The sequence below is a fragment of the Capsicum annuum genome, chromosome 8, assembly GCF_002878395.1.
Source record: "Capsicum annuum cultivar UCD-10X-F1 chromosome 8, UCD10Xv1.1, whole genome shotgun sequence".
Taxonomy (NCBI): Eukaryota; Viridiplantae; Streptophyta; class Magnoliopsida; order Solanales; family Solanaceae; genus Capsicum; species Capsicum annuum.
The window spans coordinates 105,314,537-105,458,715 of record NC_061118.1 but is presented as its reverse complement, the minus strand read 5'-3'; the positions used below and the strand labels follow the sequence as shown (position 1 = coordinate 105,458,715).

Below are 144,179 nucleotides of genomic sequence, written 5' to 3'. Positions count from 1 at the left end.
AAGTCTAGTCAGTGAATATAAATTCCCTAAGTCCGAGAGGATTAGGTAATTAAATGCTTAAGTAGGTCAAGAGACAATTAGGCATAACTTCGATAAAGACAATCTGTTGTTCCTACCTATCATGAGAATCTTGAATCACTATTAGCATCTGTCAAGTACCAAAACCCATAGTGAACATAATTCTGGTTTTCCATAAACTCTTGATTACAAACACTGAAACTAAAGTGACCAACAATTATTTGTTGATCATCAAAAAACCCCCATTTTGTCTTTTCATGCCAGTTTTTTTAATTTAACTTGTAGCTTTAGTTTCAAACTAGTTTAATCATCACTCAGATTGTTCCTTGTGGATTCGACCCTGATTCCAAAGTTGGGTAAATATATTAACGGTGACCGCCTTGCACTAAATTGACATATAAGTTGTGTGTTATCACATGATAAGAAGATAACTAATCAATATCCAAGATAACATAAAAATCAACTATATCTAAGATAATCAAGTCCACCCAAGTCTCATGGGCCACAAAGGTAACCACATAAGATCGGTATACCCGATCCACTATTATAAAATCCCCAATATCGATAAAAGCATGAAGAGGCATGGTAAGGGGATCACACGCAACATTAAATCCAAAAGCAAAATAGGTAGGACTCATGAGGAGTTTGCAACCCATATACTATATCTCTTGTCTCAATCTCAACACATCTATCTGGCTCGTGTTCAGGAAAGGGTTTTCATAAAAATGTCTTATTTTCTCTCAAAGTAGTGTTTCTCAATGGTGTCAGTATCTCATGAATATATATGTATGGAATAAGGCTATAATGCTTACAATCAACTCAATATTATGATATTCTATCCATCCAACAAACACACGCGTACATATTTATATAAATGGGACTAGAAATCAACTCAATATATCTATAATTCATGATTATCAACTCTAATTAGGCACCATTAAAAAAATATTCATGTAAGACACCACTAATATCATATCAACTCCTAACTCAAGTATTTATATCATGATAAGGCAATCAATGCCCAAATAACTCTTATGTTAGAAAAATAAGCCCCCGTACGAACGTTATATCCAGAATAAAGGCATTTAAATGAACAAATAAGGCCGATAATGTCAAATAAAGCCCTCACACAGACAACACATAATATTAGATATCATAAATCAACAAAAATAGCATATAATTAACCACACAAGCACACAACATTAATAATAATCTGAAAATATAAACTCATCCATAGTTATTTTTCCCAACTCATAGCATGCTTTACTTATTTGTATCTAACCAGAAAGAAGTTAATCCATAACCTACCTCAAAATGATGAAATCCTAATCTAAAGTGCTTCAACATGGAGCCTTTCCCTTATGAATGGCCTCTAAATCAACTACAAAATTCAAATATAGCATCTATATTTTAAAAGAAAGCTAACGATACCCATATTACCCATATTTAAGCCAAATCCAAAATGGATCCAAAAAATGAGTTTGGAAATAATAGGGATAAAACAGAAATTAATTTTAGAAAAATATTTACCAAGGTTACAAGAATGTATAGGTAAAACCCCATGCGAAAAGGGGTTTAAAACGAGGTCCAAATTGAAGAAAAACCCTTTTTAAACTTTGTTGATAAAAACTCTAAATTTTCATTTTGAAATCATAATTTGAAGGTGATTTTGATAATATAATCGATATAAAGTAATGGGAATAAGGTTATAGAGCTTACCCAAGCTCAAATGGTGAAGAAATCCTCAAGAATCGCCCAAAGTCGAAACTCAAAGGTCCAAAAACAGAGGGAAAATAAGAAAATGAATTATATATACCAACGCAGCATTGGCATCTTAAGAGGTCAAATGACCACTTAAGTTGTCATTGCTTAAGCAATGGGTAACCGCTAAAGCGGTCTGTCTTATGTGGCTAGGACTGCTAAAGCGGTTGCCTTCCGCTAAAGTGGTCTAGTGCTCATTTTAGTGGTTGGCGATTGGTCAAATATGAATACTAAAGCAGTGTTTACTGCTCAAGAGGCTACCATTAAAGCAGCTGGACCAACTTCAGCTACATGAAAAACTTTTCTAAGTTACAAAGTTGTTGGCCTACTGTGATACCCTAGATTTTAGACTCATAAATTTTTGGGTTTTTGCCAACACTTCCCAGAATACAACTAAGGTGATGATTTGTTATCACTCATCACAAGTCATAGGGTGAGACTTGTGGTCTCACCAGTGAGATGGCCTGAGGTTTTTCCCCTGGCCATAAGTCGATGTTATGAGTTATGACGTCTTGAAAAGAGTTGTAAGTAATGAATCATGGTCATAACAGTGATGTCCCAAGCTTTTGATGCTCAGGTCATGTGTCTAGCTAACGACTCATGGTCAGACCTTATGAATCTTTGCCTGACTCATGACGACTGGCACCTATTTTTCCTGCATATTTTCATTAAGGGCTTTTTTGTCTTTTTTCCTTCTTTTATACTTTACCCACAACTTAAAAATACTCCTAGGGTCCCTTTATCATCAGTTAATCAAATCAAATTCACTCCTCTCATCTTAAGCTTCCCAAAGCAAGATAAAGCTAAGGTTTTCAAGGGATTATATACCTAGGCTCCAATTTGTGGTTTCTCTCTAAATTCTTTGGTGTTTTAGGCATGTCTCTCCTCTCTAAACTTTAATTTTATATAATGGCATATGTTGATCCTTGTTCATATTATTTTAATGGTTGGGATTAAAATTGGGTTGAGGATTCTTGATGATTATTATTTGAATTATATTTCCTATGGTTTAAATATTTTTGTTATGATTTAATTGATGATTTTTGGGGCTGAATAGGTGCATGGTAAATTTGTTGGAATGGGGGACATGGTTTCCCCAAATTTATGGATTTTGGTTTAGATTGGCATTAACCTCATCCCACTTTGTAATTTGGTTTTGTAACATGGATATATGCATGATTTAACTTATTTTTGGAACATTGCATTACATATAAAGGTTAAATGGGTAAAAATAGATTTGAAAGGCCTTGGTGGCCCTGGTTTTGGATTTTTAAAATGGGACTTAAGAGTCAAATTGGTTAATTGGATTGGAATAGCATAATTGGACTCACTTGCAAGCATAATTGGTATGACAATACCAAATGGTAAATGCCTTAATAAATGACTCCTGGGTTAATAGTTGGGATTATTTGCAAATGTTTTAATTTGGGATTAAAGAGGGTTGTATAGCTCGTCGTGAAGATAGACGTACCAGGAGGAAAAATATCAAAAACCACATTTTCTGGCATAGGGGGACCTTATGACCGTGTGCATAGTTCACACATTATATATTTTGGGATGGTTGGAGCCATGGTGCCTTTGGACAAACCTCAGATTTCCTCGCTTTGTTTGGCTAAAATGCGTTGGGGACCTTTCAGCAAGGGGAGCTAAACCCATATAGCCAGTGGGTACCCTTAGGACGGATAAAGCTACACAGTCCAGGTTAATGATTTTAAACTCTTATATTTATGACCCTTTATGCTATCTCAGCATCCTATATATATGTATATATAAATATGAGCAAGTGTTTTGACTGATTTCTGACATGGCATTATTTTATCAAATTTCTACGTTACGTATCAATGCTTATCCCACTGCTCGTCCTAGGATACTACATTATTTCATGTTGTAGGTCTAAATACTAGTCTGTTACCCTTGTGCAGTGTTAGGTGGTGCGGTTGTCCGTTGAGTTATTGTGAAGAGGTGAGCCTTCCACTTCCAAAAAGCTTTGCCATTTCCTTAGGTTTCTTTTCAAATTTTGGTAATTGGAGAATTCTATTGTCATGGTCGGGAGCATGTCCCGATATAATTTCATATTCTAGTTTTAGAGGCTTTGTGGACAAGTGTAGGAGTTATTGGACATTGTGTTTGTTTTGTATTCTCTCTCTTAACTTGATATATATATTTTTATTTGGTTTGTTTTTACTTCCGCTTTGATCTTTATTGTGCTCAGTTGATTAGGCTAAGGTGGTGGTCTCCCACCCACAGTAGGCTTATGATACCTATCATAACTAGGCCCTAGTTCATATCGTGAGAAACTTGATATCAGAGCACAATTTTGGGTCTTTAGATAGACACAAAGACGTGTCGAGTAGAGTCCCTTTTAATGGGTGTGTAGTGTGCCACACTTATAAGGGGGAGGCTACAAGACATTTAGGAATGTTAACCTTTCTTGTGTTTTATTTTGGGCTATAGAATCTAGTCATCATGAAATTTCTCTAACTCTTAGATTTCTCACATTTTAGACTATGCCTCCTCGAAGGTCTGACATTAATAGAAAACTCTACTGGACTCTCAGTCCTACTTGAGGACTATACGGAGAGAACTTATCTTATTTATGGAATGCAGATCAGGTCTAGGGTTCTTGCCCCAGATTATACTGCTCCTCATAGAGTTCACCAGTTCTTACTAGTTCTCCTAGAGCTTCTCGGGCTGGTGACACTTATAATCAGTCGCCTCAAGGAGATGTCTCTAATATAGAGTTTCGACAGTTTATTTATCTACTAACCCAACTATTGGCCTTTTAATCCTGCCAGCATGATCATGTTGGTTATGTTGCTCCTTTTTCTGAGGTCACTAGGGTTGGCCAGTTCATGAGGTAAATCCCCCAACCTTTGCATACTCTAAGATTGAATATTATTCTTAGGGGTTCATTAATAAAATGGAGAAAAATTTTAGGGTAATGCATGCTACTAATTTGGAGGGTATAGAGTTTGATGCCTACCAGTTAAAAGATGCTACTTACCAATAGTTTGAGGAATGGGAAGCAACGAGGTGTGAAGATGCTAAACAGGTAGTGTGGGAAGAATTTTCAGTTGGCTTCTTTGATTATTTCTTTCCCTGGGAGCTGAAGAAAGCTAAGGTAGAGGAATTTGTGAATCTAAAGCAAGGTAAATGAGTGAAAAAATATGTATAGAAATTTCAATAGTTGTCTCTTTATTCTCCAGAGTTGATCTCTACTATGAGATCTAAGATGAAGAAGTTTGCTTTTGGTTTGTCTCATGATTTGGTATTAGAGTGTAAGGCTATAATATTGAATAATGATATAGATATCTCTAGACTTGTGGTTTATATAAAACATATAGAGGATGGAAAAAAGAGAAAGGCAGAGATAGGGGAGAGAAAGAATAAAAAGTTCAGGTATTCAAAGCAGGGTGCAAATTAATAGAACAGTGGGAAAGATGGTAGGTAGTGGTCCAAGAAGAAAACTTGGGGAAATTCTAGTTCATATTCATTGGCAAGTGATCCTTATCCTAAGTTGTCTAATGATCATTTTTCCAGACGAACAGTGGTCTTAAGGCATAAGTTGCCCAGACTCAGGCTAGTGGAGCTCAGTTACCCCACCTTATCCGCCTTAGAGATTTTATGGACAGTTTTCTCGTGGTTATTGTGATAAGAGAAGGAACTTGTGCTTTAACTGTGGTCAGCTCGAACATATACAAAGGAACTGTTTTGCAGCTAAAGTTGCCATCAGAGCTAATAAGTTCCTGATCGTCACTTCTTCAGCTCCTATACCCATGGGTGCCACTTCTGGATCGGCACTGGCTGGAATTATCTTTATTCACTTGCTACTCATCAGGAGTCTTATGTATCTCCTGATGTTGTTATTGGTATGTTACACCTCTTCTCCTATAATATTTACTATTTTCTTGATCTTAGTTCTACCTTATCTTATGTACCCCTTATGTAGCTGTGCATTTTGGTTTGGAAACTGAAAATATCTGACCCCTTTTTTGTTTCTACTTTGGTGGGTAATTCTATAGTTGTTAGAAAACTCTATAGGGTTGTGTGGTGTATTTCATAGAGAGACATTGGTGGATTTGATAGAATTGTACATGGTGGATTTTGATGTTATCTTGGGGATGGATTGAATTCATTTATGCTATGTTTCTCTGGATTGTAGGACCCAAAAAATTAGTTTTCACTTTCCTAATAAATCTGTGATCGAATAGGAAGAAAGTTCCTTAGTACCTAAAGAGAGTTTTATTTCCTATCTTAGAGCTCAGAAGTTAATTTCCAAAGGGTGCTTGTATCATTTGGTTTTGGTTCAAGATTCTGATTCTTAGGGTTCCTCCTTCTAATCTGTCCTCGTAGTTAATGAGTTTCCTGAAGTGTTTCCTAATGATCTTCCTGGAACTTCTCCTAAAAGAAAAATAGATTTTAGGATTCATTTTCTATTGGATATGCATCCTATTTCTATTTCTCCTTATAGGATGGCTCCAACTAAGTTAAAGGAGCTAAATAAGTAGTTGGAGGATCTTCTTCATAAGGGTTTCATTCATCCTAGTGTTTCTCTGTAGGGTGCTTCTGTACGTTTTGCATGAAAGAAAGATGGGTCCCTTTGGATGTGTATAGACTATCATCAGTTGAATAAGGTAATCGTGAAAAATAAGTACCCTTTTCCTGGGATTGGTGTTCTTTTCTACTAGCTTCAGGATGCTAGGTTTTTCTCTCAGAATAATTTCTATTTGGGCTATCACTACTTGAAAATTAGGGAGATGGATATTTCCAAGACAATTTTTCGCACTCGGTATGGCCGTTATGAGTTCCTGGTTATGTCATTTGAGTTGACTAATGCTCTGGTTGTATTTATGGATATTATGAATTGGTGTTTAGGTAGTTTCTGGATTTATTTGTTAGAGTCTTCATTGATGACATTTTGGTGTACTGTAAGAGTGAGGAAGATCATGCCAATTACCTCATTGTGTTGCAGACTCTTAAGGATCAGAAATTGTATGCAAAATTTTCAAAGTGTGAGTTTTAGCTGAATGTTGTGTCTTTTCTTGGGTATGTTGTTTCTAGTGAGGGGATCAAGGTAGATCCATAAAAATTCAAGGCAGTTAAGAGGTGGCCTAGACCCATGACTCCAACCTATATAGGAGTTTCTTGGGCTTGGTTGGGTACTATAGGAGGTTTGTAGAGTGTTTTTCTACTATTATTGCTCCGTTGAAGAAGCTAACCTAGAAGAAGGTTAAGTTTTTATGGTCCAATGATTGTGAGGGAAGTTTAGAGAAGTTGAAGGATAAGTAGAAAGATAAGATGACTTCTGCTCCTGTTTTGACCTTACCTGAGGATACTGAGGGGTTTATTACATATTGTGATATGTCCCATGTGGGACTGGGTTACATCTTAATGCAACATGGTAAGGTTGTGGCCTATGCTTCTAGGTAACTTAAGGTTCATGAAAGTAATTATCTAACTCACGATTTAGAGTTGGCGGTTGTGGTTTTTGCTTTGAATATTTGGTTCCATTATTTTTATGGGGAGCACGTGGATATCAATTTGGACCGTAATAGCTTGCAGTATGCGTTCACTCAAAAGGAGTTAAATCTCAGGCAGAGGCAGTGTCTTGAGTTGCTCAAGGATTATGACATGAGTTTGCACTACCATCCAGGTAAAGCTAATATTGTTGTTAATGCTCTTAGCAGGTTGTCTATGGGGAGATTATCTCATGTGGATAAGGATAAAAAAATTGGTGAAGGACATTCACACGTTGGCTAACTTGATAATTTGTCTTTTAGATTCTGAGGATGGAGAAGTAATTGTTCATGTGGTGGTTAAATCATCTCTTAGTGCTGAAGTGAAGGAGAAGCAGGCCTTGGATCCCATACTTACTAAGATTAAGGATAATGTGGGTCAATAAAAGGTTATGGCATTTGATATTGGGGAAGATGGTATTCTAAGATATCAAGGTAGCTTATATGTTCCTGATGTTGATGGGCTATAAGGAAGGATTTTGACTAAGACTCATGAGTCAAGATATACAGTTCATTCGGGCTCGACTAAGATGTACCATGACTTAAAGGAAATCTACTGGTGGAACAATATGAAGAGAGTTGTGGAAAATTTTGTGGCTAAGTATATGGCCTGTCAGCAAGTTAAGGTAGAGCACTTGAGACCTAGTGGCATGTCTCAAGAGATAAAGTTGCCTATATGGAAGTAGGAGATGATCAATAGGGATTTCATTGAGAGTCTTTCGCGGTCTCGCAACCAGTATGACTTCATTTGGGTTATTGGGGATAAGATGACTAAGTCTGCTCACTTTTTTATTGTAAGGACTGATTACTCTGGTGAGGATTATGGTAAGTTGTTCATTCAGGAAATTATTAAGTTGCATGGAGTGCCTGTGTCCACTATTCCAAACCAAGATACAAAATTTTCTTCTCACTATTTGCATTTATTTCAAAAGGGTTTAGGGACTAATGTGAACCTTACCACCACTTTCCACCCTCAAATAGATGGACAAGAGGAACGAACTATTCAAACCTTAAGGATAAGCAAATGGCCTGTATGATTAATTTTATAGGTAGTTGGGTGGATCAATTACCTCTTATTAAGTTTGCATACAATAATAGTTATCATTCTAGCATTCAGATGGCTTATTTTGAGGCTCTTTATGGTAGGAGGTGTAGGCCTCCTGTTGGGTGGTTTGAGGTAGGTGTGACTAGGATGTTTGGTCCTGACTTTGTTCACTAATCCATTAAAAGGGTAAAAGTTATTATAGAAATAGTTAAGACAGCTCAGAGTCGCCTAAAGTCTTATGCGGATGTGAGGTAGAGGGATTTGGAGTTTAAAATTAATAATTGGGTATTCTTGAATGTGTCTACTATGAAAGGAGTCATGAGGTTTGGAAAGAAGGGGAAGCTCAGTTGCTGTTATGTTGGCACATATCAAGTTTTGAGGAAAGTTAGGAATGTTGCTTATAAGTTGGATTTGCCTGTGAGCTTGGGCTCTATTCATCGTATTTTCCATGTCTTTGCTGAAGAAGTGTGTGGGCGATCCTTCTTTGATTGTCCTGTGGAGGATTTTGGTATTTTAGATTCCTTGTCTGATGAGAAAGTCCTGATTGAGATTTTGGATAGGCAAGCTCGTAGGTTGAGGACCAAGGATGTAGCTTCGTTAAAGGTGTTTTAAAGAAATCAAAAAGTGGAAGAAGCTACACGGGAAGCTAAAGATAATATGAGGGTCAAGTATCCATTCTTGTTCCCAACTTTGGATGCAAATGTTTAAGGTATGAGTTTTATTTCCCTTCTTGTTTTATTTCGAATTATCCAGAGATTCTAGTTGTATTTATCTGGTATCTTGCTAAGGGTGCACTTAACTTCTCATTCGGGGACGAATGATCCTAAGGGGGGTAATGTAATACCCCAGATTTTGGACTCTGAAATTTCTGGGTTTTTGCCAACACTACCCATACTATAACTCAAGTGATGAGTCATAATCACTCGTCATGACCTGTAGGGTGAGGCTCATGGTCACACCAGTAAGATGGCTTGAAGTTTCTACCCTAACCACGAGTCGATGTCATGAGTCATGACATTTGGCAACAAGTCATAAGGTAATGACTTGTGGTCATAATAGTGAGGTCCAGGGCTTTTGATTCTTAGGTCACGAGTCCAGGTAGAGACTCATGGTCAGACCTTATGAGTCATTCCCTGACCCGTGACGACTAGACCTATTTTTCCTACACGTTTTTATTAAGAGCTTTTTGCTCTTCTTTTCTTTCTTTACACTTTACCCATGACTTAAAAACACCCATAGGGTCCCTTTATTTTTAGTTAATCAAATCTAATTCACTCCACTCATCTTAAACTCCTCAAAGCAAGATAAAGTTAGGGTTTTCAAGGGATTATATATCTAGGCTCCAATTTGTGGTTTCTATCCAAATTCTTTGGTATATCAGGCATGTCTCTCCTCCCTAAACATTAATTTTATATAATAGCATATGTTGATCGCCATTCATATGGTTTTAATGGTTGGGATTGAAATTGGGTTGAGGATTCTTGATGATTATTACTTGAATTATGTTTCCCATGGTTTAAATGTTTTAGTTATGCATTAATTGATGATTTTTGGGGCTGAATGGGTGCTTGGTAAAATTGGTTGGAATAGGGAACATGGTTTTCCCCAAATTTGTGGATTTTTGGTTTAGAATTGGCATTAACCTCAACCCACTTTGTAATTTGGTTTTGGAACATGAATATACGCATTATTTAATTTGTTTTTGGAACATTGCATTACATATAAATGTTAGCTTTCTAGTCCTATGAGTGTTAATAGTTACTAAAGAGATACCCATAATGTAAACAAAGTAAAATGCATGATTTAAAAATGAGGAGTTGATTTGGAACAAGGATTAATCAATGTCTATTCAAGTTAACAAACTAAAGGGAACAAATGTAATTGAAAATTCAAGATGAGAAAGATCTTGGGATTATGTCTACCTAAAGGCAAGTTATTCATGGGTGCATGATGATATGGTGCAAATTCAAGTTATTAACAATATGGTAGTCTAGGTTGAAGGTCTTTGGGGCTAGTTTGTCAGCAAAACCTCAAGAATATCACTTATTAACCCTTCGAGTACCTTATAAGCGTGTTAATTAAAACTACTTAATACCTCAATTGGGCATCCCTATTTCTAGGAAGATGCCCAAGTCATAGCTAATCCTTTGCTCACCCTTATTTCTAAGATAGTGAAAAGATAGCAAACTATATCCATTATTGTCCACTATTGCTTTGTCACTCATATCCCTCTCTCTAGGATGATATGGGTTCAAAAATTTCACCCACATCCCTCTTTCAAGGATGACGTGAGCTTTCAAGAATTTGAGGTTTTCACCCACAAATCCATTTTGGGTATTTGGGTTTCACCCATAAACCCCATCGCATTCAAACAAGCAATAGTAAAACCCATCATCAACAAACTAGAATCTACACAAACACATCACAACCCAAATAGAATTGCACCTTAGTTTAACATGATCCCAAGACAAGAAAATCTAGCTACTTATGAAGTAAAGAGGAAGAAATATACCATAAGGTTCATTCAAAGCATCCATGGTAATCGAAAGTAAGAAGATTCTTCAATTTACACTTCAATTTCACCAAACCCAAATTGGAAAATTCAAACACAAAAGCTTCTCCAATTAGTAGGGTTACAAATTCCTCAAAATTCAATTGTTCAAAGTGTAAGATGCCAAATGGAAAAAGGATTTAAGCATTATAAGGTATTTGGGGTCGGCTGGTCTAAATGATAGAATTGCCTCTGGGCAAAAAACCCGCCTAACTTATCCGTGACCACAGTCAAATCCTCGCGGTCGTAGAGGATGACCAATCTAGACTAGCCGTGATCGAGGCCCTCAGACCGCGGTCATGGTAACTAAGCCTGATTATGTGCAGGGTCTTCAGCTGTGCCCATTTCTTCTTCTTTTCATTCCTTTTCAGATCAAATCCATATTTTTCTTTATCATCACCTGTGTACCTACAAAATATGGAAATTAGTGCATTCAACTAATAAATTTGTCTCATTCATACCTTAAAATCATAGTAGTGTGCACGAATTTTGGATATAAATGAGTGGTAAATTCACCACTCATCAATACCCCCAACTTAAACCTTTGCTTGTCCTCAAGCAATACTACCTCTTAATAAATGAGTCAATGAAAATTTAAGCCCATTTATGCAACCCAATGATCACAATGACCTCAAATTTGAATGCTACCACAAGTAGCTCTTCAAATATGGGCAAAGTTATTCCTACGACACCCCACATCATGAAATACAATCTCAAAAATGCAAAGGACTTTAAAGAGAAACAATGCAACAATCACTAACACTCTAAAAGTGACTCTCTATTAACCTCAACTCCACTCTGCGCCTTTTACCTCATTATTCGAAAGATGATAAAATCACCTACCTCAAGTTTCTTACATGCCTCCTCAAAAGAAGGATATCCCACACATACCAAATTATCTAACATGAAAAAAAAATTTAAGTGCGAAGCTCTCTCTCTCACAAAGACTCTTAATGCTAGCATGTATCATACCATAGACTTGCCCTTATTTTCAATCAACACTACAATGAGTACACTTAGTTGGGGATCTAGAAGGGCTTTTGAGCTTGTAATGTAGGTACGTGGAAGGGTAAGATATCATGTAGGAACTAAGTGGCTATACCCTCTTTGAACATCTACATCACACTATTCCATCCAACTTTTGACCATGGTCCCCTTCTTTTGTTTTCACACTTTACACATGCCTATTTTAGCTATCCTTATTTACCCAACTTGTTGAAAGCATCTTTCATTTGCTTATTCCTTTTGAAATCTGTGCCTCATTTTTATTTTCATCATTTCTTTTTTTTACTTTTTCATTTCTTAGCTCATAGGCATCCACTTACATTACCTTGGCCAAAGGCCATCTCTGTCAAACTTACCACCCCCTAACTTAGGCATTTAGCCTCAATTTTCATTTTTTATGCTCAAAGAGGGTAGGTTTCAAGAGAGGGCAAAACTTTGAAAGGTTCGAGGCTTGTAACATGGTTGTCAAAGAAAGGCTTGAAGGCTCGAGTCGGGTAACTAAGGTTACTATTCGAAACATGGGTAGGATATTTAGGCTAAAGTGGGTTCCTATATTCGCAAAGATAACCTAGGATCATTTCATCAACCAAGCATAATCAAAATTATCCTTCAAACAAGGCAAATTTTAGATAGTATAAGTATGAATGATATTTAGACAAATATGCTCACCGTACATGGCATGCAAACTCCTCAAATGGGATCAATTGCCCTTCCCACTAGAGGCCAAATGGAGTATCATCCAATTTATACAGGCCAACATTTTGGAGTTATAAAAAGAGGTAAAGTATTGTTACAAGGTCGCTCACGTCCGTGCCCTTTATTTTTTTGAAAATTTTTTTAAAAAGGGGGATGTTTGCATCGCATCTGCACCATGCACAATTTGCTATTTAAGACACCAAACCAAGCCGATAACTTACATTTTGTCTTTTATACGAGCAAACCATATGGCTACTCAGACTTTACCATAGGTATAAATGCGATCCTAAACCCAAAATGCTACCGGCACTTAGATTTACCTTACATTTGGCTTAAAACCCTATCACGATGATTTTCCCTTAAGAATGTCATCACTCAATCTATCATAAGGAAAGGCTCATTCGATGTCACCATAAACAAAATAAAGATAAAGTAAGAATCTAAAAGTGAAACAAATAACTAATCCATGTAAATGTGGGCACCATCAGAGTGCCTAAATATTACAACCCGACGAAAAATAAAAATCATCCAAAATATTGTCAAAACATCTAGGAATATATAAATAATACAGGCCCAGATGAGAAATGAATATGGAAACAGGCACCCCCAATTAAAAACCTTGCAGTGTCCTTACTGCATAAATAATTAAGCATAAAGAGAGATAAGGGTACTTCCTGAAACCTTATCACAAGCTGTTCTCGCCTTCGGACTCTGTATCATCTCCAGCATCATCAGAATCAAACCACTCAGCTGGGGCCTCATCATTTCTCTCTACTCTGGAATAAGGTAGCCTGTCTCGAGGTTTTAGGACCTTCCACAGGTCCTTTACCCACTTCCACATCTTGCTAAAGAACTTGTCCCTCTTCTTCTCCCTTTTATTCATCTTCTCATAAGATTCCCGAAGCACTCTGTGAGACTTTGCCAATGATGAGTAGGCCTCTCAAGCTTAGCAATGGTGGCTCCCTGTGTCTACTGATCCGCTATATACTTCTCATAATCAGAGCGGGACACATATGAATGGCGGGTGGTAGAAGGCTCTCTTGTACCCTGAGGCAATCCCGACACAAGCTCTCTAATGGCCCTTAAATCAACACCGATCTCCTCAAAGGGCCCATCTGTGGATGGACTACAAGACTCCGTCTCCTTATATGTTGACTTACCTAAGTTGATCTTCTTCTTCTTATTTTTTCTCGGTTCAGCCCTACCCCAAATTATGAGAGGATAGATGGGGGCTCTAGGATGCACTCTAGTGTCTTCGGGGTACTCCATAACCCCGGCTCACCTGCATAACTCAGTAATAAAAGAAGGGAATAAGAGATGCATACCACTATGGTTCTTAAAGAACTTTATATTAAAGACCACAAGTTGAGAAACATTCACAGGAGTGTCGTCTAGTATGCAAACAACTATCAGAGCCCGCATATTTGGAACTTCTGTCATGTAGGTGCAAGGGAAGACCCGGGTACAAATAATGGTCAGCCAGATCCGGGCCTCAACAGTGAAGCCATTCATCGATATATTTCTCTTGGTAGCTTCCTAAGAGACCTCCTTGACCGAACATAAATTTTCCACCATCCAACTCCTCGGTTCACACCCTTTAGCCTCAAATTGGTCCATGTCTGTATTTGAGATCCCATAGATGTCATTTATCTCCTCATCTCCAAAGCTTACTACCTTTCCTTAAATACTGATAAATGGGTCCAAGAAAGATACCATGCTAAGATTAATGTAGAATTCTCATACCCACTGCGTAGTTGCCCGGTAAGGATCCGAGATAAAACACCTATATCCAGTGGCCACGATTCTATCATGAAATGCCGAAAGCTTTTTCGACACCATCTCTAAGTATATTCCTCTTTATGGGAGCAGATTTATTCTTGGCAAATCACCATAGCAAAGATTGTGGCACTCAGGGGCCAGAAAACAAACTTGATCGTAGTCTCCCATGATATAAACCTAAAAAATAAGACACTCAATCATGCCCTTAGAATGTGACAAGAACTAGTTATGAGTTCGTTTGGGCATTTGATCTAGCATTTAGTATGCACATTATATTCTCTCAATTTTGAACAAAATTTGGGTACTCAAGACTTCCCCACATGTGTGGACACCATTTACAATAGAGAACCACTACACAAGAATAAATAATTAACAATTTAGCATGGAAAAACACAAGTTTAGTCCTCACCTAGTTTATGCATTTTATGGCCTTCCTACAATAATTTAAGCATGAATTCAAAGTACTTACCAAACTAATGATGCAAGATGGATGCTAAAATTCTTTGGATACCCCAAAATATGACCAGGAGTGGGTACAATTTGAGAGAAAGGTTGACAAGAGAGTGTGAGGGAAATGGGGCATTTCAGATGGTTATTTAAACAAACTTGACCGTAATCATAGTTCGAGGTCCGCGATCATGAACAAGTGGTGACCGCGATTGTGGAGGCACAAGGCCTGCGATTACAGTAACTGAGGGAATTTTTGCACCTCTATTTTTTCCTGATCAAGTCCAACATGCAATAATTTCACACTTTCCCCTTCTCAACTCAGTCAAAAACACTCCAAAGTGCCACATATGCATGGATTAATCAATGACAAAATTAAAATCTATACTACAAAATTAAAAATAAAGGATATGGGCCACTTTCACGGCATTTGTGGGTTGCCTCCCACATAGCACCTAAGTTATCATCGTGGCACGACGTCCTTCATCTTTTCAAGTTGGATCCTCAAGGGACCCCCCATTCACTTCTTCATCTTTAACATCTATAACCGACACAACTTGAAGCTCTATGGGTTGTTTCTTCATTTTGCATACCCGAAAGAACACTTTCATCATGAACTCTAAACCTTATTTCCCTAAGTTCCAAATCAAAAATGTCTCTTCTGGTAGCAAGGAAAGATCAACCGAGGATAATAGTTACCTCTTGGTCCATCTCACAATGTAGAACCATAAATTTCACTGGAAGGATGAATTTATCCACTTTTACTAATATGTCAAACAAAACACCAACCAGTTTTTTTATAGACCGGTCCACTATCAAAAGCCTCATCGACTTTGGAGTAGGGGTACTCAAAACCAAGCCTCTGATATATTGCAAAGGGCATGAGATTAATACTCGCATCAAGGTTACAAAAAGCTTTTTAAAACTTTTATGTCCCGATGGTGTATAAAATTATATAAGACCTAAGGTCCTTCTTCTTTTCCACTATTGCGCTACTCATGATAGCGATACACCCATGGGTGACTTCAATGGTGTTACCTTCAACAAGATTCTTCTTCAACATAAATTTTTTCATAATCTTAGCATTCCCCGAAATCTCTTGGATAGCCTCGAGTAATGGGATATTGAGAGGTTGCTAAGCTTAGCCATGAATTTCTAGAGCTTGTCATTCTCCTCTTTTCTCTTAAGCCTTTATGGATATGGATGAGGTCACTTCATGGATCCTCATTTTCGACCACTTCTTTATCAATTTCCACCAATTTTTTTTATTCCCTTCTTCTTGAGATTTCAGGGTTTTTTCTTGTGGCTCAACTACAAGCTTTTTTCTTCACATTGATATGCTTAATGTTGGGCTCTTTTGCACCTACACTTTCTCTCTCAACTTCTCTCAAATGATCCCTGGGGGTCTTGCCACTCCCAGTGACTATTACTTAAACTTGAGCATCATTTTTCAAGTTCATAATAGTGTCACTAGAAAGGCCTCACTTTGGTCTAGCATTTAGTTGAGAGGAGATTTGACCTATTTATGTTTCCAATTACTTAATAGAAGTGAAGTGGGATACAACCATTTGGTTGATTTGCGAAAAGTTGCCTTTTAATTCACCGACCATCTTGTTCGTTCCCTCTACTTTCATTAAAATTCTTGCCAAAACATCTTCAGTTTTGTATTTATTAGGGTCGACAGGATTTGCTTCTTTGTTCTTTTCATGGTCATGAGGGGGAATATAACGATCATAGTCACGGTCTCTATCCATCCAATCACGGTCACAAACCCTATCTCTTTCGTTTCAACCTTGGTTCTTACCTTGTCTTTGATAGGCGGGGTAGGAACCCCTCGAATAATTTTCCAAATATCGAATCTCTTCATAAAGCTTCTTGGCCTCTTCATCATAGGCCTTGGATTCCACGGCATTCACTCTTTTATAGGTTCACCAATCACATGTTTCGTTAAAAGCTCTAATTATGTAAATAGTTTTGCCATATTTTCCTTGCTTTCTTTCTCTCTCTTCCTTTGCTCTTTATCAACAAAGGAAGTAATAAGAGATCCTTTTGGTACCTCAGCCTCACGGGTGTACCACCACGGTATTTCTTGGTAAATTCCTCAAGCAAGTTTGTAGCTTTATAATAAGTCAATTTCATAAGAGAACCTCTCATCACATTGTCTAGCACGGTTTTGTTGAGTTGATCTAAAGCCTATAGAAGATTTGTAGAAGCATCTTCTCCAAAATCTCATGGTTGGGACATTGGATGAGTTCTCCATTGAATCTTTCCCATACCTCGTACAATGGTTCTCCATTAAATTTCCGAAAGTTAGTGATTTCATTACACAATTATAGCATCTTGGATAGTGGGAAATACTAGTCAAGGAAGGCAACAGTGAGCTTGTCCTATGAAGTAATTGATCCGGTCTAAAGAGATTGAAGCCATAATACTGCCTTTCCCATTAGAGAAAATGGGAAGAGGCACAACTGGATGGACTCTTGAGATATGTATGCAATATCAAAGGGTGCACACACTTTAAAGAAATTCTTTAAATGGACATTGGGGTTCTCTTGGGCTTGCCCCCAAAAAAAGTCCCTTTATTGTAGCATATACAACATGAAACTCATGATGTGAAAGACTTAATTCCCCTGAGTAGGCGGGATACAGATGGCATTTGTACTCCCAACGTCATAGAGTTGCTCCTCGTCATCAAAAGGACCGTTGAAGGACCCGTCATGACTTGCATTATCACTCATGGCTTTGTGTATACTATAGAGATCACCTAAAAGAAAACAAAAACAAAAACCAAAATAAATACACACCACTGCGGGTATACCCTAAGTAAGAATCAACATCGCACAAGTGAAAACTAAATTTCACTGATAACAATGCCATTTTGATCACGCTCACCTAGACCGTTTAAATTGGTAGAGGATGATCATTGTCAATAGTTCAACTTATGTTGAGGTCGAATTCACGAGAAGCGAAATTAGCTTTCTAGTCCTATGAGTGTTAATAGTTACTAAAAAGATACCTATAATATAAACAAAGTAAAATGCATGATTTAAAAATGAGAGGTTGATTTGGAACAAAGATTGATCAATGTCTATTCAAGTTAAAAAACTAAAGGCAACAAATATGATTGAAAATTCAAGATAAGAAATATCTTGGGATTATGTCTACCTAAGGGCAAGTTATGCATGGGTGCATCAAAATTTGGTGCAAATTCTAGTTATTAATAAAATGGTAGGCTAGGTTGAAGGTTCTTGAGGCTAGTTTGTCAACATAACCTCAAGAATATCACTCAGTGACCCTATTCCTAGGAAGATGCCCAAGACATAGCTAACTGTATACTCACGCTTATTTCTAAAATAGTAAAAAGATAGCAAACTACATCCATTATTGTCCATTATTGCTTTGTCACCCATATCCCTCTTTCAATGATGATATGGGTTCCAAAAGATCACCCACATCCCTCTTTCAAGAATGATATAAGCTTTTAAGAATTTGAGGTTTTCACCCACAAACCCATTTTGGGTATTTGGGGTTTTCACCCACAAACCCCTACTCATTCAAACAAGCAATAGTGAAACTCATCATCAACAAACTAGAATCTACACAAATATATCAAAACCACACATAATTGCACCATAGTTCAACATAATCCCAAGACAAGAAAATTTAGCTACTCATAAAGTAAGTAGGAAGAAATATACCATAAGGTTCATTCAAAGCATCCATGGTAATGGAAAGTAAGAAGATTCATTAATTTATACTTTAATTTCACCAAACCCAAATTGGAAAATTCAAACACAAAAATTTCCCCAATTAGTAGACAAATTCTCTAAAATTCAATTATTCAAAGTGTAAGATGCCAAATGGAAACGGATTTTAGCATTATAAGGGATTTGGGGTCGGCTGGGCAAAATAACAAAATTTCCCCTGGGCATAAACCCGCCTAGCCGCGATCATAGCAGCTTGTCCGTGATAGCGGCTACTGCGACCGCAGTCAGATCCTCGTGGTCGTAGAGGATGACCAATCTTGACTGGTCGTGATATCGACCCTCAGACCGCGATCACGGTAACTGAGCCTGATAATGTGCAAGGTCTTTAGTTGTGCACTTTTTTTCTTCTTTTGATTCCTTTTCAGATCAAATTCATATCTTTCTATCTCATCACCTGTGTACTTGCAAAATATGGAAATTAGTGCATTCACCTAACAAACTTTTCTTATTCATACCTTCAAACCATAGTAGTGTACATGAATTTTGGATAAAAATGAGTGGTAAGTTCACCACTCATCAACATTCTCCTATCATGTTAAACAAAGTATGAGATTTCTTTTGTAATTTTCTCTTTACTACTTCGGTTTCAATTGTAATTGATGAATAAATCACTTTTTAATGTTCTTGGATGAACACATACACCTATTTGTATCAATATTTTTAGGCATAATACATACATATGCCCTTTAACTTGACCTCACATTACATTTATGACCTCCAACTTTAGGTGTGCACAAGTAGGCACTTAAACTTGTATAAAGTTGAACAAGTAAACACACACGTCCTATATGGAATAATCCATATAGGACGCCCCGTAGGATAAGAATTGGTAACGTAGGATGCCACATAGGACATATGTGCCTACCTGATCAACTTTATACTAGTTTAAGTGCATACTTGTGCAAGCCCAAAGTTGGAGGTCATAGCTGTGATTTGAGGTCAAGTTAAAGGGCATGTTTATGTATTGTGCCAATTTGTTTAAGTTACATGTTAGTAATGATTTGCGAAGAGGATCACAACAAATTGAACATCTAAGGGATTGAGTTGTTTCCAATCTATTCAAAATTTTATATAGAATTATTTTTCAAGTTTAGAAATTTATCTGCTTATGAGATTACAATAGATATGTTGTTGTTGTTTTCATCATTGTTTTAATAGTTTAGGATCAACTCCATTCTTCTTTTACTATAAACTTTGGTTCCTTTTCCCCGTATATATGTTCTAAATAATATTAAGGTAAATATGTAAGTGAAATCTATTAAGATTTCACTCAAGCTCTCTTCTTTTGTAATTTTCGTCAAATATAACACTATTGAATTAGAGTTATTTTCATCGGAGCATGTTGCCTAGGGGTCAATAGAGTCGAAGAAGAATTATGAAGTTTTAGGTTAAAATTTCAAAGGAGGCAAAAACATACTATGTGATGTTTTCTATCTTACCAAGCTTTGATGGATGAAGTTACCAATACTTGTGTTCATGGAAGGTATCATGTACCGAGTAAACAGTCGAGGTGTATGCATGTTATCTCGAACAACGTAGTCATAAAAGAAAATAAAAGAGGTAGTCACGATTTTATTTTAGAGACATTTCTCAATAGATGTCTAAGAACTGATGTTTAACTGGGTTTTGCCATTTTTTATAGACGTTGATAGATGGCGCGATCAACATCTATAAAAGAACCAAAGTCGAAATAACTAAGTACCTATAATTCATGTTAACGAGATAGGTTGACTTTCAACTCGTGGTAGGTTTAGCGTTTGAGTTATGCTAACTAATGGTAATTGAAATTTTCTTGGGGATATATAATTGGTTTTTGGGAATTGTGTAAGTTGTGAATTAATGGTTAAGTTGAGGGAATAAAATGGGATCATTTACATATATACTTTGAAAAAATAAAGAAGACTAATTAATTAGTAGGAATAAGATTAACAGGTGTTTGAAGTTCAACAAATTTAACAAACTTTTGTCCAAATACTCCAATGTTTTTGCCGCTTTTGTCACTATGAATTTTCTTCCCTTGGTATATAATGTTACTACACTAAAGTTACGTTTGAGATTTGATCAATAGACCCAAAGAACTTTTCATATCACAAGTTATCCCCGAGTAGAAAATATTGTTATACATTGCTATACTCTCTAAAAATGTTGTCCCACTCATATCAGACTACTTTTAGATTATCCGACATATGTATATTGACATTTTTTAAAAGTTCAAACAACCTAGATTATAGATCAATATGATTTAAATAGGGGGAAGTAAACAACAGTATTACAATTGTTTTCAAGTGATAATAGGTCCATTGGTCATCCAACCAAGGGACTTATAATAAGGTTCTCAATAAACGAAGTGCCAAGTTGTAATACTGAACAATATACTTAGTAATAACTTGCCATTATACGGAAGAATTTACAATGTCATTTATATCGAGTAATGGGTTGGCATAGAGGTGTTACTGGATAAAAAGAAGAATTGTGTAAAGGCAAAAAAAGTATAGGAGGACTTTATTTCTATTTTGCTAGTAGTTTTTGTTTCTTGTGAAAAAATGAGATATAAGTTACTAGATAAAAATAAGAATTGTGAAAGCTGAAGAAAGCATAGGACTTCATTGCTCCTTTGTTGATGATTTCTATGTCAAAATCTTATGTAAAAATGAGAGGCCTTACTTTCGATCGACAAAAGTTGGAAGTTCAATGTTTGATAGCCCATAAAGCTAACCTAGGTAAATCCATGAACGCCATTGGATTGTTTCTTCTGACTAAGCCTATGAATCATGATGATGTCCAACCCCCTTGAGTTCAAATGTAAATCCTTGCACATTCATCGTATGCTAACCAGTTCAATTTATCATTGATGATCATATGATCTATGGGATACATTTCTCATGTGAAGTGGTGTTTCATAACCGAAAAGAGCAATGATCAACTGGCACTTCTTATCCCAACCAATAGGTGGACACTTTTTAGAGAAATCATTTCTAGGATTCTAATAGGCATAATACATGAATGTGTCAATATGGAGTTATACCATTGTTCAATTTAGTTATTGTTGCTACCACTACTAAGAACTTATCTTCTACTAACATGATTGGAAAATGTGGCTCTGGACCTGTTTATAAGGTACAATAACAATTCTATCGTTGAATATTAGCTAAAAATGATATCTTTGTCACTTTTATTCAAAAGATATTTTAGGAAAAACTACAAAATGGACATAAGATAGAAGTAAGAGTGAAATACCCTGGATTTTGGTCCTTGAAAATTCCTAGACTTACTGCTCAAACAATGACCCTCCCTACGAGTCATCACGGGTCATTATAGGTCTTAAGGACCCAATCGTAGCTTGACTAGTATGTTGGCCTGAAGTTTTCAATGTGACTACGACTAAGGTCTATGAGTCGTAAAGACTCAAAATGAGTCATATGACCCCAACCACAGCCAAACCGGTGTGATGCCTAATTATTTTTGCTTTGACAATGACTGAACCATGCGAGTCGTAATAACTGAGTACGAGTCGTATAGTATGACTCATAGCCAAGTCAGTGTTGGTAATCATGGAAACTCTCCAGACTACGAGTGTGATCTTATGAGTCGTAAGGTGACCCTACGAGTCACAAGGTTACTCATAGCGACTGGCGGTAAATTTTTAGTCTTTTCATTAAAGGCATTCTATTCAATCCCTCTTTTCCCCTACTTAGACCCCACATCCATAAATCACTCAAGGGGGTTATTTCTCATCCATAACATAATAAAAAACACTCTCAAACTCTCCAAGGTCAAGACACTTAAGATTTTCAAAAAGTTGTTCATCTAAGGGCTCAAGGGTTGAATTCTCTTCATAAATCTTGGTATTTCAGGCATGTTACTCTTCCCTAATTATACTTTATAGAAAGCATGTATTTAATGGTTTAATTGGATGGTTTTGAATGCGCGTTTTGATGTGGTTAGTTGATTCTTAAATTTTTTTCTCATGATTCATTATGCATTGTTTATGCTTTAATAACAGTTTTGAACTTGTGGGGTGCATGGGAATGGTGCATAAACTAAGGGGCCATGGTTTTCCCTAAATTGGTGTTTTAGAATTGGAGTTGGTTTTGAATAATTGTGTTCCCTCAACCCACTTGTGTAAATGACTTTAAATTGTGAAATTGTCACTTGGTTTGACTTACTCACCTATGTTATTACATTGCATTAATGATTAAATAATGAATATAGATTTTGAAAACCTTGTTGTCTATGATTGGATTTAATGAACAAAGAGGTCGAAGTATTCCCTAAGATAATGTGATTGTTATGCCATAGAGATAAGCTTGCAAGTATAAGGGTATGGTGATACCCATAGTGTGCCTTAACGGTTGGTTCATTTGTTAATAAATGGATTATGTGAAACTTGCTTTAAAGAAAGCTTAATGGGGGTTATGTAGCAAAGCTGTGAAGGTGTGGTTCTTGGATAACTTGTACTGGAAACTCATGTTTGTCAACGTGAGATTTGATCTTGATGACCTGTGTGCATGGTTCACACTATTGATATATCTGTATCTTGGACTGACGTGGGGTAGGGGCATTCCCTGATCTTCCTTTATACCTCCAGTTTGTGTGCTAACATGTACTGGGGCCCTTTCAGTAGGGCGAGTTGAACCCATATAGCCCATGGGTGCCTGTTATGACAATTGAGCTATATAGTCCAGGATAAAGTTTTACTTTATGCTAAACTATGTTTCCTATCCCGGCATATTATTACTTATGTATGTACATGATGATGCATCACATGGTTTTGAATTAGATTTGACTTGGCATTATTTTATCCCTACTTCGAGTTACATGCTAGTGCTCAACCCACTAACCATCTTCGAACGTTGTATCCCCATGCGATGTAGGCATCAGAGATACTTCTATTTTTCCTACACAGTGTTAGGTGGGTCGGCTCAATTCGTCGATCATTGGTAGTGAAGTGGTGAGCTTTCATTTTCGAAAGACTTGGTCATTTCATCAGTTTTCTTTCATAGACTAAAATTGAAGAGTTCACATTAATATTATCATTGTCATTGTAATTGTAAGAGTCGGGGGCATGTCCCGACTTAGATTGGCTTTTCGTATTGCTTAGAGGCTTTATAGATATTATTGTGGACTTAGGTGGTTTTGGTTATTGGTTGTTGGATATTTAGTTATCTTGGATTCCTTTGAGCTTTTATATCTTATCTTGTTATATGTTCGGTATTCAACCTCTGTTGAGCATTGTGTTCGATTTAACTAGACAATGGGGGTGGTCTCCGATCCTCGGTGAACTTGATATACCCGTCACGGCCAAGCCCTGGTTAGGATCGTGACAAAGAGACTTTCAAAATACTCAGGACAAGGTCTTCAGGTTTGAAGAATGAACTTTTAGGTTGTTTACTTGAAGGGGAAGAGAGATGTGGACATATGAGTTTATGCCAAACAATAGCTTAGATTCTTTCATTACATTGATTGTTAGAAGCTCTTTTAGAAGGGGTTTTCGTCCTCTGAGAGTGGGTGTTTTAGAAACAGATTAAGTTAATGTTCAATTAAAATTCATCTCCATTTAACGAAATACATAATGAACTGAAAATCAGAATTGGATCAACAACCATAATGTGAGTGTTGTAATTCCTATTTAGGAATTAAGTTTTTCAACAATGAAGATTCACATTAAAATTTAATTATGAAGTTAAACTTTTACTCCAAATAAATTATCACTTTAATTAAATAAAAAAAAATTATAGGTGATAATTTACAAAGAATGGGGAAAAAGTTCTATTAAGTTTTCAATTGAACAATGTACTAACCACCTAATATGTAGGAATCATTCCTACGATTATTTTTAAAAAAAGTTTGTTGTTTCATTAAATTAAATAAGCAAAGTTTTACGTAGAAAAGTAACATAAACCTTTTCTTTTAAAACAAAAATTTATTATTCCAATTGGGAAAGCAAAGTTCTGCTTCATAAACATTTAGAAAAGAAAAAGTAAAGTTATTGTTATGATGGATTTAGTTTATTTAATAAACAATTTATGTAAAAATAAAAATCTATTAGAAAAATTACTGTATGCAGTAAAAAAGACTTCTAAATCTATATATGAAAAGGAGAATTAATATTGGATAAAAAACTCCTAAAATATATGAACAACAGAAAAATGAAACCAACTAGAATTAAGCATACATATTGGTAATACTATAATAATGAGATTTAAAATGAGGTGTAGGTAACATAAGTCTTAATAATTGAGTAGAGGTGACAATTACTTAATTATGGATTAAGAAAGTTTGAAAATTTTCAAAATAACCCACAAGTTTTTAAATTTACACTTTGATCTAAATTTTAGTTAATATAACGGGAAATGAAGGGAAAAAGGCGTCTTTTTCTCTCTCCTCATCCGTTGCTATTTTCTCTCTCTTTGAGATAATTATTGTTCATTATTGTTGCTGTTTTATTCATCATCTTCTGATTCATTATCATCATCTTCATATTCTTCTTGTTGACCATTATTGTTGTTGTTGTTGTTATTACCCCAACTGCTGCTCTTTGACCAAATTCTTATGTCAAATTTTATTTCGTAAATCACTTTCAACTTTGGCATTTACTTGAGAGGAAACTTTGGTAAGTCAAATTATGCTTTTAAGTTGAATTTATCATTTGGGTAATTGCTAGTGTGCTATTTTTTCAACAATAGCTAGCACGCGAACATGAATGCAACATAAGAGCAATCTGTTTAAACAGATCCATAATCCGCGACACCAGGTAAATGTTCTGTCGTAACAGTAGAATCATGTTGGATTCATGTTTATGGTTTTAGGTGCCCGTAATATGAATCAAATAGATGGATATTCTGTTGCACCAGATTAGTAATCTGTTTCAATAGATAAATAATCTGTTTTACCAGATTACTAATCTGTTTCGAACAACAAATTATAGCTCCTGTCAAAATCCCAACAGATAACTCATATGTTCTTGCAATTGATACTGAAATCAAATTATTCCTTAATTGTAGACATGTCATTCGTTAAGAAATAGAAATAGACAACACTAAAATTAAATAATAAATAAAAAGTCAAGTGCATCAAACATAAATTTTTATAAAACAAACAACAAAAATACATAGATAAAAGAAAAAAAAGCTTGATTATTATTATCACCATTGTCATAATTATTATTTCTATGGCCAGCCGGCCAATCTTCAACCAGCAGCAACAGCGCCCTCCTCAACCTGCGGATCTCCCGCAGCATCCTTACTCTGACGGCGGCCAACTCCCAATATAGGTCATAAACCTTCTTTTGCAGTTCTCTCATGGCGTCTCTTAAAATAGCGACATCCGACACAGGATCAACTATATCTAGAAAACGTATAAGTTGACAAAACACACATAAAAGCAAAAGTAAAGAAAAGAAAGAATTCGAATGTAATGTAATATACAACGAATATTTACACAAAATCAAGAAAAAAACTTACCAGAGACAGGAAAAAGCTATCAAGTCCTTGAAGAAAAAGTAGTTGAAGGTTTAACAAGAGCAAAGAATAAATAGTGTGTAATAGAACGAACGATTGAGTAAGGAGGGACCTATTTATAGAGGATTGAACTTGAATGAGTTAGGCAAAAAATCGTGACATTCTTGATTACTGTAAAAAGTTATGACTTAATTAAATTAAGCAATATTGTGATAAGTCATGACTTTTCAGCTTTATTATTATTAATAATTAGTTCTTTCCAGAAACCGTTTTTACATTGAGTTGTACAACGGATTATATATAAGTAGCATCAGATAACTCATCTGTGACAACAGATATATAATCTGTTGTAATAAATAGATAACTTATTGCATCAGATAATGTATCTGTTGCAACATATAATCTTTATATCTTTTTTTTAATTATCTTCATGACATCCAAATTTTCTAACTTTTTAATTATATAAATTAATAAAGCAGATTTGAAGGCGCAACTGTTCACCTCAATTTATTAATGACATTCTTGATTACTGTAAAAAGTTATGATTTAATTAAATTAAGCAATATTATGATAAGTCATGACTTTTCAACTTTATTATTATTAAAATAATTAGTTCTTTTCAAAAACCATTTTTTTTACATTGAGCTGGACAACAGATTATATATCTGTTGCATCAGATAAATCATCTGTTACAACAGATATATCATTCGTTGTAATAAATAGATAACCTGTTGCCTCAGATAATATATCTGTTACAACATATAATATATATATTTAAAAAAAAACTATCTTTATGACACTCAAACTTTCTAAATTTTTAATTATATAAATTAATAAAGCAGATTTAAAGGCACAACTGTTCACCTCCATTTATTAATGACATTCTTGATTACTGTAAAAAGTTATGACTTAATTAAATTAAGCAATATTGTGATAAGTCATGACTTTTCAACTTTATTATTGTTAAAATAATTAGTTTTTTCGAGGAATCGTTTTTTTTTACACTAAATTGGACAACAGATAATATATCTGTTGTATCAGATAACTCATCTACTACAACAGATATATAATCTATTGTAACAAATAGATAACCTGTTGCATCAGATAATATATTTGTTACAACATAATAATCTATATATCTTTCTTTTAAAAAATACTATCTTCGTGACATTTAAATTTTTTGACTTTTTAATTATATAAATTAATAAATCAGATATAAAGGCACAACTGTTCACCTCCATTTATTAATGACATTCTTGATTACTGTAAAATGTTGTGACTTAATTAAATTAAGCAATATTGTGATAAGTCATGACTTTTCAGCTTTATTATTATTAAAATAATTTAGTTTTTACACTAAGTTGGACAACAGATTATATATCTGTTGCATCAGATAAATCATTTATTACAACAGATACATCATCCGTTGTAAAAAAATAGATAACCTATTGCATCAGATAATATATCTGTTACAACATATAATATATATATATATATATATATATATATATATATATATATATATATATTTTCAAAAAAATTATCTTCATGACATCTAAATTTTCTGAATTTTTATAAAGAATATTTAAAAACAAGAATATTTTTAGTGAGTTTTTCACGGTTTAAATTGAGTTTAGAAATGACTTAATTAAATTAAGATGGTGAGTTTTATTATTCTGACAAGTTATGACTTTTCAGCTTATTAAATTTAAATAACCTTTTTCTCAATTTAAAAATTGAATACACCTGGTTTTCAATAATCGTTTCTTTAATAACCATTTTTTTAATTGAGTTATGGCAACAAATTGTATATCTGTTGCATCAGATAACCCATCTGTTTCAACAGATATACCATCTGTTGCTATAAATCGACCATCTGTTTAAGAAGATTTTTTTATTTCTTCTAATTGATTCATCAGTCGCAACAAATAAGGAATTTGATGCATCAGCAACGTTTTTTGTTTTTGTTTGTTGAATGTGTTCAGACAAAAATCGTAGTCATGACTATTCATTCACTTTTTTCTTAACAATCATATCATCATATAACTTAATTAAATTAATCCAATGTTGTGACTTTTTTTAAATTAAATAATCTTTCTTTTACGTTATAATATCATTTAGTTTCTTATTATTTATTATCGAACTATTTTTAGGAGAATTTCTCATCATATGACTTTTCACCACCATCTGTTGCCATAAGTGCTCAATCCCTATCTCCAACCATTGACATGTTGAGAATAGGAAATAAATAGAATGATAATTAAATATTGAATAAGAATTAAAAATTAAAAGTCGACCAAATCAAACCAAACATATACATAGATTTTTTTGAATCCCTTATAGGTAGATCAGATATAAAAAGGGGAAAATACATACGCTAAAAGGAAGAAAAAAACATAACCTAATTATTATTACTACAATTATTGTTATTATTACTATTATTATTGTCAACCTGACAATTTTCATCCGACAGCAGCTGGGACTTCCTCGGCCTTGCTCCGAAGTCGACCAAATCCCTCTGGAGCTCATCAAACTGCCTTTGAAGTTCCTGCAAGGACTTGATATGAATCTTCTTGTATGAATTTGGATCAGCCATATTAGTATTATAAGTGTATTAGAATGAACGAGTGAGTGAGAAGAGGTCGGAGGGACCTATTTATAAAATGATTGAATTGGAAGTGGGGACTTGACTTAGTCAAACAAAAAGCCACAACTGTTCATATACCTTAATTAAATAAAATTGGTGAATTTTCGAATATGTAAATTAAAAAAAACAGATCTAAATACAATATTTTATCTTTTTATTATATTTTGGAAAGAGACAGATTGATAATCTGTTGCAAAATATATTCTATATGTCAGATAACTTACAACATATTGATAATTTGTTGCAATAGATGGATATATTAGTTTGCTTTTCCATCAGCTGCGGCATCTGTTGCACTTGCTAGTCATCTGTTTATTCAATTTCATCGAGAGCAATAGATTTTTCTAAACACTTCTTGGCCAAACTCAATTTTTGCTCTTGGATTGCTTCTCTTTTTTTCTTTGCATCCTTCAAGATGGCCTCCAAATTAAATTTTTACTCTTAGATTAATGGCAAAAATTAAATTTGGAGGCCAGCTTGGAGGATGCAAAGAAAAAAAGAGAAGCAATCTAAGAGCAAAAATTGAGTTTGGCTAAGAAGTGTTTAGAAAAATCTATTACTCTCGATGAAATTGAATAAACAGATGACTAGCAAGTTGCAACAGACGCCATAGCTGATGGAAAATCAAACTGATATATCCATCTGTTACAATAGATTGTCTATATATTGTAAGTTATCTGACAGATGGAATATATTTTGCAACAGATTACCAATCTGTCTTTTTCTAAAATACAATAAAAAGATAAAATGTTGTATTTAGATCTAGTTTTTTAATTTACATATTCGAAAAGTCACCAGTTTTATTTAATTAAGGGATATGAACAGTCGTGGCTTTTTGTTTGACTAAGTCAAGTCACCACTTCCAATTCAATCATTTTGTCATTGTGGTCGTTAAGCTCAGTATAGAGCTCTTGATCTTTTATGAGTTTGTCAACGAGGACCACTTTCTTTCTTGGCAGTTTTCTTATAATACTTCTCTTGGTCCTTCTTAGCTCTACATAAGGTTAAGGAGAAGTATGGAAGGTTATCTTTGAGTTTTTCTAAGGCAAGCGCTCTCTCGGCTGATAAATCCTGTGTTGCAGCATATATGGATAGTGCAGCACTCAATACAAAATAATTTTCTGATAGAAGCAAGTCTTGCAAAGACATAATCAGTAATCTATCGATATTAGCTTTTGTTGTGTCAAGCAGTTCTGTTGATATCTTGTCTTCTACGGAGAAGATTGATCAGTAGAAAAACCAAGTGATTGAGATCGTTTAATCTGTTGACAAACTTGAGCAAAGAAGTCTTTTGGATTATCAAACTTCACAGGGAAGTCTGGTGGTTTAATAACATCAGATGTCTTATTTCCAGTATTAGCTAATGATGGGGAGATTCTGCCTTCCTCACCATCCTAAAAAGAAAAGCACTCAAAATTAGATGGAGTATCTCTACATAACGACACAAGATGAACTAAATCTAGCATTTAGTTTTTCCTTCCTATTCCTCCTCTTTTTATCTTCTCACCTTTTTCAGATCTGAAATTTTTCTTTTTTCGGATACTTGATAATGCCTTAGAAATTACTTTTTTTCTCCTCTTAGCCTTAATCTCTAATGAAGTGAATGAAACTGAAATTCTCTTTGATCGAATGACACTATTGTTAGATATCAATTCTTTTACATCAGCAGTTAATGCATTAATAGTATTAATCATACCATCATGTTTGGCCTTGCACTCTTTACATTTGTATGCACAAGATAACCAAGGAGAGGCAAGATTGATCATTCTTTTCCCATATAGAGGACAACATATCCGTCATGCAAAAGTCTACACCATCGCCATAAATGTTTGCCACAGCAAAAGTCTGTAGAAGGCATGACAAATAAACATGAGCAACATCCGACATTAAATCTTAACAAGATATCAGAACCATATTCATGGTCCCTCAGCCTTATCAGTTTGGACCTACCAAACTTAACTGTAAAATTACAGATTTCTTGTTCAAATGATCTATGACTAATCGGTAAAAACAGCATTCACAAAATCAGTGTACTCTATGTATGTTTCCACGATAACATTATCAGTAATACATACCTTCCACATATGAAGTAGTTTCATCTGCATGCAGGTTATTCCTCCGAACCTATCTTTACTGCATTCTCTTGTGATGGTCAGGTAAAAGTTGATCAACTTTCAGTTCCTTATATATCTACAAAGAAGAAGGAAAAAATTATGTCACAGAAAGAACATTATCCGTCTGTTGCAACAGATATAGAGTCTGTTACATCAGATTTGGAATCTGTTGCATCAGATATAGAGTCTGATGTAAAAGATGTAGAGTCTGTTGGAATACATAGTAGCCTTGCTGGTGGTTTGATTTGTTCCAACATTTGCTCCGTCTGTTGTAACATCAACAACAACATAAACTATAAATAACAAATAAAAAACATCAATAACAAAAAAAAAATAATAGTTGTTCCAACAACATCATCAACAACAATGAAACATACATCCTATGTTCCAACACCAGCAACAACCAGGGAGGAACCCACATGGAGTCCTCTAGGTGCGCAAGAACAGACTGAACTCGTATAGAACTTTATATATGTATATGGAAATTAAGAAAAAAAATATATAATATAATCAGTGAACATCCATAGTAAGAGTTATTTGGTTAGCCTAGTTGTTGTTTATGGGTGCTTAAGGCTATTTATTTCTTTTGGTTTTGAGTTCAATTCCCACTCAGCACATATTTTTTTAATTTTGGTAACTAACTCTTCTCTCCTTATTTACTTTAAACTTTCTTTTATTTTTTTCTCCCTTACTCCTTGTGTTGATTATTAGGATTCCACTATTTTTAAGCTAAGAAGCACCCACCGTCTAAAAAACCTGGATTCGCCACTGTCAACAACACCACACCACAAGTTCCAATAATGTCAACCCCACCAACAACATCAATCACAGCATCAACAACTAAGAAATAAACAAAATACATAAAAAATGATACTACCAACAAGGCTTTTAAACTTCTCCCAACATATGACTTTTTTTTCGCATCTTGTAATAAAAATTCTCGGTTCGTTTATTCAACAATTAAAAGTTCCTTTAAATTTTTTAAATAAATATGATATGGGAAAATGGTAATTAAATAAAAAAAGATATAAATAACTTGTAAGAAGAAGACGAGAATGAAAGAGCAATAGTGAATCATACCTTAATGTTAAAGGGGGATCAAAACTGCAATTTCAGTCGAGGAATCTAAGATTTGGATATGGATCAATTTAGATCCGAAAGGAAATTTATGAGAAATAAGAGAGAAAAAAAAGGTTGTGATAAGAAAAAGATGAGAGACGAATAAATAAATTTAGGGCTGAAAGAGAGATAAGATAATTTTAATTTCTAAATGTACTACCCTTAAATTAATGACTAAACAAAGTGTATTTATTCAAATTTATATTTTCAAAGAATAATTAATAAGGCTAATTTGGTAGTAAAATAAACCCCTAATTAATATTTTCTTAATGGGTGTGCCAAGTCAATAGGGGCCAACTAATATAATATGAAATGGATGAAGTATTATGGGCTTCAATATTCATTAATAATTTGAGGGGCATGAGGAAGAAAATGGGTGACATTAAAAAGCCAAGACAAGACTACTCAATGAAATTTTTGAGTTATCCAAGAAATATTTTTTACCGCCTTTAGTAGTACTACTACTTTATCTACTCGGACAGAAGCTTGCTTTAAAATTAAAAGAAAAAAAAAAGATTTTCAAACAGATGTCATTTGTTGCAACGGATATAAATATCTATTTGAAAAATTCTAATAGCTCAGTCATCTGTGACAACAGATGAAAATGTCCATTTGATAACTAAATTAGAAATGTCATCTGTTACAACAGATATCAATATCTATTTGAAAATTTCCAATAGCTCAGTCATCCGTCACAACAGATGCAAATGTCTATTTGATAATTAAATCAGATATGTCATCTGTTGTAACAGATATTGTTATTTATTTAAAATTCTCCAATAGCTCAGTCATTTATTGTAATAGATTTCATTGCAATTGATTTAGGTGGAACTAGGGATGAATGAATGAGCTCCTCATTAACTTAATGTTAAGATTAATAATAATACCTATATCGATCTAGGTAGAATGAGGGATGAATAAATAAGCTCACAGGGTCAACTACAAATCCAATTAAGTCATTGCATTTGCATAGTGTTAGTATTGCGTCCATCCCAACCTGAGTCATCGATCGATTATTCTAAGTTGAAATGGGTTCTCATTAACTTAATGTTAAGATTAATAATAGTACCTACATCGATCTAGGTGGAACTAGGGATGAATGAATGAGCTCAAAGGGTCAACTACAACTTCAATTGAGTCTTTTGGTAATTGCATGAAGAGACGGTATTGCGTTCCTCCCGACCAGAGTTGTCGATCGATCACTCTGAGCCGAACCGATTCTTACTACCTCATATATTCAACTAATACCTTAATTGAATAATCTGGGACTAGGGGTGAGTTCTCATAGGGTCAACTACAACTTCAATTGAGTCTTTTGATAATTACATGATAAGACGGTACTAAGTTCCACCCGACAAGAGTCGTCGATCGATCACTCTGAGCCGAACCAATTCTTACTACCTCATATGTTAAACTAATACCTTAATTGATTAATCTAGGACTAGGGATGAGTTCTCATAATGTCAACTACAATAGATGACAGTGCCTATTTGATAATTTACAACAGATAGATAATCTATTGCGACATATGACTTAATCCATTTGATAATTTACAGCAGATAGGTAATCTATCGCAATAGATGACTTAATCTATTTGATAGTTTACAACAAATTCGTGATATGTTGCAAAAAATAATGTAATCTGTTTGATAGTTTATAATAAATGCATAATATATTACAACAGATTACCTAATCTATTTGATTTGATCCAACAGAAAAGACATCTGTTGCAACAGGTTGAACATTTGTTTATATATAATTTCAATTGAGTTCATAAGTTAGACTAATATCTTAATTGAATGTGAGTTCTCATAGGGTCAACTACAACTTCAATTGAGTTTTTTGGCAATTGCATAATGAGACGGTATTGCATTCCTCCCGACCAGAGTCGTTAATCGATCACTCTGAGACGAACCGATTCTTACTACCTCATATGTTAGAATAATACCTTAATTGATTAATTTAGGACTAGGGTACTAATACCTTAATCGAATAATCTAGGACTAGGGGTGAGTTCTCATAGGATCAACTACAACTTCAATTGAGTCTTTTGGCAATTGCATGATGAGACAGTACTGCGGTCCTCTCGACCAAGTCATCGATCGATAATTCTGAGCCGAGTCAATTCTTACTACCTCATATGTTCAACTAATACCTTAATAGATTAATCTAGGATAGGGTACTAATACCTTAATTGAATAATCTGGGACTAGGGGTGAGTTTTCATAGGGTCAACTATTGATTAATCTAGGACTAGGGTTGAGTTTTCATAGGGTCAGCCACAACAGATGGCAGCGCCTATTTGATAATTTACAACATATGGATAATCTGTTGCAACATATGATAATCCATTTGATAATTTATAATAGATAGGTAATCTATCGCAATAAATTACTTAATCTGTTTGATAATTTACATCAGATTCGTAATCTGTTGATACCTAATTTGATTGATAATTTACAATAGATGAGAAATCTGATGCAATATATTGAACATTTAGTTTTTACAATTTCTATTGAGTTCATATGTTAGACTAATAGTACCTAAATTAATTAATCTAGGACCAAGGGTGAGTTTTCATAGGGTCAACTAGAGTACTAGGTCAACTACAACTTCAATTGTTTTTATACAATTTCAATTGAATTATCCTTTTGGCAATTGCATGATGAGAGAGTTAAAAATTACACATATATTTTATGATTTTAAAAATAATTAAGATTAATTTGGACCAAATTAATATTTTCAAAACTTCTCATTCTTTTCCAAAATACAAATCAACCCATACAAACTGTTTTATCATTTTAAATCTCGAGTTCTCACTTTTTCTCTCTCATTCTCACTCAACAATACAGTACAGACGACAACTACTCAACAAATTTGCTCCACTCTCCATAATAGATAATTTTTCTTCTCATTTTCGACCACATAGGTGTTATTTTCGACTTTATTCTTGCTTGTATCAATCATTTTCTTTGTTTTCATAGGCAACAGAGTTCGAGAAGAGCTCTATATTTGTTATTTTTTTCTAAAAAATAAGGGTGTTTAAGTTAATGATGAAAAATAAAACTTTTAGTTGTATTATCTTCGAGAATGGATTTATAATTTTGAGTTTTGATGGTAAAATCATAGGAAGAACTCGAGAAATCCCTAGTTTCTATTGCAGTGTTTCGTTGACTGTCGTGGTATTATTAGATGGTATTAGTGGTATTAGTGGTGGTGGTGGTGGTGTTTGTGGTTGTCTTGGTGGCACTGGTGGTGGCATTGGTTGGTGGTGTTTATGGTGGTTACCGACGTATCGGTATTCGTGGTGTTTGTTTATTGGCATTGGTTGGTGGTGTTTGTGGTGATGGCTGTTGGTGTGTCGATATTCGTGGTGTTTGTAATGTATTTTTTAAAATTTATGCATACATCAATTGTAATGTAATTTTTGTTTTTCTTTGTTTGTAAGTAAAACATGTCTCCCAAAAGGAAAAAAGTGAAAGTGGATCAACGTCTGACCACCCAAAAAAAAGGCTACAGTACAGAGGGATTCGAAGGATCTTCTTGAACAATCTCAGTCAGGGAAAAGTGAAGTTGAGGAGAGATATGAAAACAACGTTGAAGGAGGTGGAAAAAGGTCTGTAGATGGTGATAAAGAAAATGAAAGTGAGAAAGAGAAGAAATTGGAGAATGAGAAAGAGAAAAAGGATGATCATCAACATAATGATAATAGATCACTAATGGGACGTGAATTAATATCGATATCCCAGCATGATCCTGTTAAAACTTTTAATATTGACAGGTTTCAAGTTGCAATACCGATAAATGACCCAGAAGCAAAAAAACTAACTGGTCAAATTGTACTTAAATTTCAGATGGGGAAATTTTTTGAACATTTTATGAAAATTATAAAGAACAAAAACATAGGCAGACTTTTTAAGAAGAGCTGCTTTGAACGCTTTCTTGAGCTACCTGAAGACCCCTCTGCCCGTATCTGTTTCCCTATGACGATTGTATATGGTTTTTTCAAGCACAGGATCAAGTACGTGAGGGATGATAAAGATCCGGAGGAAGGGCAAAAAGAAGATGGATGAAATCTGGATCAACTACTGTGGCATGCCTATTTGTTTTGGCTTGCAAGAGTTTGCAATAGTGACAGGCTTGAGATGCCATCGTCCAGAAGAACCACCACCCCATAAAAGATCTAAGGCAAGAAAATGCAAGGAAAAAATAGATGGCTTGTTCGACATTGCTCGACGTAGATACAAAGCAACGGATTTGTTGACAGATCTCGAGGATAAAACTATACTAAAGCAGTACAGGGAGCAATTGTGCTTAGTTTAGTTTCCCATTCGGTTATATTGGCAAAAGACGTCAACAAGGTTATAGAAGATTATTTGTTAACACGTACTGAGGATTTTGATAAATACAACAATTATCCCTGGGGATATGACAACTTTTACTTGACTGTCTAATATTTACTGACAAAGTTATCCTCAGGGGCGACCATATTATACGGCTTTCCTTGGGCTTTCATGGTAAAATTAATCATTAATTTTGCTCATCCATTAATTTATATTGAATATAGTTATTATGACTTTTTTTTGCTTACTTCCTATTTATATTTTTTAGGCTTGGGCATTTGAAGCCATTTTTTCCCTCCGAAAGCAGTTAATGGATTACACGAATGAGGTTTCTCATCCAAGGATGTTTAGGTGGTTGGCTGCAAAGAGCAACACCAATATTAAGGAGGCTGATCTCTTTAACCCTCCGAATGATGCAGTACATCTTCTTCAAGTAAAATAGTTTTACTCAAAGAAAGATATTGAACAGATGTTATATCTGGTGCAACAGATATTATATTTGATGCACCAGATGGGACATCTGTTGCGATAGGGTCAGACTGATATCTTATATCAGATTACCTATCTGTTGCTTTGGTTCTCTGAACACGACTCCTAACAGATTAACCATCTACTGCAAATTATGCAATAGATGTGTAATCTGATAACATATTGTTCTTCTGTTGTGATGTACAGATCATCTGTTATATAACAGATTACCTGTCTTATGCAACTATTGTAACAAATGATTGATATTTTACATCAGATTATCCATGTGTTGCTCTATTTCTCTGAACCATAATCAAACGGATTTTAACCATATACTACAAACTATGCAACAGATGGGTCTTTTTTAAAAAATGTAGCCCAACTGTGAAAATTATTATATTATATGATTTAAATACATCTATCTTTTTTTCTTTTTTATAGGTTGTGCATCCATGGATAGTGCCTACTGGGGAGGAGTCAGTGATGACTTTTTATATTACTCTAGGTGTTGATACTGTAGCAGACCCAACGGTGGAGTTAATAAATAAGGAATTGGCTGGAGCAACAACCATAAGAAGAGCAGTTAGGCAAGGTCAGCCTAATGTTGAGGCTCTTCATGACCTACCTACTAAGGCAGATCCGGGTGCTTCTACCTGGTGAAGTTGTTGGTGTTGGTGCCAGGCATGGTGATGCTACTACCACTCATGATAATAAGTATGGTGATGCTCAAGAAAGAATAAATATGTTTGAAAACACCCTTTTTCACCCTTTCACAGGTCCCTCTCACCCCTCTTCACCCTCGTGTTCTCGTTACAAATGTGAAGAGTGCAAGGACAGACAGGATAAACTCTTTGAAAAAGTAGAGGCCATCTTTAAAGCTATCGAGGAATCCAAATCCAAGAGGTGTTTCATACCATCCAAGAAGGTGAGGGAGCCATACACTCCTACAGTATTGGTTAGAAAAAAAAAAGAGTAATAGAGACGTACTCTCCTATCGAAAATCAAAATAAAATATAATTCCTCCCTCTCCAAAAGCTATTGAAGTTCAGGGGCCAGTTAAGAAGGTGGATATATATGCAGAACTTGGCGTTGAAGAGAAGAGGGATCTGCGATAGGCCAAGAATGCCAAGCCGCGCCCAGGCCTCCCTTCCTCCCAATACTTCGAAACTATGACTGATATGTGCATGCCGTACGAGGACAAGGCAAGTTTACTTTTCCTAACCTAGCCCTTCTAATCTACCCCATGAAGAAGAAGATACGTAACAGATTTCACATCTGTTGCAATAGCTAGGTATACTGGTGCAATTGGTAGTGGTTCTGTTGCAACTTATTATCCATTGGTTGCATAAGTTGCATTGGATTATTGATTCAGAGAACCCTATGCAATAGATGGACCATCCGTTGCATCTTTACAATTACTAACCTATTTAAAATTTGACTTTTTATATCACAGTATGTTGACATAATTCTCTGCCTTGTGAGAAAAAGGCAATTAACTTACCGGGAAGCTTATGACACTACCGATAGGATAATGGATCTCGACTTTTATAAGAAGCTCAAGGATAGGTACGATTAACTCAATGGGAAAGCGTTAGCCCTTGGCGTAGGACTTGATTTCCTATTTCCTATGTTGGTCTTGGATAAAGAAAAAATAATAAAATATGTTAGAGGGGAGAGGCTAAATCCACACGGTAAGAGATGGATCGAGGCAAAAAGGATTCTTGCAGTCATTAGTGTGAACAACATGCATTATCGGGCTATTGAGAAACTACTCGATGAGGGAAAGATCAATGTTTATGACTTCAACGTACCTCTTATAGACGATTTTGATCTTTTTTTCCTCGTGAAGCCACTAATGGTGTTGTTCCCCATCTTGTTGAGGGAGAGTAAACTGATGAATCATTTGTCAAAGGAAGTTTTGATTAAGAAATCATGGGATTTTAAAGGTCAAAACAAGGGAATGATCCTTCCAAAAGATGATGCCGCTAAAGCGAGCGGCTCGCACGCTCTTGCACATATTGAATGTTTGCTGACCGGCACAGAAATGGCCGAGCCAATGACTTTTCTGCGCGACAACATTGTGGCAAACCTGCAAGAGGTCTGGGCTTATAGGGTACTAACTGGATGCTTGAAGCCTGTGTATATAGAAGAGCCTGCGAAATAGTAATTTTTAATTTCATGTCACCCTTCCCTTTATTACATGTACATGTAGATGTAGTGGCAATAATTTTTTTCTAATGAAAGTTAAGTTTTTTATAATGCAATAGATTGTCAATCTGTTGTAAAATATATTTAATCTGTTCTGGCAGATAGTTTATCTGTTGCAATAGGTTGGTCATTTGTTGCATTACACCGATGTTATTTCTATGAATAATCTAATAATCTAAGTGTAATATGTTGCAACAGTGGGAAGACCTGTTTGATAATTTCCAACAGATGACCTAAATTTTACAACATATGCCTAAATCTTTTTGATATTTTCCAACAGTTACGCTTGAATATCCATGTACTCTATAATACCAAACCAGTAGCAAATATACACACTACCATAAAATTTCAGCAATTAGGCTTGAATATCCATGTCACCAATAACACCAAACCAGTAGTAATAACGGCAACAATTTAGTATTTTCTTGCTCGATTTTGTTTCTCTTCAGAAGCCTTGACTTTGTTCAACAAACCCCAGATTACATGATTTGCTTGTAAAGGGTGTCGTTCTTCATACCAATCAAGCAATTGCATCCACCCAATTTCTATAAAAAAGAGAACACAATTACAAAACAATTACAAGTCAATAATTAATCAACTAATCAAATAAAAAAATATTACCTTTGAAATCTTACAAGTAAAAAACCTACGACCTGGATTTTGTTGAATCCAAGAAGTCTTTAACAGAGCTTCATGACCGCAGTTACAATATCGAAAATCTTTATCACAAAAAACAGTGAAAGATGCGCTCGACATTATCAAGCTCAGTTGGAAAAAAATGAAAGAAATAATTTAAAAAATTTAGATAGATAAAAGAAGATGACGATGAAGAAGATGATTTGGGAATTTAGGGTTAAATTTTAGTAAAAAGATGAATATATAAGACAATGGAGAGGGGGAATGACCGTTGGGGGCCAAGTGACGGCAAGTCAGCAAAATGTGCCAGACTGACACATTTGATGCCTATTTTATTTTACGTGTTTAAAATGAACATTGTATACTTGATGCCTATTTTATTTTAGGTGTTTGAACGGAACACCATCGATGTGTTCTGACTATTTAAATTCAAATTTCAAACTTGATAGACTATTTTGATAATTTTTTGAGTCACTTTTAACAATTATTAGTTTGTAAGGAAAATGCACAAACTTGAATGATATTATTGGAATAAAAAAAAGATAAATGACTTTAGTGGGACATTTTGCTAAGTTGAGTGACAATACGAGGAATTGACTCATAAAGTATGTCTTTTTTATTTCAATTCACTTTAACCTTTTTACACGTAGTGGCAATTTTTTATGTCTAACAAAAGTTGAATTTTTATAATGCAACAAATTCTCCATTCGTTGTAACAGTTATTCTACCTGTTCTGACATATTGTTTATCTGTTGTAATAGGTTGGTCATCTATTGCATTATCTCGATACTTCTATCTAAGTCCATCTATTGCAACAGTGGGAAGACTTGTTTGATAAATTCCAATAAATTACCTACCTGTTGCAACATATGTCTAAATTTGTTTGATTTTTCCAATAGATGTATCGTCTGTTGCAACAGATACATTATCTGTTGCAATATTTGAATCTAGTATTCTTTTTTAATTAATAAGTTCAAATCTAAGGAATAAATAAAATTCATAGACAAAATAAATAAATCGAAGCCTTCAGAAATTAGCTGAAATAAGTCAACGAATAAATGAAATATAAAAAAATATTATGGGTACAGATTTCAACAAATACATCAACAACAATTTAAGTATGATGCTAAGGATTACTTTTACAGGCTCAAGCTATAAAGATCTACTCAGTATGGACAAGTTGTTATTTATCCAGTGCTATGGAATTCGGTTTTGCTCATCATGGATCTTTATTATCATTTACGTATGGTTTCTGTTCTTTTTGTTGTTCGTATTTCCATAAAAAGAGTAGCATATTGTAAATGTTATTCAGCAGTAGCTTCTTCTACATCCACCTGGAAAGCCAGAATTGGTCAATGCTAATCACGAAGATACAACAAAACGAAAAAGGATAACTCATCTCTTTTAGCAAATCAAACAGGTCTTCCTCCCATCTTCCTCCCATTTTAAATTATCCCAAATAGATTATGTTTCTGTTGCAACAATAAATCAACTATTGGGATAAATTTCTACATGAGGAAGACCCTGTATGATAATTTCCAATGGATGAACCATCCATTACAACATATGAATCATCTGTTGCAGCAGATAGTCGTCTGTTGGTACAAATAAAAGTGGTATGAAGAGCTATTTGATTTGCTAAAATAGACGAGACATATATCGCAACAGATACTTTATCTGGTGCAGCAAGTTAGTCAACTGTTGCAACAAATGTATATATGTTTGATAATTTTCAGCAGATGTGTCATCTGTTGAAATAGATATATGTCTGTTTGTTTTTTCAGTTAGAAGACATATATATTCACCTTATTCAGCTCATGCTGCTCTCTTTTAGATATTGTACATTGCTCAGTGCAACACGCAGACAAAGAAGTTGTAATTTTGCTTTTTTGGATGCTTGATAATGCCCTGGAAATCACTCTCTTTCTCCACTTAGCCCTAATCTCTAATAGAGAAGATGGAAATAAAATATTCTTTGATGGAATGAGACCCCTCTTAAATGTCAATTCCTTTACAAAAGCAGTTAATGTATTAATAACATTAATCACTACATCATGTTTTGCCCTGCAGTCTTGACATTTGCATGCAGAACATTCGCTGGGAGAGGCAAAATCAGTATAACCAGTATGATCATACTCATAATGGTTTACTTTAAATACTGTAAGAGGAGCATCATAAGCACCAACAGCAGCACCACTACCACCACCAACAACTCTATCACCACTAAGATCATCAACAACAACAAACCCACCTTCCAAAATTATTTTTCTTAAAATAGTTATTGCTCCAAATAATTCTATTTTTATTTTGTCGATGACCTTAGGGTACAATAAAGTTTGCACAGACCGTAAAGTAAGAAAAAATGGCATCTTCAACTCTCGATTGGTCGGAACTAGCGACGGATGCACAATCTAACATAAATCATTACATATATTAGAATGATGATTAGATCATTCAAAAAAAATTATTAATTAAAATTAAAAATTAATTATAATTATACTTACTGCATCCTTTGGGGGGTTGAAGATATCAAGAAATTTTGCATTTTTATCAGTTTTGGCCGACAACCATCTCAAGATTCTTAGACAGGAAACTCCTTCCTGGTAGTTTACTTGTCTCAAATAAGGAATAGTTTCAAACGCCCAAGCCTATAAGATAAAGCCAATAAATCAAAACTATTATTGAGTAAAAAAATTGAATGATAACATAATAGAAGAAAGAAACATTTACCATGAAAGCCCATGGAAAGCCATATAAGTTGACTGTCTTTGGAGCTAATGAAGTCAACAAATATTTGACAGTCATTTTGAAGCTTTCATACCCCCAAGGATAGCTATTAAACACCTCAAAATCCTTGAAGAGTTTTATTAAACTGAGGCTTATGTTATTGTAACGTCTCTCACTCAAAGAATATTATGTACAAACCAAACCAAGCACAATGACTGTTTGTGCTTCTTTGAAAGTCCTTTACCTTTCAACGCTTCTATCAATTTTTGTTTTTGAAGCTTGAACCAACAATGCACACCAGGTCATCACGATCACACGACTTGCCTTTGCCTTTTTTAGGTATATGAGGTATTTTTTTTGGGTTAAAATAGGTATAACTTAAGAAGGAGGATAACATTTTAGTCCAGTAACTATGACAAACTCCTTCCAACCAAAACAAACAGGCATGCCACAGTAATTTATCCACACCTCATCCATCTTATCTTTGTTTTCATACATAAACCTACGCTTGAGAAGTTCATATACCATTTTCATTTGGAAATGAGCATTGTTGTCCTCCGGCAAATCAAGATATTTTCCAAAGCAGCAGTCCCTAAAATAAGCATCCAATTTTTGTTCTCGAAGTATTTTTCTGAAGTTGTCGAAAGATTTCCCCATGACTGACTTAACCACGAAATCACTCGTTAAATTTGTGGCACCATCGCACTGCATTCTCACAAGATAATGTTAATGCTGAAGGCTTTGACCAACTCTTCGGTGGAAGAGCTATTAGCATTTGCATCATCTCTTTTGAAATATTCCTCCTCCTCGTGTTCATTATATTCTGCTACCGATTGAGATAACACTTGTAAAGCAAGCTCATAGAGTAGTGGATGTAGCCTAGCTGCTTCACTTATTCCTTTACTTAGACTTGATTCAGTTTTTGTTCTTTTGGGAACCATATTATCTAAAATTAATAGGAACATAAAAAAATATATTATAGTTAATTAATGCATCATTAAAAAGGATAACAGTAAATCAAACAAGCAAAATAGTAAAATAACAGTTGTAATAGATCACCTATCTGTTGCACCAGGTAGTATATCTATTGCAACATATAGCCAAACTGTTGCGGCGGATGAGTAATCTGTTGCAATAATACAAAATATATCACTCATTTTTTAAGACAGATGAACGATCTGTGCAACAAATCACATATTATTGCGATATATGAGTGATCCATTGGGACATTTAAATAACCTGTTGCAACATATGAGTAATTTGTTGTAATAATACAAAATAAATCACTCATCTATTGAGAAAAATGAATGATCTATGCAGCAGATCACATATCTGTTGCAACATGTGAGTGATCTATTGGAATAGTTAAATAACCTGTAGCAACGATAAAGTAATCTATTGTGACAATATAAAATATATCACTCATCTGTTGAGAAAGATGAATGGTCTGTGTAACAGATCATACATCTGTTGTAACATATAAGTGATCTGTAAGAACAGTTAAATAATCTGTAGCAATGGCTGAGTAATCTGTTGTGATAATACAAAACATATCACTCATATATTGAGAAAGATGAATGGTTTGTGCAATAGATCACATAGATGTTGCAATATATGAGTGATCTGTTAGAGCAGTTAACTAACCTGCAGCAACGGTTGAGTAATCTGTTGCGACAATATAAAATATATCACTCATCTGTTGAGAAAGAAGAATGGTTTGTGCAACAGGTCATACATCTGTTGCAACACATGAGTGATCTGTTGGAATAATTATCAATGGTCAATATTGTTTAGATTTCTTCCAACATAGGGTCGTCTATCACGGCAGATGAATGATCAATTGGAAAAATCAAATCTTGGATATTTCCTATTGGAAGAGTTTATAGGATTTTATCCAACAAGAGGTTCATTTGTTTCATCGGATCATTAATCTGATGATTCTTTCATTGCATCAGATGGTTAATTAGTTACATCAAATTTTTTATTTGATGCTTAATATGTTATAATATATGGTAAATTTGTTACATCAGATAGTTAATCTATTGCAACAGATGATTAATCTATTGCATCAAAATTGTAATCTGATGGTTCCTCTGGTGCATCAGATGGTTGATCTGTTGCATCATATGATAAATTTGTTGCATCAGGTGGTTAATATGTTACACCAGATGGGTAATCTGTTGGAGGAAACAAAAAATAGTAGTACGATTTTGTTCAACAAAAAACAACAATTTCACTATTTTTACCAAGAACAAGAACAGAACAAATCAACCCAAATTGTCGTTTTGTTTTTATAAACACAAATAATAAAAATCAAACTTCAAAAAAATACAACAAATAATAAAATATCATAATTCATTCGAAAAAATAAGAGAAGAAATACCAGAAATTAGGGTTTTATTCAGACCATATTTTAAATTAATGCAACAAATATTGAAATTGTTAACCAATACAATAAGAGAAGTTGGCTCAAGTTCCTCGTTTTCTTCAAAACTAAAAAAGCCATAAATTTTTACCTGTGAAAGAAGAAAAGAAACGATGAAGAATTCGAAGCTGTTGTGGCTGGAGAGCAAGGCTGTGAAGTCGATTGAAGGTTGAAGTCGAAAAGGAACTCTAAGCCCAACTATTTATAGTTAGATGTTGAAGTCTCCGAGGATTAAAATGAGAAATTTACAGAATAGCTGGTTGGGAGAGAGTTGAGAGAAGCTGTCGAGAGAAGGATAAGAGATAGGTTGATTTGAATTAAAGAGGGAAACTCGAAGCCCAACTATTTATCGTCGGAGGTAGAAGTCGTCAGGGGTTGAAGGAAGAAAAGAGGGGAACTCGAAGCCCAACTATTTGTCGCCGGAGGTAGAAGTCGTCGGAGGTTGAAGGGAGAATTTTTACAGAACTGTTGGTTGGGAGAGAGTTGAGAAAAGTTGTCGAGAGAGAGAAGAGAGTGGTTGATTTGAATTGAAGAGGGGTGTGAGTTGGGTTGATTTGTATTTTTGAAAAGATTAGAAAGTTTTGAAAATATTAATCAAGTCCACAATTAACTTAATCAAGTTTTCTAATAATGTTTGACCCTATCTGTTGGTCAATGTCATGAATCCTTCATTCAAGACTTAAAAGACACCTTTCCTTCAATTTTCTCGAAAACTAAGGGGTCGTTTGGTAGAGTGTATAAGAATAATGCAAAATATGGTGTATTAGTAATGCTTGTGTTATCTATGCTTAATATGGTGTATTAGTAATGCTTGTGTTACCTATGCTTGCATTAGTTATTCTTGTATTTTTCTTATGCAGTATTTAGTTTAATGTATTAAAAATAATATTTCAAAAAAAAATAAACTTACATAATACCCTCAATATATATGTTGAAAAGGATGCAAATTTTTTTTTGAGGGATAGTAGTGTCTTTAAGCATATTAATGCATGTATTAGATCCATTGCTTTACTAATTCCATGGATTTTGAGGTATTAGTAATACACACCTCAATACACAATAAAGTGTATAACTATTGCAAACATTAGTTATACATAGGGTAAAAAGATATATCAAATAAGGTACTACTAATACACATTAAACGAATGCGTGCTTAACTTTTCAATTCACTCTACCAAACGACCCCTAAGAGATACAAGGGGGAGGGATGTCTGGAGGATTATTGCTAAACATATACACGGGATCACAAATTAATGGCTTTCATATATGCAAAATTTATAATATTTGTCTTTTTATTGTAATCTATAATCTATAATATATTAAAAGTGTGAAAATCCTTTAAAAAGTGATTTGAACTTTTTGCCCTTCGTTATAAGATTCTATAATACACAAAACTATCATTTACCATTTTAATCAATTATTATCTAATTATTTTATAATACTTTAGGTGTCCCATTAAAATTTGATTATTTATCTTTCTTTATTTAAACATAATTAAAAATAGTATTGATTTTCAATTATTAAATCACCTTCCTTATTTAAATATAATTAAAAATACTATTGAGTTTCAATTATTAATTCACCTTCGAGTAACTAACCAAATATGAACTTTAATATTAACAAAATACTACTTTAGTAGTTATTTGTTGATCAAATTTTTGAGTCCCTTTTTAACAATAATTTAACAAAAATAGGTAGGTTATTTTGGCAAGAATTTAACTTAAAATAGAAAATAAATTAAGTAAATTCTATTTTTTAATGTTAGCATCCAAGTAATTGTATGAATCTTTGTCTCTTTGCTTTTTTATTTAATTTGTATTTGTATTTTCTTTACACTTTAAAATTCTTTTTATCAACTATTGATTGTTCGTTGCTTTTAAATGTTAGTTTGATTGTCTAATTATGTGATTTTTACATGTGCTTTGTCATATTTTGAGACTCTATCCTTAATTTTTGAGATTCTATCATAATTTATGTTTGATAGGTTGTGACCTCGCCCGGAAGAATGCGGTAAGGATAAAAATTTCAATTCAAATTCTAAGCTTCAAAAGAACACAGATAATTGAGGTATAACTTCTATTAGTTTAATTAACACATGATATATTATTTTCGAAAGTTAGATGATCTATCTACATTTATTATTTATGAGGAAATAATTCTCGCAATAATTTTTTTGATCGATCATATGTGGGTCAATTGATTAGTCACAAAGAAATTGAGCTTAAAACTTTTAATATGCATCGTGTTGTTGTCATAAGTGTATCATTAAATATTTACATCTAATTATATACGTTCTTTTATTAAAGATATATACAATATTGATGTTGGACATAATCGAAAGATAATAATATATTCTTATAAAGTGTTTCTTTATTTGTGTTTTCTTAATTTATGACTTTTTTTCTCCCTTTTTGTCATGTTTTATACTATAAATATCAGTCTCAACCCTAAATTGGATCTTAGAGTACTAACAATATTTATATTTTAATTTAATATGGAGTATATGTACAACAAATTCTCCTTTGTGGCTTAATTTTTCTCTAAATCTTTTTCTTTTATTAGCAAAAAAATTTTAATTCATTAAATTTTTCATTTTATGTATAGTTTTATTGATTAAGATGAAACACTTAGTGTTAAATTATATCTTTTAAATAGATACAACATTTTATTGCAACTTAATTGCTATTTTTTAATAATTTTATTTCTTTATATAAAATTATATTTATCAACACGAAACACACATGTAAAACACATACACTTGATTAGAAGTTTTGAAACATTGGTCTATTTATGCTTTTATGTAGAGTCTATTTTTAATAGATTCTCAATTTCAAACTGGTGAAAAAGTTTTAGACAAGAGTTCATTTTCCTCGTGCCACTGAAATATTGATATTGAGAGATAGGGGATCCGCTAAAGCGCTCAAAGATGCAAATTATTTAATGATCTAGTTGATGGTAAAATTAGAAAAAGATTTGTGAGATATAGTGATGGCTCGATGAAGTCGACACTTGAATGATCTAGAGAAAATAGAAGGTGATGCACATCTTATAAAATAGATCTATAATTTGAATCTGACATAGTAACAAGACATTCTTAATATACATATAATTTTCTTTTTTAACACTAAACGTATACGTGCAACGCATGTACACTACACTAGTCTATGATCTATATCTATATCTATAATCTATAATCTATATCTATAATATATTAAAAGTGTGAAGGCCCTTAAAAAGTGATTTGAACTTTTTACCCTTCATTAAAAGTCTCCGCAATAAATACAATCGTCTTTTCACTATTTTTTTCAAAATACTATCTAATTTTATTAGATTAATTAATTAATTAATGAGTCTTTTTAAATGTAGGATTTATTAGGAACAGAATTAGTTTAGGTATAAAATTCATGTAGTATTCTTTAATTTAGGTAAATCAATTTTCCTTTCCTATTTTAATAATGTTGTGTGGTAGAGACATGAGAATTAGGTAGTTAGTTTTTTTCTTTTTCACTTTATTAATCCCTTCCATATTTTAGCATTAGTTAGTTAGTTTATTTTTTAAAAAATAAAAACTCAAGGTCTTTTACTTATTTTACTTTTTCCTTCCCTATTTTAATATGAAGGTGCTTCTTGTTTTAGCAACCGACTCTCAATTGTGATATTTTAATTTGCAATGAATTCTATGATACAATCTATATATGTCTCTTTTCACAATTTTTTGCAATATATTGTCTAGGTTTTGTTTGTATTTACTTTTGATTTGTGATGTATGTATTTAGCATATAATTTTATAATTTGATTCTGTTGTAAATATTATGTTTAATCGTATTGTTCTGGTAACGTGATCATATTGTAGTTTCTGTTATGTTATCATCTGCTATTTTTCTGTTTAATACAAGTGGTAAATAAAATATTTGATTGAACTTTGACAAAATTTTTATGTAAAGATAAAGTTTAATCGTTTGAATCCTAAAATTCGAAAGGAGACAGAGAGAGTATATTTTTTCTTTCTTTTCGCTTCGTATATTATATGTAGAATCGGGTTCTTATGCCAAGCATTCTTCCAAATTAGTCTATTTTCATTACGTCTATCGGTTTCTTTTTACAAGATTTCACGGTATATTATGCGTATTAGAATTTTAAAAATTAGCATGGTAGTATACGTTTATTTGGAAAATATTACAGGTATCTGAATAGCTGGATCACTATACAATTATAATGGCAAAAAAAGTTGATTATATTTTAGAGCATATTGTTAATGAATTCAACAAATTGATGCGATAGTTTGATGGATAGCTTGTGTATCATAGAAGAGGAATATCAGGGATAGCCTTCTACTTTGTATATATTGTAGGTTCGACTAATACTATTCCTTTATAATGAATGCAAATATTTGACATTTCTTAATTTAATTAAGTTATAATGTAATATAAATTTATCCAAGTTTTAGTTTTACACCTTTCTTTCTTACCTGCATAAATTTTTATGCATCCAAAAATAAATTCATTCATGTTAGTTTAAAAATATTCTTTTCATCATTGTTTTGGAAGTATAGTTATATACTTATATATATACAATAATTAAAATAACTATATCTTTTTTATATTTATTATAATTGACTGACGTGGGGCCTAAACTTATTACCAAAAGTGTTCCTTTTTTCATTCCAAAAATTGTTCAATTACTTTAATTTATTTTTAAATAATATATATTTTAAGTCTCTCTTGGAAGGAAAAAATCAACCTTCCCTTTCCAGTTTCCCCTGCCTCTCCATTTTCGATCGCCAATTAAAGTTCACAAGAAATCGCAGTATAAGGAATCACCAAGAAAGAAACTCGACAGAAAAAGAGGAGGAAGTTTTTGAGAGAAACGTGACAAAGGGGTTCAAGAAAAGATCAATCTTTACATGGCTCTAATACGCCTTCTCACACAGGTCACTTTTTTTTGCACTCTTTATCAGATCTTTCGTTCACTTACTTAAGATTTTTGTTGGTTTTATTCATAATTGGAGATTTCTTGGTGTGTTTGGTTGTAAAACCCTAATACTGCTACTCTTTTTTATCTGTTTCTAAGATTAAAGATTTTTTCCCTTTCTCTTGTTGACAAAAATCGGCTTTTTGTCGGTTATATTTTATCAGCTTCCAAGTATGATGTTTTCCGAGGCTCAAGCTTGTGTAGCTTACTTTGGCTGTTGTTATATTGGGTTATGAAACTCAAATGTTGGTTCTTTATGTGCATAATAATTAGCTTATATTGCTCAATGTGTTGTTGTTGCTCAATGTGTAGCTTTACAAAGTTCATATTGCACCTTACTAATATCAGTGTTCCATATTCTCAACAGCACCAACTTAACCAGTGTAGTTTATAGGGGTGCCAAAATCAAACCTAACCCATTTAACTATGCGTTGTTTATTGACCTGGCCATTTATTAGTTCAACCCATTAACAATTAGGTTAATATGTAGCCCAAATGGATTTTTGAGAAATCCTGTCAACATATTTTTAAAAGACTTTTTTTAATTTGATATAATATATATATATCCATAATAATGAAAAAATAATTTTATTAGGTACTAAAAGTTTATAAAAGGACAAGTAAAGCAATTAAAACTTAGTAAAAAACTAGTTGGGTTTGGGTCACCCATTACCTAACCCAGCTGACCCAACCAATTTTGGCCCAGTCAAATTTGGGTCGGGTTGGGGCTTGACCCGTTTGGACCGCCCAAATTTGATCCACCCACTCAATTGCCACCCCCAGTAGTGTAGTCTTACTAGGTGGGGTTTGGAGAGAATAGAGGGTACCCAGTCCTTACCCCTACCTCAAAGGTAGAGAGGTTGTTTCCGATACACCTCGGCTTAAGAAAAGTAGTCCAAAGCTGTCCTAGAAAGGGTAAATGGAAGTACCAGAAACAACACAAACATAACAGAAACTACAATAAAACAATATGACAATCGCGGTACAAGGGATCTTAAAACTGTAAAAATGGGTGTATTGTAGTTTGGCATTTATGGGTTCCCCCCCACCCCCCCTACACTGCTTGTTTTCTTTAGCAAGGTTTGCATAGTCTTCTTATTGGTATGATGGTTTTTCTCCTTGCTCTCCTCTGTTATATATTGAATTTTACTTTTATTATACAGGTTGAAAGGCAGCAACCTCAATTGAAGCTGCTAAGCAATTTTCTCAATAGAACCTATCTTACGTCTGGGAAGGCTATAGGAGGTGGAGGTATGCACAAAACGTTTGTACTCATGAAGTGGAGGCATGTTTCCTTGTATTTCTTTTTTCTAGAGATAATAGTGTTTGATGGTTGAAATATATGTCAAAAAATGAATGGTTGGCTTCATTGGGATATTGCTTGTTATTTGTATATAATTTTCACCTAGATGTTTCTGGTATCAATAAAGAGTGTCGCGGCTTTATATTATTTAAACTGAAATATGGTCATGCCTACGATGTAAAGAACACCATAGAGTCCATACACTGATAACTGCTCTCTACAGCATGCTAGATTGGGTTCTACTAGCGAGGCAAATCTAATCAAGAAAAGGTTTTTGCTTTTCTGTTCAGAGTTGGTATACATTTAAGACCAGTACCAAACTGAACCAAAATGTACCCATATAAGAGTCTTCAAGGAAAGGCCTTGAGGATAGCCGATTTAGAATTAAGTTGCAGCAAACAATGGGCTATAGTAGAATGTGAAATAGTGCAAACAGTATGTGATGTCAAAAAGTTAGTAACTTTAATGATGAAGAGATAGTTGACAGTATTGGTAGGTAGAAGAGTAGTGGCATTGGATCCTGATGTGGCTAACATATATATGAAACAGGAGTGGAGCTACAGTATAAGTTGGGGGTTCGGCTGAACCCAGTAGCTTTTGCCGAGACCCGATACTTGTGTTGAAAAATTCAGTAAATAACAATACATATTAACACTGAGAACCCAAGTACAAAAGTTGTCCGATGGCTTAGTGGTTAGGCGGAGGTTGGCAAAGATCTTGGTGGCCTGGATGTGTGGGTTCGAATTCCACTGGTACCAACTTTTTCCTCCTTTTCCAAACCAATATTCTAATTTGCGCACCTTATACCGGAAACTACTTTATTGATATATAGATAGGAAACTCTTTCGCCTATTTTTTTTTTTCAATTGTTTGTATATCATAATGTGTGATAATTATAATATAATTAAAAAAATTGATTGTAACCTTTTATATTCATCAATTTTATTATTTTCTTTACAAATTTTTAACACCAAAACTCCTTATAAGACGACAAATACGTATTTTCTTTCTTATTTATGATTTTTCTTTACCTTTTTTCAGAGTTTGCGATCTTTATATGATTGACAATGAGAAATAGGTACATAATATGTGTTTTATAATTTTAATTAGGATCTTTAAAGCGAAAGTCGATATAATCACAAACTTTTTTCAAGGCTTGTACTTCTTCAAACACTACTCTCTTAGCTCGCGAGGGCAATAATACGGATAGCATTTATAGTTATATAATATTAAGTGGTTTATTGCTTTTTTAAATATAGGGGGAGGTGAGGCTGAGACGGATAGTGTCTATTTCGGAAAACCAGTTCGGATTTATGCTCGGTCGCTCGACGACGGAGGCAATCCACCTGGTGCGGAGGTTGGTAGAGCAGTATAGGGAGAGGAAGAAGGATCTGCACATGGTGTTTATCGACCTGGAGAAGGCTTACGACAAAGTCCCCAGGGAGGTGCTTTGGAGATGCTTGGAGGTAAGTGGAGTACCGCTGGCATATACCAGAGTAATTAAGGATATGTATGATGGGGCGAAAACTCAGGTGAGGACGGCGGGAGGAGACTCAGAGCATTTCACTGTCCTGACAGGATTGCATCAGGGATCTACTCTTAGTCCCTTTTTGTTTGCGTTGGTGATGGATGTGTTGACGCGGCGCATTCAAGGGGAGGTGCCGTGGTGTATGCTTATTGCAGACGATGTAGTTCTGATAGATGAGACTCGAGGGGGTGTGAATGACAAATTAGAGGTGTGGAGGCAAACTCTTGAGTCTAAAGGGTTCAGGGTGAGCAGAAGCAAGACGGAGTATGTGGAATGCAAGTTTAATGACGTGAGGCGGGAGAATGAGGTAGTAGTGAAGCTGGAAGCACAGGAGGTATGTAAGAGGGATAAGTTCAAGTATCTTGGGTCCGTGATCCAGAGTAACGGTGAGATTGACGAGGATGTCTCGCACCGTATTGGGGCGGGATGGATGAAGTGGAAACTCGCGTCGGGGGTGCTGTGTGATAAGAAGGTGTCGCCTAAGCTTAAAGGCAAATTCTACAGGGTGGTAGTCCGTCCGGCCTTGTTGTATGGAGCGGAGTGTTGGCCAGTTAAGAACTCCCACATCCAAAAAATGAAGGTGGCAGAGATGCGGATGTTGCGCTGGATGTGTGGACTGACTAGAGGGGATAGAGTTCGGAATGAGACTATCCGGGAGAAGGTTGGTGTGACTTCAGTGGAGTGCAAGATGCGGGAAGCAAGATTGAGATGGTTCGGACACGTGAAGAGGAGGGGCATGGATGCCCCGGTCCGTAGGTGTGAGAGGCTAGCGTTGGATGGTTTTAGGCGGGGTAGGGGTAGGCCGAAGAAGTACTGGGGTGAGGTGATTAGGCGGGACATGGAACAGTTACAGCTCACCGAGGACATGACCCTAGATAGGAAGGTCTGGAGGGCGCGAATTTCGGCAGAGGATTAGGGCCAGTTTGGGTCGCTAGTGTAGGGAACTACTTGGTGGGGGTGTTATTCCTGTTATGATTCCGTGTTCCGTGTTTCATGTTTTATTGCGAATCTGTGTGCTTTCCTCTGCTTTCCTCTGTTTTATATTACTTATGGGTGCCGTATTTATGTTATGTAATCTGCTTCTGTGCTTTACTATGTGTTTGTGTGGTATCTCGTGCCTTGAGCCGGGGGTCTATCGGAAACAGCCTTTCTACTTCATCAGAGGTAGAGGTATGGATTGCGTACATCTTACCCCCCCAGACCCCACTAGGTGGGAATACACTGGGTTTGTTGTTGTTGTTGTTGTTGTATTGCTTTTTTAAATATACATTATATATCGGTAATTGTTCGTTGGTTATTATATATTAGCATAAAATCGTTCTCTTGCTTTATAATTTAGAACCCCAAACTTCAAATCCTAGCTTGGTCTCCGAATTATGAAAGGTGTATGAATTTTATTGAGGTGGAAATAGTTTTTACCCTGTATCAACCTGTACAAACTGCTTTCATTTAAAGATTTCTAGCAGCTCATACTTGCAGTGAAAAGTAATAATTGGTATCGCACAGTAGGTGAAATCTCTCTACAGTGTCGGTTTCCTTAGTTGCATGTTGCTGCAAGGCATTATGATTTTGCACTCGAAATCCAGTTATTATATCAAAATTTATTCATTTTCTGATTTGTAGGTTTCGTAGTGTTGATGTTGCCTAGATTTGACTTCATAAGATCTTTCTTGTGCTTACAAGAGAGTTGAAAAACAATTTATGAGTAATGTGCTTTATGAAGATAAACTAGCAATCTCTTGAGTTCTGTGTGATCATTTCTTTTTTCTATACTTCTAACTCTTGTACCTTTGAATGAATGAAGAACTCATCACCTAACATGTTAGCCTCTGCATCGTTGGGCCAATTGCAGACATATATCTGACACTTAGACCTTCTGACAGTTTGTTGATTGAGTAAAATGTAGATTGAATGTTGCAATTTAGAAGTTTTTAAATCCTACAGAAATTTCTGGCTTCTTCTGGTCTAATCATTTTTGTATCACCTTTCTGAATGTTGGCGTTGACTTTTTTTCATTAATAATTGGAGATGTACAGGTATGTGATAAATTCTCTTTCTAAATTATAATTACTGTACTGACATCTGGGCAGAGCATGTTGTAATCCTCTAGTGTGTCCCTTTGTGCAGAACATGATGCTGGAAGAACCAAGGGGAGGTTCCGGTCAAGTTATGTGGGAAGCCTAGCCCGGCGGGTACGTGAAACGGAAGAAGCTACTGATGCTGCGTATCTGAGAGAGCTATATCATAAGAATGATCCAGAGGCAGTCATAAGATTATTTGAAGGTCAACCTTCCCTTCATTCTAATCCAGCAGCACTCTCAGAGTATGTTAAAGCACTGGTTAAGGTTGATAGATTAGATGAAAGTGAGCTGCTCCGGACATTGCAGAGAGGTGAGACCTAATAAAAGAGTCTAATCTCTCTTTAGCTTGGACTGTTGATTTGGCTCGACATTGAGAATTAGTTATTTTACATGTTTGATGCTGGGGCTTCTGATAAGTTGATAGGAGATATGCTAACTAGTGTCTGGCTAATGGTCTTGCAGGGATTGGCGGTACTGCTATCTCTCATGCAGAAGAAGCAAATATAGGAGCTCTTTCAGCTTTTAGGAATGTTGGCAAAGCTATGAAGGATGGTGCTCTTGGTACTCCTAATGCTCCTATACATATGGTGGCTGTTGAAGGGGCTTATTTCAAAGAACAGTTGTGGCGTACTTTCCGCGCTCTTGGTGTGGCCTTTCTCTTGATTTCAGGTCTTGGTGCACTCATTGAAGATAGAGGAATCAGCAAAGGTAGAAAAGCTTTGTAATTTTTGCTTGATCTTTGTTCAGGTGATATTATTTGTCTATAGAAGCTCTTTTCTCGATAATGATTTTAGCTGCTTCAGGACTTGGTCTAAATGAGGTAGTGCAGCCGATCGTGGAAACCAATACAAGATTTGCCGACGTGAAGGGTGTTGATGAGGCGAAAGGGGAGTTGGAAGAAATTGTTCACTATCTCCGAGACCCTAAGGTGAGTTAGTATGGGAGGTTATTGAGTAACCACCAGAGCAATATATTCCCGTCAGCATCAAAATTAGATTCTGGATTTTATCATTTGTGTCGAAGTCCATGTATGTCAGTAATAGTAATGTTGAGGCGTGATATTGCTCTTGACATTACAGCTGAGATTGTGGAAATGCAAGACCCCCAAGTATATCCCTTTTGACAGTGTTCTCTCTGCACCTCTTTTAATTTCATCTGCCCAATCCCACCAAAAGTTCAACGTAAGACAGAAAAGGAAGATGGAAATGACCTGAGAGCCTGACAAGGATATATATGACCTGAGAACATCAATTATCTTTTGTTAGTTATATGTACTAGCTCTACATTTTTCCTTTTGCTTGTGAAAAAATGAACATACAAATGGCAGCAAGCACATGCTCCCCTCATTGTGTGGAAAAGCTTCTAAGTCTATCATTTGTTAATTATATCCCACAATGATTTCTATTGGGGCGAAAAGCAGGATAGAAGAACTGACAAAATGATTATATAGGTTATTTCCCTTGAGTTCATGCGTAGCTTCTTATCATTCATTTCCTCAATTGGATTTCCACATTGTTGAATACTAAGTGGTCGTTTGGTAGGCCGTATCAGGAGAAATAGCCCATGTATAAAGTGTGGTATTAATTAATACTATGTTTGGTAGGATTTTGAACCAATGTATTACTAATACCATGTATTAGTTATACACCCTACATGGTATTATAGGATGTATTACTAATACATCACATATGGTGGTATTAGTAATACATGGGTTTTAATACCATAGGATTAGTATGTATAAAGACAAGAATATCCCTCAAATTCTTTTAAACATTTTTATATTTGGAAGGCCCAGGTGAAAAAACTGATTTTTTTTTATTATTTTCTTGCATATATTTTTTGTTTTGTACTGTTCCCTCCATTTCAATTTGTTCGTCCTATTTTGCCTTGAATCTTGTGGTCTTAAACTAAGGATATGTCAAATGTACTAAGTAGGCATTTGGACATGAGAATTTTTCTACTTTTTTCCGAAAAATGATTTCACAGCTAAGAAATTCGGCATGATAGAATTTGTGAACCCAATGGATTATAGTAAAGCAGTTCAAGAGGTAACTATTGAGATGACTGATGGAGGAGTAGATAGGAGTGCGGAATGTATTGAGCACCTTGATGCTATGATTTCAGCATTTGTACATGTTGATGATGCTACTTTGAGCCGAGGGTCTATCGGAAACAGCCTCTCTACTTCCCCGGAGGTAGCGGTATGGACTGCGTACATTTTACCCTCCCCAGACCCCACTCTTGTGGGAATACACTGGGTATGTTGTTGTTGTTGTTGTAAATATTTTTCAATTTATTCAATATGAGTTACTTCTTTTCAATTTATCAAAATAATAATATCCCTCCAAAATATTGTGTCTGTTCAGGAGACCAAGTGGGTAGGTTCTAAGGCTAGGGATGTAGATGGGTGCAAGTTGTGGTACTCTGGTAGTGAGAGGCGTAGGTATCTTAGTGGACGAGGAGCTTAGGGGGCAGGTAGTTGAGGTTAAATGGGTTAGTGATACGGTGATGACTATCAAGTTGATCCTTGGGGGGTTTTCTTTGAACATCTGTAGTGCGTATGCGCCACAGGCGGGCCTGGACGAGGAGGAGAAGAAGAGATTTTGGGACGTTTTGGACGAGGTGGTAAGAGGCATGTCTAGTTCGAAAATGATTTTAATAGGAGGGGATTTTAATGGGCACATCGTGTCTCTGCCGATGGGTTATGATGATGTGTGTGGAGGCTTCGGGTTCGGGGATATGAATGTTGAGGGAGCTTCTCTTTTAGATTTTGCGAGGGCCTTTGGGTTAGTGGTAGTGAATTCCAGCTTTCCGAAGGAGGAGCATCTGGTTACTTTCCGTAGTAGGTTAGACAAGACTCAAATTGACTTTTTGCTGCTTAGGAAGGGGGATAGAGCAATGTGTAAGGATTGTAAGGTAATCCCGAGTGAGAATCTTGCGACCCAGCATAGACTTCTGGTGATGGACTTGGTTATCAAGAAGGGCATGAAGAAACGGGGTGGGGAGGGTCAACCTTGAGTTAGGTGGGGTGGCTTGACTCCAGTTAGTGCCTTGGAGATAGAGACGAAGTTGGAGGGGATGGGGTTTTGAGAGGGTAGGGGGTCGTGGATAGTATGTGGGATAGGGCTGTGGGATGCATCAGAGAGTCTGCTAGAGAGGTGTTGGGTGTCTCGAGGGGTTGGTCTGGCCAGTATTGGGGGGATTGATGGTGGAATGAAAATGTTAAGAAGAAGGTGGAGACGAAGAAGGCGGCTTATGTTAAGTTGGTGGAGAGTAAGGATGAAGAGGAGAAGCGGGTAAGCAGGGAGGAGTATAAGTTAGCTAAGAAGGAGGTTAAGTTAGCAGTTACAGCTGCTAAGACAACAACTTTTGAGAGTTTGTATAAGGGGTTAGAGGAGAAAGGTGGGGAAAAGAGGTTGTTTAGGCTTGCCAAGGCTAGAGAGCGGAAGGGTTGGGATCTGGACCAAGTGAAGTGCATTAAGGAGAAGGATGATAGAGTTTTGGTGGAGGAAGCCCTCATTAAGAAAAGATGGCAGTCGTATTTTCATAAGCTCTTGAATGATGAGAGGGATAGAGGTGTTGTGTTAGGGGAGTTGGAGCACACTGGGGAGTGTCGCGATTTCATCTATTATCGGCGTTTTAAAGTTGAGGAGGTCAGGGAGGCTATTTGCAAGATGTGACGGGGCCCGACTTGATAGTTTTCTAGCGGGGCAGGGTTGAGGTGGCTGACCAACCTGTTTAACAACATTTTCAAGTCTGTGAAGATACCTGAGGCGTGGAGATGGAGCACGATGATTCCACTATATAAGAACAAGGGTGACATTCAGAGTTGCAAAAACTACCGGGGTATTAAGTTGTTGAGTCATACGATGAAGATTTGGGAGAGGGTGGTGGAGCGGAGGTTGAGGAAGATTGTGTCTATTTCGGAGAATCAATTTGGATTTATGCCTGGTCGCTCGATGACTGAGGCAATTCACCTAGTGTGGAGACTGGTAGAGCTGTATAGAGAGAGAAAGAGGGATCTTCACATGCTGTTTATTGACTTGGAAAAGGCGTATGACAAGGTCCCTAGGGAGGTTCTTTGGAGATGCTTGGAGGCGAGGGGGGTTCTTGTGGCGTACATCAGAGCGATTAAGGATGTGTATGAGGGGGCGAAGACTCGAGTCAGGACGGTGGGAGGAGATTCTGAGCATTTTCGGTCTTGACAGGGTTGCACCAGGGATCAACTCTTAGTTCGTTTTTATTTGTCGTGGTGATGGATGTGTTGACGCGGAGTATACAAGGCGAGGTGCCTTGGTGTATGCTTTTTGCGGATGATGTAGTTTTGATTGATGAGTCACGATAAGGTGTTAATAATAAGTTGGAGGTTTGGAGACAAACTCTGGAGTCTAAAGGTTTCAGATTGAGTAAGACCAAGACGGAGTATTTGGAGTGCAATTTTAGTAACTCGAGGCAAGCGGAAGAGGTGGTAGTGAAGTTTGATTCTCCGGCAGTTTGCAAGAGGGATAGTTTTAAGTATTTTGGGTCTACGATTCAGGGGAATGGAGAGATAGATGAGGATGTTTCTCACCATATTAGGGCAGGTTGGATGAAATGGAGGCTTGCTTCGGGAATTTTATGCGATAAGAAGGTGTCTCCTAAGCTTAAAGGCAAATTTTATCGAGTTGCAGTCCGACCGGCTATGTTGTATGGGGCGGAGTGTTGGCCAGTTAAGAATTCTCATATCCAAAATTTGAAGGTGGCGGAAATGAGAATGTTGCGTTGGATGTGTGGTCTTACAAGGGCTGATAAGGTTAGGAATGAAATTATTCGAGAGAAGGTGGGAGTGGTATCGGTGGAGGAAAAAATGTGGGAAGTGAGTGAGATGGTTTGGTCATGTGATGAGGAGGGGCACGGATGCCCAGTTCGCAGGTATGAGAGGCTGGCGTTAGATGGTTTCAAGTGATTAGACGTGACATGGAGCTGTTTCAGCTCATTGAGGACATGACCCTGGATAGGAAGGTTTGGAGGAAAAACATTAGGATAGAGGGATAAGGTGAGTGGATAAATCGTAGTCAGTAGTTAGGGTTGCTTTGGTTTCTTTTGTTTGGTAATGTACATTATTTTTGTGGATATCGTATCTATATTAGTTTTATCATGTTTCATACTTTGGATGTTTTTGTATATAGTCCTGTGTCTTGAGCCGGGGAAACAACCTCTCTACTTCTTTAGAGGTAGTGGTATGGATTGCGTACGTTCTACCCTTCCCAGACCCCACTTGGTGGGAATATACTGGGTTTGTTGTTGTTGTTGTAATAATATCCCTCCAAATAATTTTAGTTATAGAAAAAACTACTCCATTAAGTCAAAAAAATATTTATTGGTCAAAATCCGAAAACAAATTGCATACAAGCTTTAATTTTGTAAATAAGATATCCATAAATAAAAATAACTTTTCTACTTAGTTTTAACACTTTATAGAATAGAATTTTATTTTAATAATGATTTTATTGTCTCATCCAAAAGTTATACGTACCTCCCTCCAACTTAAAAACAACACAAAGTGGGAACAACAAACAAATGATGAACAAACAAAGAAAAGATAATAAAAAAATAATTTTTGTAAGTGAATAATTAAATCTTAAAATTCTAAAGTAAATAATTAGTTTTATTGTTAACTTTTTTTATTTTAAAAAAAGAATAATAAACTTTTGCAAAAAAATACACAAAGTTATAATATGTCGAGGGTATTTTTGTAAACAAACAATATTCTATTTAAAATATAACAATACATATTGCTTTTAATACATCAAGCCAAACACTGCATAGAAAATAATCCCAGTATTACTAATCCCTAATCCCTGCACTACTAATCCCAGTATTACTAATACAACATATTCAGTATTATCTTATACTCTACCAAACGAGTCCTAAAAGTTTCAGTTATCTGAAAATGACACCTAATTCTTTATTTTTTTTCAAGAATGGTAAAATTTTAATATATAAACAGGTATACTACACAAGCTGTGTAGTCCACCAAAAGTAATTCAGAATACAAGTAAACTTCCTATCTGTTTGGCTTCTTACAAACTGTCTAGAACATCAAAAAAATTATCTTCAGCTTCCACTGAATATTCTTGTTTATACCTAAATAATAAAGGGCTAAGCAGTTTATCTTCAGAATACTGCAGTGTTCATCTTCAAGACATCTCTGATTCCTCTTTCTCCAAACAGTTCACCAAATGCATGCTGGGACAATCCTCCCATCTCTCTTTCTGAATAGTTAAATTGCCATTTCTACTCCAACTATTTAGCACATCCATTATACTTTCTGGCATCACTCACCTAATTCCCCTTAGGTTTGATGAAATTTTTGCATATCTGATCTGTCCACTCACAGTATAAAAAAAGAGGGTTGATTATCTCTGCCTGTTCTCCATAGATGACATCTGGAGCGTAATTGGTACACCATTTTATCGATTATCCTGTGTTTACTGCTTCTTGGTCAAAATGATTCCCAATTCTGGTTGAACAGAGTTAGAATTGGTTGGACAAATGGTTGTCAAATCAGGGTATCCATCAAATATCCACAGATCAGTGCCGCTAATCATTTTTCTATAACCAATAACTTCCCCCCAACCCAATTGGTCCACATGTTTGAAACCCGGGGGAGTATGCGCTTGCAACATACACATCTTCAAGGCTTGTATAGAATAGGGCTCCATCTCATATGGTTTGTTTCTTAGATTTCCCCCCAACCAAATGATTTGGTTTATTTTAGGGTTGGAAAGCGCTTACCTTGCTCTGCAAGCCGAATCTAACGAACCATTTCCACTCCCATTTGACTAGCAGTAACTCAGTTACACTGGAGCTATTAGTAGCGGTGATGCTTCCAGTTAGTGAGGAGACTACAAGACTTTCCCTTTGGCTGCAACAACATAAATAAAGTAAACTGACGTGAGAGATCCTGCTTGGCTGGCCTAATCTTATGATGACATGGAGGCAACTCATGTAACACATCCTGATAGGGCTGAGAAAGTTGATGGACAAACCTAATGAGGGTGGAAAAAGAAGAATTGACGTATCCAAAAGTTTCTTAAGCAGCTAACTATGTTTGAATTGTTGTAGCTTGTTGTAGCTTAGTATAACATCCAAGAATGTAGCCTAGTGGTCAATGAAGTATGAATGGAACATGGACCAGGGTTCAAATTGAGAGTAGTTAAAAAGACGAGAGATTATAACGAATAATTATATGAACTGGTGGGACCTAATACTTATGTACCCGAGCTAACCCTCTCTCTACTGTGCATTGTCTCTTTTGTGCCTCCCTCTCTGTAGCAGAATGATTTAATTTCAGTTTCTGAAATTCGATGAATTGAAACTACTGCCACAGATATTATTTCGTGCCGTTCCATGTACTCTTTAAACTGAGCTTATTGTCATCGATTTTATGATCCCTATAGGGCATGGTGGACAAGAATTAATTTGTCTATTTTTTTTTTTCCAAATTGACATGAAAAACATATTAGGAAATGGCTCCACGTGCTCTAATTCATTATTTGAAATCATTATCGAAGCATTTCAAAGGTGGGATTTTCTTGATATAGGTTTGTCTGACCTTGATCAACTTAAGTTAAATGAAGCAAAAGCTCTAGGTGAATTCCCATCTGTCTGACCTTGATCAACAAAGTTTTACTGATTAGTTGATGTGCACGCAAGCTAAAAGGGACCATCGTTGTAGAACAATAGTTATAGCTGAATGTAGGGTGGCAGCTTTTAGTTAAATTTTTTTGGTAAGTTGCTGGCTTTCAGTTAATTAGGAGAATTATTTGGAACTATCTGCTCGGGAGTTGAACAAGTTGGGTCTACATAACTGAGTCATATGAGGATTTGGGTGAAGATCAAATTAATTGGTTAGTTTGGAAGTTGTATTATATTTTTTATGAGAACTTTTTATCCAAAGTCAAAAACAAGTCTGACCACTTTTACTGATTGGGACCTACCTAATTTAAATTAGAATACCATCATGACTACATTTCTGCTGGTAGATTCCTGTATTTTTTTAATTTCATTTGTTTATTAGGCCAAGCGATTATACCGTAGGGCGTAAAAGAGGAGATAAACTTGTATAAGAAGTCCTTCCAACCTCTCTGCTCTGGCTCACCTTTTGTCAACTTTTCTGAAACGGAAGTTGGTGACAATTCTGATTTTTGACTCACTTTGCGACATGTCAAAGTTTTCGTGCTGCTGGCCAGTATATGACTTTCTACTTTAGTTGGTAACTGCATTATGACTTAATTGTGCCAATATCTTTAAAATCTTATATGTTCCCCTTAATTTTCCTTTATGTTTGTTTACCATCGACCTTTTTGGTACGCCCAAACTACAACTCCCTTTAAGAAGCGTAAGCGATCGTTGTCAAATGTATAATCCAACAAAGGTTGGGGTCGAATCCCACATGGAATATGAAGATAATTAGGTCATATGTAATTCAAATGATTGTTTATCAACAATTTCGTGAAATTGGGGGATGGGGTGTTATGAAAGTTGTAACACAATGTCCAGTTTGTTGCTCACCATGGCTATTATCGTACTTATGCATCAATCGTTGCATTGGATTCTCATGATATTGGTAATTAGAAAATTATCAATATCTAACATCTACCCAATGTTGCTCAACCTAATTTGGGTACTTAACACTTAAATTCTCTCGAACTTAAAAATGTTTTTATTCAAATTAGATTTCACTTTGAGATGGTCAATTTTGTGAAAGTATTGACCATTAGATGGAGGTTAAAAACTCTGAATCCTTGTTGATAATCATTTTTCTCGGTTTAATACCTTATTTCAAGCGAACTAATCCTAAGACATGTTCTAATGTTTGCAATCATTAGAAATCCGTTAAAATGAAATGATTATCAATACATTTCCCATATAACTTAATCCCAACAACAATTAACTTTCAAATAATGAATTCACCATGGCTCACACAACCCTAGTTGTGGGAGTTCAGCTGCTCATGACTTCAAAATAAAATATCGAAAAGGAATTCATAGGTTAAAAGGTTCCTTACAAAAGATGGATTCACACTTCGATATTCTTTAAGAAATCAACAAGGTTTCCAAAGAACCAAAAACAATTTCAAATCTCAAGAATATTTTTCACTTGTAACGTAAAAAATTGTTTGACTTGAGATGTCTAAGAAAAACTCTAAAAGCTGCTATTTATAGTACAAGAAAAATTGAATTCAAAATAACTTTTAGATCTGGCTTGCTCAAAGTTGACGGCAACAGTTGACGACCCGTCAACTCAAGTCTTCAACGGAGTCCTCCTTAACTGATATTCTGCTTAGGTTTGACGATGGCAATTGACGGCTTGTCAACTCAAGTCTTCAACTGCAACCTTCTTGACTGATGTTTTGCTTAGGTTGATGACAATAGTCGTCAACTCACCTTTTTAGTCCATTTTCTTTTGTTTTCTCAATATTAACTATTCCCGCACAACAAAGTAAAAATGCAATTAAAAACAACAAATATTGCTTAAGAAGTAACAGTTATTCTTAGTCAAAAGCCTTAAATGTGTCTTCAAAATGCCGGTATGTCAACACCCTCAACTTAGACCTATTGCTTGTCTTCAAGCAACTAAACAACACTAGATTGTGTAAGCATCAAGATCCACAAGGATTAGAACAACTTTTGTAACATCAAAATGGACCCCAACTGATCAGTTAACATCATATGCATGAACTATTCATCATTCAACTAGCAGGGATCCATGTTTGGCATTAAAATACACATAGGTAACCTTACATACACTCAAAGTACTCAATTTAATAATTAGCGGTTTGGAGTGCTATCCACATGCCCTCACAACTAAAAAGTCCCTCACACAAGATAATGACTTTATGTAGGGACGGAAATTCAAATCTCCCACTCTCACAACGAACTTCAAACAATGCACATTCTATACCATAAGCTTTCCCTTACCATTCCACCTCGATTCGATTTTTCAGCAGGCCGACTAGGATTGTTACAGGGCTTTACTCGGCTTGTAATGAAGGCATGGGTGTAGGTAGGATACATTTGGGATTAGTGACTCAGCCTTCCTTAACATGAATTAGCACTCATTTCCACCCTTATTCACCTTATTCCTTCAACAATTCCCATTACTGAGCGCGACAAATCTCTTGGATCATTTCTGTTTCTATTTGCCTCTTTTTTGAGATTTTATTTTATATATTTCTTCCTTTTCCTTTCTTTCTCCTTTGTGCGCACTCATAGGATCTTCTTTTATACATACCTGCTCTTTTCATACCCTTCTTCACTTGTCAAACCTTTCTACAATAGGCACTCTCAACTTAGGCATTTTGCCTGATTTGAGGTGCATGATGTCCATGGAGGGACGAGGGCCAAAATAGAGGTTCAACAATGAAAGAGAGAAGGTGAACAATTGCTGAATGAAGAAGCCAGAACAGCTCAAACAACGATCAAGGAATTGCTAATATCATTTGTACTTCCTTAGGCTAAGTGGACTAAATTCAAACAAGGGCTGTGAAATCCTCTCATAGACAGCCAACTTATAACCTAATAGACTAGACTAGACAAGTTCTAGTTGCGTGCAAAAAGTAAGAAAACAAAACAACGGCCTCACACAGTTATGACATCACCAACTATTCGTTTCATATTCAAGCTTAAGCAAACATCGCCGCATTCATATACTACTAATGTCTAACACAGATCCACAACAGTCAATTTAGCAAACGATATCACACAAAAAATTTCGATGGGTCCTCATTTTCAACATTTAAAAAAAACAACTATTATTCATTCCTTATCCTTCTTTTGCATACACAGTACACGCCAAAACAAAACAACAACAAAATCAACGTATCTTAGACATGCTGGTTCTACTACATAGCTTACGAGGGAAAAAACACAAGCAACAAAACCCTCGTGGACATAGGTAACCCCGCCCCCAACAAAAAGCTATGTATTGTCCCCAATGCATCATTCAAAAATCTTAAGAATTTGAGTGAGGACGTACCTGTGGCACCCTAGGCACTTGTATGATGTGATATAGAATGTGTGACTACCTTAGCATCATCATCATCATTAGTCGTGGCACCAGGAATGACCCGTGCACTCAAAGTAGTAGTTGGTGGAGTAGAAGAGACCACACTCAACTCAACAATGTTAGATGGGCCTTGGTGGGCTCTAGCAGAGGCTCCCACAGCACGAGCCCTGAACACATCTTCCCATGGTTCATTTGCCTCCTCTTGTCTCTTTATCGCCTCCTTCAAATCTTTTTTCTCTTGCTTCTTCCTTCGTTTCTCAATTTTTGCTGGATCCTCTGTCTCTTTTCTTCCTCTTACGCTCACCTTTGGTGTCAACAAGTTTATCGCTTAAATCATACAACACTTTTTCCTTCTCCGACTCCTCATCAGCCTAAGTAGGGAATGTTAGGGCCGGTTTGTTTTGTAATGCAGTTATGTTTGCTCTAGCTTTCTCCAATTCAGCTTCAAACCTGGCAAGATCGGGCACTGTCATTGCAACCTATCATTGATCCAACTCTCCATATCATCAATGCACCAGTTGAGGGTAGCATAGGGAGCCAAAGCATTTCTTATTTTTCTGTCCACAAATAGCTCAAACTGTTCAACAAACAGTTTAACTACGCATCTGATACGATTCGGGTCGGCCTTAAAGCTTTAGAGTACATCTTTCGAGGTCAATACAAAGAGGTCCAATCCATGAACAAGACAAGAGCTCAAGAGGACATTCGGTGGACCCTTTTTTAGGCTCCTAAGCCCACAAGGCTGTGTGGAGCATGCTTTGAAGAGCCCATGTGGGTTATTTTGGAAATAGCCACTTTTGGGCTATTTCTTATAATAGGCTATCTTAGGCAAAGACAACACTATAAATATGTGACTTAACCATTTCATTTGCAACTTTTGATGATATTTTGACTTGAATACTCTTATGAGTGAATTGCAAGCTTGGATTAGCTTGTGGCAAGTGTGGAATGACTTGTGTTGACAATTTGTTTAAAAACATGGGTTGCTTGGGAACTCGATTCCCTTGAGGTTCACGTAAGAAGTTGGTGTTTGTTTTTACGATTTTAGGGGTCTTTGCGTTTGATAACGTGTTGGTTCTTATTTCTTCTTAGTCTCTTATGTCAACTTATATATCTTTCCTTTATGTCTTGTGTTTTGAATTCCTTAGGTTAGTTTTCATCTTTCGAATCTAGATCCGTATCATTTGGTATCAAGTGCAAGGTTTGATTTCATTCCTACGAAGTCAATCTTAGGATTGTTATCTAGAAAATCAACAAAAAAAGAAGTCAAAAATCCGAAAATCACAAAAAGAAAAAGTTGTTTCCGTTTTTACCCTTTTGGCCGAGACTAGATCTTGGTAATTTTTGTGTGTTTTGTTTGTTTCTAGTATTAGATCCTTGTTCCCTAACACTAATAGAGTTTAGATCTTGATTTTGAGCCATTTCCTGGTTGATTTGAGTCATCCACCATTGTTGAGCTTGACTTGAAAAACTTGAAGGTGGATCTCAAATTTTGGAAGAAGGTTGTTGAGGATTTTGAGTTGAAAAACATGTTGGGTGAGTTTGGGGGTTTAACGTGAACCTTAATCTTCAAATGTCACTCGATTTTGAGGTCATTTGCTTAGGGATTCAAGTTTGAATGTTCTTGGTGTTCTTTATCATCTTCATATCTTGTTGAAGAAGAATATTCAAAAGTGGCTGTTTTATCTAAAAAGGAGGTGAGAAAAGGTGTGAAAGTTGTGTGTCTCAAAGAATATTTCAAGCATATTCCAAGTCTTGCAAAGGGAGAAAGAAACAAAAAGCATCAAAAGGGGAATATTCTCAAGGAAGAGACAAAAAAAAGTACAAGGAGGGGACCACAAGAGAATTCAAATTCTCTTGAGCTTGAAGAACAATTAAAAGGTCCAAATTCTTGTATTTCTTCATTCAAAAACTGCCTATCACTCCTCCAAAGTTGAAGATTGCTTGAATCCAAATGGGAAATAAGAAATTTTCAAAATTTCAACATCCAACGTCCAATCCAAGGCTGCCTCGTCATACACCTTTCAAAATTACCTTAGGCTTAAATTTAAGGTTCTTAGTTTCTTTTCTTTGATTCTTAGTCTTTTCGTTTCTTGATTCTAATGCTAATTAACAACTAGTAATCACCTACTTAGTTGTGAATTAGTCTTTTTGAATCCGTTTCTTTCGTGTCTCGTTCTTTGAGAGCTTTTCTCGTTTTCAATTTGTTGTAGCTTTTTGATTTAAGTCCATACGTAATTTTTGTTTAATTGAGTCCTCAAACAAGAATCCACTCCGACCTCAAGCCACAATTGGTACCAAGTAATCTCATTGGAGTACAAACAAGCTATCAACACTTGTGACGCCTATTGAGTGACATTCAAAGGTGTGAACTTTGAGGGTTTGTGAGGGTGATTTTCTAACCTTTAACTTGTTTGTTATCTTTGTTTTTGTTTAGTATTTCTTTTGATAGGTACAATGGCACCGGAAGATGACAACCAAAGTGTTTCGGGAGAGATAAGCATGCAATCTTTGGTGGCAGCCATAATGAGCATGAAACACGATATGAATAACCGAATGGGATCTCTTGAAAAAAGAATGGAAGGGATGGAAAACTCTCTTTCAATGAAGTTGGATAACTTGATAGAGCACCCAAGCTTTCCTAAATCCACCCTTCCCAATCCACCAAATTGTCAAGCTTCCTTGGGTCGACATGCTCCAAATGAACTTCAAGGTAACAAAGCTAACTTTTGCACTCTAGTGAATAAGGCTAGTAGCCAACTAAGTGTGAATGATAGCTTATCTTTAGGTGAGCCTAATGCCTTTTTACTTCGTGATGATAATGTACAACTTGAGATTGTGGATACACTAGTTGATCTTAATGATGATAAAATTGACTCTTCTAGCAAGATCGATTTATGTCCATCTATTGTTGAAGCCATTGTTACGAGTGGTAGTACATTGTCTTGTGGAAGTCATTAGGAACAATTTGTGTGTGAACCGAGCTCATTACTTGGGAATGTTTGTGAGGTGTTTAAAGGACCTCAAGTGAATAGTGATGTTGAAAAAGTTGGTCGATTGAATGAGAGTGACCCTCTAATTGTTTTTGTTGTTGATCATGCTAGTATAGAGGGAACAAATGATTGTATTGGTGTTAATCTTAGGGAAAAGAAGTGTTTCCTAAACCCATGTCCATGGAAACTCTATCCATTTGTTCCCGACGATCATTTGAAATATGATGGTTACATAATTTGTCCTGTATCTTGGAATCATGATGACATTTACCCTAGAGTAGACAATGCTATAAAGACATTTGATTTAAAATCCTACCTAGTTGGTATTGATGTATTTTGGAATGACTTGTGCATAGCATGTATGGCCTTCCTACTTCGGTTAGCAAGTCTATTTGTTGTTCCAAGAAGAGTCTATGGTTTCCACTTGATAAACAACTCTTGTTCCTTGTTTCTTGTGACACTTCTTATGTGGATAGAAAAGTTGATTCTTTCTTGGAGGGGTATTCAGGTAAAAGGGATGTGCGGTACTTAAGTGAAAACATGGGTTTTTGTGATTGGAAGGGTACTCTACTCCCTAAAGACTCCTAGCTTCTACCCTTAGTTGTTCCAACATGTGATGATTTGCTTGGTAATGTTGTTAATGGGACTAACTTAGGGGAATTTCTTAATGTTCTTCGTAGCCAACTCCTTTGCACTTTGAATGTTGACCTTTCTTCCAATATCTTAAAGGATTTTTGGTTATACGTGAAATGTGTGCAACCTTGGCATGATGCTATGATTGATTGCACTAACCCTAACCCTCATGCCTTGAGGAACTTGTGTTTGTTTGTCCTTCCTTTGGTTTTGCAAGGTTTGGATTTGAGGACGAATCCTTTTCAAGAGGGTGAGGATGATACGATTCAGTTCGGCCTTAAAGCTTTAAAGTACATCTTTCGAAGCCAATACAAAGAGGTCCAATCCACGAACAAGCCAAGAGCTCAAGAGGAAATTCGATGGACCCCTTTTTAGTCTCTTAAGCCCACAAGGCCGTGTGGAGCATGCTTTGAACAACCCATGTGGGTTATTTTGGAAATAGCCACTTTTGGGCTATTTTTTGTAATAGGCTATCTTAGGCAAATGCAACACTATAAATATATGCCTTTACCATTTCATTTACAACTTTTGATGATATTTTGACCTGAATACTCTTATGAGTGAGTTGCAAGCTTGGATTAGCTTGTGGCAAGTGTGGAATCACTTTTGTTGACAATTTATTTAGAAACATGGGTTGCTTGGGAACTCGATTCCCTTGAGGTTCATGTAAGAAGTTGGTGTTTGTTTTTATAAGTTTAGGGGTCTATGCGTTTGATACGCACGTTGGTTCTTATTTCTTCGTAGTCTCTTATGTCAACTTATTTATCTTTCCTTTTATGTCTTGTTGTGTTTTGAATTCCGTAGGTTAGTTTTCATCTTTAGGATCTAGATCCTTATCAGCATCAAATCCCCTCCATTGTTTGACTACTTTCCTGAAATTGTGAGTAATAGCATATTCCGATGTCTGAGTTGTAGCAGTAGCCATGTCTGCGGTTTTAGTACCTGCGGACGAGGTGGTAGGAGTTTTAGCTAAAGATGGCTGCATACTTGGTGCTGAGCCTGGTGCTGCTACAGTTGTAGTGGTGCCCTCTGTAGGCAGAGTATCAACTCCCAAATCAATTTGCTTACCCAATTGCAGTGTAGGCTTTCATTCATCCTTGGATATCTTAAAGTTGTGGGTCTTAGTGGCATTCGTCTCGACATCAACTTCTGTCAATATGGGAACATGAACTGCTTCACACAGCTTCGTGATAAGTGATAAGGCATGGAATGGATATGAGGTGTTTGACCTTGTAGCCCTTATCTTGATCTCGTCTGCTCGATTTCTCCGGAATTCAGCTTGAACCCAGACATCAAGCTTGCCACTAAAACAACTCTATCTTTACCCAAAGTGTTATCACCCGTTGTCGGCATTAACCTGAATTTCACGACTCCTTACCAGAGTTTTGCCACTTAGGATAGAGAGGCCTTGGTGATTTTAACATTGGGATTTGTCAACCGCCCTGGATTTCCTTTGATCAATACCTGAGCCAACCACGAAGGCTGATTTGCACGATCACTTACCTTGTTATAGAAATTTGGAGTGGTATCTGGTGGCACGAAGTTCTCTCCATGCAAGAACCTATTAATCGTCTGGTCTGACAAGTTCGCTAGTTCGCTGACACACCCCAAGCTGGAATTCTGTTCATGTTGGGTTTGTCCATAGCTTTTTCTCCCTTCTTACATGCATTCTCTAAGATGGCTGTGCAGTTTGCATAAAACTCACGTACGATAGCCGAATAGTATGATATGGAGAGTCGAAAACACTAAGTCGAAACTCATCCATTTCGTTCAATTGAAACAACCTCAAGTCAATAGCCTCACCCAAACTCAAATTAAGCTTTTTGAGCACCCATAAGGCTTTGTGTTCAAGCTCTATGGTAAATGACAAGCTTTGCTGAGGACTAGTTGGTAAGGAGAAATACCTATTGGCGTCTTGAAAGCAGTGCTATAGGCCCATAGTGCATCATCAAGTATTTGGGACCAATTACTTCGGATAGCATTTACAGATTTCACCAATATCATCTTGATCTCTTGGTTTGATACCCCCCTCTCCACTGGTTTGTGGATGATATGGGATGGCCACTTTGTGTTGTTTTACTCTATATTTGGCTAAAGCTACACAAAATACTTTCTTGCAAAAGTGAGACCCTCCATCACTGATAATTGTGCGAGGAGTACCAAACTGGGCAAAAATGTTCTTTTTCAAGAACGCTACCACTCTTGCCTTCATTGGCGTCTTGAAAGCAGTGCTATAGGCCCATAGTGCATCATCAAGTTTTTGGGACCAATTACTTTGGATAGCATTTACAGATTTCACCAATATCATCTTGATCTCTTGGTTTGATACCCCCCTCTCCACTGGTTTGTGGATTATATGGGATGGCCACTTTGTGTTGTTTTACTCTATATTTGGCTAAAGCTACACAAAATACTTTATTGCAAAAGTGAGACCCTCCATCACTGATAATTGTGTGAGGAGTACCAAACCGGGCAAAAATGTTCTTTTTCTAGAACGCTACCACTCTTGCCTTCATTATCTGCTAAAGCTAGGGCTTTCATCCATTTGGTCACATTGTCCACTGCCACCAGATTATACTTATGAGCATAGGAACTCACAAACGGGCCTATAAAATCTATGCCCCACACGTCAAACAGTTCCAAATCCAACATCATGGACATGGGTATTTCTTGATGTCACGAGATCGAGCCCAGCCACTAACACTGATTACAAGCTTTGGCAAAGCTTAATTATCTTTGTGGATAGTGAGTCAATAATACCCACTCCGCAATATCTTTTTACCCGTGCGATCACCTGCATGATTGCCCCTCCCCCCTTCCCCCCCGCGTTCCCTAACTGGGACGAGTGACAAGCCTGCAAAATACTCAACATTTCCACCTCTAGCCTATATCTCTGGATGATATTGTCAGCACACATAATCTAAACAGATAAGGTTCATCCCAGAAGTAATTGCTCACATCATGTAGAAATTTCGTTCTTCAATGAAAGCTTAAGTCTTCTAGGATTATTTCACTGACCAAGTAGTTGACAAAATTTTCATTCTAGGGTTCAAGGTTAAGAGAAGCTGTTGGTTTTAATAACGTTAAAGAAAAGTAAAACGGCAAGGAGAGACAAGAACTTAACGTTGAAAACAAAGACGAGTTATAGAAGAAGAGACGCAAAACACAGAGAAGCCTTTTTTCGTTTTTTTGTTTTTGAAGTAAAGCTGCATATTTTTTTTATTATCAACTCTAACTTAAATAGTGCTATTACAACTAAAAATAGATTAAACTTACCATAAAAGAAAACTTGTTTGCTACAAAAAATAACAACTAATCAGTCTCCTACAAAAAATAGAAATCCTAATTTGACTAGAAGTTGTATGTAAAAAAGCTGGAGAAAAACAAAAAAATAATTCACGTGCATTATTTCTAAAAAAACTTTCAACACTCCTTGCTTTAGGAGCTGCAAAATTTTGGTCTTCTGTCTGGGGATCTCCACACTTAATAACCGAAAGTGACCTCGTGAATAAATTGCAGATTCATCTTTTGGCTTGTAGTGAACCAAATTCACCTCTCGTCTTGAATGCGCAACCCTTGACTATTAAATCCTTTTGGCATGTCTTCCTGCTTTGTTTGTATCTTGAATTTAAACTTACCCATTTTATTTTTCTAAAACATAGATAACTTTTCCATTGCTTTAATTCATTTAGGAACATTGAAAGCTCCTTTAAACCTAACTGGTTTACATATTGCTTGTGTTTTTTCAATTGGAGGATCATCTTCTAATTTTTTCAGCCTATGATCTTTTTCAGTTCTACAGAAACATCTTCCATTGAATCAAATGAGAAATGTTTCTCTCATCTTAATGTTTAAAACTTCTTTTCCAGCACCATTATTGATGAAGCAATGCTTATCCTCAAAGGATACTTTGTATCCTTTTTCAACTAACTGACAAATACTCAACAAGTTTTGATCAATATCAGGTACATAAAGAACATCTGAAATTGCTTTATTACCTGAACTTGTTTCGATGACTACAGTTCCTTTTCCTTCGACAAGAATCTGGTCACCATTTTCGATCCTAACTTTGAATATTTCAGTAGGCTTTATTTCTTTAAACAAACTCTTGGTATAAGTCATGTGGTTGCACCCAAGGGTGTGGCCTAGTGGTTCAATGAAGTTGGGATGAGCACCATGAGGTCTCAGGTTCAATTCCCAGCAGAGACAAACACTAGGTGTTTTCTTCCCATCTGTTCTAGACCTGGTACTTGTAGCTGGTAGGAGGTTGCAGGTATCCTGTGGATTTAGTCGAGGTGCGCGCAAGCTAGCTCGGACACCATGGTTATAAAAAAAAAGTCATGTGGTTGGTGCAACCGCTATCAATCAACCAAAAATTTGTTGAAACCTTACTTGAGATACATGTTGCAAAAAAAAGATGGTCTTCTTCTTCGTCATTAGCCACATGTGCGTCTGCTTTATGTTTTTTTCAAATTTGTTTTTGCAAATCACTGCTTCATGGCCAAACTGATTGCACTTGCTGCACTTCGTGTTTGGCCTTTTCCAACATCTGTATGGTGGATGACCCATTTTTCCACAATGCTCACATGGTGGGTGATTTTAAAATTGTTACCCTTACTTTGAGTTTTGTGGTTGGCTACTAAGGCTTCTTCAACCGTACCATTTTGCCTCATAAGTCTCTTTTGCTCCCGTGCCTGAAAAGAATTTAACAACTCTGCTAAGGTAATCTTGGACAGATCTTGTGTATTTTCCAAGGTAGTTATACATGCTTCATATCTTTCGGGCACTATAACAAGAATTTTTTCAACTATTCTTGAATCTTTAAATTCAGTGCCTAGTAATCTTACCTTATTAACAATGTCAAGCAATCTGTCCGAGTACTCTTTGACTGTCGTGGAATCTTTCATTCTCTGCAACTCGAACTCTCTTATTAAATTCAGTACTTGCATTCTTCAGATTCTTTCATCTCCAACATATTTTTTCTTTAGATAATCCCAAATTTCTTTTGGTGATGTGAGAGACATAATTCTTGTAAAAATAATTGTTGAAACAGAAGCAAACAGAGTTGCCTTCGCCTTAGACGTCATGGTTTTCTTTTCCTTGTGACTCTTGATTTGGGCTATGGTGGGATTATTTTGCAGCGGATTAATTTCTTTATCCTCTTCCACAGCTTCCCAAAGATCAAGAGCCTCTAAGTAAATTTTCTTTCTCACAACCCATAATTGATAGTTTTCACCATAAAAAAACGGGTGGAGCCATTCGTGAAAAACTATTTTCAGAATTCATTTCTTCATTCACAGGTCCCTTAAGAAAAATAGCTCTAGATATCAATTGTTGGTTTTAATACTGTTAAAGAAAAATAAAGCAACAAGGAGAGCCAAGAACTTAGCGGTTGAAAACAAAGATGAGTTATAGAAGAAGAGATGCAAGACACAGAGAAGCCTTTTTCTTTTTCTATTTTTGAAGTAAAGCCACATATTTTTTTTTTAATTATCAACTCTAACTTAAATAGTGCTATTACAACTACAAATAGATTAAACTTATTATAAAAGAAAATTTATTTGCTACCAAAAATAACAACTAATCAGTCTCCTCTCAAAAATAGGATTCCCAATTTGACTAGGAGTTGTATGTAAAAAAGCTGGAGAAAAACAAAAAAACAAGTCACATGCATTATTCCTTGAAGCAACTTTTAACATAAGCAACAAGTACCTGTTCATCCGGAAATGAATTATCAATCTCTAATTCATCCGACCTCTTACCCTCATTTTCAAGTCGGGATGAATGGTCTGTTACCTAATTTTCACACCTTTTCCCGTCTTCGACTTCAGAGTCAAATTCCTATAGCAGCAACACCCATCTAATCAATCGAGGTTTAGCATCTTTCTTAGCTATCAAGTACCTCAAAACAACATGATCAGTATGCGCTACAATCTTAATGCCCAACAAATACGCCCGAAACTTCTCGTAGATAACAACTAGTAGCTTCCATTCAGTTATTGTATAATTCTTTTGGGCCCTATTCAGTAACCGTATAATTCTTTTGCGCCCTATTCAGTGCCTGGCTTGCATAATAAATTGGTCTCTCGTTTCTACCAAAGAACAGCTCCAAGTGCAACCCCACTTGCATCACACCACTTCAAATAGTTTAGACCCATCTGGAGCAAAATAGTAGGAACGATTACTAATTTAAGGCATTGGAATGCCGTCAAGCTCTCACCAGCAAATACAAACTTGACTTCCTTCTCCAACATTTTGCACAATGTATTGGCAATCTTGGAGAAGTCTTTAATAAACCTCCGGTAGAATATGACCAAGAAAACTCCTAACTTCCTTCACTAAGATTGGAGGAGGTAGCTTTTCAATAACCTCTATCTTCATTTTGTCAACTTCAATTCCCTTTTAAGAAATCTCGTGTCCCAACACGATGCCCTCTTTAACCATAAAATTACATTTTTCTCAATTTAGTATAAGATTGAACTCTTCGCAAAATTGCAAGGCATTGCTCAAGTTGGTCAAACAATCATTAAAGAATCACCTACCACAGAAAAATCATCCATAAACACTTTCAAAGTGTCCTCTACCATATCCAAGAAAATTGACGTCATACATTTTTGGAAGGTTGCCGAAGCATTACACAACCCAAAGGGCATCATCTTGAAGGCGAAGGTCCTATAGGGGCATGTAAATGTTGTTTTTTCTTAAGTCTTCGAGTGCAGTGGATATTTGATTATACCCTGAATAACCATCTAAAAAAACAATACCAACTTCTTCCTGCCAACCAATCAAGTATTAGGTCCATAAAGGGCATTGGAAAATGAATTCGAAGAGTCCAAGAGTTCAACTTTATGTAGTCCGTGCACACTTTCCAGCTTGTTAAGTAGAATCAATTCATTCTTCTCATTAGCCACCCCAGTCATACCTCCCATCTTTGGGACATATTGAACTGGACTTACCCACTTGCTATCATAAATTGTGTAAACATCTCCTGCATCGAGCCACTTGATTATCTCCTTCTTTACCATCTCTTGCATTGGTGGGTTAAGTCTGCTTTGATGTCCAATGAGAACACTCTCTTTTTCTAACTGAATTTTATGAGTACATATGCCCGAAGATTTTGATGATGTCTACAATCGTCTACCTGATAGCCCTTTTGTACTTTGCAATACCGAAACAAGTGCTTCTGCCGCAATAATAAATGGTAAAGTGTTCTTCTCACCCAGAAACACGTATCTCAAATGGCCTGGCAACTCTTTAAATTCTAACACTAGCGGTTCCTAAATAGACGATTTAGCGGAAGGAGTTGGCCTATTTTTCAAGTCCAGGTCCAACTTCCTTGGAGCATACAAAATGACCCCATTTCAGTTAATGCATCCACTGTCTCATCACACTCTTTGATGTCTTCCCATCAAACTTCATCAACACCGCGGCCAAAGTCTCTACAACGAACCTTTCTTCAATAGGCACCTCAATATCAATCTCATCAATAACATTAATAACCGAGACAACACTCATGTCCCTCGGTTGCTTCATTGACCGGCAAATGTTGAACTTCACCTCTTCGTCGTTCAGCCTAAATATTAGCTCATTGTACTCCATGTCAACCAGTAACTAGCAAAGGTCTACCCAATATTATGGGTGCCTCAAAATCCACTTCACAATCAAGAATTACGAAGTCAGCTTGGAATAGTTCGCCACCTTAACAAGCACATATAATAGTACCACTGGCCGCTTGTTCGAATGGTTGGCCATCAATAACCGCATAGACATCGGCTTGGGGGCTCTTAAGCCCATCTGTTGGTAGATGGCTAGAGACATCAAATTGATGCTCGCAAAAAGATCACATAGTGCCTTAGTAAAATGATTGCACCAATTGTGCAAGGAATAGTGAACGCTCCTAGATCTGATTTCTTTTGGACCAACGATCGCAAGGCAATCACACTGCAATGATGGATGTTAGTTGCTGGTTCAAAGCTCACCGTCCTGTTTTAATGACTAAGTCCTTCATGAACTTAGCGTATCCCGACATTGCTCAAGTGCCTCAACGAACGGGATATTCACTGACAATTGTTTTAGCATGGATATGAACTTATTAAACTAAACATCCTCCACTTCTTAACTTTTTGTGGAAATGGAAGGGGAGGTCTAGGAATATGACTGTGAGGTTTCGCAACCTCTTTCCCTTTTTCTTTGTTCGCAGCACGTAGACCCTTTTGCATCCACCTTTCCATCATTTACACCTTCTCGCTTTCCAGCCTTGGCCGAAATCTCATCCATCCCAATAACATCATCCACCATTTCATAATCGTCAACTACATCTTCTACTTGTGTTTGAACTATCGGTTGTGGTCCCGGTAGAACTTTACCACTTAACAGGTGATGGCTAAACCACTCCAATCATTTCTCGAATTTTGTTCTGCTGATTAAAAGCCGCGGACAACTGCTCTATCTATACTCCAATTGTTTGATAGAAGTGGACTGACTCATTGAAGACAAGTCGGTTTTTATTTCTTTAATACATGCATCAGTGGATTCCACTCCTTTCAGCAACTTCACCATCATAGCCTCCATAGAAGGCTAGGCTTCCCTGAATCATTAGCAACAGTATCACGACTCCCTCGTTGTACATACAACCCACTTTTGTCGTTCTTGTTCTTCCAATTCCCTTGCTCACAATCTCTATAACTAGCTTTGTCATAGTAGTTATCTTGTTGAGAGTTCCGACCTTGGTTTCCTTGGCTATTGGCTCGAAAACTCTTCTGGTGGTTCAAGTAATTCGCTTCTTCCTCATAATCGGACTCAGTGGCTCTACTATGTGAACTAACTGCCTTTACCTTCTCAAGACCACCGGCTAACAAAAGCCTTGTTAGCAAATCTATTTGAGTTTTCATGTGAGCCATATCTTGGTCACGCTCCTCTTCTCTTCGGCGTTGTTCAGCCGACATATATATATATATATATGCCTTGTTAGCAAATCTATTTGAGTTTTCATGTGAGCCATATCTTGGTCACGCTCCTCTTCTCTTCGGCGTTGTTCAGCCGACATACCTACAACATAAGAATTGTTTGCTACCTTAGAATCCTTGGTATGCCAAGCCTTGCTGGTGTTGGTCAGCCTCTCAAGAATAGCGGTTACATCTGTGAAAGTGTGTGCCATAAAAGCACCTCCAACTGCATTGTCAACTGTTGGCTTAGTGTTTTGAGTTCAAAGACCTGTAACATGTCTCCAAAATATGCTATATCAGTCAACTTATGATTAGGACTTTGGGTCAGCTTCTTGAATCTAAGCCAGGTTCCATGTAAAGCCTCATTCGGTAGTTGCCTGAATTTGCTGATCTCGTCCCTCAACTGTATCATCCTGGAAGGCGGAAAGAACCTTTCTAGGAAAGCCCCTTTCAACTGCCTCTAGTTTGTTATAGAATCGGGCGCTAGCTCTGTTAACCTTAAAGTTGCCTCCCCAGACAGAGACTCAGACAACGTCAATTGAATCGCGTTTTGACTAACTCCAGGATAAATCAAAGGACTTGCATATGTTTATGAAGTTCACCAAATGCATATTTGGATCATCACCAGGTGTCTGAATAAACCCTTAAGGTTCAGTAACTGAATTATCGTGCTGGTAATATACTTCGTCCCATTAGCTAGTGGTGCTAAGACAGTAGCTCCAGTCGCACCAATCCCATCTAAATCAGCGTCTTCATCATCATCAAGAGCAAAGTTCATCGTACGTTGGCGACACTCTCTACCTCTTTGTCTCTGATTCTGATTCGCTGGAGCAACATTGTCAACACGTCGCCCATCAACAACATCACCCAACTCGTCATCACATAAATCTTCGTCGTCATCATTTGGCAAATGACCAGATGCATTCAGATTATGCTGATTAGCCTGGGCAGTGGCGAGTGCAGCAAGCTGCTTGCTATTGTTGTGCAACACGTTGCCCATCAACATCATCACCAACTCGTCATCACCAAAATCTTCATTATCGTCATTTGGCAAAAATGACCAGGTGCATTCTGATTTTGCTGAATAATTAGGGCACCTGCAAGGGCAGCAAGCCTTGCTGCTTCCTGTTGTTGTGCAAGAAGTTGTGCGTTCATGTTCTTCTTAAAGTTCGTGCAAGTTCGGGATCGTAAGGTAATAATGGTTCACCCGAACGACGAGTACTTGGCGTGCACTACTTGTACTATGCAAATTACAGAAACAACAAATAAAGTAAAATTAGGGGACTAAAAGTCAAATAAATACAACTTAATTGACTGCCGTATTTCCCGTCAATGACGCCAAAATTTGATACGGCCAAACTACAACTCCCTTTAAAGTAGCGTAAGCAGTCGTTGCCAAATGTATAACCCCACAAAGGTTGGGGTCAAATTCCACGGGAAAGATGGAGATAATTAAGTCGTATGTAGTTCAATTCCATGAAACTTGGGGGGGGGGGGGGGGGGGGTTATGAAAGTTGTAACACAATGTCCAATTTGGCGCTAGTAAACAACGTTAAATATCAAAATATAAATCAGTAGATATATTATCGTACTTAGGCGTCAATCGTTGCATGGGATTCTCATGATATGGTAATTATAAAATTATCGATTTCTAATCTCTACCCAAATGTTTCTCGACCTAACTTGAGTACTTAACTCTTTAATTCTCTCGAACTTAAAAATGTTTTTATTCAAATTCTTTTCACTTTGAGTTGGTCAATTTTATTAAAGAATTGACCATTAGATGGAGGTTAAAAGCTCCGAATCCTCCTTGATAATCCTTTTTCCCGTTTTAATTCCTTATTTCAAGCGAACTAACCCTAAGACATGTTCTAATGTATGCAACCATTAGAAATCTGTTAAAATGAAAAGATTATCAATACAATTTCCGTTATCACTCGAATCTTAACAACAATTAACTTTCAGATAACGAATTCACCATGGCTCATATAGCCCTAGTTGTGGGAGTTTAGCTACCCATGACTTCAAAAGAAAATATAAAAGAAAATATCGAAAAGGAATTCATAGATTAAAAGGTCCCTTACAAAAGATGGATTCACACTTCGATTGTCTTTAAGAAATCAACAAGGTTTCCAAAAACCCTAGAACAATTTCAAACCTCAAGAATATTTTTTCTTGTAACGTAAAAAGTCGTCTGACATGAGATGCCTGAAAAAACCTAAAAGCTACTATTTATAGTACAAGGAAAATTGAATTCAAAATAACTTTCGGATCTGGCCCGCTCAAAGTTGATGGCAACAGTCTTCAACTGAGTCGTCCTTAAATGAAATTCTGCTTAGGGTTGACGACGGCAGTTGACGGCTCATCAACTCAAGTCTTTAACTGCAACCTTCTTAGGTTGATGACAACAGTTGACGGCTCGTCAACTCACCTTTTTTTAGCCCATTTTCCTTTCTTTTCTCAATATTCCTGCCCAACAAAGTAAAAATGCAATTAAAAACAACAAATGTTGCTTAAGAACTTACAACTATTCTTAGTCAAAAGCCTCAAATGTGCCGTTAAAATGCCGGCACATCACTTTTCCGCTGATTTGTTTTAATACTGTGAGGTAGATGTTTTTACAGTTTCTTATTTTGACATTTGCAGCGATTCACTTGTCTTGGTGGAAAACTCCCAAAGGGTGTGTTACTTGTTGGTCCCCCTGGAACTGGTAAGACCATGTTGGCAAGAGCTATAGCAGGAGAAGCTGGGGTTCCCTTTTTCTCATGCAGTGGCAGTGAGTTTGAAGAAATGTTTGTTGGTGTTGGAGCCCGGAGAGTAAGAGACCTTTTTACGGCTGCTAAGAAACGATCACCCTGCATTATATTCATTGATGAAATTGATGCCATTGGAGGAAGCCGTAACCCAAAGGACCAGCAATATATGAGGATGACTTTGAATCAGTTGCTTGTGGAGCTGGATGGCTTCAAACAGAATGATGGAGTCATTGTGGTTGCGGCCACTAACTTCCCAGAGACACTGGATAAGGCTCTGGTGAGACCGGGACGATTCGATCGCAACATTGTTGTCCCAAATCCTGATGTTGAAGGTCGGAAGCAGATCCTGGAATCTCACATGTCAAAGGTATTGTATCTGAATACTGGGGCATCTCTATTGACCCTGGAGTTTCCAGGTCATTGCTCTGATGAGCTATTTGTAGTGACACAGCTATTCTCATGCTCTCTAATAGCTGACAGATTTTCCTTATGCCTATAATACCTATTTTAGCATTTTAGACATTCCTTTTTTCTATAGGTCCCTATACTGCGAATTGATAGAAGGATTTTAAGATAAAATGCCTTTGGCATTAGTCTGACCTGGTACAATTAAAGTTGCCTACTTGTGAAGGTTCATTGCGTGTGTGCATATCTTCCCTAGTGGCATTTTTGATCCTTCACATTTTACTTGGACATCGTAGATGAGCAGCACCTGTTTTTTATGTGGGTTAAATCTTATGAAAACTTTGTTATCATGTCAAACTGGAGTTGGCAGCCTCAAACACTCTTTTGTTTCCACCCTGCATGGTTCATTTTGACCATCTTTCTCAACTGGATTTCTAACTGCAGGTGCAATTGCAATTTTCAAGGGTTTTAATAGCATCATTTCTAATCCTTCTGTCAAATTTCCTATCTGGCAGGTTGTGAAGGCAGATGATGTCGACCTTATGATCATTGCTAGGGGGACTCCTGGTTTTTCCGGGGCTGACCTTGCCAATTTGGTTAACATTGCTGCTGTGAGGGCTGCAATGGAGGGGGCCAAAGCTGTAAGCTTGGCTGATCTAGAGTATGCGAAGGACAAGATCATGATGGGAAGTGAGCGCAAATCAGCTTTCATATCCAATGAGACAAGAAAGCTTACAGCCTACCATGAAGGTGGCCATGCTCTTGTGGCTATTCATACAGATGGGGCTCTTCCAGTTCACAAGGCAACTATTGTTCCACGTGGAATGGCTCTCGGTATGGTTGCTCAATTGCCAGAGAAGGATGAGACTAGTGTGTCCCGTAAGCAGATGCTTGCTCGGCTTGATGTTTGCATGGGTGGACGAGTTGCTGAAGAGCTCATTTTTGGGGAAAGTGAAGTAACTTCTGGTCCTTCTAGTGATCTCAAGCAAGCAACCAATCTAGCCAGGGCTATGGTTACAAAGTTCGGTATGAGCAAAGAAGTGGGGCTTGTCACCCACAACTACGATGATAACGGGAAGAGTATGAGCACTGAAACGAGGCTTCTCATTGAGAAGGAAGTAAGAGAATTACTTGAAAGGGCCTACAACAATGCGAAGATGATTCTCACCACCCACATCAAAGAGCTTCATGCTCTTGCCAATGCATTGCTTGAGCAGGAAACAATGACCGGAAACCAGATTAAGGCCCTGCTTACCCAGGTTAGTTCTCAACAAACACAACAAAAGCAACCTCAATTAGTCGCAGAGGAGAGCCTATCACAGTCCAATCCATCTCCTCCATCAAATCCGAGTGCTGCAGCAGCAGCAGCTGCCGCAGCTGCTGCAGCTGCGGCCACTGCCGCAGCCAAAACGAAAGGCATTGCTCCTGTAGGACCTTAGCATGGTAACTTATTGCTAGTTCTTATCAATCCATGTGCATATAATGGATCATTCTCATGCAAGCTTTCCACCCTTTCATTGTTGAATTGCTATGAAGAAGGTGATTAATGTATGGAGGTAGAGTTTAGAGGTCATCAGAAATAGTAACAGATAAATGACATATCAATATTGTCAAGTGTGTCATTTTTAGTTGTCCTTACAGATCTTAGTTTAATTATCTGCAGACTCATTGCCAATTTGAGTATATTGTAAAATTTAGGAGTGTGAAACTTACATTGTTTTTCAATAATACAATTACTGGCTTTTCTTCTGGCTTTTAGAAGCTGTTTTTAGTAATTCAGGTCACATTAGGATGACAGTTTTTTAGTGCAATAATATTTTTTATGACATAATTGTCATTTGACGGATCATGTTATTATTTCCTGTAATGTGGTTTTCTGAACTGATTTTAATTGTTCTTAATCTTCGAAAAACTACTCTCTGGTTTAAGTTTTATGTAGTTCTAAATCTCAAAGGAATCAAAGTTTACATCTGCACCCAAATAAAGTGCTTTGACAACTCAACGTTTTTCAGAGTTTGTGTACTTTCCACTTTGGTTGATAAGTTTTTTTATGTTGCATTTGCATAATTAATTCCGAGTGCAATATTTCCGGTTTGCAGTGTAAATTAAGCTAATCACTTCGTGCCCCAAAAGCTTTTACGTTGTCATGTCAGCCACCATTTTTTGTTCTTCCTGTTTTGATACATACGGCAAAAATTTTGAGAGAAGATTTAGGAAAAGAGACCTGTCAAAACTTAATTGAGAAAAGAGGCATCAATTTCCTTTTTGATTTATTTTTTAGGGCTTGGGAAGGATTAGCTCACTATGACCTAACCCTACCATGACGCCTTAAACACAGCCGCTGACGGCAATGGCTGCTCAGGTGGTCACCAAAATTTCAGACCTTGAATTTCTACCACTCCCTAATCAAGACTACAGCCACAAATTTGACCTCTCAAAACTTGGAAGAAAACATTCCCAAATCACCTTCTCAAACTCTGCAAAAATATGGAGATCATTCTAAACTCTAAACACTAAACCAAGGTGTTATACACAATAATACCAGTGTAGAACCTATTCCAATTAAACCTATTGAGGTTATTGATGGAGTTCCTAGTGTGCGATGGACTGAAGAAGTTTCTCGAATGAATGTAATAGAAAAGCTGCAATTTGCAATAATCGGAAAGATTTCACATGGTTGGCCAGATATTTGATGACATAAAGAAACGGTTGCCTAATCAAATTGGTATAAAAGGAGCTTGTCAAATTGGAGTTATCAGAAATAGACACATTTTGATTAGGTGCTCATTAATGGAGGATTTTGTTAATGTAATGGCTAAGAATTCATATTTCATCAAAGATAGAGAGGGAAAAACTTTCCTCATGAGACCTTTGATCTCTGACTCAAACTTTAGAGTGGATAGGGAAACTACACAGGCTTTAGCTCGGATATCTTTCCCTAACCTTAATCCCACTTTCTTTGTCAAAGAAACTCTTTTCTCGTTAGCTTCTGCAGTTGGCAAGTCATTGCACCTGGACATCAAGCTGTGCTAGAGTTAAAGTTTTGGTTGATCTCAAAGCCAATCTTCCCAAATGGGTTAAGATGGAAATCTATAATGTAGTATCAGGAGTTAGCAGAAATTTTCAAGTTAAAATACAGTATGATCATTTGCCGAAATACTGTTTTGAGTGTAAGCTTCAGGGTCATAGTATGGAAAATTGTAGGGTGTTGCATCCTGAACTAAGACCTTTAACAATGGAGCATGGTGGAATAGTGAGTGAAGATCCTGCATCACCAAAAAGCCATCAGCTAAATCAGATGCAAAACCTGCAACATAATCAACAAAAACATTACTAACAGCAGCAACAAGGAAAGTTGGTTACGCCAAAACAATTAACAAGTGGGAAGGTGGTTGGAGACTTTGAGACTTGGAAAGAGATAAAAAATAAGAAGGTTAATGGAGACACAGGGGATAAGTCTCAAGTCTCAGGGAAACAAGCAACAAAAAGTAATGAAATGAGTACTCCTAATGATTTTGCAGGAGAAAGATGAGATAGAGAAGGTTGCTGAAGATGTAGAGAAGCAACAAAAAGAGGGGTTAAATTTAACTACACATCAGGGCACAAAGACTGCAAAGTATATGAGTAAGAGCCTAGATAACAGTGCAGGCAGCACAGAGAATGAAGACAGTAGCAAAGGAATATGTTCAGCAGCAACAGAGACAGTCTCAGTTAAGAAAAAAATAAATTTGCAGAATCCCAGTTCTTCTAAAAAATGGGGGATAGAGTGGAGGAAGAAGATTTGGAAGAAGGGAGAGCTTAAAAGAAAAGGAGGAAGAGGAAGTATGAAATACATGCACGGTTTGTAATTCAAAGGAGATTGTTTTGGCTCCTATGAGTATAATCCCTATTCAAGCAATTCAAATTGAAGAGGAGCAATTGGGAGGGCATAAAGAAGTTGAAAATAAGGGAAATAGGATTGATAAAGGGAAGGAGCCAGCTAATACCAGTCCTTACAAAGATAGTTCCCCATGCAGAAAGTTGCACAATATAGTCTAACATGAACTAATATAGTCTAACATGAACTACGTGTTGAAGAAATAGAAGCATTACTTGAGGAGGAGCAAGAAAGCAAATCAGGCAAAAATTCTGATAATTTTTCCAAAACAGGTAAGGAAAGAAGATCAGAAAACATGAAGCATCATCAAATAAGAACCCTTTAAGGGTTCTAACAAGAGGAGCTGCCACCAAAATAAATCATAATCAATGATGAAAGCACTGATTTGGAACATCAGATATGTTAAAAGGCATCAAACTTTTAATAGAGCACATCAGTTGCACAGACATCACAAATTAAGTATAATTGCTCTATTGGAGCCTTTTCAAAGAGCCAATCAAATCAGCAAATATAAGAGAAAGTTGGGAATGCTGCAAGTAGGAGCTGACATAAATAAGAAGATCTGGTATTTTGTAGATGATGCTATTGCAGTGGAGGAAATAGATAATACTGATCAGCAAATCACATTGAAGCTAACATGTCCAGACATGGTGTGTTACATTACATTGGTGTGTGCTAAATGTAATGATACTGAAAGACAGTTTGTGGGACTCAATTTATACTTTATCCAGTACAATGAATTCCCCATGGATGGTGGGAGTGGATTTTAATTTCATAATGAATGAAGGGGAAACAATTGGTGGATTGCCTGTGATGCCTAATGAATATGAGGCCTTTGCCTTTTGCATGAATTCTTGTGAATTATTTGAAGTTAATTTTAAAGGCAGTCCATACACCTGGTGGAATGCAGAATAAGTTCAGATTGTATTTTCAAGAGATTGGATAGGGTACTGATAAATCAACAATGGCAAGAATGGTATGAAGTTATGGAAATGAAACATTTATCTAGAACTGGTTCAGATCATGCCCCAATGTTGATTATAATGAAGAAACAGAGGCAGCAGATGATTAAACCTTTTAGCTTCTTGTCATTTTGGACAGAGGATGAAGGGTTTATGGATGTTGTAAGAAATAGCTAGTTGATAGAAGTTGAAGGTAATTGTTTCTACAATTTTAATCAAAAGGTTAAGAGAGTTAAAAAGGCATTATCTAAGTGGAGCAGGGATGTTTTCGGTGACATATTCAAGGAATTGATTATCAGGGAAGAGATAGTTAAACTAAAAGAGCAGCTGTTTGAGGAGCATCCTTTCACTAGAAATAGAGAGATACTTCAAAAGGCTCAGGCTGAATTGAAAAGGTATTTACACTTGGAGGAAGAATTTTGGAGACAAAAATCTGGCCTCAATTGGTTCACAGATGGTGAGATGGTGACAGAAATACTAAATTCTTTCACAATATAGTGAAAGGAAGGAGGAAAAGGCTGCAGGTTACAAAAATTCAAAACAGTGAAGGTCAATGGCTTCAAGAAGACGATTTGATAGTTGAGGAAGTTGTTCAACACTTTCACAAGAATAACATACAAATTTCTCTTTACTAGATCATGTTCCTAACATGATTACTGTGGAGACAAATGATCAATTATGTAAGATTCCAGAAATATTGGAGGTTAGAAAGGTCATTTTTGAGTTGAATGACAGAAGTGCAAGTGGGACAGATGGGTTGCCTGGGCAATTCTACCAGACTTGCTGGGAGATAGTAGGGGAAGATGTTTTCAAAGTTGTGCAAGCTACTTTCCAGGGTCACACACTGCCAAGGTCAATTACTCACACTAATCTGGTATTATTACCTAAAAAGGAGAATTCAGAGACATTTGCAGATCTCAGACCTATCAGTTTGAGTATCTTCATTAACAAGGTGATTTCAAGAGTTATTCATGGGAGATTAGAGAGTTTATTGCCACAAGTCATATCTCCTAATCAATTAGGTTTTGTTAAGGGAAGAAGCATCATTGAAAATGTTCTTTTGACCCAAGAGAGAGTCACTGACATCAGGTTAAAGGGAAAGCCAACTAATGTAGTGACCAAGCTGGACATGTACAAAGCATATGATAGAGTATCATGGTTATTTCTCACAAGAGTCCTTAGAAAAATGGGATTTAGTGAGATTTTCATTGATCTGATTTGGAAATTATTAGCTAACAATTGGTATTCTATCTTGTTTAATGGTAAATCAAAGATTTTTTTCATTCAACTAGAGGGGTAAAACAAGGGGATCCTCTTTCTCCAGCCTTGTTCATTTTATCCGCTGAAGTTTTGACTAGGGCACTTAATGCTTTAATGAAAGATGACAATTACATTGGATTTGGCATGCCAAAATAGAGTGGCAAGATCAATCATCTTGCTTATGCAGATGATACCATTATCTTTACTTTTGCTGATTTAATTACTTTGAAAATGGTCAAGAATACTCTTTAGGAGTATGAGAAAGTATCTGGACAAATGATTAACGTTAGCAAATCATTTTGTAGGAGGTGGCTTCAATCACAGGCTTTCAAAGAGGTACTTTTACTTTTAAATATCTTGGATGTCCTATATTTTATACTAGGAAGAGGAAAGCTTTCTATAATGATCTTATTAAAAATATCAAGGATAAGCTTCAACATTGGAAAGGAAAATTACTCTCCTATGAGGGTAAAGCAGTGTTGATAAAAAATGTTATGCAGAGTATGCCTTTATACCTATTATCTGTTATGGCCCCTACCAAATATACTATACAGGAAGTGGATAGGATATTTGCTAGGTTTTATTGGAGCAATAATGAAGAAGGCAGAAGCAGACACTGGACATCTTGGCTCAAGTTGTGTTTACCAACAAATGAAGGAGGTATGGGATTTAGATCTTTATTTGAAGTCTTTAATGCTTTATTTGCCAAATTATGGTGGGATTTCAGAACTTAAGGCACATTATGGTCCACTTTTATGTGGAACAAATATTGCAAGAAGAAAATTCCAACCATAGTATCATGGAGGGAAATATCACAACTTTAGAAGAAGATGCTTGAAGCTAGAGATGAAGTGGAACATAACATTTGGTGGGAACCAAAGAATGGCCCAACAAGCTTTTGGTATGATAATTGGTCCAAGTTAGGTCCTTTGTGCCAATTTGTACCAACAGATCAGGCGACTAGTGATGCTGAAGTAAAACAATTCTTTCAGGGTGAAAGATGCAATGAAGAATTGTTATCTCAACAGTTACCAAACAGTTTGGTAAAGTACATTATTGAGGAATATCCTAGGAGAGTGCATTCTGTAAACAGAGACAAACCTTGGAGGTTGATTAACAATAATGGTAAATTCACAGTCAAAAGTGCTTGGGAAGCTATAAGATATAAGGAGGATAAACAATGGTTCTTTGAGAAGATGTGGTTGAAAGGTTTACCTTTCCAGATATCCTTTTTTATGTGGAGAGTGTGGATGAAAAAGTTACCATTTGATGACATATTATCCAGAAATGGATTGCATCTTGTTTCCAGATGTAGGTGATGTGTAAATCACTAGATAAAGGACATGAATCACTTATTCCTGACTGGTGAATTTGCCAAGAGGATATGGAGATTATATGCAGGAGAAGCTGGCATTCATTGCAACTCTACACAACTTAATCATGCCATTTCAAGTTGGTGGAAAGTTGAAACCTCTTCTAATACTAAAATTCTAGTTCAGACAGCTCCAACATTAATTTTGTGGTAGCTCTGGAAAAGAAGAAATTGTATTTTATACGAAGGTTCTATGACAGAACATATGGTGATTTGTGAGATCAATCAAAACCTGTACCTTTTGGCAAAGGTAACATTTCCTGCAATCTCAGATCTACCTAATAATTGGACACATTTGATTGAGAGGTTGGAGAGATAGACATGTGGGGAGAAGAGGGTGTACTCTAGTGAATGGGATCTTACACCTATAGGGACCTTTAAGTGTAATACAAACGCTTGCTCCAATGAAACTCATAGTTCATTGGCATTTTGTATTAGAAATAGTTAAGGGAATTCGGTGTATGCTAAAGCTAGAATCATCCCTCACACAAATTGCTTAAAACCGGAGGCTTTGGCCATTCAAACAAGGGTAGAATATTGTGTGAGGCATGAGTTGTTCCCACTTATTGTTGAAACAGACTCGTTAACTATGCAGAAGATACTGAATGGTGATTGGGACTGCCCATGGGTCCTAAATAGAGGGGTAGATTTGATAAATGAAGGGAGAAAGAAGGGGGTGATGCAGATCAATAACAACTTTAGAGAAGGAAACCAACTTGCAGATTTTTTAGCTAACAATGTTGTTCATTTTGCAGGTACAAACTCAATCATAGACGCAGAGACAGGAAGTATCAAATACAATAATGTACAACAGGTCCCACAAAGAGCACAACAGATTCTGAGGTCTGATAAGTTACAAATTCCTTATGTGAGACTTCAAAATTGAGCTTCTTGATTTTAAATCACATAGGGTCATTGCATGGGAGATATCAGTCAAGCAGCATAACAATAATACATCAATTCTTCAGGCATGGTATACACAAATATTAGTGGACAATTTTCGAGTAGATATACAGCAAGTTCAACAAAGTTGTTTATACAGTCTTGACTCATAGATCTGTTGAGGGATTCTATGGTGATGGCATTAATTTCATAAGAAGTTTATCCCACTAAGGAAAACTTAACATTTAAGATGAGCACAGGTAGAAAACAACAACATTTAGCCACATCTCCTAAATCTTGAATTTTCTATTGAGAATACCTTCAAGAAGCTGCAGATCTAATTTTGAAGTTATCTATCTTGAAGAAGTCTTCAATTTTGGGATTGATTTCACGGCACCGATGAGAAATTGAGAGGTTGCCTGAGTGAATTCTACCAAAAGATCGATACACTTTTTTAGAAATTAGAGAGTTAGCTTCTACAAGAATTCAAGCTATTAAAAAAGCAGATGGGTTGCTTACCTGCTGAATGTGAAGACTACAATGGTGGCTCAGCTCAAGTCCGACATACCAGCGTCAGCTCAGGTGGATTATTTTTTCTAGGGTTCATCTGATTTTTTCCAAACTGTTCACTTTCCTTTTCCTTTTGCTGTTTTTTGTTTCATTTTATTTTTTAGAAATAGTTTTAGGTTGTTTTTGTTTAGACTAGAAGATCTGTTTTTAATTTTGGATTGGGTATTTAGGCCAGAGGTAGTGTGTAAATATTTTTGACTAATTAATAGAAGGCCCAAAGCCATCTTTTGAATTTTAAAAAAGGCTTGGGAAGAGAAAATAGAAAATGTGTGGGATATGAATTCGTTTGTAAATTTTAAAAAGTTACAGTCACCCCTTAAATATTTTTTTAAATACTTTTCACTCCATTTTCTCTTAAAATATACTTTAATTAATTTTCTTTAAGCAACTCTTTGACTTTCATGCTCTCTTTTCTCGAAACTCCATTATCGATTTTTCTCTTTTCCAGAACTCATATTTCGTTCATCTTTCAATTCAAGTAAATTCACTTCATCTTTCAATTAATTTGCGCTCGACATTGTTAGTTTTGTTTTGCGTCTTTGTATTTTCAGTCTGTGTTGATTGAATTGATTTTGGATGAAAAAAATTAAATTTTATTGAAAATTGGGGCTTTACTGAAATTTTTTGTTTTAAGTTGAAATTCGTTTGATTCTTGATGGATTTTGTTGGGTTTTGATTATCGTTGTCGATTGCATGTTGGATTTTTTTTCAATTTTCATCGGTTATTATGCTTAGAAATGTAGATTTTTTTTCTAATTATTCTTCAATGTAATGGTATTTTAGATTCCTTTTCTTGTGGTTTGATTCATGCACTGTTATTCTGTTAATAGAACATTCGGTTGATTAGGTATTTATTTGATTTATGAGTTTGATTTTCAATTATTCTTGACTGTAATGGTGTTTTAGATAGTTTTTTTCTTCTTTGATTCTACATTCATGTGTTTGTGCTGTTATTCTATTAATAGCTTGTTAGGTTGATTGGGCATTTTTTGATATGATAGTTTATTGATCACTTTTATTTTTCACCTAGATAAATAAAAATGGCTAGATGTAGTGGTGCAAAGATTAATATATGTAATAAACGCAAAGTTGAAAAAGTTGAAAGAGCTTCGAAAAGAAAAAATGAATAGTCGATGAGTTAGAGAATATGAATTGTAGTGATAAAGGAGTTGAAGCTTCTATTGAAGATAGTCAGGAATTTGAGTGTGGGATAGAGAAAGAAGATGACGAAGCATTGATCTCGCCTCACTGTGCAAAATTTATTTCCAACGAGAGATACGACCTTACCACAGTCATGGATAATGTTGGGTCCTTTCCGGCTAAGCTATCTGTTAGGTCTCAATTGAAGTTGTTTTATGATTTTAAACAAGTCATGGTTGATCAACATCTCAAGGAATCCTGTTTTGGTTGCTTACGATACTTGCCAGAACATATAAAGTTTAATGAACAACTCTTCCACTATATACTTCTTCGTCAAGTTCAAGAGGATAACATGTTGCATGAAATGTGGTTCTGCATCAACGATAGGACGACATGTTTTGGCCTGAAGGAGTTTGCACTAATTACGGGGTTAAATTGTAGGCAATATCCTCGTGTTCAAAATATCTTAAAGTCATGGAAGAGGGTGAAACTTTTTTCAAAAGGGTTAGGAGAAAGAAGAGTGTTTCTGGAAAGAGATTATTGAAGCTTGTTAGAGGTGGGAGGCTAGACAAAGAAGACAAGTTGAAATGTTGCTTGGTCTGGTTCGTGCAGTATATATTGCTTGCATGAGATAGATTTAAATCCATAGACATAGACATACTGAAGATATTGGATAACCTAAGCTACTTTGAGATATACCCTTGGGTTAAAATAGTCATTCATATTGACTAGACTATCTGAAGTAGCAGATAGACTTCACTAGGCATAGAAAACATATATGAAGGAAAGAGCTTCATTGTATGCGTTCTACGAATTCTCTGGGCATTTTTGTATTGATTATGAATCCTTAAGTTATTTTATTCTATATTGGTATTTATTTATGATATATATATATATATATATATATTATAGAATGATTGATTTATTTATTTTTCTTTTTGATTATTGATTTGGATATACGAAGTAGTTTTTGAGCTCAACAGGAAAAATGAAAAATCAAGAGAAGATCTACTGCCCATTCCTTCGTTGCTTATATGGCACACATCAAAAGGTGATAGACTAATTGAAGGTGATCCATATGTGAACGAATGATGCACAAAGGTATGAAATTATTTTTTCTTAATTATCCACTAACAATAATGAGCTTACTAATAATTATATTTTGTTTATTTCCTCTAGAGAGTGCATCCATTCCTCGTTCCAACGATACGTGAAATGAAGCGACAATACATGATAAAATTTGAAGTATTCATGGATGAGGCGAATGACCCATTCATTAATGGCTTGAAGGCAAATTTGCATGGTGTGACTGTGATCATCTCATCGGTAGATGGTGAGGACGGGTATGATGACCAAGATTTGGGTGGAAATCGTATGTCATGATATGTCACTCACTGTGTGGGGACGAGCAAATTAAGAGCAACGGGGAAGAGACCGATGGTTGAGAATCTAGAAACACTCATATTTAGATTGGAGGAGGCAATGAAGGATATGGTTGCCTTCGTCAAAGAAGAGAGATTAAGGAGAGTAAAAAAAAGAAGAAGAAGAAGGTTATAAGTTCTCGTTTTATTGTAGAAGTTGTATATAATTTATATAATTATTGTTGTTATAATATAATCTATGCCATGCTTCATTGATAGATACCTGTTAGACCCCAAGATTCCAACGATTTTATTCTGATAGCTTATTTACATTTTATTGCAATTTTTGAGTTGAATAATGATAAAGAATGATAACGGGACCATTAAGAAGTGTTTTAGAATTTTTGGAAACGCATTTTGGGATATTTCGGGATCTCAAAATAGTAAAGATTTGCATTTAGGGTGTGCCACGGAGGTATGACACACCCGTACGCAAAATTAGTGGCCTGCCGCAATAAGGGCGTGCCAGCCGACTGGCTTCCGCGATAAGGGCACACCACGCCCTTGGTGTAGCGCGATAAGGGCATGCCCTGCCTAAGGACGCTGAAACACTAGATTTTGATTTTTCTTAAAATATTTCATGGGTTTTTTGGGTTTTTACCTCTTAAATGATTTCCTAACCATCATAAACCCGTTTTGCCACCCTCACAAAACATTACACACAATTCACCTCCTCTAAAAACTCTCGAGAATACAAAAGGGAAATTCTCTTCCAAAATTCAAGCTTCCAAGTTCCCGTTCAAATTCCTCTCAAGAAAATTTAATCAAGTACAAATATGTAGGCTTTGAACAAGGATATTCTCCGTCCTTGTGCCCAAAAATTGTTTATACTTGAATTTTAAAGAATTGATCTAGTAGGGTTCATATCCACTTTCTTAAAGCCTTAAGATTATTATGTTTCCTCACGATTTAAGCCTTATTTAACACACGATTTCATGTTTACTTATGTTTTTATTCTTGAAAGTGATCTTATGCATTTAGTTTGGTATTTTGACATGAAATTCCTATGAATTGGTAAAAGATTACAATTTAAGCATTATGTACTCAGTTACAAGTAGTTCAAGTTACAAAAGTATTACAACATAACAAAAGTTTCAGTTTTGATTTATGATTACAGACAAGATATGAAGTTCGCATAAGAAATCAAGATTTTGTGATAGAAATAAAAGCATATTATGTTTTCATACTTATTAGCTCATATGCTTATTCTAAGGTAAACATATATATATATATATAACAAGAAATAATATGATTTAGGGAGTAGTAACTCGCACCGAGGAGTGGAAAGTTTAACGTACCCCATTTTAATAAACTACGTGCCACCGTAAGTTAATATTCAGCTTGTCCAAAGGAGGATGTAGCTTGTCCTAACGGGCATGTCATATATTATTCAGCTTGTCTAAATGGATAGGTGATCAACCTAGTTAGTCTTTATACCCTGACAAAGTATATTAGGACCTTTCGATAAGGCTTGTTACATCAGACTCCACGTTGATCACATGGTTTATGTCGATTTAGAGAATCTCCCATAGAAAAAGGATAACTTTAGGAACTAAGTGTAGTGTCTTACTAACTTTATCAGATGTTAATTTATGATTTATGTTTTATGAGATTTCAGTTTTTAGCTTATTCATGAGCAAAGTGTCTATTTACACTTAGCATGGATGTTTTATGATAATGTTCAACTCCAGTTTTTTCTTATTGCATTCACCCCCACATACTTAATACATTCCAGAAGTGCTAACCATATATATGTCTATATGACTACATTGTTTCATAATGTAGGTTCTGGTGTTCGTCCCCAACAGTACGACTAGCCACGATCACCACCTCCTATATCCAGCAGTTGGTGAGTCCTCATAGTTTGAGGGCCAAACTTATGTTTGTTTCCAGATGCTTGTTGTTTCTGGTTTAGATGTTATGCTTTCATTTTGGGTCGGCTGGGTCTGTCAGTGGCTCTTCAGTTCTAGTAGAGGCCTTTCAAGACTAGTCAGACGATATTTTTTCTTTCAAATTCTCATAGTTGTAAATAATGTTAAGTTACATTGTTTTATTGAGATTGTTCATCCATTTGAACCTAGTTTATAATTTTCTTCTGTTTTCGCTCCTATTTTAAGTTTACTTTATTATAGTTCAGTGTTGAGTAGATATCATGGGTTAGCTTTGGGGCTACATGTAGTCCTAAGCACCGTGTGACGTTCAGGGGATATCCTCAAATCATTACAAACTTGGTATCAGAGCCTAAGGTTTAAGGATTCCTCGAGAGTCTGACAAACCACATTACCTAGAGTCTTGATCATGGATGTGAAACGCACCACGCTTATGAGCGAGAGGCTACAAAACATGTTAGGAACCATTCCTTCATTCATGATCTCTATCGTGATTTAAAGCTCTCTCTATCTTCTCTAATTTATGCTTTCGTATGATAGAGAATGCCTCTTTGCAGAGCTTACGCCTGCAAAAATGGGGACTAGTAAGCCCTACTACCACCTGCATATCCTTTGAACGAGAATGTCTCTCATGTTAAGTATCGGGCTTCTTTCCAAGTGTTGGCTTAGGCTGTGAATGCTAACGCTCAGGGTAATTGGCCAACAACAGTCCCACTTCAGCAAAATGGTAACTTAGCTATAGCCAGAGTTCAGGATTTTATGAGGATGAATTCACCTGAGTTCTTTGGGTCGAAAGTCAATGAGGACCCATAGTTTTTCATTGATGAGGTGAATAATATCACTCAGATTATGCATGTTAAAGAAGAGGAGAGTGTGGAATTGACATCCTATTAATTAAAAGATGTTGCTTATAACTGAGTTACTATGTGGAAGGAAGGTAGGGGTAAGGATGCAGTTCGTATGAGTTGGGATGTATTTCAGATGACTTTTTTGGATAGGATTTTTCCTTGTGAAATGAGGGAGGCTAAGGTTGAGGAGTTCATTAACTTGATATAGGGATCTATGTCGGTGAAAGAATATTGCCTCAAGTTCTCTCAGCTTTCTAAGCATGCACCAGAGTTGTTGCCGGATTTAGGGCTTATATAAGTAAGTTTGTCGATGGAGTGTTTGACTTAGTAGTCAAGGAGTGTAGGACCGCCATGATGATTGGGGATATAGATATTGCTCGATTGATGACTCATGCTCATTAGATTGAGGTTGAGAAACTAAAAAAAAGGAGGGGGAGAATAAGAGGGCTAGGACTGGACAATTTGAGTATAGTTAGCAAAAGTCAGGAGAGGGAAGTCATTCTCGATTTCAGAGTCGTTCATCTGCACCATCTTCAACCTGCGCCCCTACACCTAGGTCTAAGCAAGAATAGTTAGTCAAAGCAACAACTTTTACATCCCAGGACAGTGTTGCTAGTGGACCTAGTTATCCAGCCTGCAAGAGATGCAGTAAGAATTATCAGGGTAAGTGTTTAGCTGGCAGAACAAGGTGTTAAGGATATGGGAATATGGACTATAGGTTGAGGGATTTCCTCTTTACAAAAGTGGATAACAAGGATGCTCACCCTCAGTCTCTACCTACTACTTCAGCAGCTAAGTCGGGCCATCGGGCTCCACAACAAGGCATGTCATCTAGTGTTGGTGGCGATCAATGTTAAAACTGGGTTTATGCTATATCGTCCAGCCAGGAGCAGGATAGCTCCCTAGATTTAGTCACTGGTATACGTCGTGTCTTTCACTTTGATATTTGTGTGTTATTAGATTTATGGTGAACCCTTTCTTTTGTGACCCTACTTGTTGTTATGAACTTTGGTGTAAGTCTCGAGAGTTTTTCTGAACCTTTCTCAGTTTCTACTCCCGTTGGTGAGTCAGTTGTCGCTAGACGAGTGTATAGAAGGTGCCCTATTATAGTCCTATATACGGTCACTTTAGCGGATTTAATAAAGCTAGAGATGATAAATTTTGATGTCATTATTGGCATGGATTGACTCCATTCATGCTACACACCAGTCGACTATTGCACCTGAGTGGTGAAGTTATAGTTCCCTAATGAGTCAGTCCTCAAGTGGAAGGGTAGTACAATATCTCCCAAGGGATAGTTCATCTCTTATCTTAAAGCTATGAAGTTTATCTCAAAAGGGTGTATCTACCACTTAGTTAAAGTTAAAGATACTAATTCTAAAACCCTAACCATTCAGTCAATTTGTGTAGTCAATGAGTTTCCTCAAGTCTTCCTAGAGGATCTTCCCGGGGTACCTCTCGATAGAAAAATAGAGTTTGGGATTGATTTTCTTCTTGATACCCAACCCATCTCCATTCCTCCCTACCAGATGGCTCCGCCTGAGCTTAAGGAGTTAAATGAGCAACTTAAGGGCCTCTTACATAAGGGATTCATCAGACCTAGTGTTTCTCAGTGAGGTGCTCTAGTCTTATTCGTTTACGAAAAGGATGATACTCAGAAAATGTGTAATAGATTAGCAACAATTAAATAAGGTCACCATCAAGAATAAATACCCTATCCTTAGAATTGATGACTTGTTTGACCAATTTCAGGAAGCCCATTTTTTCAAAGATTAGTCTTAGGTCGGGATGTCATTAGTTGAAGGTCAGAGAATGTGACATTTTGAAGACTGCTTTCAGGATAGGATATGGTCACTTTGAGTTTGTGGTTGTTTTTTGGACTATCAAATGCTCCTGAAACTTTTTATGAATTTAATGAACAGGGTCTTCAAACAGTATTTGGACATGTTTGTCATTATCTTCATAGACGTCATACTTGTATATTCTCAGAGTGAGGAGGAGCATGTAGACATTTGAGAATAGTGTTGCAGACCCTCAAGGATCACCAGTTGTATGCAAAGTTTAGGATCAAAATTTGATATCGTGCAAGCTATACCTCCAAATATGGCATAATGCAGTCGCTTTCAAATAGGGCAATACAACAGAGGTTGGGGTCGAACCTACAGGGAATAGGCCAAATATCTCTCTCAAATTTGCTGAAGTAGCCGAAAGAATGCAGTAAATAGGGGGATTTGGTGAGAAAAATATCAAGAGTATCAAATCTTGGTCGCTTTTGGGTTTAAATTAATTTATGATGAATATTAGGACTATGTTCCCCCTGATTTCCTAACTCTGTTGATTTATCGTGCTCCATCGAACTATCCTAATACCTTGCATATAGAATCTAATAAGATATGTATCACAGTCATGACCCAAATTAGGGCCTAGTTATGACGGGTATCTCAAGCTTGCTATCGGTTGGAGACCACCCCTTAGCCTAAACTCTAAAGCATAATAAATGAATACAGCAGAAGCCAGCCAAAAATAATAATAAGAAAGATAAATAAACCAAACGAAAGTTCTAAAATTTAAATAAATAACTAACCCAACACTTGTCCACAAAAGCCTCTAAAACCAGAAACACCACTAAGTTAGGACATGCTCCCGACTATGAAAACAAGAATCCAAAATGAAATACTGAGAAATAAAGAAAATAAGTGAAATGGCCGGGCCTTCCGAAAGATGGAGGGTTACCACTTCATAGCAGCTTAACCAATGTACCACACCACCTAACGCTGCATAGAAGTAACAGAAAAGCCCTTGGACCCTACATCATGAAATGATGCAGCGTTTAGGAATGACTAGTGGGGTAAGCATTGACATGTAACTCAGAGGAAGGGGATAAAATATGCCATTTTCAAAAACCAGTCAAAACCATATGCACAACATTTATATATACATATATATTGGATGCCGATATAAGGACAAGGGTCATGAACATGAGAGTTTAAAACATTAGCCTGAACTGTGTAGCTCGCTCCATCCTAAAGGCACCCACAGTCTATATGGGTCTAGATCCCCCTGCTGGAAGGGCCCCAATGCATGTTAGTCGCACAAACCAAGGAAAATATAAAGACACCAAGGCGATAGCCATCCAAAATATAGTGCGTATCTAGATACACGGTCTTATAGACCCCCACATCGGCAAACGTGGTTTCCAATGTAGGTCCTCCCGGGAGTAGACTTCACGATGAGCTACACAATTCCATTTAAGCCCAAGTTAAAATAGTTTGTACATAAACCCAACCATTAACCAAGAAGTCTATATTAAGGCATTTTTCAACATGGTATCGTCATACCAATATGCTTGCAACCTAATTCAATTATGCCAAACCAGTCCATTTAACCATTTGACTCCCAAGTTCCATTAAAATCCAACCAAGGGCATTCAAAAACCATTTTTACTTTCCATTATCTTTTAATGCAATGTAATGTTCTAAAGGTAAGTTAAATGATGTAGATTACATGTTTAAAACCAAGATATTTAAAGTGGGTTGAGGTTAATGCCATCACTAAGCCAAAATTTTGTCAATTTGTGGAAACCCATGTTCCACATTCCAATCCTCATAATAACACTTCCATTTATCCTCAAGAACCATCAATTAAAGCATGATTCATCAATTTAAAACATGGTAAAAGTAATTCAAGTAATACCAAAAAAAGGGAAAGAGATACATGCCTGAAATACCAAAGAATTTGAAGAGAAATCGAAGTTTGGAGCTTGATGATGGATTCTCTATAAAATCCTTAAGCTTTCTTGGATCGAGAGTTAAAGAAAAGAATAGTAGTATTTGATCTTTAAAAGCTGAAGGAAAGGGATTTATCTGATGTTTCAAAGTCGTGAAAGAGGTAAAAGGACCAAAATCCTTTCACCCTAAGTGGAAAAAAATAAAAACTGGACGAAAATTATATACCAGCGTGCCATGCTGCTATCACGGAGCTTAGCCTCCGTGTCACGCCTTTATCGTGGAGGCTAAGTGGCCTGGCACGCTACTATTGTTGAGGCTTACTACCTCAAAGTTCCAAAATGGTCCCGAACCCCTTTCAAAAATTCTAAAACTTTTCCAAAACACCCTTTTAACATCCCTTAACATAATTCAAGTAAAAAATTGACACTACATAAACGGGAGGGTTAAAACTAAATTCGTTGAAATTTTTGTGGGGTTTAACATTATCTCCCGTTTGGATCATTCGTCCTCAAATGAGGAGTTAGGACATTTTTAGCACGATAATAGCAAGAATGTTGTTGAATCTAAAGTCAAATTCGAAATGCGATAAGAGAGAAATGAAACCCATACCTTACGCACTTTCCTCTAATATGGGAAACAAGGACGGTTACTTGGACCTCATATCTTCCCCTGCTCCCCTTGTTGCTTTTTCAACCTTTTGATTTCTATAAAGGAATTTTACCGAAGCTACATTGTCCTCAATCTTTGAACTTTCCTATCCAATATCTCAATTGGTACTTTCTTGTAAGAAATAGAAGCCGTCACACTAACATCCTCAACATGTACTGTCATAGAAGGGTCACCCTTATACTTTTCAGCATAAACACATGGAAAACAGGATGAACAGAGGCCAAACTCGCTGGTAACTACAATTCATAAGCAACATTCCGAATTCTCCTATGATCTGATATAGACCAATGTAATGGGGACTAAGCTTCCATTTCTTCTCAAACCTCATGACTCCTTTCATAGGAGAAACTTTAAAGAATACCCAATCACTTACTTCAAACTCCAACTCCCTTCACCTCACATCCGCATAAGACTTTTGGCGACTTTTAGCAGTCTTAAATCTTTATCTGATTGCTTTCACCTTCTCCATGACTTGGTGAACCAAGTTGGGGGCAAATAATCTAGTCTCACCTACCTCAAATACCCGATAGGAGGCCTACATCTTCTACCATAGAGAGTCTCGATGGGGGTAATTTGGATGCTAGAATGGTAACTATTATTGTAAGAAAACTCAATTAGAGGCAAATGGTCAACCAAACTACATTTAAAGTCAATCACACAGGCCCTTAGCATATCTTCTAAATCTAAATAGTATGCTCTGCTTGCCCATCCGTTTGAGGGTGAAAACAAATGCCAAAAGTGAGAGGTGAATTGCATACCTCGGTCTGAAATGATAGACACCGACGCTCCATGCAATTTAACTATCTCCTGAATGAAAAACTTATCATAGTTTCTCCTAAGTAGTTAGTCCTCACAAGCAAGAAGCGAGCAGACTTAGTCATTCTATCCATAATGACCTAAATAGAATCATACTGTTTGCGAGGTTGCAGAAAACTAGTAATGAAATCCATATTAATCATCTCCCACTTCCATATGGGAAACTCTATCTCTTGAGACAGACCACTAAACCTTAAATGTTTAACCTTGACTTGCTGACAAACCATATACTTAGCCACAAAGTTTGCCACCTCTCTCTTCATATTATTCTACCAGTAGATTTTCTTTAAGTCATAATACATTTTAGCTGAACCTGGATGAATTGTATATCTGGACTCATGAGCTTCTCAAAATCCTTTCCTGCAGCCCATCAATATCAGGAACACACAATCTTCCTTGATACTTCAAGATACCATCTCCCCCAATATCGAAATCCATAAACTTTTATTAACTTACATCATTCTTAATCTGCAGAAGTATGGGATCCAAAACCTGTTTCTCCTTCACCTCAACACCTAGAGATGATTTAACCACTTACTAAATAATCACTTGTCCATCCTAAGAGTCTAAGACGCGAACTCCCAAGTTAGACAACCTATGAATATCCTTTACGAACCCTCTTTTCTCCTTATCAACATGAGAAAATCTTCCTCTAGGCAACCTGCTAAAAGCATCAACAACAACATTAGCTTTACCTGGATAATAGTAAAGGCTCATGTTATAATTCTTAAGTAGCTTGAGCCACCGCCATTCAATCCCTTCTACGTAAATACATATTGTAAGCTCTTATAGTCTGAATAAATATCCACATGCACCCCATACACATAATGATGCCAGACTTTCAAAGCAAAGACCACAGTCGCCAACTCTAGATTGTGAGTTGGGTAATTCTTTTTATGAACTTTAAGTTGCCGGGAAGCATAGGCCATAACCTTACCGTGCTACATCAAAACACAACCCAGTCCCATATGAGACACATCACAATACACAACAAACCCACCAGTACCCGCAGGCAGGATCAAAACTGGTGCAAAAATCAACTTATCCTTCAACTTCTCCAAACTACCCTCACAAGTATCGGAATACAGAAAACTTAACCTTTTTCTGAGTTAACTTCATCAACGGAGAAGCAATAGATGAAAAAATCTCCTCAAATCTCCTAGAGTACCCAGCCAAGCCCAAGAAGCTCCTAATGCCGGTTGGATTCATGGGTATAGGCCAAGATCCACCTTGATCCCCTCACTAGAAACAACATACCCAATAAAGGTCATAACACTTAGCCAAAATTTACATTTAGAAAATTTATCATACAATTTCTGGTTCTTAAGAGTTTACAACACAATTTGAAGGTGATTGACATGATTCTCCTCACTCTTATAGTACACAAAGATGTCATTGATGAAGACTATAAAAACAAATCCAAAAACTATCTAAACACCCGATTCATAAGATCCATGAAAGCAGCTGGAGCGTTAGTTAACCCAAGTGACATAACCAAAAACTTTGAATGGCCATACTGAGTTCGAAAAGCAGTCTTGGGAATATCAACCTCCCTAATTTTCAGCTAATGATAGCTTGAATGAAGATCAATGTTAGAGAAACATTTAACACCCTGAAGCTGGTCGAAAAGATCATCAATCCTAGGAAGAGGATACTTATTTTTCATTGTAACCTTATTCAACTGATGATTGTCTATACACATTTAAAGAAACCCATTTTTTTTATCACACGAAAAGCACAAAAGCACTCCATAGAGAAACACTAGGATGGATGAACCCTTATCAAGAAGATTCTTTAACTAGTCCTTTAGTTCCTTTAGTTCAGCCTGAGCCATCCTATAAAGAGAAATAAACATAGGATGGGTATTAGGTAGAAGATCAGTCCCAAAATCTATCTCCCTATCAAAAAAAATTCCAGGAAGGTCATTAGAAAAAACTTTCAAAAATTCATTAACCATAGGGACAGATTGCAAAGAAGGACTTTCAAAATTAGGATCCTTAACCCGAAATAGATGGTATATAAACCCTATGGATATCATTTTCTAAGCTTTAAGATAAAAAATAAACTATTTATTAGGCACTAAGGAACTCCCCTAGCATTCAATCACCGGTTTATTAGGGAAATGAAAGCTGACCTATCGAGTCTCACAATTAATAAAATCATAGCATGAATGAAGTCAATCCATCCCCAATATTACATCAAAATCTACCATATCGATTTCTATCAAATCCATTGATGTCTCCTTATGAAAGATAAATACCACATAACCCCTATAGATTTTTCTAGCAACAATAGAATCATCCATCAAAGTAAACACCGAAAAAGAGTGGAAAATATTTTCAGGACCAAAACCAAAGTGTACAACTATAGAAGAAGTCACATAAGATAGGTTGATCCTGGATCAAGCAAATAATAAACATCACGCGAGAAGAGCTATAGTATATCAGTGATAACGTTTGGGGACGCCTTAAATTCCTGTCGAGTAGCAAGTGGATTGAGATAATTCCAACTAGTACCGACACCTAAAGTAGTGCTCTTAGGTGCAGGAGCTGAAGAAATGGCGACCGAAACCTTATTAGCTCCAGTAGAAACTTTAGCTATGGGATAATGTCGCTGTAGATGACCACGATGACCATAATTAAAATACAAGTTCCTTCACTCCTCACAATACCCATGGTCAAGCTGTCTACAAAATTGATAAAGAGGATAAAGTGCGGTCGACTAAGATCCATTAACCTAATACTGGGCACCCTGTTCCTAAGGACCATTGCTTGCCTGTAAACGACAATTAACAGAAGGCTTAGGATAAGAAGAACTAGTTTTCGAATAAGAATTGCCCTAGTTCTTCTTCTTAGTCTACTATTTACCATCTCTCCCACTATTCTAATAATTCACACCCAGCTCTAAACATCTAAATTTCTTGCTCTAGCTTTCTCTTATCTCTACCTATTTTTTTTGTTATCCTCTATCTGTTGTAGATAAACTACTAGCCTGGAGATATCCATATCATTATTCAACATAGTAGCCTTCCACTCTAGCACTAAATCACAAGACAAACTAGAAGCAAACTTTCTTATCTGAGACCTCATATTAGACACCAACTTTGGATCATAAGGAGACAGTTGGTGGAACATCAGAGCATACTCCTTAACATTCATTTTACCTTATTTTAAGTTCACAAACTCTTCAGCCTTGGACTCTCTCAACTCCTGAGGAAAGAAATGATCAAGAAAAGCACCTGAAAGCTTATCCCACACTGCCAGTTAAACATCATCACCTCTCTTTGCTTCCCACTCCTCATATCATTAATAAGTCACTTTTTTCAACTGATAGGCAACAAACTCTACACTCTCTGAATCAGTAGTATGCATAACCCTAAAAATATTCTCTGTCTCATCAATAAACCCTTAAGGATCCTTCTTAACCTTATAGCCTATAAAGAATGGGGTTTCAACCTCATATACTGGCCAACCCGAGTAACCTCAGACAAACCAAAAGCAAAACCAACTTAATCAGACTGACGGGACAGTCATGCCACTAATTGAGTGAGATATGAATAGAATGAAGGAACTTTGAATTAGAGATATCTCCATGATGTGACTGAGCATAAGTATCACCATCCCTAGAAGCCCAATGAGGACTAGTAGGGATGGATGGAACCTTCATGGAGAAGTACAGTCAGGAGTAGGGACCCTAGACTAGGTCTGCACTCCAAAAATAGGGCAAGTTGCTTCCATATCTTCCACAGGTATGACAAAGTTTCAACGACCATCATATCTTTGGGGAGGCATGATATGAAATGCGAGTAAGATAGGCGTTAGATAAGTTTCATAGAAACTAGACTCTATAGCATAAAATAGAACACAAGAAAGGAAGGTATTCCTAAATACCTTGTAGCCCCCTTGTAAGTGTGGCATGCTATACACCTATAAAAGGGACACTACTCAACACGACTTTGTAGACACCCAAAGACCTTGAATCTTACTCTGGTACCAAGCTTGTCATGTCTTAGTTGTGATGGATATCTCAAGACCACTACGGGCCGAAGACCACCCCCTTAGCCTAACTTTCAGAGAATAATAAATGAATACAACAGAAGCCAACCGAAAATGATAACAAGAAAGATAGATAAACCAAATGAAAGTTCTAAGAATCAAACAAATAACTAACCTAACACTTGTTCACAAAAGCCTCTAAAACCAAAAATACCACTAAGTCGGGACATGCCCCCAACTATGACAATAAGAATCCAAAATGAAATACTAAGAAATAAAGGAAACAAGTGAAATGATCAAGCCTTCCGAAAGATGGAGGCTCACCATTTCACAGCAGCTCAACCAATGTACCACACCACCTAATGCTGCACAAGAGTAAAATCAAAGCCCTCAGACCCTACATCATGAAATAATGCAGTGTCCAGGGATGGTCAATGGGGCTAGCATTGACATGTAAGTTAGAAAAAAAGGATAAAATAATGCCATTTCCAAAAAACAGTCAAAACTATATGCACAACATTTATATATACATATATATAGGATGCTGGAATAGGGATAAGGGTCATGAACATGAGAGTTTTAACCATTAGCCTGAACTGTGTAGCTCGCTTCATCCTAAAGGCATCCACAAGCTATATAGGTCCAAATCTCCCCGCTGGAAGGGCCCTAGTGCGTGTTAGCCGCACGAATTGAGGAAAGGCTAAAGACACCTAAGTGATAGCCATCCAAAATGTAGTGTGTATCCAGACACACGGTCATATAGACTCCCACTCTAGCAAATGTGGTTTCCAGTGTTGGTCCTCCCGGGACTACACTTTTACGGTGAGCTACACAATTCCCTTTAACCTTAAGTTAAAATAGTTTTCGCATAGACCCAACCATTAACCAAGGAGTATATATTAAGGCATTTTCCATCATGGTATCGTTATACCAATATGCTTTCAAGCTAATCCAATTATGTCAAACCAGTCCATTTAACCACTTAACTCCCAAGTTCCATTAAAGTCCAAATCCATGGACACCAAGGGCATTCCAAAACTATTTTTATCATCCATTATTTTTTAATACAATTCAATATTCCAAAGTTAAGTTAAATGATGTAAATTACAAGTTCATCAATTTGGGAAAACCCATGTTCCCTATTCCAATCCCTATAACAATACACCCATTCATCCCCACGAACCATTAATTAAAGCATAAATTATTAATTTAAAATATAGGAAAGGTAATTCAAGTAATACCAGACAAAACCCCTCAACCCATTTTCCAACCCATCAATTGTCCCGACCCGAACCGGGACCCTAGCCGTGACGAGCATCCCGAACCATGAAGGCCCGGACGCCCTTCTAACTTGTAATCACATATACTGTCCTCATATGAAAAGATAAATGTAGAAATACATAATGAAATGGAATCATAGTCATTAAATCTGAATTCAAATCTTAATGAAAATCGCAATTTAAAATATTTGAGTTATATCTGACTCAGTCTGCAAAATCTCTACTATATGCATAAACCCAACTGTCTGAAAACTGGGACAAGGCCCCCAGTATTCCAAAACATAATAGTGATAAATGACTGAAGTAAACTAGGCCTTCTGAAATATAGAAGGCTTACCACGAAACTCTGCACTTTTGTCTGAAGAAAACCTACTGCTTAACGGGACCCCTAGATTGAGCCTCAAAACCTGGAAGGGAGGGGGGTCAATACAGATGTACTGGTACGTAGAGCAATCCGAAATAATGTATTTATATATAACATAAATGAGAGCAATTCATAAAACATTTTTCATATAACATATGAAAACACATGGGCACATTTTAAAGACTTTGAAATATTTCTTTGAAACCATAGCTCACTCCCTGTCTTACTTTTGAGCTAGATGGTACACCCTACAATTTGTAATTCCACGGGCTATATGGAATCTGCCCTTGACTCGGCGGCCAAGCCCCTAATCCAAGTTTGCCGCAAGTATTGGAGTATTTATAAGGGGGACACGCAAGATCACACAGCAGGGTACCAAAATCCCCAATCAAATCAACATTTCATGGTAGTGCACAAGATCACAAAGCAGGGCTCCTAACCATAGTCCCAATTTGGGATGACATGAATCAAGGTACACAAGATCATAAAGCATGGTACCATAATCTCGTGGCGGCAAATCACGGTTTCTAGCATAGAGTCTTTCAACTCATACTTTCTTCGAGTAACCATCTAACTCTCTTTAAGCCCATCTTTAAACCTTTTCAAAACATGCATCTCTCTTAATTCATAATCTGAAAATCTGATTTCAACTTTGTGTTCTATTCTATTCTGAATTACTATGGCTTTAACTGAGTTAGTGTCGTCACACCAAGACTTGCAAGTCCTATTTCTGAGCCATATTGTACCATGCATGATTCTTTCATTAAAATATAATTCAGACCACCCAAGCATGTAAATAGTATAAGAAATTTCATGTTCCAAAAACATGAGTCATAACCATGTTAAGATTCTCATTCTTTCAATAACTATGCGGTGGTCATGTATTTATGACAAACATGCTATTCTTTCATTAAAAGTGTATTCAACGTTTATCAACATGCTCAACTCTCTCTTTTGGATTTAAAATCATATTCAAGTCATAACAATAATTAAGACATTTCAAACACAATTCATATCTTATAAAAGATGGAAAAAATCATTAACAAGAGAGGGATTCTTTAGGATTCATGCTCTCAATTGTATATTCATCCTTAAACACATGTATACATATATATAGAGTTTCAAATCAATTTTGGGGAAGGTCTAAAGACCAAAACAATACTGATCAAGGCTTCTAAAATATACTAGTAATCATAAATTCAAAACCCCTTTCTTAAAAATCATGATTTCTAAACCGTTAGCATGAATTAAAGATGGTTTCTTTGCCCATGAAATTTTAGGAAAATCCCACGTACCTTAATTTATGACTCTTGAATGAACTTGTTCATTAGGGATTCTATTCGAACAATTGATGGGTGCTTCTTGTAGCCCTCGCAATGGGGATTTTGAATCTCGAAGAATTATTGAAAACCCATGGTGAAATCTTAAGATATTTTGATCTTTAGGTTGAATCCCTAAGAAATGTTTTTGGTGATTTTGAGAGAGAATGATCTTATTTTGGTGTTTGGGGGATTTCATCCCGTGTTATGGCTGAATAGGGGGTGAAAAATACCATTTTTGCCCTTGAAAACGCGAAAACAGGACCTGGAAATTGGGTACATGCGACAGAACGTACGTCGCACGCTAATCGCATGGTGCTACTATCTCAGTCACAAAAATGGTCATAAGTTTTTGCTTGGGTATCAAATTTTGGCAAAATTGGTATCATTGGAAAGATAATTCGAAGATCTTTCATTTGATATATATTACTCCCTCTAATTCATTATATACAAAGAGTTATGGTTAATTAAAGTTGACCCAAATTTCGACGCTCACTCAAACTCAAACGATAGGAAAGCTTTCAACTCGTCCTTGAGTTAGGGGACCTCTATGATCTCAATTCATGCTCAAATAGGTTTCCACCCTACATAATTGATTAACATGCCAAATTTACATAGGATTTACGACTTTTGGATCATCTATGCACAGAAATAACGGTTTTCATTTTAGCCCAAAATATAGGGTGTTACATTAACTCCCCCTTGGGATCATTCATCCCCGAATGATGGGTAGGAACATTAAAGGTTAAAGGTATGGACTAACACAGACATGATGTGTCTTCTAAGAAAGGATATAACTGATTTGAAACATTTAAACTTCTATCATGAAACTGAATTCTGAGCTAACTTGCCCTTACTTGGTTTAAGGAGCTTATTCATGTTGAGAGTTTAGGATTCCCCCCGAAGTGTTGATGCTCAAATCACACACATTGGATTTGGAAGTAATAAATTATGTAAGTACTAACCATGAGGCAACAAGATTTAGATCGTACAAAGGTATTACACTGTCTAAGCTAAAATAGCTGGAAAAATTTAAGATTATGTGCTGAACTCTTATAAACTGAGTCATGACTAAATAACTGAATCTGAAACATAATGCTTGGACTGAACTGAGTTCACAACTTACACAGATAGAATATATTATCTTTTGGGATGGCCATATGCATTGGACTTCAGATAGTAGGACTGGGTGAAAAGGTGGAAAACTACAGTTACTTGTCTGCCTGACTGTTAAACTGAATTATAATGGACACTTATACTTAACTGGAGTATCTCTTCAACACTCATTCTAAAGAAGTCCTAGTAGCATTAGGGAGCAAAGAATCTCTGACATGAGTTACACAAGACATCCAACTAAGGAATCACAACAATGATACTACTCTATAGCATGGAATATAGACATATAACTCATAAACTAGGACAGAATTACAAGGCCTTAGGCAATGCAACTTCTTACGTTCAAGCTTAGCAGACCTCTCAAATATTCCCTCAACTATACATTTTCTCTTAAATATCATACTCATTCGAATCAACTTATAATTTTTATAGGGGCATTGATAAATCTTTCTATATCTTTTTAAAGTTTACACCCTAAGCATAAAGTACTTTACCACTTCAATGACCAACTCTGAACTCTTACTATGGATTCACTAGCGCATATTGCGTTCCTCCACTTAAATCCCAACATGTCATTCAAGCCTATCTTTATAACCACATATGAACTTCAAGGCAAACACCCATAAAGGCATACTTCATATATTCTCTAAACCACTATCAATACTACTCCCACGCGTTACCTCAAGAACATACACACACAAATTTCAACTAACCATCACATGGATCTAAGACTTGCCCCTAATCTTACTTCACACTTATGGACTTATCTAAAAAAGCATACAATGATCTTTCACCAATAAGAAATTTACTCACCACCACTATCATTACATAACGAGGAGTCACTAAAAGGTTAGAACATAAAACCTTGAAGCATGGAAGGATATTACATGAGACTTGACACTTAACTGAGGCATGAGGAATGGCAATCAACATTAAGGATTTATCAAAGTGATCTGAATTGAGGCATACATGACTATAAGCTGAATCTCAACAATCATAAGGAGTATAGCATGAGTTATGGGAACTGAGCACACTATAAAGCATGAGTACATGAGTCATGAGCTGCATGACCTCAATTTGGAGTTCATAACATATGGAATGTGATTTCGACTACTGAATAAACTGGAACTCCTTATTTTTGGACTGAAAGAGGCATGATTCTCTATCACAAGCATGAACACGAACTATGATCATGGAACTGAGATGTAAGGCATGGGAAGATATTAGGATAACTTAAAAGTACTATGGTAAGAATGGATTGAGTCTTTCCCTCACTTTCTGATATTCCATGTCATACTGACATCACTACTAGAATCTGAGAGCCTGACTTGGTTATTCGTCCTATCATCTCCCTCTTTACTTCAAGCCATCATCTTAAGTTTGAGAGATCCCTTACTAGACTCTAAACTGAACTACACTTACTGCACTCTGGGGTCTGGAAAACGATAATACACGTATATCATAGAACTTAACCCAAAAGTCTACACCTGAAAGTGGAAAACCCACTGCTAATACTACCTTCTGAGACACACTCCTATCTTTCTATAGCCCCAATAGTCATTACATAATACTTGAACACTTACTAAATTCAAATTTTCATGAATGTCCCTATAGTTGGGGTACACACCCTCTAGTGCTTCAACTCTTATTTCTATTAGTTCAACCTTCAAAAAACTCAACTTAGATTCTAACACTTAACATGGATATCACCAAGTCTTTAATAAACCAATTCTACTTTCGTTATAGCCCACCAATATCGCGACCCCAAACTTATATCTCTCTACTATGAGAATCAAGATCATATCAAAAGGCTCAACACTCAATCAAAACTTCTTAACTTGGCCATTTAGAACACCATGTACCATCTAACTAGTCTTTCTCCATCTAGCAACTTAATGGTACTACTAGCCACATGCAATATGCAATAGCCTTAGAAAATATCGCAACTCTATACCACTTTGGGCATATTTCTATATCATACATACAACATTATACTTCACTACGGCTTAAATAAACTTAATCTCTTGTGTACGCTGTTTAAGCCTATTAGATCACTTCCCTATAACTAGTATCATTAACCAAGAAATCATCACATCTACCTTCATGGCCATCAATTGTTCAAACTTAATGTCTGGTGCTAAACATGGTTTACAATTCAACCTTACACACAATTCTCACTCGAAAAAAAAATATAAAATAAAACATCAAGAAACACTAGTACACTAGAACTCCATAACAACAACAATCGATCATAATCATATGGCCTACCCTATTCATAATCCATTAACACATCCTCCTTCTACACACCATTACTATCTACCCCCTTTTGTTTTACAGCTAAACTTAGTCCATAACTCTATAAATTTCAATTGAACTCCCTCTTGCAATCGCAGGGATGCCTAAATTAACTATACTCATCCACCAAGTACCTTTATCAATAACCTATAGTCTTCTTACACAACAAACACCGTCAACAACTCTTTTCATACTTCAACCAAACAATAATTCACCTTAACAAATAACTCCTTCTCTAACTTCTACTAAACTAACACACAAGGATGTATCACTTTATTACCAACTCAATCTCATGCAAAAAGATTCGGCTATACATATATTCAATAAATCGCCCTTACCACTTTTCTTGCCATTAGGCCACTAAACCCCAGTTCCAACCAACATAAGAATAACAAGATAAACAACAAGTTACTAGTGAATTGAAATAGTCCCCATACGGCTCCACTAGACTTTGATTTTGTGTTTTGAACAAGAAATGAGATGAATGAAAAGGCAACTATGCTAGTGAATCAAAAGAGCCCCACATGAATTCACTAGACTTTCAGTTTCAATAACATAATGATAACAAGATTATAAGAGATAGAAACTTGAGACATAACATTTAATGATCTAAGAATACATATCTTACACTGTATAAATAAAAAATCTGAGTCAAACACTTCCCCCACAGACTACCATACGATCCACACATGCTACTAGTTTCCACATTAGTCTATCACTATAAAATAGTAAATCATTCTCAAACATCAGTTATTCAACTAAATATGTTTATCTACATAAAAGTCACCCTCACTCTGATTTCTAACCTTGCGACTTCACATCACCAACTTCTTGGTCCAATATCACTACCAATAGGTCATGACACCGTCACTTTAACTTATACTACTACTCGGGTGGAAATACAGTTCCAATATTCTGCTACATATCATTCCCCCTGAAGCATGACATCTGCAATATAAATTTTGAAAAGGACTAAATACACTTAATACTGCAGGCTGAAAAGCATGATTTCATCAGAATCAAAGTTCACACTAGAATCAATAAACCTTGGAGCACTAACGGACTCTTCTCAAGTCCTTAAACAAATTTTAAACTCTTATATGGCTTAATTAGAAAGGATCATACCGGTTAGACTCTAAACTTCTACACTTGAATCACCCCCAATAATGAGACATATCTGAGTACATCAAAGTACGAAAATAATTGAGATGAATTTACTTTCGTATGGGCGACACCATAGCACAAATTAGAGTATGTAAGAGAAATATTCTAACTCCATAGCACGAACTAGAACATGAAGAAAGAGAGATATTCCTAAATGCCTAGTAGCCTCCTGCCTTTAAGTGTGGCGCGCTATACACCTATAAACAAGAGTCTACCCGATACAATTTTGCAGACACTCTAAGAACATAAACCGTACTCTGATACCAAGTTTGTCATGACCCAAACCGGGCCCTAGCCGTGATGAGCATCCCAAACCATGGAGGCCCGGATACCCTTCTAACTTGTAATCACATACACTATCCTCATAAGAAAAAGATAAATACGGAAATACATAATGAAATTGAATCATAGTCATTAAATCTAAATTCAAATCATAATGAAAACCGTAATTCAAAACATTTGATTTATATCTAACTCTGTCTACAAAATCTCTACTATATGCATAGACCTAACTGTCTGAAAACAGGGACAAGGTCCTCAGTAGACCAAAAAATAATAATGATAAATGACTGAAATAAACTAGGCCTTCTAAAATATAGAAGGTTCACCATGAAATACTGCACTTTTGTCTGGAGAAAACCTACAGCTTATCGGGACCCCTAGATTGAGCCTCAGAACCTGGAAGGGAGAGGGGTCAATATAGATGTATTGGTACATAGAACAATCCAAAATAATGTATTTATATATAACATAAGTGAGAGCAATTCATAAAACATTTTTCATATAATATATGAAAACACATGGGCATATTTTAAAGGCTTTGAAACATTTCTTTAAAACCATGACTCACTCTCTGTCTTACTTCTGAGCTAGATGGTACACCCTACAATCTGTAATTCTATGGGCTATATAGAATCTGCCCTAAACTCGGCGGCCAAGCCCCTAATCTAAGTTTGCCGCAAGAATTGGAGAATCTATTAGGGGGACTCGTAAGATCACACAGCAGGGTGCCAAAATCCCCAATCAAATTAATATGTCATGGTAGTGCATAAGATCACAAATTAGGGATCCTAACCATAGTCCCAATTTAGGACAACATGAAACGAGGTACGCAAGATCACAAAGCATGGTACCATAATCCCGTGTCTGCAAATCATGATTTCTAGCATAGAGACTTTCGACTCGTACTTTCTTCGGGTAACCATCTAACTCTCTTTAAGCCCATTTTTAAACCTTTTCTAAACATGCATCTTTCTGAATTCATAATTTGAAAATCTGATTTCAAACATGTGTTCTATTCTGTTCTGAATTACTATGGCTTTAACTGAGTTGGTGTCGTCACACCAAGACTTGTAAGTCCTATTTCTGAGCCATATTGTACCATGTATGATTCTTTTATTAAAACATAATTCAGACCACCCAAGCATGTAAACAGTATAAGAAATTTCATGTTCCGAAAGCACAAGTCAAAACCATGCTAAGATTCTCATTCATTCAATAACCATGTGGTGGTCATGTATTTATGGCAAACATGCAATTCTTTTATTATAGTGTATTCAACATTTATCAACATGCACAACCCTCTCTTTTGGATTCAAAATCATATTCAAGTCATAGCAATAATTAAGACATTTCAAACACAATTCATATCATATAAAAGATGGAAAAAATTATAACAAGTGAGGAATTCTTTAGGATTTATTCTCTCAATTGTATATTCATCCTTAAACACATGCATACATATATATGAGTTTCAAATCAATTTGGGAAAGGTCTAAAGACCAAAACAATACTGATCAAGGCTTCTAAAACATGCTAGTAATCCTAAATTCAAAACCCCTTTCTTAAAAATCATGATTTCTAAACCGATAGCATGAATTAAAGATGGTTTATTTGCCCATAAAATTTTAGGAAAACCCCACGTACCTTAATTTATGACTTTTGAATGAACTCGTGCTTTAGGAATTCTATTCGAATAATTGATGGGTGCTTTTTGTAGCCCTCACAATAGGGATTCTGAATCTTGAAGAATTATTGAAAACCCATGATGAAATCATTAGATATTTTGATCTTTGAATTGAAACCCTAAGAGGTGTTCTTGGTGATTTTGAGAGAGAATGACCTTATTTTGGTGTTTGGGTGATTTAATCCCATGTTGTGTCTGAATAGGGGGTGGAAAATTCCAGTTTTGCCCTTGAAAATGCTAAAATAGGACCTGGAAATTGGGTGCATGCGACAGAGCGTGCGTCGCACACTAATCGCGCGATGCTACTATCTTAGTCTTGAAAATGGCCATAACCTTTTTCTCGGGTATTAGATTTTGGCAAAATTGATATAGTTGGAAAGATAATTCGAAGATCTTTCATTTGATATATAGTAGGCCCTCTAATTCAATATTTACAAAGAGTTATGGTTGATTAAAGTTGACCTAAGTTTCGACGCTCACTAAAACTCGAACGATAGAAAAGTTTTTAACTCGTCCTTGAGTTAGGGGACCTCTATGATCTCAATTCATGCTCAAATAGGTTATCACACTAAATAATTAATTAACATTCTAAATTTCTATAGGATTTACGACTTTTAGATCATCTACGCATAGAAATAACAATTTTCATTCTAGCTCAAAATACGGGGTGTTACATTAATTCAAATCTCATGAATAATGATTAAATAAGTGGCATAATATAAAATTCAAGTTAGGAAAAGAGATACATGCCTGAAATACCAAAGAATTTGAAAAGAATCAAAGTTTGGAGCTTGAATGATGAATTCTCTATAAAACCCTTAAGCTTTCTTGGGTTGTGTTAAAGAAGAGAATATTAGTGTTTGATCTTTAAAAACTAAAAGAAAGGTGTTTATTTGGTGTTTAAATTTCATGCAAGAGGTAAAAGGACTAGAATCCCCTCACTACAAGTGAAAAACAAAAACTAGATGAAAATTTCTTCCTCAGAGTTCCAAAATGGTCTCGAACCCCTTCTGAAAATTCCAAAACTTTCTCAAAACACTCTTTAATATAATTCAAGTCAAAAATTGACACTACACAAATGGGAGGGTCAAAAATACATTCATTCAATATTTTGTGGGGTCTTACAATCACCAACCGTTTTGTGAACGCCTTTGGTTAATTTCATCCTTTACCTTTTGAGTCTCAGAGTGTCGCCTTACTAACTGCTTTCCTAGATCTAGATTAAAAATTACTTTTGGAGTGTCAAGTTAATTAGATAAGGGTTGGTAGCCTCAAATTACTGTTGTGATGTTTTTTTTCTATTCTCTACCTCACTTGTATAGTAAGTATCAAATACAGGCAGGTTCCTAACATTGGCCTTTGTTAAGAAAGCAATCAAATTAAAGAAAATCACAATACATGCAATAATATTAATCAAGAACAACTTTGAACTATCTCTACTTCGTTATTCCTTCAGGGTTCCCATAACCCTAGTTAGGTGGTTCAGCCTCTCATGTTTGCAAGAATATCCAACAATTCAATAAAGAAAGCATACAAATAATCTTGTAATAATTTAAGAACAAAACCTTGAATCTCAAATTAATAATCAACCATAAAAACCAAGAACAATGGACTCCAAGATCAAAAGTCAAATATTAGAATCAATATAATGTTTTGAATATAAAGGATTTGTAAACTAATACAAAAACATTAAAGGAGTATTTATAGTTTAATAAGATAACCTAGAAAACCTAACCAAAATAAAATAGGAAAATAAGATCGACAATGGATACGCCTCGAGTAATGAGTCGTCTGGACTGATGATGATTCATTGTCATCTCTATTTCCTATCTTCCCTCTTTAGTGGTGACGACTAATCACATCTCCCTTTGAGTCATAGGATGAAGTCATTGCCTCTCAAGTGAAATTTCAGCTTTTAGTATCTTCTCTCTAAATGCTTTGAATGGTTTGTCGCAGTGAGTCATAGTCAGATCCTACGACTCTTTCCCATCCTTGTCTCCACTGTTCTCCACTTGTATACTTTTAGGACTTTATCCAAGTTTGCTCAAAATAATTCCTCCCCACTACTCGTAGTCAATCCCTATGAGTCTTAGCTAGCTTTATCTTAGTTCCTCTTCTTAGATTTTCTCACTGTTCTCTTGACGACTTGGTCTACGAGTCATATAGTTACCTAACAACTCGTAGTCCAGGCTGCTAGTTCACTTATTGGATTTTTTTCTTCTTATTTTATTCCATTTCACTTTCAACCCTATTTTCCTGCAACATAAACATAAACACACATCATGTATAACAAAATGACCTACGCAGGTGCATATTTTTGTAATCTTAAGAATCAAAAGTACCATAAAACCATAACACATCAAGGAGAAACTTAAGGAACTCTTACATAAGGAGTTCATTAGACTTAGTGTTTCTCAGTGGCATGCTCCAGTCTTATTTGTACGAAAAAATGATTATACTCTGAAATTAGATTAGCGGCAGTTAAATAAGATCATCATCAAGAATAAATACCCCATCCTTAGAATTTATGACTTATTTGACCAACTTCAGGGAACCCATTGGTTTTTAAAGATTGGTTTTAGGTCGGGATGTCATCAGTTGAAGGTCTAAGAATGTGACATTTTGAAGACTGCTTTCAAGACAAGGTATGTCACTTTGAGTTTGTGGTTATGTCTTTTGGATGCTCCTGCAACCTTTGTGGATTTAATGAACCCCTTCAAATTATATTTGGACATGTTTATCATTATCTTCATAAATGACATACTTGTATATTCTCGGGGTGAGTAGGAGCATGCAAACCATTTGAGAATAGTATTGCAGACCCTCAAGGATCACCAGTTGTATGCAAAGTTTAGTAAGCATGAATTTTGGTTGGAGTCTGTTATATTTTTGGGGCATGCGATTTTTGGTGTAGGTATTCATGTAGACCTTCAAAAGGTCCATTACTCCATCTGATATTGATAATGCCTAAACTACTCCTTCTTAGAAGGATAAAGAGGTCGGTGTCTAAATATAGTAACCCAACTAGGTTGGAGTCGATCCCACAGGGACAAGATTAAAAGGGAAAAGAATTGGTTTCTTTTGGTAGTAAACAATCTAAGACAAATACTAGGCTTATGTTCCCCCTAGTTTCTAACTCCGTAGACTTATTGTGCACAGTCTAACAATTCCAATGCCTTGTATGCAGAATCAGATAAGTTATGTACCATTAACTGTCTTTTGGACTAGTTGATGGATTTTACCCTTTACTTTTTGAGTCTCAGGATGTTAGCTTACTAACCCTTATCCTGAATCTCAGTTAACTATTACCTTTTGAGTATCTAGTTATTAGATGATAGTTAACCACCTTACTTAGATAAAACCTATTAGCGTGGATCAATAGTTAAACTTCAAATTACTGTTGTGTATTTTCTTTTTCTAGTCACTACTCCTCTTTTGGGGTAAGTAGTAATAATCTAGGCGGGATCTTAACATTGGCCATACTAAGAAATCAATAAGAATGAAGAAAACCCAATATATGCAATAATCTTCATCTAGAATGACTTGACACTTTCTCTACTTTGTTTATCCACCAGGGTTCCCACAACCCTAGATAAGGGACTTAAATGCTCATAGTTATGAGATCAATTATGGAATCCATAGACAAAATTATAGAATCAATCTTACAATAGTGAAAGAATAAATACCAAAGTCTTAAATTGAATAACAAACCAAGAACAACAAGATGTTTGTGAACTTGGCCCAAAAGGACCTCCTTATGAATCAATCAATATGTAAATGTCAATAATGAATACAAAGACTAAAGGGCATTTATAGATTACAAGAAACTCTAGAAATCAAATCCTAACTAAAGTAGGAAAACTTAACTAACTATATGTTATAAGATTTTAAACTTCATAGGAGTGTAATTGTTATACATGAAAACCTTAAGAAATGATTTAGGAACGATCCAAAAAAGTTTAGGTCGGTGTCCACTTACCTATGTCCATATACGGTTTGCTAGTGGGAAGATGTACCATATGCGGTCCACATGTAGACCCATGTAAGTGCCTGAAAAATTTCTTGTACTGTTCATTCTCATGATTTTGGACTTCTGGTACTTACCTTACCCAAATACGGTCTACAAGTAGAAATAGGTAAGTACCAAATTTCCCACCATCAGATAGATAATTGATTTTTCTTTCCAATGATACCAATTTCGCCTTTATCCAATATCAGGGTGAAAAGTTATAGCTAAATTACCGAAGCACTGTCAGAGCTGCCAATGACCATGATCACTTCTTTTTTCTTGCTTCTGAGTCTCTGGACTTTGACTTCTGATACGTACTTAGTTCACCTACGCCCGGTAAGTGCCCAAAATTGACCAAGTAAGGGGTAAAAATATCCTTTTTCATCTTTTTCTTTAATTTAGAACCCAAAACCTAATTTTCTACAAAACACTCCAAAAACACATCAAATCCAACAAAATAGCCTTAAGTATATGCATATTCTCCAAGTTTAAGGATCGTAAGTGCTATATTTCTATGGCACATCAAGACCTTCAACTTAGAATATTGCATGTCCTCAGGAAACAAAACATAAAAAACATACGACGATGCTTAACCAAGAGAAACCTAAGATACCTATGGCAGTCAATCATTAAATTTAGCTCAAGATCATTAACCTCTCCAAGTTCAGTATTTTAAAACCAACTGCGTGTATACAAGAAGCACAACAATGTGACACAAAGGAATCAAGATATGACATTATACTAGCAACCAAAAATCATGCATATATACAAGTTACACTACCCAAACAAATAAACCGCTAGCAATACAACCCATGCACCCTCACATCAAAGAAGTCCCTATCACTCATATGAAATCATACATGTCAATTCAAGGACGGTCAAGAGACACACTCATATGATAAGTTCCAATCAATGTGCATCAAATATCATAGGCTTGCCCTTATTTTCTTTACCTTAGTTTTCAACAATCAAGTTAGGATCATCATAGGACTTTATTCGGCTTATAATGTAGGCTTGGGGATTGGTATGGTGCTTATGGAAATATCAAGTGACTAAGCCTACTTGGAACTACACTAACTTTGGAGTCCACATTTTAACCAATTTTATTTTATTCCACCTTTTTTATCCTTTTTATTCTTTTATGCACATTCAAGTTGGGTGTGGTTTCTTTATTCTTTCTTTTTCATAATTTTTTCAAAATTTTACTTTTTTTAGCTTTTTCTACCACACCCATCCCTACTTTGTTTTTCTTTTATTTTTGCCTTCTTTATACCTACTTTACATCATGCAGCTCTATGATATCCACCCTCAACTTAGGCAATTTGTCTGAGTTAAGGTGCATGATGTCCAAGAAGGACAGGGCCAAAATAGGTTCATTGTAACACAAATGGAAAGGTGAAAGGTGAAAAGAAAGAAATAGGCTATAAGGCTCAAAACAGGGATCAAGGGATACTACTTCACAATGGGAAGTTCATTTAGGCTAAAAGTAGACTACAATAAAAAATGGCCTATGATCCTTTCCTAACCAACTATCCTACAACCTAGGAAAGATCAACTGAGCAAGTTTTGAATTTAACACACAAAGAGAACTAAGTAGTTTCTCTCACACATGGCATAGAGTCACATCATAAGCTGCTACTTATTTGGTTTATGCAATTGTTAGCAATGATTATCATGTCTCTAATTCTAATGCCATAACAAGATTCACAATAGTCACACATACATACATGCACGCAGTTCAATGAGGTATCATCTTTCATAAAAATAAAAAACATGTTGACTGCCCTAGATACTTATTTTTCTCCTAATTAAACATAAAACATCACAAACTAAAAAAAACACAATACGCCTAAACATGCCAGCTCTACTAGGAATAAGACTTCGGGGAAAAGAGGCATGACAAAAAAAACCCAAGAAGGCATCAACACCCACAAACATCCTCACCTTCAACTTAAAATTTTGCATTATCCCTAATGCATCAAACCTTTACAAAACAAGAGAGTTAGGAACATACCTATGGCACCATAGGTGTAGAGATCTGACGTCAATTATGCAAATAAGAATACAAACAACAAAATACCTTGGGCTGCCTCCCAAGTAGTGCTTAATTTTGTGTCGTGGCATAACAGGACTTGGTTGGGTACTCAGACTTCCCCAACAAGCCATGGGTACCTTGATTACTCAGACTTCATCAAGGTAGCCTAATATTTGGTCTCTAGTTTTCTCTCTGCACTTTGAACTTATGAACTACACCCCTAATTGTTTTTCTGAGTTTCCATTATGCTCAAGGGGCGGAGGTAGAAAAATAAAGGCCCCAAAAAATAGATGTGGCATGTTATACTTCTTAGCCCTTATGTGTGGAATGTATTTCTTTGATTTTGGCTCAGAAAATTCAAGGATATAGACATATGTTTCCTCCTTCTTGCACTCTTCTTCAGGATTAGATGGCTCAATCAAGATCTGACTATCCAAAAATAATGTAGAAAAATGTTGCAGTGAGGGACAATACGCCTCAAATTAGGATTTGCATCCTTCTTTACACCCCACATATGTCTAGTATGCTCTCCTTAAGCGTGACACTATCCATAAGATTATGAGCTATTTTTGAATCCTCTAATTTTAGTTCCTCCAGTTGGGTTTTTTTAGAAATTTTTCAGTCACACACCACCTATAACTAGGTTGCTGGGTATTATACATAATAAGTTTTTCATCCAATTCTACTTGTAAGTGGTAGATATCTAAGAGAAACCTATCAATCTCTTAAATAAGCTCATGATTGTTGTAGACAAGGCGTGTCACTATTTCCAATAGGCTATCCTTATGCTTACACACTATATTTTCCACACTCCTATAATAATGCACTATATCAAAAGGAAAATGATTAATAAATAAGAAATCATCATCACTCTACATTTTCTCTGGACAAGTTGACATATCAATAAGAAGAACAACAAAACAAATAAAATAAAAAATAAAACTCAATAACTCCAACAACTGCAATCAAGTCTTTGAAATCATATTTCCCGGCAACGATGCCAATTTTTGATAATACCCAAACTATCTCACCTTAGAAGGATAAAGCGGTCCCTGTCAAAATCTAGTAATCCAACTAGGTTAGGGTCGATCCTACAGGGAATAAGTGGGAGATATCTCTCAAACTTGTTGAAACAGTCGGGCAGTACAAAAAAGTAAAAAGGGGGATTTACTGAAATAACAAAAGGGATAAAAATTGGTTGCTTTTAGTTATAAAAATCTAAGATGAATGCGACGTTTGTGTTCCCCCTGGTTTCTAACTCCGTAGACATATCATGCACTATCGAACTATTCTAACGCCTTGCATGCAGTATCTATTAAGTTATATACCATCAACTATCTTTTGGACTAGTTGATGGATTTTACCTTTTTCTTTGTGAGTCTCAAGATGTCCCCTTATTAACCCTTATTCTGGATCCCAGTTAACTATTACCTTTTTAGTCTCTAGTTATTAGATGATAGTTAACCATCTTACTTAGATAATATCTATTAGTGTGGATCGACAGTTAAACTTTAAATTATTGTTGTGATCTTCTTTTCCTGGTCACTTCTCCTCTTTTGGAGTAAGTAATAATAATCTAGGTGAGATCTTAACGTTGGCCACCGTTAAGAAATCAATGAGAATGAAGAAAACCCAATATATGCAAGAATATTTATCTCGAATGACTTAGCACTTCCTCTACTTTGTTAATTTGCCAGGGTTTCCACAACCCTTGCTAAGGGAATTAGCCTCTCATAGTTATGAGATTAATCATGGAATCCAAAAACAAAATTACAGAATGAATCTCACAATAATGAAAGAATAAATCCCAAAGTCTTAAATTTAATAACAAACCAAGAACAACAAGATGTTTGTGAACTTGAACCCAAAGGGCTTCCTTCTGAATCAATCAATATGTGAACGTTAATAATGAATACAAAGCCTAAAAGGAATTTATAGATTACAAGAAGCCCTAGAATTTAAATCCTAACTAAAATAGGAAAACTTAACTATTTGTACATCATAAAACTTGAAAACATCATAGGAGTGTAACTGGGATACATGGAAACTCTGGGAAACAATTTTGGAACGATCCAACAAAGTGAAGGTCGGTGGCCACTTACCTATGTCCACAAGCGGTTTGATAGTGGGTGCATGTACCACATGCGGTCCGCATATAGACCCAGGTAAGTTCCAGGAAAATTCCCTGCACTGTTCATTCTTAGGATTTTGGACTTCTGGTACTTACCTTACCCACATGCGGTCCTTAAGTAGACATGGGTAAGTTCCAAAGTCCCCACCATCAGATAGATAATTGAATTATCTTTCCAATGATACCAATTTCGTTCGATATTAGAGTTAAAAGTTATGGCCAAATTATTGAAGTCAGAGCTGCCAATAACCATGACCCACTTATTTTTTCTTATTTATGAGCCTCTAGAATTTGACTTCTGATACGTACTTAGATCACCCGCACCAGGTAAGTGCCACATACGCCCAAAAATTACCAAGTAATTGGCCAAAATATCCCTTTTCATCCTTTTCTTGAATTGAGCATCCAAAACCTAATTTCTTGCAAAACATATAAAATTCAACAAAATAGGCTTAAGTACATGCATATTCTCTAAGTTTAAGCATCGCAAGTTCTATATTTCTATAGCACATTAGATATTAGGAGCTTTCTAGGTTTAGCCGATTACTATAGGAGGTTTGTTGAGGGTTTTTCTCAATAGATGTACCATTGGCCAAGTTGCCACAAAAAAAGTGATGTTTATATGGTCAGATAAATGCGAGAAGAGCTTTCAAGAGTTGAAGGATAGATTGACTTTAGGGCCTATGCTAGATTTACTAGATGGTTAGATAAATTTTTGTTGTACTATGATTCTTCTAGATTTAGGTTAGGTTGTGTTTAGATGCAAAATGGAAAAGTAATAGCTTATGCCTCCAGACATCTTAAGAACCATGAGATGAATTATCTAACTCACAAGCTGTTGTGTTTTCCTTGAAAATTTGGAGACACTATTTATATAGTGTGCATGTTGATATTTTCATCAATCATAAGAGTCTTAAATATGTATATATGGAAGAAGTTAAATCTGCATTAGAGAAGGTGGTTGGAGTTGTTAAAAGATTATGACATAGATGTGCTCTACTATTTAGGTAAAGCAAATATAGTAGTTGACAAGTTGAGTAGTTGTCTATAGAAGTGTGGCCAATATGGAAAAGGGGAATAAGGAATTGGCCAAGGAGGTGCATAGATTAGCCTGATTGGTAGTATGTTTTCTTGACATGGATGATAGTGGTGTAGTGGTTCAGAGTGGTTCAAAATGGTTCAGAGTCATCCTTAATGGAAAATTTGAAAGAGAAATAGCATAATTAACCCATACTTACCAAATAATTGATACAATTTAGCAAAAAAGGTTGAAATTTTCTCCCAAGAGAGAGATGGTGTCCTTTGCTATTAAGATCAATTATCTGTTCCCAATATTGATGGGCTATGAGAAAGGATATTAGCAGAAGCCCACAGTTCTAAGTATTTGATTCACTGGTTCTACCAGGATGTAACATGACCTATGGGAAGTTTATTGATAGAATGGTATAAGAAGGGACATAGCAAAGCTTGTGGCTAGGTGTCCCAATTATCAGCAATTGAGCCCAGGAGGTGCACTTACAGATCTTATCACTTCTATTTAGAAGTGGGAGGTCATTAATATTGATTTAATTATAGGACTTTCTCGCACCAAATATTAGCATGATTTGATTTGGTCATCATGGATAGAGTAACCAAGTCAGCCTATTTGTTACCAATTAAGACCTCAGACACAACTGAAGATTATGCTAAGATTTATGTTTGTAAGTTAGTAAGGGTTCATGGGATCCACTTATCCATCATTTCAAATCGAGGTACTCAGTTCACTTTTTCAAATCGAGGTACTCAGTTCACTTTGTAGTTTTGGTAGTCATTTCATAAAGGCCCTGGTACAGTAATGCCCCGAGGCTGTACCCCGGACGCTACACGATGCTCATAATCCCGAAGGACCATAAGCTAACCCATGTTTGGTACCTGCTTTAGTAAATGAATAATAATACTGTAACTTTGCAGAAATTTGCCATAAGGTTCAAATATGAAATAATTACTAAATATGGTATCACAATACCAAAACTGAACATCAATACTGAAAACTGAACAACTGTTTGAAAATACACTAGTCTACAAAGACTCTAAACTATCTGAACCATGGAGTTGATGGGACAAGCCCCCAATTAACTCCGACTACTAAAAATAAACTGAAATGCTAAAAAACAATCATGTCCTCGAACTATAAAGACTCATCACTAACTCTGTCTGCTGAGAATTTGAGCTGCTAAGGGTGCTGTGAAGCCCGTGTGTCTAAACCTATGATATAAAACATCATAGCATAAAATAAAAACATGCATCAGTACTTTGAATATACTGGTATGCTTAGTGAGGTAGGCTGAAATACATGGATTTATATGCATGAACAATACTAACTGAATAACATGAGTATAACTGAATGAGAGTACATGTATAAATATAAAAACTATAACTGAATTCATGATAACACTGAATACTGAGTCTAAATACTGATTTACTGTAATCTGAGTTTACTAATATTGTATTAATGATAACTGAATGACTGTATCTGACTGTCTTGATTCTATGGAACTATACTGAGTTTCGTACTGAGCTGAGTGACTGTAATTGGCAGTCTTAAATCTATAGAACTAAACTGAATTTTATACTAAGAATCTTAAACTGAGACTGTGGGAGGTAATCATCTAACCGGCATGCCCCTTTCTAAATAGTTTGGGGTCTAACCTGTAACCCCATTTGGAAGGGTATCAATACCATGCCATGGGTAGAGACAAGGTGTGAGTTAAGTCTCTCTAATAGAAAGCTCTTTCATCAACCCTCGCTGGCAGGAAAACTCGAATAAGATGTATCAACCCCCGTAATATCTAGAAAAAAAATATCTTAATCTACACTGGCTACGTAGTTCTGTAACACAGGAATTGCTACTAAGGGTCAAACCCTCTGCTGGCAGGAATGCCCCCATCCTTGGGTTTGCTCGATACCGAATCCTACTCCAAACTGAATAAACACTGACCTAATTTCTAGTCTGTACTAGACTGGAATGAACTGTTACTGAATTTATGGAGTTTTGTTAACTGATAAAATACCACTGAATGAGTTTACTATTGTTCAAACTAATTACAGAACTAGAATGGACTAGTACTGAGTGTACTGAGTTTTTCCTGAGCCCTGTGACTAATTGAGAGTACTACTGATCATGACATGACTGAGATTATCTTGTAACTGACACTGGCTTTAAGTACACAGCTAAATTGTCGCGTATTAAGTACCCCCAGGACTCAATAGCATGAAAGTAAATCATAACATAGTCTTGAAAAGCATAATCATGTGCATTTGGTCATAACTCATTCATAGAGGCATTTTATCAAACACTTGCATGATACAATTTGCACATAAGCTGACATGACATAATTTCCTTCTCTTATTGGTTCATATGAGCAATTCATCAAGAACTTAATGAGCATGATACATGTACATAACATTAAAGACAAGTAAACATTATAATTCAACTCCAACTTCACAATTTCAAGGGTTCAACATGGATTCACATGATATCACATATATGTCAATTAACCCTACATGAAACTTATCATAAAACATGGATTAGAATATCAATTAATCATTATAAACATGAATATAACAAACCCAACATGAAATTCATGAAATCCATACACTTGAAGTTTAAAAGTAGTTTCTTGGACTCCAAGGGTGGAAGGAACCCTTGGATGAACACTTCACATACCTTAGTTGGTGAATTCTTAAAAATTAACAATGAAATCTGAACCTTTGAATTTGAATTTAATTTACCTAGGGTTTTTTTGTTCTTGAGCAATTTCTGAAAGAATGAATATAACTTGCTAAAAGAGGGCTAAATTTTGTGTTATAGGGTCTGATGGGCATTGGAAAAAGACTTAATTAACCTTACGGACGCGGCCTTTTAATGACTAAAAACTGTGTTATCGACGTGTAGATCGACACGTTGCATTGTTGTCATTGACGCGATGACCAACACACCATGTTGAGTCTGCGTCAGTTCACTGAAATTTGCACTGAGCTGAGGGAAAAATTATCTATTGGTGTGATAGACGACATGATGCATCGATATTGAGTCGACTCACTATTTTGGTCACTCGAACATGGTCTAAATGAGGTCCAAAAAATTCAAAACTTGTCCGAGAACACGTATTGACCTTCCTAATCATGAACTAACTCAAACATCAACATTTAATGGACAAAAGGGTGGAAAAATAAGATTTCCAACTTTCAAAGGCTAAAATAACATTAAGTCTGAATACTTAGCTAGAATTTTCTAAGTCTGGGATCCCCTTAACAAGCTTAAAAGACTAAATTAAGCTAAGAATTTTGTGGGATCATACATTATCTCCCCCTTGGAAACATTCGTCCTTGAATGAGACTGACTAAGTTGAGAATATTGGTAGACTGAACTTACTTACAGGACATGAATATCTGAAACATGATTATCTGACTGACATTATTGACATACTAAATTTAATTTTGAACATGCATATTTGATGCATGAGTACATGACTGAGTTATTTCATGAATGCATGACTGGGATTACTGATAAGCTGAGTTCCTCATGCGGAACATGCATACTGATACATGAATACATGAGTGAATATGCAATGGTAATTAATACCAAGTTTGTAATAAAAATCTGGGCATAAAACTGAATAGGCTTAAGGAAACCTATTACCTTGGGTTGAGATCGAGTTTACAGAGAACAGGTGAGGATACTTGGTCTACATATCTACTTCTGCATCCTAAGTATCTTCCTCAACGGACTGATTCTACCAAAGAACTTTAACCAGAGGGACTTCTTTGTTCCTCAATTTGCGAATTTGATAGTCAAGGATTTCGACTAGAATCTCTTCATAAGATAGGATGTTTTGAACATCTATGCCCCCTTCGGGGACTACGGCTGATGGGTCACCTATGCATTTATTTAGCAAGGAGACGTGAAACACTGGATGAACTGAAGATAGATCTGAAGGCAACTTAAGCTTGTAAGCTACCTTTCTAAAATGATTGAGAATTCAGTAAGGACCGACATATCGGAGACTGAGTTTCCCCTTCTTTCCAAACTGCTTCACTCCTTTCATAGGAGATATTTTCAAGAATACAAAATCACTGATCTCCAACTCGAGATCATTTACTAAATACGTATGAACGAGAATATTAGAACATAATTGAGCCTGAAATGTGATATAAGAACTGAACATCATTAATGGAACTGAGCCCCTGAATACATGTCTTACTACTGAGATTGGAACTTATGGGTCCACCTATGAGTACCCACTACTCCAAACTAGATTTGTTACATAAAGAGAGAATAGAAGGTCTAGGTCATGAATGCTCGGGGATTATAGTGCATGTCTCCCTTGGTACATTATGTCCCCTGAAGAATACTGATTTGGCTGAGATACTGAGTAAAACATTGATGATGCATAAGGCACCCACGAACTGAATCGTGCCTGTATATCGGGGATCTAAAACTGAGGCATGACACCTGAACTGAGCTGAACTCGCAACCACATGGTTGCTCGATCTTGGAATAGTTACATTTATGAGACTTCGGATAGTGTGACTAGATGGAAATATGAGAAACCCAACCATACTAACATTATCTGCCTAATTGTTAAACAGAATTGCTGGTTTTGCGGACTAACTTATGCTGACAACTTATATTCGATTGGAACCTTTCTTTGACACTCCTTCTATAGAGTTCTAGTGGCTTTAGGGAGTAGAGAAATCTTGGAGTGGTCTGAATAAGACATTTAAATAAGAAATCACCACGTAGCTTTAGTTCTGTAATATGGAGCAAGATGTACGAAATGTTATTTAAGATAGAGTTACTAAGCCTTATGGACTGAAACTACTAGCTTTCAATCTTAGACACGTTTCTCAACTATTTCCTCAACTAGAATTTCTACTTTAGCACTGCATGCATTTTACTTGAGGATACCAAAATATTCACATAGGCACCGAGCACGAACACATAAACGTACTAACTTATCTGATTAACTGAGTGGTTGATAACTAAATACTGGTCATGTAAGATTGAACTGTACTTAGTCTAGACCGAAATTGCATAGTATTATGCATATGTGGTAAGGACTGACTGAGTAACATAAGATAACTGAGCATGATTTTGCAAAAATTGAATTATTCGAGAATACAAGACCAAGCGTATAACATGATTCTAAAATAGTCTATAAACTGAGGTACTGAAATACTGATACTGAATAACTAATAATTGTATGATATGGTCAAGAAAAAATGAAACTAAATGGAGTTACTGATCTGATTACTGGATTGGGATGTGACTGAGACTCTAACTAAGACTTTAACTGAGATTGTACTGGAACTGAATACTTGGTTCTGATAACTCAACCTACTGAGGTCTGATATGTATTGAATTCTCCCAATATGTTCAAGCCTACTCAAATCTCTGAAATGCATTTTGCCACTTAAACATTAACATGACATTTAAGCTTATCTTCATAGCTATAGCCTCTTGTAAAACTAGCATGCAATAATCTTTTCTTAACATGAAATGTTTACTCTCTCCCTTCTAAGCAATTGCTTATCACTACACCATTTTGTAAGGAGATTCCACTATAGGGTTAATACATGTGAACCTGAGGTATACATAAATACTATACGAAACTCGATACTTAACTGAGGTCTAAGGAATAGAATGTCAACACCATGGATTTATCAAAAGATATAAATTAAGGATATGCATGACGAAATCAAAAATTTTCCAACCATTAGGAGTATAGCATGGGTCATGGGAACTGAGCATATTGTATAGCATGGCATGGATACCTGAGTCATGATCTGCATAAACTGAGTCTGGAGTTTCTGTATTCATGAAACATAATTCGTAACACTGGGTGAACTGGAACTCCTTATGCTATGAACTATAAGCATGCATAATTGCTAATGTGCATGAGTATGGTCTATTTTTGGAATGTCACATTCTCTAACTCTGAGCTTATGATAGCCTGATCTAAGGTCTAACTCAAAAAAATAACTGGCACCCTGAAGTTGGTCAAACAAGTCATCAATTCTGGGAAGTAGATACTAGTATCTGGACTATGACTTTATTTAGCTAACGGTAGTCCATACACATTTTGAGAGAACCGTCTTTCTTACGCACGAATAAAATTGATGTGCCCCACGAGGACACACTGGGTCTGATGAATCCTTTATCTAGGAGATCCTTCAACTGTTCTTTTAATTCTCTAAGTTCTGTAGGTGCTATTTTGTATGGAAGAATAGATATGGACTGAGTATCTGGAAGATGATCAATTTTGAAATCAATTTCCCTTTCGGAAGGAACTCTGGGAAGATCTTCGGGAAACACATATGGGAATTCACATTCTACTGACACTGATTCAAGAGTAGGGGTTTCTTAACTAGAGTCCTAGAATCGAACTAGATGTTAGATACATCCCTTAGATATCATTTTTCTTGCCCGAAGGTAAGAAATAAGCTTATCCCTAAGTATTGAAATACTACCCCTCCACTCTAGGATGGCTTCATTAAAAAACTAAAACTAGAAAATTCTATTTCTACAGTCGACTGAGGCATAGCAGGAATAAATCCAATCCATGCTGAGAATGACATTGAAATCGGTCATCTCTAATTCGACTAAGTCTGCTAAAGTGACTTTCTGAGATATCATAACTGGGCAATTCTTGTATACCCGCCAGGCTATAATGGATTTACCCACTGGGGTAGAGACTGAGAAAGGCTCTGCTAGATTTTCGAGACTAACTCTGAAATCAACTACTATATATGGGGTAACAAAGGACAAGGAAGCTCCTGAATCTAGCAAAGCATAGACATATAAATGGAAAACTTGTAACGTACCGGTTACCACATCAGGAGAACTTTCCTGATCCTATCGGGACTGAAGAGCATAGAGTCTATTTGGGCTCTACCCACTGGTGGCACTGGATGTGGCACCTTGCTGATTTGGACTACCGGACTGAGCTGGGAGACAGTTTTGCTGACTCTGAGAACCCACCTGAGGACACTGTCTAACCCTGTGGCCTGGCTTGCCACATCTGAAATACATATCACTGCCAGCTCTGTAGATACCTTGGTGGTTTCTGCCACACTTCTGATAAAATGATTGGTTCAACCACTCTTTGGCTAGATGTTTTGGCCCTCCTTTCATTTCTCCTTTTTTTCTACACCTCTCTTCCTTACACTATGAAGCATGAGCTGTAAGCCTAGATAGGATAACAGCCAGTTGACTATTTTGAGCAACTATTGAATGAGCTAAGGTGGTAAAAACATCTCTAAATTCAGCATGAGAAACATGCTCATTCAAGGGATTTGCCTGAATGGGCGGAGGGGCTGACTGATTTTCATTACCTCTTTCATTAGCTTCTCTGGAAGACATGTTCTAGAAGCATAAGGAAGAGATGAATTAGACTGAGAGCATAACTTAAGCTCATGCTCACTCGCACGACATGAATACTGAAAGAAGGGAAACTTTTCCTAAAGCATCTTGTAGTCTCTTGTTCATAAGTGTGGCGTGCTACACACCCATGCATAGGACTCTACCTGATGCAGCTTTCAGACTTCCTAGGTCTCTATTGAACCTTAGGCTCTGATACAAAGTTTGTAACACCCCGAGGCTATATCCCGAATGCTACACGGTGCTCATAATCCCAAAGGACCACAAGCTACCCTATGTTTGGTACCTACTGTAGTAACTGAATAATAATTTTGTAACTTTGCATAAATAGGCAGAAATTTGACATAAGGTTCAAATATGAAATAAATACTGAATATGGTATCACAATACCAAAACTGAACATCAATACTGAAAATTGAACAATTGTTTGAAAATACTCTAGTCTAGAAAGCCTCTAAATTGTCTGAACTATGGAGTTGATGGGAAAAGCCCCCCAACTAACTCTGACTACTAAAAATGAACTGAAATGCTGAAAAACAATCATGTACTTGAACTATGAGGACTCACCACTAACTTTGTCTGCTGAGAATCTGAGCTGGTAAGGGTGCTCTAGAGCCCGTGCATCTGAACCTATGATGTAAGACATTATAGCATAAAAGAAAAGCATGCATCAGTACTTTGAATGTACTGGTATGCTCAGTAAGGTAGGATAAAATGAATGGGGTCATATGCATAAACAATACTAATTGAATAACATGAGTTTGACTGAATGAGAGTACATGCATGAATACGTAGATTGTAACTAAAACCATGATAACACTGAATATTGAGTCTTAATAAAGATTTACTGATATCTGAGTTTATTGATACTATATTACTAATAACTAAATGACTGTATCTGACAGTATTGATTCTATGGAACTATACTGAGTTTCGTACTGAGCTAAGTGACTGTAACTGACAGTCATGAATCTATAGAACTGAACTAAGTTCTATACGTAGACAGAATTTGAAACTGAGACTATGGAAGGTAATCATCTAACCGACATAACCCTTTCTAAATAGATTGGGGTCCAACCTGTAACCCCAGTTGGAAGGGTATTAATACTATGCCATGGGTAGAGATAATCTGTGAGTTAACCCTCTCTGATAGGAAGCCCTTTTGTCAACCCTCACTGGTAGGAAAATTCAAATTAGATATATCAACCCTCATAATATATGGTAGAAAAATATCTCAACCTACGCTGGCTACGTAGTTCTATAACGCAGGGATTGCTACTAAGGGTCAAACCCTCAGCTGGCAGGAATGCCCCCATCCCTGGGTTCGGTCGGTGCTGAATCCTTCTCCTAACTGAATAAACACTGAGTTGATTTCTAGTCTGTACTAGGTTGGACTGAACTGTTACTGAATTTATGAAGTTCTGTTGACTGACGGAATACCACTGAATGAGTTTACTGTGGTCCAAACTGATTAATGAACTACACTGGACTAGTACTGAGTCTACTGAGTTTTTCCTGAGTCCTGTGACTAATTGAGAGTACTACTGATCATGACATGACTGAGATTATCTTGTAACTGACACTGGCTTTAAGTACACAGCTAAATTGTCGCGTATTAAGTACCCCCAGGACTCGATATCATGAAAGTAAATCATAACATAGTCTTGAAATGCATAATCATATGCACTTGGTCATAACTCATTCATGGAGGCATTTTATCAAACACTTGCATGATACAATTCGCACATAAGCTGACATGACATGATTTTCTTCTCTTATTGGTTCACATGAGCAATTCATCAAACACATAATAAGCATGATACATGTACATAATATTAAACACAAGTAAACATCATAATTCAAGTCCAACTTCACAATTTCAAGGGGTCAACATGGATTCACATCATATCACATATATATCAATTAATCCCATATAAAACTTATCATAAAACACGGATTAGAATCCCAATTAACCATTATAAACATGAATATAATCAAACCCAACATGATATTCATGAAATCCATACACTTGAAGTTTAAAAGTAGTTTCTTGGACTCCAAGGGTAAAAAGAACCCTTGGATGAACACTTCACATACCTTAGTTGGTGAATTCTTGAAAATTAACGGTAGAATCTAAAGCCTTGAATTTGAATTTAATTTACCTAGGTTTTTTGTTCTTGAGTAATTTGTGAAAGAATGAATATAACTTGATAAAAGAGGGCTAAATTTTTGTTATAGGGGCTGAAGGGCGTGGGAAAAGATTTAATTAACCCCTGAGGACACGGCCTTTTAATGACTGGAAACTGTGTTATCGATGCGCAGACTGACGCAATGACCAATGTGCCACGTCAAGTTTGAATTGGTTCACTGGAATTTGCACTGAGTTGAGGGAAAAATTATTTGTCAATGTGATGGATGACGCGACGTGTCCATATCGCATCGACTCACTGTTATGGTCACTCGAACATGGTCTAAACAAGGTCCAAAAAATTTAAAACTTGTCCGGGATCACATATTGACCTTCCTGATCATGAACTAACTTAAATATCAACATTTAATTGATGAAAAGGTCACAAGATAAGATTGCCAAATTTCAAAGGCTAAAATAACAATAAGTCTGAATACTTAGCTAGAATTTTCTAAGTCTAGGACCCCCTTAACAGGCTTAAAAGACTGAATTAAGCTAAGAATTTTGCGGGATCTTACAGGTACAAAGGTGAAGCTTAATATTGATTTTTACCTACATACAGATGGTCAAGCCGAGCATACTATTCAAACTTTAAAGGATATATGGAGATCTTGTGTGATTTAATTCAAAGGAAATTGGTATGATTATATTCCCTCGATTGAGTTTGCTTATAATAATAGTTACCATGTTAGTATTCAGATTTCTTCTTTCAAAACATTGTATGGACGTAGGTGTAGACACCTATAGGTTGGTTCGAAGTTAGTGAAGCATCTTTGGTTTGACCATATTATGTTCTTGAAGCTACAAAGAAGGTTCAATTGAGTCATGAAAGGTTGCAAACTGTTCAAAGTCATTAGAAATCATATGCAAATGTAAGACGGAGGGAACTAAAGTTCGAGGTGGGTGATTGGGTGTTTTTGAAGGTATCACCTATGAAAGAAGTGATGTGGTTTGTAAGAAAATGGAAGCTTAGTCCCTAGTATATTGATCCTTATGAAATGTAAAACGTGTTAGGGATATTGCTTATGAATTAGATCCGCTGTCAGAATTAGTTGTCCATCCAATTTTCCATGCGTCAATGCTAATGAATTGCATACGGGACCCATCTTTAGTAGTCCCTATAGAATGCATTGGAGTAAAGATAGCTTGTCCTATGAGGAGATCCCAGTTAAAATTTTTGATTGATAAGTTCGAAGCTTAAGAAATAAGGAAATGGTTTCAGTGAAAGTTTTTTGGAGAAATCAATTAGTTGAGGGAGCGATATCAGAATCTAAAGTAGATATGATAAACCAATATCCTTATTTATTCACTCCTAGTATAGAGTCATCTTGAGGTAAGAAAGCTCTTCTAATCCATTCTACTTATTAACATCCCCACTTATACTAGTTTCTCATATAAAGTTCATGTGTAATAAGTCATTTCAGATGTAAATTCATGGTTGAGCTGAATGATTTCAATTTTAGAGTAAGATAAGCTTCATATCTCAGCCTAACAAACCAATGAGATAGGTCTTTGCCCATCCTAACCTTTATTCGAGGATGAATAATCCCAAGGGGGAGATAATGTTAGACCCCAAGATTTCAAATATTTTATTTTGATAGCACCTTCACATTTTATTTTGATTTCTAAGTTGAATAATGATAAGGAATGATAACAGGATCATTAGGAAGTGTTTAGGAATTTTTTCAACGCATTTCGTGACCTCAAAATAGTAAGGGTCCATGTTTAGGGCATTCCACGGAGGTATGACACACCTTTATGCAAAATCCAGTAGCCTAGTGTGATAAGGTCGTTCCACGCCAGTTGGCTATAGTAATAAGCGCCCTTGGTGTGGTGCAATAAGGGCGTGCCATGTAAAAGGGAGAAAACATGCAAGACTTTGGTTTTTCTTATAAGTTTTCAAGGGATTTTTGGTATTTTACCTGAATAATTCACTAACCATAATAAACCCATTTCCACCCTTACAAATTATTATACACGTTTCGCTTCCTTAAAAACTATCAGGAATACAAAAGGGGAATTCTCCTCCAACATTCAAGCTTCCAAATTCCAATTCAAGTTCCTTTCAAAAAAAAATTCAATCAAGCTCAGGTATTTGGAGTTTGAAAATGGATATTCTTTCATCCTTATGCCTAAAAGTTGATTATTACTGGAGTTTTAAACAACTGATCTGCTAGGGTTCATACCCACTTTCCTTATGCTTTAAAATTGTGATGTTTCCTCAAGAATTAAGCCTTATTTAGCAAAAGATTTAATGTTTTCTTATGTTTTTATTCATGAAAGTGACCTTATGCATCAAATTAGGTATTTTGACATGAAATTCCAGTGAGTTGGTAAAAGATTACAATTTGAGCATTATGTACTTAGTTTACAAGAAGTTCAAGTTTACTGGTTCAAGTTACAAAAGTATTACAACATAACAAAAGTTTCAGTTTTAATTTATGATTTTTGACAAGATATGAAGTTCACTAAAAAAAATCAAGATTTTGAGATAGAAATAGAACCATATTGTGTTTTCTGACTTATCAGCTCATATACTTATTTTACGATGAACTTTATATATATATGTGTGTATGTGTGTGTGTGTGTATTATGAGCAATAGTATTATTTTGGGAGTTGTACCTAGCACTGAGGAGCGAAGGTTTATCATACCCTAGTTCCATAAATTATATGCCACCGTAGGTTATTATTTAGCTTGTTTGAATAGGTATGTAGCTTGTCCTGACAAGCACGTCATTTATTATTCAGCTTGTCCAAACGAACATGTTTAGGTGATCACCCTAATTAGCTTTATACTCTGGCAAAGTATATTGGGCCCTTTTGATAATGGTTGTTACATCGGACTCCATGTTTCTCGCATGGTTTAAGTCAATTAAAAGAATCTCCCACAGAAAAAGGATAATTTTAGAAACCAAGTGTAGTGGCTCACTAACTTTATCAGATGTTGTTTTATGATTTATGTTTTATGAGATTTCAGTTTTTAGCTTATTCATGATCAGGGTGAGTCTATTTACACTAAGCATGCATGTTTTATGATTATGCCCAGCTCCAGTTTTTACTTAATGCATTCACTCCCAGCTACTTAGTACATTCCAAAAGCAATGACCATATATATGTTTGTATGCCTACATTGTTTCATAATGTAGGTTCTGGGGTTTGTCTCCATGTCACAACCCGATTTACGATTCATGATGGTGCCTTCACTATCCCGCCAGTAGGTAAGCCAAACCATAGCCCGGAACAATGGGCTAACTTGGTGAAAAATAGCCTAAAAGCCAAAAATCAACATTTAAAGAGTTAAAACAACAATATAGCAGTCATAACAATCATTAGATAGATAAAAGAGTCAACAACCATTCCAAGACTTAGTAATGTCGGTACAAGAGCTACTATAACTGAACTGTAAGTACTGAATAGTCAAATACAATTTGTCTCAAAAATAAAAGACCAGACATTGATAATTAGAAGGAAAAAGGATAACTCAGACTCCAAGAGCTCATCCAATGTCCGATATCAATCCTACACGAGCGTCGAATCAGCGGTGGCTACTAGTACTTAGATCTGTAGCAAAAAATACAGAAGTGTAGTATGAGTACCAAAATCATGGGTACTCAGTAGGCATCATCGGTCGACTGAGCTAAATCATAATATATATATGTGTGTGTGTGTGTGTGTGTGTATATATATATGATAAGATACACGATTAAGTAAACTAAGGCAAGATAAAAGGGCAAACCTGAAAGTAAGCTCCAATTTGCTGTACATAAAAAACAAATACATACAAAATAGTAATGCAATGATCATACAGCTATAACTACAAGATTGGCCCCCATAAGCCAATAAGTGCGGAAAATTAAATAACTTTACACGAGCAACCATAAGCCTTGAGGGTACAATCAAGAAAAATAAATAACCCCAATAACCATAAATTACTAATTACCATGCCATAACCAAGAATCCATCTGAAACATATCATTTCATAATTAAATCCCAAAATGCTAGACTCAAACCAAAACTTAACAATCTTATCATCATTATCGTCATTTCTCAGACTTAAGTCAAAACTCATATTATCAATATCATCATCAAATATGGGACTTGAATTGGATCTCATATATCGATATCATCATCAAATGACGGACTTGAACTGGAACTCATATATCATTATACCATATCAATAGACCATGTAAATAAACCATAATCATAAGCTATATCACCAAAACACAATAATTATCTATCGAAACTTACCTGGGATTAGAACTAACTCTCAACTACCGAACTAGCTTATACAATAAGCATCTAATATCTTCAAGTCCCAAATTTATCATTAATAAGGGTATATGATGCATAAAAAGTCTACAAAAGTTAACACAAGTCTTGGCCTAGGGTGGTTCGGAGGGCCCCACTTCAAATCCCTGAAATCCATTTTAGGCAAGTTCTACCCTAGACTAGGCTATAGTATGTAAAATCATTTCTAGATGCTAAATAAGCCCTAAGATAGCAATTTATCCTAAAACATAAGCAACTAAGTCACTATCGTCTAAGTTACGGTAAAAAGATAGCCTGTACAGTCCAAGTAACCTAAATATTTTTAATGATACCTCCAACACCTAAATCCTACCCCATATCTAGCATAATATCATAAGCATACTATGAAATAGCTCAATTTATGAAGAGGGTAAACCTAGCCTACCTGAATGCCGAAGAAAAACCTGAAGAATCCGCTAAACCATTAATTTTTCTTTCCAAGAAGCTTCCGCAAGGTGCCACGCTATCAAAATCACAATCTACTTATCAAAATGAGAACAATGATACCCATATCTTACTATTATTCTTTGGGTCTAAAATTACGTAAAAATTCCCTGTGGGGCCCATTAGGGGAACACACTTTCATAACCAACACAATATCTCTCCATTCTCAAGGAATCTTTACCCTAAAGAATGGGTGAATTTTGAGCTCTAATGGTGCTATAATTAAGCCACCAAGATTTTGTAGATTTTAGCAAGAGTATGGAGAAATCAACCATGAAAATAATGGAATCTTACCACAATTTCGATGAAAAATAGCATAAATTAATGATACCAAAACTCTATAATCACCCATAATTGATTCTTCCAAGAATTTCCACTTTTTATTGTTCAATATTCTAGAGAATGGTTGAGGAATAGTGAAAATCAGGCTAAGTGGGGTATTTATACCCTTTCCGAAAATGTGGATGCTACTTAAGAAGACACTAGGCCGCTTTAGCGGTAGGCGCTAAAGCACCAACTAACCGCTAAAGTGGTACCTTGCTGACATGGCAGGCCGCTAAGGCGGTCAGATGGTCTTAAAGCAACTAAACTAGCTGCTAAAGCAGCACTTGCCAATTTGGTCAGGTCCACTAAAGTGCCCAAGGGCCGCTAAAGCGCCAAAGGATGCTTTAGCGGTTGCACCAAATTTCCTTATATCGGCCAGTGACTTGGAATATTTTTGAGTCTCCGCCAACCCCTCAAGATTCATTCAAAACTCTGAATATGCAAATAAACTAAGCTACTCTATTGAATTCAACATTCCAGACTCAATAGCATAGTCAAAATTTCCGTCCGAGTTCATTTTGATTAAAAATGGGTACCATACCCATTTGTCATTTTTTCTTAACTTCTAGTCAATAGTTCAAAAAAAATAGGGAATTGGCTCAAAAAACCAAACGAACTGCTCGGTAACCAAACTATCAGTTCCAACAAGTTATAAATAACTTGGGGCAGCTATATGAAAGCTCTAAATAGTAAAAATAGGTGTAAATACAGAAAATGACCTGGAGGGTCATTATAATATCCATTACTAAAAGAACTTTTGTCCATGAAAGTAAAGGATTAGGATGTACCTGAAGCCTCGAACAGGTGAGAATAATGGGTCAACATCTCACTCTTGATATCCCAAGTAGCCTCCTCTATTTGTTGGTGCCTCTACTAAACCTTAACTACTAGAATCTCTCTAGTGTCCAACCTCATGACATCGCTAGCCAGAATGAGCATAGGCTCCTCCACGAAGGTCACCCACTCATCCAACTGAACTGAGTCCCATATAAGCACATGAGAAGGGTAAAAATGTATCACTGCAATATACAAACATGGAAAATTGGATGAACATCAACAAAATTTAGATGTAAGGCTAACTCATAAGCCAGCTCACCTACTATTTGAAGAATCCCAAAGGGTCAAATATATTTGGGGCTGAACTTGCCTTTCCTCCCGAACCTCATCACACCCTTCATGGGCAATACATAGAGAAAAACGCAATCACCAACTCCAAACCTCAAGGAACAAAGTGAAAGATCTATATAAGCCCTTTGTATACTCTGAGCTGCCCTTAACCTGTCCCGAATCACCTGACTCTATCCAACAACTCCTGAAGCAAGTCAATACCATGGGACCTAATCTTAAAAATCTTAAACCACCCAATAGGAGAACAACATTGCCTATAATATAAAGCCTCAAAAGCTGCTATCTCAATATTCAAATGATAGCTATTATTATAAGAGAACTTTGCCAAATCCAAATGTTGCTCCCATTGACCTCAAAAATCTATAACACAGGATCGGAGCATATCCTCAAGAACCTAAATAGTTTGCTTCAACTGCACGTCAGTCTACGGATGGAAGGCTATAATAAGATCCACTTAAGTGCCCAAATCCTCCAAAAAATCTCCCTAAAAGCTAGAAGGAAACACTGAACCCCGATCTCAAATGATAGATATAGGCACACCATACAAATGGACTTTCTTACTAAAACAGATATGGGCTAACCTCTCAGTACTGAAGGACATCTGAATAGGAATGAAGTGTCCTGACTTGGGCAATCGATACATAATAACCCAAATACCATTAATACCATAGGAAGTACGAGGTAACCTACTAATAATTCCTTGGTAATTTTCTCCCATTTCCAATACGGAATAGGCAATATCTAAATCAAAACACCAGGTCTCTGAGGCTCAGCCTTAACATAGGCAATGAGCTAAAAATTTGCTATTTCTCTCTTGATACCACTCCATAAATAATATTGTCTCAATTCTCTATACATCTTAGCTGTACTTGGGTGAATAGAATATCTAGAGCTGTGAGCCTCATGCAAAATCGATTGAATTAAGTCATCAACCCTCAAAACACAAATAGAGCTATCAAATCTTGTGACACCCTCAGAATCTGTGGTAGCCCTCTTGGTCTCACCACTCAATACTTGATCGCAGATGATGCAAAGCCTTTTATCCCCAAACTAACAACCCCAAATCTGCTCAAATAGTGAAAACCTTACCTTAACACTAGCAAGAATCCTCCTAGGGTCTGAAATATCATCGCACCATCAAGTTGTCTAAGGACTGGATGTCCCGGTCCAACAGCCTCTGAGAAGATGAAATGCAAGCTATACTACCCAAGCTCACCGCCTTTAGAATCAAGGCGTCCGCTACTATATTCTCCTTGCTCAGATGATACAAGATTAAGATGTCATAATCCTTAAGCATCATCATCCATCTACGCTACCTAGAATTAAGCTCTTTTGGGTTATAAGATGCTGAAGACTATGATGATTAGTGAAAATATCATAATGTATGCCATAAAAATAATACCTCTAAATCATAAGCGTGAAAACTACCTCTGCCAACTCCAAATCATGAATGGGGTAGTTGCGCTCATCTACCTTCAACTGTCTTGATGTATAATAAATAACACGACCCTGCTACATCAATACACAATCCAAAAACCAATACCAGAATCTTCACAATACATGGTGAATCCCTCACCTTTAATAGAAAGAGCCAAAATAGGAGCTGAAGTGAGAAATTTCTTGAGCTTTCCAAAGTTGACTCACATTCCTCGAACCATCAAAAAGGAACTTCCTTTTGAGTCAATCTGGTCATCAACACTGCAATGGTAGAAAAACTCTCAATGAACCACCTATAGTAATTGGCTAAAATAATAAAGCTACGAAACTTCGATGAAGATGTAGGTCTTTCCCAATCACGAATAGCCTCAATCATTATTAGGTCTACCATATCCCGTCCTTAGACACTACATGCCCAAGAATGTCACCAACTCAAGCCAAAACTTACACTTAGAGAATCTGGCAAAAAACATATGATATCTCAAAGTCTGGAGAACAATCCTTAAATATTGCATATCCTCCTCTCTACCCCTCGAATACACAAGAATGTCATCAATGAACACAATCACAAAGAAATCCAAATAAGTCTTGAACACATGGTTCATCAGATCCATAAATGCGGATGGGGCATTAGTCAACCCAAAAGATATCACTAAAAACTCATAGTGACCATAATAGGTCCTGAAGATTGTCTCCAAGATATCCTTGGCCTGAATCCTCAATTAATGATAATCGAACCTCAAATTAATCTTAAAGAACACCGCTGCTCCCTGAAGCTAGTAAAATAAATCATTAATACGAGGCATAGAATACTGGTTCTTCACAGTCACCTTATTAAGCTGCATATAATCAATACACATACGCCCAAAACTATTTTGGCCAAATAATCCAGGACTGTATGATAGTAGGATAACTAGTCCATGCTAAGAAGCAGATCAATATCCACCATGTCTAATATAATAATATCAATATGAGTATCAAGTTCTCCAAAAATCATAACACATAATTTGAAAACTTGATCCAGTACTAAAAAATCACCTAAGGGAGTAGACACACATAATGCATAGATAATGAATCTCAAGATAACTCTAATCGCGTGGTATAATAAGCAGGAACATAAAAATAAGTGTATCCAGATCAAATAAAGCAAAAGTATACTAATGGCACACCAAGATCATACCTGCGATAACAACATTCAAAGACTCAACCTCGGGTCTAGCAGTTACTGCATACAACTGACCATGTTTGTTACTTGGCTGGGCTTCTAATCGATCTCCTATCCTACCTGCCTGAACACCTCTACTAGCACCCTGGGGACCACCTTACGACCATGCATACCACCTCTAGCTGGCGCAGAATTGCCCAAATTGGTGAAATACTTTGAACTGAAGGAACCATTGCTTCGCAGCTGGGGTACTCTCTCAAGAAATGACCAAAAGCTCCAAAACCATAACATGCCCCAGGCACTATATAAAAACCCAAAACTCCAACTAACCACAAATAACCACCACGACTAGAACATATAGAAGATGAATCCCTAAAAAACTGAGCACTACGCTGGCCAGGACTATCACTAAAACTAGACTTGCCTCCATCGTTAATTTGAAGAGCAACACAAATGGGCCTACTAGATTGACCCTTATGCTAATATGACTAACGCAGAGGGTACCTATCCTGAGAACCACTGCCTCTAAACTATGAGCCACTACAACTTTCTTTGAAATACCCTGATACTGTGGCCTCTTATTGCTGTCCCCTTAGATCTCATGATACATCTCCTCCATAACCTAAGCATGATAAAAAATCTCATCAAAAGACTTACTCAAAATAACCAAACTTTATGTAGACATACAAAGACAAAGTCTCAATCCCTGAACAAACCATCAAACTCTTTAATACTCAGTAGTCAGAATAGAAGTAGCATGCCTATACAACTCATAAAATCAAGCCTCATAATACAAAAATTTCATAGATCCCTACTCCAACCTTGATAACTGATCCCTCAAACAATTCCTACGACTTTAAAGAATATACTTCTCTAAGAAGATCTCAAAGAACTGAGTCCATGTCAATGTGAAAATACATCTGGACTAACAACGATAGGATCCCTAAGCTTGATCTTAAGACCCTCATCTCGTGTAGCAGTAGCACATGTTCTATCCATTTGTGTTAGAGTGAACCAAAGGAATATTTTATAAACAAACTTAGACTCTTAGTATGAAATGAATGAAAGAAGTGAAGAACTCCTAAGAATGTTCTATATCCTCGCGAAGAGAAGAAATAGACATCATCGTTCCGATCTGCGGACACTACTAGACACTTGCTCTTGTACCAAGAATATAGGTGAAACTTGGCTTTGATACTAAGTTTTAAACTCCTGATTTACAATTCATGATGTCTCCTACTCTATCCTATTAGAAGGTAAGCTAAACCATAGCCTAAGCTTAAACAATGGGATAACTTGATGGAAAATAGCCTAAAATTGAAAATCAACATTTAAAGAGTTAAAATAGCAATAAAGCAGTAATAATAGTCAACAAATAGATAAAAGAATCAACAACCATCCCAAGACTCAATAATGTCGGGACAAGATCTACTACAATTGAACTATAAGTACTATATAGTCAAAGACAACCTGCCTAAAAATGACAGACTAGACATGGATTAATAGAAGGAAAAAGGGTAACTCTAACTCTAAGAGCTCACTCAATCTCCAAAATCAATCTTGCATGAGAATCGAATAAGCGACAACTACTATTACTCGAATCTGCACCAAAAAGGTACAAAAGTATAATATGCGTACCAAAACCACATGTACTTAGTAGGCATCATTAGTCAACTAAGAAAAATCAAATATAAGTATGATCAGATATAAGATAAAGTAAACTAAGTCAAGGTAAAAGGGAAAACCTAAAAGTAAGATCTAACACTGTGGTACATGTATAAACAAATACACAAGAAACAGTAACGTAAGGATCACATAGCTATAACTACAAGATTGGCCCTCATAAGCCAATAAGTATGGAAAAGTAAATAATCCAATGCAGGCCCCTATAAGCCTAGAGGGTAAACAAGGAAAATAAATAACCCCAATAACCATACCATAACCAAGAATCCATCCAAGCCATATCATTTCATAATTAACTCCCAAAATGCTAGAGTTGAATCAGAACTTAACAATATCATCTTCATTACCCTCATTTGCTAGACTTGAATTGAAACTCATATTATCAATATCATTAAATGTCAGGCTTAAAACAGAACTCATATTATCGATATCATCATCAAATATTGGACTTGAACTGAAACTCATATTATCGATATATCATCATATACTGGACTTGAACTGGAACTCATATATCATTAGACCATATCAATAGACCATGTAAATAAGCTATAATCATAAGCCATATCACCAAA

General features: G+C 36.2%; 1 protein-coding gene and 1 long non-coding RNA gene across 2 annotated transcripts; one reads left to right on the top strand and one right to left on the bottom strand.

The window, feature by feature from the left end:
• Nucleotides 1-49,198: 49,198 nt before the first annotated feature.
• LOC107838881 (ATP-dependent zinc metalloprotease FTSH 4, mitochondrial) lies at nucleotides 49,199-83,157 on the top strand. Its single transcript, XM_047395787.1, has 7 exons — nucleotides 49,199-49,662; nucleotides 50,867-50,954; nucleotides 54,662-54,925; nucleotides 55,078-55,323; nucleotides 55,419-55,543; nucleotides 80,885-81,361; nucleotides 81,915-83,157. Exons 1-7 carry the CDS (start codon nucleotides 49,636-49,638, stop codon nucleotides 82,836-82,838), a joined length of 2,151 nt encoding a protein of 716 aa, XP_047251743.1. The 5' UTR covers nucleotides 49,199-49,635; the 3' UTR covers nucleotides 82,839-83,157.
• A 1,272-nt stretch (nucleotides 83,158-84,429) lies between these two features.
• Nucleotides 84,430-90,492, bottom strand: LOC107838883. The gene is made up of 3 exons (XR_001664849.2): nucleotides 90,272-90,492; nucleotides 90,072-90,182; nucleotides 84,430-84,706 (listed from the first exon to the last, which is right to left on the bottom strand). It is a non-coding gene; the product is annotated as an uncharacterized LOC107838883 (long non-coding RNA).
• Nucleotides 90,493-144,179: the final 53,687 nt, after the last annotated feature.

Coding starts and splice junctions, on each gene's coding strand:
- LOC107838881 (XM_047395787.1), top strand. CDS start 49,636: ATGGCTCTAATACGCCTTCTCACACAG. Junction 55,544..80,884: donor ACTATCTCCGAGACCCTAAG/GTGAGTTAGTAT, acceptor TGACATTTGCAG/CGATTCACTTGTCTTGGTGG. Junction 81,362..81,914: donor TGGAATCTCACATGTCAAAG/GTATTGTATCTG, acceptor CCTATCTGGCAG/GTTGTGAAGGCAGATGATGT.